The following is a 122,788-nucleotide window of genomic DNA, read 5'->3' on the forward strand; positions in this document are numbered from 1 at the left end:
CAGAGAAAACAAACCCCATTAGGGCTTTTAAATTCTAATTTGTAAGGAATGAAACAACAACAAAAAAAATGACTCCCTTGGGAGGCAGAGGCAGGTGGGTCACTGTGAGTTCGATGCCTGCCTGGTCTACAAAGCTAGTCCAGGACAGTCAAGGCTACACAGAGAAACCCTGTCTCGAAAAACAACAACAAAACAACAAAACAAAACATATGACTCCTATGCAAATACATGGTGAGTGGGTGTGAAAACACTTGCTCACCTCATGGATTGATGAAGCACACACGAAGAGCCTCGAACTGGACTAGTTCAAAGAGTCATTTGAAGAATGGTGTTTATATGGGCAACTGGGAATCTGAAGTGAATATATTATATATATATATATATATATATATATATATATATATATATATATATATAAAGATCTTATTATTTATTTATTTATTGTGTATACAGTGTTTCGCCTGCAGGTATGCCTGCACTCCAGAAGAGGGCACCAGATTTCAGTATAGATGGTTGTGAGCTACCGTAGTTGCTGGAAATTGAACTCAGCCAGTGCTCTTATCCTCTGAGCCATCTCTCCAGCCCTTGAATATTTTTTTTAATAGATAAAAGGCTTGTCAGTTTTCAGCAAATTGGGAAGTCTTCACAAGAAGGGGAAACGCATTGCTCAGCAGAGGTGGGCCTTCTGCTTTAGGTTGTTGAGCTCCTGGCTGAACCTTGAGTGGGTTGTGACAACTGATAGCTTTTGCATTGAGAGTGATGGACTCGGGCCTACCTCCTGTGGCCACTGCTCACTTAGCTGGAGCCTCTTCTTCCTTGTATAGTCAGGTATCGTGGTGGGATGCCCTACCTAACTCTGCCTTTCTGATGCTCTCACTGTCTTCACTGGCTATTAAAGGTAAATCGATTGATGGTTAAAGTTAAATGCCCCATTTGTTTTAGTGCATATTCCTAGCATCTAAAGTGATAACTGTCTCTAAAGACAAGGGTTTTATCTGAAGCAGCACTGACTGGAAGGTAGACTCCTAAGCGCCAAACACAGCAGTCCTCCATACCCGCTCCCCTTGTTAAACCGCTGCCTGAGGTTTCCAACTTCTCCCCAGCTTTAAGTCCGGATCCTTCTGTTTCCCTTGCTCGGTCTGGCTTTCCTTCTGTTTTCTTTTCATTCCGTGGAAGCTACCTACCTCTGCCCTCGAGTGAGGCTGTGGCCTGGTGGATCAGACACAGATCACACCTGAAGTACAGGAGGAGTGTTTGATTGCCTTTTGGTTATTAAACCAGTAATGTTATTTTTGGCAGCCCAACCCAGAAGTAAGGCATAGAAAAGCAAGAGGAACAGGAAATCGTGCAGTAAAATATTTACAAGAAAATGTTGGCTTGTTTGAAGCTATTCGCTGCCCAGGTTTCTCTCTTTCTCCCTCTCTTTTCACTTTCTTTTTCCTCTCTCCCTGGCTCTGTGTTACACAAATTTGAATCTTAAGAGCAGTGTTGAGATGCAAATTGTTGTATCCTACAGATATGCTGCCATGTTTTGGAATCACGCAAAAGGTCATTATTTTAATGATTAAAAAGGCTTGATTTGCTACAATCAATCACAAATGTCTCCAGCAGTTCCACACTGTCACAGTCCTGTCTATGCGCTCCAGCTTTGTTTCATTGGAGGAACATACCTTCTATGGTCCTGTCCCATGATTGCTTCCAAATCCAGATGACCCAATAATCCTTTATCTCCAAGGTGGGCTCAAAATAGTTGATGCAGGCATTTCAGAGTTGGGTTCCCTCTTAAATCCCAAACAAGTGTAAGAAAGCAAGCTCCCGGGTACCAGAGGGCAAAGGCTGAGCTCCTATAGCCTCCACTGGCCCCTTTGCTCAGCCTTACCATGGAGACCACTAGGCATCTTCACAGACCCCTAAAGCAGCACTGCCCAGGGAGTGTGAAACGTGATGTTTGTTGTTCCTTTCAGAACACTCTCATTCATAATAGAAATTGTCGTGTTAACTAGAATAATTATTCACAACCACATTTTGATCTTGTTTTAGTGACTGGAAGAGAAATACCTAAAACCATGAGAAGTATCTTTGAGGAGAGGACTATTGAATATTAATTTTTTATGTATTCTGGCAACTGCTAAATAATACTTTCTTGCTTTTATAGCCCATGATGTCCTTGAATATACCCAGTCTGCCCAGTGCTGGAATTTTAGGCATATACTACCATGTCTGCATGCCTTCGGCTTCTCTCTTTGTGAGGTACTAGCACCTGAATCTTGGACATGCTAAGCACATGCTCTTCTACTGAGCTATTATAACCCCCCTACCCAGTGCTTCATTTATGAAGCCATATGACCCTTACTACATTTTAAAACTATTTTAAATTATGTATATCAGTGTGTATGTGCACCTGAGTGCAGTTGCCAGTGGAGACCAGAAGGTGGCGTTACACAAGACCCAGAGCCGGGCTTATAGGTAATTGTGAGCCGCCCACATGGTGCTGGGAATTATATTGTGTTCTCTGCAAGAGCAGTAGGAGGTTGTAACTGCTGAGCTATCTCTTCTGCTTAAGGCTACCTAGGATACATCTTACCCTTGTGTTTTGGATTTGTATGTTCATGTTGAACATACAAAATGGTTCAGGCAGAAGAGGGGTTAGGGTAGAATATGAAAATGCAAGGAACTGTGGAAGCGCTGTGTCCTAAGAGATGTGAAAGCAGATGATTGTGTAGCCTTTCCTCTGACATGAACCAGCCCTTCCTGAAGGGAGGAAGGAAGTTGGTAAGATTCAGAAAACCAAGAAACAGGAGGCTCAGCCAAGCTCAGAAAGTTGTAAGACTCACAAGGCCCCAGGGCAGCATTACACAGTTGCCCCAGTCTTCAGTGACGCTGTTTGCAAGCTGTGCATGGAGCTGCACTGGAGCTCCAGGATGTAGCTCTGTTTGTTTGTTCATTCCAGACAGGGTTTTTCTGTGTAGTCCTGTCCTGAAACTCATTCTGTAGACCAGGTTGGCCTCAAACTCAGAGATCTCCACCTCTGCCTCTTACAACTGGGATTAAAGGAACTCACCGCTACCCAGCTACAATGTAGTTCTTTCATGAGCTGTTATAAGATGGGCATTACCATCAAAGTAGCTCCCACTGAGTTATCCATCCTCTTGTAAGGAGACCCTCACTCATATTCTTATAAATAATTCCCCCAAAAACAATTTAGTTCACCAAGCAAGATTTAGCAAGAAACACATCTTTGGCTTATTGTCAAATAAAATGCCCTGTTTGTGGTGAACAGCCATTTGCTCACACTTCCTCTGGAAAAGTCACACAGCAATGAACACCCATTTCAATTCAATGGGGCTCTGGTCAGAGACATTTTCACCTATTTTCTGGGTTCTGGAGGCCAGAACTGGGTTCAGATATGGGGCTTCACTAACTATGTGACCTCCGGTAAGTTATTAAACCTGTATCATTATAGTTAATCATTAATAAGATATCAGAAGGCTCTTGCAGCTAAAGTTACATAAAAATCCATTCAGAGCGTGTGGCCTAGAGCCTCATCATAGCCCTGCCTGCCCTTCGTGGATGTTTCAAGGAATGAAAATGAAGCCTTGTGATGTTTGATGCAGACACAGAAGCTGAGCCTCAGAGAGATAAGGCCGGCCGTGCCTGCGGTGGTAAAATAGGCAAGTCCCAGCCAGCCAGTTGCTCTCAGAGAACTCAAGTCTCACCCTAACACCAGCCTCAGTGGTATCTTTGCCTCTGAGCAGGAAAGCTGGGGGTCTGAGAGTACAAGAAACTACAAAGGGGTAACCCATTGGACATCTTAGACACCTTGCCTGCCTCAGGGGTGTGTGTGTGTGTGTGTGTGTGTGTGTGTGTGTGTGTGTGTGTGTGTGATTTTCCAGGGGACTTTCTGAGCTCCCATTTCTAGACAATATGCACATTCAAGGTCAATTTCAACTTTAAGAAGTTTTCACCTCCCCTTTTCCTACCCTCACTTTAAGCTAGATTTTGAGCTGAGAGGATTATTGGAGTGAGTAGTTAAGAGCCTTGGTTGTTTTTTGCAAAGGGCCTGAGTTCAATTCTTTGCACCCACATGGTGGCCCACAACCATTTGTCACTCCAGTTACAGTGGCGCCAGCACCTTCTTTTGACTTCCATGGTCACAGTGGTACACATTCATGCAAGCATTCATACACACAAATCTTTTAAAAGATCATTTGTCCACATACCCATGTTTCTCTCATCTTCCCATTCTTTCTTCTGTCTGTCCATCCACCTATCCAACCCCATCCACAATCACAGAGAATCTTTCGGTGGTAGAAACGTCCCAACGATGCTACTCTTCCCCAAGTCTATTTCCCAAGCCTCTTTGGTTGAATCCAAGATTGTGGATTTGTCTTTTCTTTAAAAATGCACCAGGCGCCAATGTGTGTGAGGCGACAGAGTGTGTGGAGGCGACAGCTAGCTGTCTTCTAAGGAGCGATTTAGGATTAGGTGATGGAGAAGGGTGATCTGGGGCTGAGCAGGGATTTCAGCGGGAAATAAATGCTATGTCCCGAGTGTCCCCAGGGCATTGTGGCCAAGCCGCTCAGAAGGTCCAATCAGAGAGCGCTCAGAGCCCTAGGCTTAGTAATCTTTAAATTACTGAGCCTTGTGGAGAGACCCTGGCACCAGGCCTCAAGTTCAGCCACCCGTAAGTTTGTTTCTCAAAGATCGGTGAATTCCCTTAGCCCCATCCGCAGATCTTTGCCTGGGTACCCTGGAGGACGCCAGCAGGTTCTCAGAGTACTAGGATCCCCTAGCCCTGCCTCTAGCACCCTTAGCCAACCTGGGGCAGGCAGAGGGGCGGGATCTCACTCAACCACCCCTATAGAACCCCGGGGCGGACTTTAAATAATTCATGAACAAGGGGGAGGGAGCCCAGCCTGGAGGCGAGGGGCTAGGAGGCTCTGAGGCCGTGGCGGGAGCTGGAAAAGAGCGGTGAGTATCTCCGGACCCGGCGCGGGGCTGAGCGCACCCTCTTCTAGAACACCCAGGGCAGGGATGGGGAGTGAAGGAGGTCAACCAACTCCTCCCCCTACATCCGCAGCAGGTGGCGGGAACCTAGTTTGCCATCCCGGAGCTGGTGGGGTTGCATCGTGGTCTGGGTCCCGGCACTGGGCGATCCTGAGGTCTGGAAAGACCAGGTGGAGCGTGCAAACTTTCCCCCGCGGTAGTGGCCGGCTTCGCTTTGCTGCTCCTTCCATCCGGTGGAGGGGTTGGAGGTCTCTTGGTTCCGGCTACGAGGGCAGGAGGAGGCGGACTCGCAGGCTACCAGCTCGCTTTCGGGCAGGGCTTCGAACTCTTCTGTGGTAAGGAAGAGCCCCAGGACAGGCCCAGGGGACGCGGGACTCCCAGCTACTGTCTGTTACCTAAAGTGCACAGTGTTACTGCCCGGAGCGGGAGGGAGAGGCGGCTGCAAGAGCAAACCGCTTCCCAGCGGCCGTTGCGGAGCGCACGCACCCGGGCTGGAAGTCCGTGACGCCCGGCGCTCAGACTTTCCTAGAGATGGAGACCAGGGACGCTCTGAGCATACCTTGACAGAATGCGGGGACCAGGGACAACAAAGGGGAATGTGAACGGACCAGAGCTTCCTGGCTACTGGAAGATTGTGGCTCGGGCTGAGTTTCCGAGAGCGGGTCGGAGAGGGACTGTGGGGGGAGCTCAGTTCCAACCCTCAACCGGTGCCCCACCGGGGACTCGGAGGGGAAATGCCGCGCTGGCGCTCCGGGCGGCGGGTCTCAGGGACGACTCCCTCCCCCAGCGACTGGAGACTCCTGGAGGCTCCCAGCTTCGCTCCGCCTCCCAGCCGGTTCTTTTGTGTCCCGGCTGCCCAGAAGAGGCCCCTGAAAAGGAGAGAACGAGGGCGGGAGGGCACTCGGTCTGGCGGCAGTTTGGAGGTAAAAGCAGCGGAGGAAAGGTGCCCGCGCTTTCTGCAGCTCCTGCTTGCTCAGAGAGTCTCGCTCTGTTGTTCTCTTGTTCTCTTGTGGACTTTCTTATCTCCGGAGCGGCTGAGAAAATGGTTTGCTCTGCTTCTTGTGGGTGGTTGCTAGCCTTTGTTAAGCGAATGAAAGATTGAGGTCCTTGCAGGCCCCTCTGCTCCTCCCCCACCCCCCACTGGAGACCCAAACAACTTGAACAATGAGTTGCATTGAACCATATAGAAACTTTTTTTGATTGATAATTGAATATTGGCAAATTCATACGATTCGACTTGGGTGATTTTTTTTTTTTTATTCATTTGTGAATTTACCTCTTTGAATCACCGCAAAGCTGGTATCTGTCTGCATAAGCCTAGGGGGTTCCTGGTGGGTAACCTGGAGCATTAGAACCTTATGGAAAGCACACGTTGTGCCAAATTCGTTACCTGTTAGCATGTTAACCTTCCAAGTCCATGCAAAAGCCCACTTCATAGATGAGAAGGAATGCAAACTGGCTTTGACATAGGACTGATTAGTAAGCGGAACCAGAGACCTGGCCCTGTTTGAAAACTTGGGATTTTTGCTAGTTAAGCAGGGCCTTTATTTTATTTTATTTTATTTCTTCTTTTAACTGTTCCATAAATTTTTATGGACTTCCTTATGATTTCTATGTTGAACTGTTTCTCTCTGTTCTAGTTCAATGAAGTAAACAAGCAGATCAAAGGATGGGTTGAAAATAACAACACCATAAGCTAGAGAATTGCCCCAGTGGTTAGGAGCACTAGTTGCTGCCCTAGAGGACTCAGGGTCAACTCCCAGCCTTCAGTTGGCTGGGAATCCATGGCAACAGGTGGCATTTGCTGCACGTAAATATGCATGAAGGCAAAATACTTATAAAATAAATCTTAAAGAATAAAAACATTTAATGTATGGTTGATTTTGTTTACAATTTAAGAGAACTAGGTCTTTTCAGGGGTCAAGGACCACCTCCTGGTTTTTAATGACCAGGAAATGTTGTTGCAAATGATACTAAGCCAGCATGAATGTAACAAGCAGATGTTGGGGGGAAGGGGACAGTGACTTAGAGGAAGTGGCAGAAGGGTTGCATAGCCAGTCTTAGCAACACAAGACAGTTGACAGGCCCCTTCATTGATACATACCTGTGGTGGGCATGGCAGATCTTGGATATGGCTGTTGTACTGCCATCTTTGTTTCTAGAATGAATTGGAAGCCACTCAGCTTTGTATATGTTCCAGGCTCAGGCCCAAGAGAAGGGACCTGACCAGTCTAGACTGGCCCACTCCCAGGATCTATTTGGGGCACCCCTGCTGGCCTCACAATGAGAGGTAGGGCTGCTCCCCACAGGACTCATAAAGGTGGGCTCTGAAGTCAAATGTCCCTTCCTCCCCAAAGCAGCAGCCCAGAAGACAGAAACTTACATCTACCACAGGGACCCTCATTAAAAAAAAATAGGAAAAAAAAAAAAGAAAGAAAGAAAGAAAGAAAGAAAGAAAAAGAAAAAAAAGTGAGCACTTCTCATCAAATGAAAAGGAAGCTAGTGGGTCACCCTGTTTTCTTTTAAAAGCAGTGGTTGAGGAAATGTAGCTGCCCAGACTTCAGTCACAGAATCATGTAAGGTATTTTTTTAACTTTAGTGGGCTCCTTTCCCCCTTTGAATATAGTGTATTTGGGGTGGAAACCAATAATGTGCCCCATTATCCAAGAAAACGGCCAGGCAGACTTTACCAACTATTAGCAGTTTAAGGGGAACGACCTGGAGAAAGCAGATTCCAGCGCTTGTATATACAAGTATATACACCGTGGTTGTGCCTGGTGCCTGTTCCCACTCCAAATGGCGGATCAGTAGTCCCATCTTGGGTGAAAGTGAAGAGATAGCTTGAGCCTGATTTGGAGGAAGCAGCCACACGCAGTCCTAGAGGTAGGCTAGGATCTGTCCTTCCCAGTGGTGTAAGACTGCCAACAGGAAGATGCTTGACTCAGCATTGGAAGAGGTAAAGATGACGACCTTGTGCTAGCCTCCGCCATGTCTTATTTCAGCAATCCTGTATTGGGTATCTCCTGTGTGCCAGGCCCTTGGGATACCCGGAGGAGTCAATATCCCATGCAATTCCCACTGTGTCTGGGGACAGATCAGGCCAAAGCAACGGGAAAGGGGTGTTTTCACCTTGGTCTTGAAGCTGTATCCAGAAGCCTGTATTATTCTTGGAAAGTGGCAGGAATAGGGTAGAAAGATATTCTAAGAATAGCATTTCACGTGGTGGCACACGTCTTTAATCCCAGCACTTGGGAGGCAGAGGCAGGCAGATCACTCTGAGTTCGAGGCCAGCCTGGTCTATAGAGTGAGTCTGAGACAGCCAAGGCTACACAGAGAGACCCTGTCTCAAACACTAAGAATAGTGTTCCAACCTTTTGCTACCTTCAGGGATGCTGGTTAAGATGCTATTAGGGTCAGCAAGGTGGCTCAATGTAGGGGAAAGCAAATATTTGTTAAAGTTATGATCTCAATCCCAGAACCCACAGTAGGAGGAGAGAACCAACCTCCAAAACTCCCAAAAGTTGTTCTCTTACTTAGATTCCACAGTTCATGTCACCCTGGCCCACAATAAATAAAAAAAACTTAAAATGAAGTTTAATAAACCCCATCGAAGTAGTTAGATTTGGCCATCGGTATTTTAAATAAACACCCATTTTTTTCTTAATTAAAAAAATTTTATGAGTGTGAATGCTTTGCCTGCATCTTAGTATATACACCATGTTTGTGCCTGGTGCCTGTGGAGGCCTAAAGACACAGCATCACATGGAAGTGGAGTTTGGAGTGGCCGTGAGCCACCATGTGGGTGCTGGGAGCTGAACCCAGGCCCTTCTGCAAAACCAACGAGTCAACAGGTGCTCCTAACTGCTGAGCCATCTCTCCATACCCCAAGAATGTTTTAAAGAGAGATAGGTCATTTTGTGCTCTTTGAGCTGCTCTTAGTAGCAGCTCTTGGCACATGAATGGGTCCTAAAAGCTCCCCCCACATTTTGTTGTTGTTGTTGCATTTTGAAACACGGTTTCTCTGTGTAGCCCTGGATGTCCTCTATCTGCAGACCAGGCTGGCCTTGAACTTAGAGATCGGCCTCTCCCTGGGGTTTTCATATCTACTAAAGCTGAGGAGGAAAAAAAAATCTTTCTTTTTAATTTGTTTCATTAATTGCCTGCTTCTTAACTCTTAAGAACTTTGATATTTTCTTAAATTTTAGTATCGGAGAGGGACCTGCCCTTTCTGCAGGGGAATGTAAAGAAATGTCTATGTTGACTCCCACTTGACTGCCTCCATCTCTGCCCTGTGAGCAAAGGTGTCTCTTTCCTTTGGGATTTCCTCTGTTTGATTCCACAGAGGGCACCTGGAATCTTGTTTTATTTTATTTTTTTTAATTTTTATTTAAGTAATTTATTCATATTACATCTCAATTGTTGTCCCCTCACTTGTATCTTCCCATTCCTCCTCCCTCCTTCCTCCATCCTGTTCCCCTTCCCTAGGTCTATAAGATCACAGCCTATCAGGTCTCTTCTTGGTAGCCTACCTACTCTTCCTCACCAGGTCTACCTACCAAGGGGAAGTGGTCTAATAGGGGGCACCAGAGTTCATGTCTGAGTCAGTCCCTGCTCTCCACACAGCTGTGGAGAATGTGCTGTCCATTTGGCTAGATCTGGATAGGGGTTCTAGGTTTACTGCATGCATTGTCCTTGGTTGGTACAGTAATTTGAGCTGACCCTACTTGGTCCAGATGCGCCAGCCTTAATTGTCTTCTTGTAGGTTTCTAGGACCCTCTGGATCCTTCTATTTCCCCATTCTTCATTACTTCCCTCACCTAGAGTCCCAATAAGAAGTCTCAGTATCTATCCTAATCTCCGGCTAAGTGAAAAGTTTCTGGGGACATCTCTATTGGGCTAGTGTCCAATTATAAGAGAGTATATGCCATGTGTATCTTTCTGGGTCTGGGTTAACTCACTCAGGATCATCATTTCCAGTTCCATCCATTTGCCTGCAAATCTCAGATTTCCTTGTTTTTAATAGATGAGTAGTATTCCATAGTGAAACTGTACCACAGTTTCTTTATCCATTCTTTGACTGGGGGACATCTAGGCTATTTCCAGGTTCTGGCTATTATGAATAAGGCTGCTATGAACATGGTTGAGCATATGTCCTTGTTGTGTGGTGGAGCATCTTTTGGGTATATTCTAAGGAGTTGAATAGCTGGGTCTTGAGGTAGCCCTATTCCCAGTTTTCTGAGAAAGTGCCAGATTGATTTCCAAAGTGGTTGTACAAGTTTGCACTCCCACCAGCAATGAATGAGTGTTCCCCTTTCTCCACATCCTCACCAGCAGAAGAGAAACTCAAGGAAATTTCTCTAAAATTAGGGACCAGACAAGGCTGCACACTCTCACCATCTCTCTTCAGTATAGTTCTTGAAGTTCTAGCCAGAGCCATACGACAACAAAAGGAGATTAAGGGGATCCAAATGGGAAAGGAGGAAGGCAAATTATCCCTATTCGCAGATGATATGATCCTGGAAACTTGTTTATTCATACCTTTAGAGGAGATCCTATCTGTGCCTGTGGCTTGGTCACATTACCAAGAAGTGTGCCTTTTCTCAGTACCTGAGCATTTAATCTGTCTAGCCCTGAGGCCTTTTAGCAAAGAACTGGCTGAGGTGTGTGTGTGTGTGTGTGTGTGTGTGTGTGTGTGTGTGTGTGTGTGTGTGTTGTGACTGTGTTGTTGAAGGGAGGAGCAGAGGGAGCCCTTGGGAGCCACCATCTGGGTCACAGGACACATGATGGCTGTAAGAGAGCTTGCTCCCAGGAGCCACCTGGAGACCAGGCAGCCTTGGGTTGCTGGAGGCAGACTTCAGAGCCATTCTTTTGTAACTCTGTACAGAAGTAATTGGAGCAAGGTGGGAGCTGTGGAAGGAAGCCATATCTGAAGAGACTAGACAGGAAGTCACTTCCTAGTCCAGACTGCCCAAGGAATCCTACCTCCTGTCTGGTGTTAATGTGCACTTGTTTTAAATTTGAAGGTGAGTCCTGTCCTTCATTTTTTCCCTGCCACCTTCCTGAGCTTCTCTCAGCATAACTTAGGATGTACGCAGTTCTTGATTGTCTCCATGTCCCATCCTTCCCAGTGTGAATTTTAGGGCAACTTTGTATTTACCCTGAAAGTTAGCATCTGTCTAGCACAAAAAAAAAAAAAAAAAAAAAAAAGCCTGTGTTCTAGACCAAGACACTTCAACTCCTTTCCCTAGAGAACTTTTTAACAAAAATCTGGAAATACAGATACACAAATCCAACATTTACCGATGATAGACGATAATTTTAAAGCATCTCTATAATTTACCACTTACTTAAAACAATCGTGCATGCCAGCAAGGTGAGTGTGCTTGTTTGTTTAACACAGTACAACCCAAAGATACACTAATTTGAAACATGCCACAGAATGATGACTAGGAACAGATTCCTTGTGCTCTGTAATTAATCCATCGTGTTTCTGTGAGAGCAGAACTCTTTGTATGAATCTAAGTGCGGCAGTCTGAAATCTGAATGGAGGCAAGCTTGGCAGTGCTCACTCGTGTTCCATGGCATGACGGCATGTACAGTGCAAAGCTGTGTGTCGTGTGCTCAGAGACAAGGCCGCAATGCTGGTGAGCTGTGCATTCTAGGTTGCTGGCTGATTTATTTACTATTCAAAAAAATGGTCTAGGAAGTTGGCTCTTTGAGGTTCTTTATTTCTCTCTCTCTCTCTCTCTCTCTCTTTTGTTTTTTTTTTTTTTTTGTTTTGTTTTTTTGTTTTAAGACAGGGTTTCTCTGTGTAGCCCTGGCTGTCCTGGAATTCACTTTGTAGACCAGGCTGGCCTTGAACTTAGATTCACCTGCCTCTGCCTCTGCCTCTGCCTCCTGAGTGCTGGGATTAAAGACATGTGGCACTACCATCACCCTGCAGGGTTCTTTATTTCTTATATTTACCTGCTGAGTAGAGATGCCTCTGCCAGCGTAGAAAGAGCCTATGTTGCCCCCATCACTGCTGTTCCCTGCTCCCTACCAAACAAGACAGTAGTGAACGACATTAGGGTTCCTGTTTCTCATCATCTCTTCAAAGGTGGCCAAGAGACCTTTTTTTTTGGCTCTCTCTCTCACTTCCTGAGTGCCTCCATAGGTCTGTGACTTGGAATGGGAGGGTCTCTTAGGATGACCTGATGAGCTGATTAGAAAAGCGGATTTCAATTTCTGTTTGTCTGTGACCTTGAGGCTATGCTCCTTCAGGCTTGGGTTAGGTGCCCCGGTGATGGGCGTGGGCATCTGGAATGTGATCTCTTAGCAAACAGGATGTAAGGAAGCTGTACCTTCAGAGCAAGAAGGACGGCAGGACCTTAGAAAAGCTGAGCTCTATTCCGTGGCTCTGGGCCTCTGTGGCACCAAGGGGAGCTTGAGAGAGGGTGAGCCTGGAGCACCAGCCCTGCCTGCTGCTGTCCTAGTTAGAGCTTGGACTCTGAAATGAAAACACTGAGTTGGATTCTGGCCCTACCGTGACTGCCTGGTAACTAGTGCAGGCTGCTAAAATTCCTTCTGCATACCTTCCCTCATCTATAAAGTGAGATTATTCTTTTAAAGTAAGTAGGATGGCACCTGGGCTACAGCAAGTGCTCGGTGAGTGTCCATTTCCTAGGACAAACAGCTTCCTGAACCCTGCCTGGTGTTTCTGGACCCTGGAAACTGCTGTGTTCTGAATCGTTCCATTTGCCAGGAAGGAGCTTTCTGCTAGTCCCTACCTGCAGCTCTGGAGCAGGCTGTGTGCTTGGTTTCCACTCACCCCAATTAGGCCTAAGCGTTTAACTCTAGGCCCTACCACCTTTTCTGGGGTGGGCTCCTGGGGCAGGCAAGGGTGTCTCTGAGTAACCAGTGCTCTTTCTCGCCCTACCAGGGATGGTGCTTTGAGTGAATGACCTCCCTGGAGACCATTCTTCTGCTGCCCTTGTCACCAGCCAGGAGGCAGAAGATCCCACTGGTCCAGAAAAGAAAAGCCCATATCTCTTGAGTGTCAAGAAACTGCCTCATGCTTGGGGGATCAGGGTGGCTATGGCTGTTGTTGTATTCAGTGCCCTGTTGCTACTGGTGCTGTGTGGAAATACTGCTTCAGGAGATCAGCCTGTGCCAACAAAACCTCCTGGGGCTTTGAACTATGAATTGCCGATCGCAGAATATGAGACCCAAGATACCTTCGATGCCGGGATTGTTGGGCCTCTCTACCAAATGGTGAACATCTTCCTCAACGTGGTCCAGCCAAATGACTTCCCGCTAGGTGAGTGTTGACCATGGAAAGGATTGAATTGCTGCTCTTGGTAACTTAATGACCACATCATAGTCCCCACAGAAGACATTCAGCTCTGTACAGTATGAGGTTCGAGAGCATTGACTCTACAGGAACAAGAAATATTTATATAGAATTTAGGAAGATGTGTGTCTGGTTAAGCTGGGTGAGAAACAAAATCAAATCTTTTTGCTTGGTTGCTTTACCAGTTTATCTTGTTTGTTCTGCCTGGAGTAATGCAGTGTTCCAAGGCATACACACAAGGACAGTGAAAACTAGGGCAAAACTTCAAGTTCATTGTCGTGGAATGAGGGGTCGATAATTACCCAGGAGCTGTGTTGGTTGTATCACTTAAGACTTTCTCTTCTGCCCACCACCAAAAGCAAGTTTAACAAGGACAGACACATCCAGACCTGCCTCCATCATTAACTGTCTCAGTACTAAGTTTAGGATGAGGAAAGGATGGTTGGTCACTTCCGGGTAGAGGGTCATTTGTGGTCAGGGCTATTGTTCTCTGTAGACATCGTTGATGTTTCTTTGACATTCTTGTAATTCTTTAATCTGGACGTTCCCTGGTGTGTGTGATCACAGGGACAGTCCAGTGAAGAGGACAGTGGCCCATGGGAAGAATCAGCAGTGTGCCCTGTATTCTTATGAACTTAATTTACACCGCTCCTAAGCTTGTCTTTGAGCTACAGAGATTCGACTACTGTCATCGGTTATATAATTTGTGGCAGGTCCAAAAGATGAAAGTAGAAGGGCAAGACAATCAAATGAGGAGAGGCTTAGATGGTCTTGGCTAATGTTCTAAGAGGTGTGTGTGTGTGTGTGTGTGTGTGTGTGTGTGTGTGTGTGTAAGAGAGAGAGGAGGAGGGGGGAGTGAGAGGACAGAGAGCTTCTACTGAGCCTCATCACTTGTTTACAATTATGGGGTTTTGTTGGTTAATTATTTTAAAATATTTTATTATTATTTGATGCCCATTGGTGTTTGGCCTGTGTGTATGTCTACGGGAGGGTACCAAATCTTCTGGAACTTGGAGTTACACACAGTGTGAGCCACCATGTGTGTGCGGGGTTATCTGCAAGAGCAGCCATTGTTCTTGACCACTGAACCATCTCTTCAGCCCTGACTTGTTAAGTTTTAAATGCCAATTTGCCACAACCAAGAATGAGGGATTGCCTAGATCAGCTTGGCCTGCGGGCATGGCCATGTCTGTGGGGAAAGCTGTCTTCACTGCCTTCATTGAGGTGGAATGGAAGACCCACCTTGAAGGTGGACAGGGGCCCTTATTTGTAGGCTAGCGAAGAAAGCCAGTCAAGAGAGCAAAGGCAGTAAGCCAGTAGGCGCTTTGGGTGCATAGATTTCCTGTTCTTGCTGGTGGATGTCATGTCACTAGCCGCTTGAGATTCCACCTTGACTACCCTCAAATGCTGGACCATTATCTGAAATTTCAAGCCAAATGAACCCTTCCCGCCTCATGTTGCCTCCTCCCCCAACCCCTACCCCCGCCCTGCCGCCCCACCCCTAGAATACTTTATCACAGCAGTAAAAATAAAAGGAGAACAGGCACATTTATAGCCCTAGTAAAATGCATGTTTATAGACATTTTTGTTGTCTGTTAGAGGACCTTGAAGCAGTCTGAAGGGCTCTTGTTAGGTTTCTGTTTAAATTTCAATTCTAAGATATAAGTCAATCTGGGACTTTAGTGTCACTGAACTAACATTGTATCTGTCACTGCTTAAAAGGATAAAGCTGGAATTCCAAGCAATGAAAGGAGCAAACAGGAGGGCTTAGTTGTTAGTGTTGTTACGTATTATCGGTTTGGAATAGCTGTTCTGTTTTGTTGTTGTTGTTGTTGTTGTTGTTGTTGTTTTTATAGACTTACTATGAGTGTTACTGTAGAAACAGGTAACTACTATGTAGAAACAGGTAACTCTTACTGTATTTATAATGCACACATATGCACATTTGCAAATGGGTGAAGGTACGTGTGTGTGTGTGTGTGTGTGTGTGTGTGTGTGTGTGTGTGTGTGTTGGATATTTTCTTTTATTGTTTTCCACCAGTTGTATACATGCATGCTATCACACCCGTCTTGTACATGGCTGCTGGCAATCCAGTCTCCTTATGCTCGTGTGGCAGATACTTCCCAACTGAACCATCATCTCCCCAGCCCCTAATTATCTTTAACAAAAAGTATGCACAAAGCTTATAATCTGGTTGGTTTTGAATGCAGCTGTTTTGTATGAACTTAGAGTGAATTCAGAAGAGTTGAAGCTACCCTTGGGTGGTCTAAGGCATAGCCTACAAGTAGCTAACTCTATCATCTCTTTCCACACACTGTGCTATGTTGCTCCCTCTGGATCTCATAGGAAGACTCTTTGTACTTTATAAAGCAATGCATATGCAAAGCCAGGCTAGCTGAGGATGTATTTGAAAGGTTTGAGCTCCCTGGGCAACACTGTTAGCTTAGAAAAGAGCTGTCTGGAGGGTGTAAACCTGAACATTCTGAGAGAGTTAGCCTACCTTGTAGCTTGGGCTTGTCCTAGTGAAGTGAGACGTGCTCCCTGAGTTGTAGCAGCAGAGCAAAGCAAAATAGTTTTCTCTTTGAAGGGGAAAATTAATAGCGTGCCTTCAGAACCTAATGTTGAATTTGACAGTTGACACTTAAGGGTTTTGATTTTCTTCTCTCATTCTGGTTTCTTTTATACTGTTCCAGCCAATTATGAGGTTTCATAATGGTCTGTGAGTGTTCCTAAGTGCTCTATATCACCTAGGACGTGAATGGAGTTGTCATGGCTTTCACCTGGGGCCCATACATTAGGCACCAAATCATGGGGTGCCTTAGATTTTTAGCCTAAATAGAAAAATTTGAGACAAGTATAATATGTTGCTAGATGGTATGCTGGCTAGTTTTAGTGTCAACATTGACACAGCTGGAGTTATCCGAAAGAAGGGAACCTCAGTTGAGACAATTACAGCCTTAGTAAGATTTGGTTATAAGGCATTTTTAAAATTAGTGATTGACTGGGGAGGGCTCAGCCCATTGTGGTGCCATCCCTGGGCTGCTGGTCCTGGGCTTTATAAAAAGGCAGGCTGTGCAGGTCGTGAGGAGCAAGCCAGTAAGCAGCACCCATCCATGGCCTCGGCATCAGCTCCTGCCTTCAAGTTCCTGCCCTGTTTGAGTTCCTCCCCTGACTTCCCACAGTGAGGGACTATGAAGTGGAAGTGGAAGCCAAAGAAACCCTTTTCTTCACAACTTGGTGCTTCATTGCAGCAATAGAAACCCTAAGACAGATGGCATTATCTGTCTGAAAGTGTATAGGGTCTTTGAATAGAGTTTACCGTAGACAGAGGAATGGTAGAGGAAGGCCATTGGAGCCTGCTCGCTCTTTTCTTGCTATGTGTCTCATCCATAGCCAACCAAAATAGTTTTCTGAGTTTGCCGTTTGACATTCTTGCATGAAGCTTGTGTTGTATCCTGAAGAGGGCTGAGATGGCATGTCCTTGTTCAGCTGGGATGTGAGACACAGTTTTACTTCTTTATAAAAGAGAATAGGATGAATAGATCAAGAATACAGGTACCTGAGCCGTGCTACACTGTGTCCTTGAACCTGAGATGGCTATCTCACAAACATCTTCCTGGCTTGGAGTCAATGAGGATGTGAGCCTGCATGCTAACTTAGGGCTCATTGAGAAGAGAGAGCTGTGTGCCACCTTGGGAGTCACTGTGCTGAGGGCTGGGAAGTCTGAAATATTGTGTCTCAGATAGGCCCTCCAGCCTGGGTTGCAAGCAGCTGTTTCCTTGCTGGGTGCTTGCATGTTCTTTCCATGGTGTATGCTCAGAGATACAGACAATCAGACACGCAGTGATCTCCCCCCCCTCTCTCAACCAGGCACAAAGCTTATTATGAGGGGTCTACATATATGCTCCATCTGAGCCTAGTGATCCCTCAAAGTCCCCATCTCCAAACATCAACGTATCGGAGCTCAGCTTATGAATCGGGGAGGAGCAAAGACAGTGGGTGTCTCAGTCAGTGTTCTGTTGCTGTGAAGACACACCATAACCAAGGCAACTATTATAAAAGAAAGCATTTCACTGGGGCTGGCTTACAGTTCCAGAGCTTTAGTCCACTGTGACCACGGCAAGAAGCACAGGGGCACAAAGTCAGACATGGTGCTGGAGGAGTAGCTGCGAGTTCTGTATCTGGGATCACAGGCAGCAGGAAGAGAGAGCCATTGGGCCTGGCGTGGGCTTTTGAAACCTCAAAGCCCCTCCCCCTCAGTGACACACTTCCTCCAACAAGGCCACACTTATCCCCACCAAGCCACACCTCCTAAACCTTCTCATGCAGCGCCACTCTCTGATGATTACGCATTCAAATATATGAGCTTATGGGGACCTACTCATACTGAGATTCCCCACAGTGGGTACGGCGGGGTGTTCATGGAGTAGTTCGGCCAAGGTCAACATGAGTCAATGCTGGAAAGAAGGAAGAACAGGCAGCATCCATTGGAGAAGCATTTGTTGAACTTCCCAGCTTTGTCTGGTGACCCGGTTGGGTGTTGTGAGCTTGGATCTAAGTGGAATTGGGTTTGAGGAAGAGTCTGGTCAGTACTGGGAGGGGGGATCACATGGAGGTGGATGCTCCTACAGTGGTCTAGAGAGATAACTACGAACAGATAATGAAGTGGAAAGTAAGGCTGTGGGCGGGGGGTGGGGGGGTGGGGTGGGGGGGTGGGGGGGAGAGGCATGCAATTTGGTGTCCAAAAGCCTATGTTCATATCTTAACTTTTATAATGTCTTGCAGAGATGATCAAGGTCACATTTTTAACTTTCAGATCTTTACTTCTTCGCGTAGATGGAATCTGGCTGCAATCACAGCCTGCTTTGTAGCTTTTATTTGTGGGGCTTACATGAGATGTTATGTGTAAAGCCTATGTTTAAAACCGTGCCCGATTGGCACCAGGAAGAGTCAATAATTGCAGTTGGCTTTTAGCTTTATTATCTGAGATGAAAAGTTAGCCAAATGTGTTTAAGTTGATGCAGGGAGAGGACATGGGAACATTAAGGGCATCATTAAAATGCCCTTGCTGCTGCTCCCTTGGGAACACTCTACACAGAACTGCCCTGTTGGAAGCAGTTCTGTGACTTCCCAGGGTGGCCTGGCTGTGTCTGGTTGGCAGGCTTCCCAGTAGCAGAGTGGGCGCCAGGATCCAGGACTTACTGTGACCCTGGATAGTCCTTCCCTCCTCACAAGGATGTCGCCATCTATCAGGCTCTTGGGTTTCCTCCGCTTCTTTGTTCTTTACCACCCTGGCCAGTAATCAATCCCTAAGGCTTGCTTTGCTACCTGCTAACTCGCTGAAATCCCTCACGACTTTTGGTTGGAGGTAGGTGATGGCGGAGGTGGAGTGTCAGTTATAATTATGTCTCTTTACAGGTTCAGAAACTGAGTCAGAAAGAACACGCGTTCAAGTTGCTAGAAAAGGGGCAAACTGAGAGACCTTTGTCTCTCGGACTAGTTATTTCTCCGGTAATCCTTGGTTTCCTGTGGGTAATTTCTTTTTCCTTTTACTTTAATGTAGTGCTCTTAGAGTAACTATGGGTTAGGTTTTACAACAAAAACAACAACCAAAAAGACGAAAAGAACAACAGCTAGAATTTTAAAAACAAAAGCATGAAAATAACCACGCGTCAAGTTGAAAAGTGATAGCCTGTGCATGTGAAAAGTGGACATTGCAGGCTGTGTACTGTGAGTGTTAAATAGTGCCTCTTCCAATTTTATGTGTCAACAATTAATTTGCTCTAAGGTAAGACCCAGAGCCATTCTGAGGATGTAAACAAAGCAAAGCCATAAACAAAACAAAACAAAAAGCAAACAAGCGACATGTCTGCTTTTAGCTTTATGAAATATTGTAATAATTGTTCACCCTGCTTTAGGATATTCTTTAATTAGATTTTAGAATGGTTGACCTATTTCCAGACTAACCTGATTTGCCCCTGGGATTTGGTACATGTGGGCATGGCATTGGCTAGGAAGTAGACCTGGAGCATGAGGGTGAGTGAGGTTGGGTTCCTATGGATTTGGGGATCTTCTCAGGACCTTAGAGTGTCTAGACGCTTCTATCTTGTAGTTAAATAGACTTATTGGCTGAGGTGACCGAGAGAGTTGAACAGCAGGACGGAGGGTTGTGGCACTGCACTCAGTGAGGCTTGCGATTGGCCTTGCTGTCCAGTGAGATTCCCTCTTCCTCCCGTCAGAACTGGAGGCCTTAGCATCTCCTGCCTCTTTCCAGACCGACTTTTTTTGCTGCCACACTCAACTCCCATGGTCTTCGTCGTATAGAATTTATTTGCCCATGTCACAGGTTTCAGATTAGCTTCCTGGGGAGAGGCCGGCAGCTCTTTTTCTTCCATCCCTTTAATTCTAAACCCCCAGGGAAGCCAATCAAGGTCAGACCCTCTCAATAACCATGGCCAGGGTGGTATTGAGTGGGCCTGGCTGCTGTGACCCATTGCTGCCACCACAACTGCAGAAGCAGAAAGAGGTGGCTCCAGGAAAGTTGCTGGCCAGGTGGACAGCCCAACAGGTGTGCCTGTACTAGCGTCTAAGTACCACTAGATAACAGAACCTGTGTGGTCTCACCTAATTCACACAAAGTAGTCATTGTCCTCTACAGATCATGTGACCCAAGCTGGCACTGGGCTTCGACAAAAGTAAGCTCACCTCCGGCAAAACAACTGATGTGCCTTGTTCCTTCCTCCTTGTGTCAGTGCCTATGCTGGGCGGCCTGTACCTCCTCTTCCTCCTTTCTTTCCAGCAACCTTACAGGCTTAGACAAGTTGGGTAGTCTGAACTCGGGTCCTCGTAGCGTCTTATTCTACAGAAGCGGAAGTTGAGGACAGAGCACTGATAGATTGTTGCTCAGGGCCTGCAGCTAGCCAAGTAGCTTGCTGCAGCCTTTGAGGTTCACGAGGAGAGTGAGAGTCAAAAAGCACGAGACTTATGCAACGTCCCTTGTACTGACAGCCTAAAGACCACACTGAGAGAGAGGTTTTTTTTTTTACGTTTACGTGTGTGTGTGTGTGTGTGTGTGTGTGTGTGTGTGTGTGTGTGTTGCCTACACATGCATTCCTTCCAGAACTCACGTATGGAGATCAGAGGACAGCTTGCAGGCGTTGTTCTTCTGTTTCCACCACATGAGTCCTGGGGAATCGAACACAGCTTGTCAGGTCTGGCGGCAAGTGCTTTCGCCTGTAAGGCTACCTTGCCAGTCTTCATGGCCTCCGACCGATGCCTCTGTTAATAACAATGTTTCACTCAAGCTGTACTTGCACGGTCCCTAGTGTGTGTGCACACATGTGTGTGCATATGTGCGTGTCTGTCTTGGATGGGCAATGGGTGTGTCAGGGTATGACAAGGCCCTCAGTTCTACTGTGTCTGTGCCTCCAAACTGCCACCGATTGCTTGTTTTCTTGTGCACAAGGCCTCCTCTCTGGTTGATAGGTGACCCCGTCCTTCTGTGGCAAGTAGCAAGCAGCAGGAAAAGCCCTTCAAAAGACTCTAGAAGTGGTGCTTCCTGCTCTGTGGAGCCCTGTCCTGGAATGCCTCAGGACTTTCCTCCAGCCCCTGTAGGAAGCAGATTAGTGTGTGTGTGTGTGTAAACATGGGAGGCCCCTCAGCAGCTGCAGGATGAAGCCAGCCTGTCAGGGAAATGGCCTTGAGCCCCTGGAGGAAAGTGTGGTGTGCATAGGGCAGTACCAGGTCAGGGCTGCCCAGCAGGATGAACATGCACAGAGAGGGCAGAACTCCACTGTGTGTCCAGGGGTCTAGTGATGGCAAAGTGGTCTAGTGATGCTCTGAGTGATGGTAAAGACCTGTGTCCTGGATCAGCCTCCTAGCGTTACTAGGTGACCAAGTTACTTAGTCTGGAAGATGACAGTTGACCACAGGATCTACCTGGGGGGCGGGAGGAGGGTCACAGTATGTAAGTATTAAGTAAATAATTATAAACATTTAGAGCAACACGTGATAGTAACACTCATTGGTATTTATTTGTTTATCAAATAGCGTAAGAGTGTTTATAATTTGTATTGGCTAATCACAAGTTTAGGGGAATCCCAGAAACAAGAGAAGCATGTATGTGACCCTCCAATATGAGCTTTGCAGGGTGACAGTAACAAATGGTCACATTCTGGGACACTTACACCATTGCTAGAAAAAGTCTATCCCAATCAGAAGCCAAAAGTCTAAAATCAAGGCATAAGCACAGCTTTGGTCCCTCCTAAGGCCAGAGGGGAGAATGCTCCTGCTTCCTCCAGTCTAATGGTGCTAAGTGGCCGTGTGTGGGGTCACTCTCCTCTCTATAGGCCCCCCCCCCCCCCCCGCTATCCCAGGATGCATTCATCTCGGGATGCGTAACTCAAAGTTCCACAAATCACACTTGCGGGCTTTAGGGTTGGGACAAAGATATGTCACTTTAAGGGTCCCCATTTGCTACACTGTTTCCATTCTTCCTCTGTTCTCTGCATAACCCTGCGCAGCTAAGAGATGCTAAGCCTCCAATTCTATTCTTAGAAAGTGAACCAGATTGTAACCTGGTTTGTCTGATTCCCGGCACTGACATTCCAGTTCTGCAAAGCCTTCTTTCCTGGTGTGAGCCTGGTGCTGTCTGGCTGAGCGCATGGGCTGAGTTAGCTACCAGCTTTCCGAAAGGCTCACAAGCTGATTACCACCCCAGCCCACCCCATTCTACTGAATCTTTTTAACAATCACTGAGGACTCAGAGGATGGCTCATTCGGTGACATGCCTGCCGTGCAAGCAGGAGGACTTGAGTTCAGATCCTCAGAACTCAGCTGAAAACAAGACACGTGTTTGTAACCCAAGCATTGGGGATGGGGGGGGGGGGGGAACAGCCAGATTCCTTAACCTCATCTGCCAAATCAATGAGCTTCAGATTCACTAAGAGACCCAGTCTCAAAAAAATGACGAGCAAAATGAGCCAGAAAAGATAGCAGATAGTGGCTGCTGGCTTCGACATGTGCACGTGTGCATTTACATGCACACACACACTACCACATATGCCTCAATACACATGAAAAAGAAAAGAAAACATTACTAGGGAACGTGTGAAATGTATAGAAGAGCAGGGGACGAAACCAAAGAGACTTGCCCCTTTCCAACAACACACTCATTGGGTTGCCCTTTCAAGCCTTTGCCCCGCCCTTTATTTTGAAATGAATTCTATTCTATTATCATTTGATCCACAGCTGGTTAAATACAGCAATGCAGAGTCCGTGGATAAGGCAGCTCGACTGTATCTACAGAAGTCAGATCAAGGCTCACATTTGAGGCAAAACAAGTTATAGATGTTTACATAGATTCAAGGGAAAGTCAACTGTTTGCTTGTATCTTTTTCAGATGCTCCTTCTATGCTGAGCCCAAGCTTATTAATTGCACTTGTTCTCTTAATATGTTTCAACTTTTGAGGAAGGGTGTGATACTTGGGAAAATTTGTGACTTGAAAATTTCACCCATCAGAGGCATCTCTCCATGCGTGCTCTTATTGTAGTGTTTCCTACAGTTTAAAAAAAGCTCCTTTTAATCAAGGAATGTAAAACACTCATTGGCCAATCTTTTGATGTATGGCCAAGACTTAGATTGTGCTTTTATTATGAGTTAATTGAAGTTCCAAAATTAGTGTTTCTGATATAAATCAGGCTCACAGTGCATCCTTTATAATTTTAGGCTTCTTTGTTTTGATTTCTTTGAAGTATAGCAAAAGTGAAAACACTTCAGTTTAGAGTTCCAGAATTGTAGTTCATTTTTTCCTCAGACATCCAAATTACTGGCCTATATTAAGGCTTTATATTTGATTTGTGTGTGCGTGTGCGTGTGTGTGTGTGTGTGCGCGCGCGCGTGTGTGTGTGTGTGTGTGTGTGTTCGTATCTTGTGAGTATATGTGTGGAGGCCAGAGGTCCATATTGGGAGTCCTCCTCTGTCTTTCTCCACCTAATTTTCTGAAACAGACTCTCAAACTGAACCTAGAGCTTGCTATTTGGGCTAGACTGCCTGGCCAGTGAGCCCTCAAGAGAACCTGTCTCTGCCTCTCTGGCGCTGGAGTCAGGGATGCGTGCAGTGTCTGGCTCTTACCTGCACGAAGAGGGTCTAAATTCGGGTCTCCACCCTTCTGCTAAGCCATCTATCTCCACAGCACATGGCGTCTGTCCTTTCAAACCTGGAGACAGACACACAGGGAAACTGCTCTGTGTAGGCTGCCGTGTCTTTGCTGTTCAGCGGGATCAGCTGGCCTTTGCTGGTTCCTGGAGTGTAACCGTCCTGCGGGCAGGAAGGTACTGGATAAGCCTTGTGTCCCTCTCTTTGGCCTCAAACTATTGAAACAATGGACCCAAAGAAACTGGAATTTCCCCAGGAGTCTCAAGCTGGGAGAAGGAAAAGGCTGAAGCCTGGCGTCTTCAGAGGAGGAATTTCTCTCCCAGGAAAAGATGCACACTTCCTGGTAACTTGTAAGGTACCTTGCAGTAGAGCCCGGGGCAGACAGAGAAGGGTCAATGGTAGGCAGAACCACACCTTGACCAGGACTGATCAGTTACGCATATGTCCTGCCCTCTGTTTAAAACCAAATCTCATGTCAGGACCCAAAGCTGTACTTTGGGTGGGGGGGGGGGGAGTGGCGGCGATCACTTTCCCTTCCTTCCCATATGGTCACACTGAATAAATCTCCTTTCTCTGTCTTTATTGCCAATACTTGTCTGTTTAGTTGGAGTACTGAGAAGAGAGTGGCCACGCTGAGCTTGTTGGGGCTGCCAGGGCCTCAGCTCTGACCCTAACAACCCCAGTGACACAGATAACTTTGAAAAGTTAACACCTTTTAATCAGGCTTTTTTTCTTCTTCTTCTTCTTCTTCTTTTGAGACATTGTCTCCCTTTGTGGCCCAGGCTGGTTTTAAATTGTCTTCTGCCTTAGTCATGTTTCTACTGCTTGTAACAAAACACCATGATGAAGGCAGCCTATGGGAGAAGGTGTAGAATTGGGCTGCAGTTCCGTGGGTCAGAGTCCACGATGGTGAAGCAAATGCTGGCACTAGGAATAGCTGAGGACCCACATCTTAATTCCAAGCAGGAGGCAAAGACAGATGACTGGGAATGGCACAAATCTTTTGAAGTGGAAAAGTCAATCCCCAGGGACACGCCTCCTCCTCTAGCAAGGCCACACCTCCTAATTCTTCCCAAACAGTTCCACCCACTGGGTTCAAGTATTCAAACTTATGAGCCTTTAGGGGCCATTCTCATCCAAATCAACACAGCTATGCTGCTGCTCAGCTTGGCCTTGACCTTGTGATCCTCCTGCCTCTGTTTTCTAATTCCAATCCCACACCTCCCCAACTAGCCTGATGGAGTCTAGTTTTAGTAAATACTTTCTAATTTTAGAAGTTTCATTTCTTTTTGTAACTCTTGAGCTGTATCTATTTCAATTTGACTCTTACTTCTTTTTTAATTAATTTATTCAGATTGCATTTCAATTTTTTATCCCCTTGCTTGTCTCTTCCTGTTCCTCTCTCCCGTCCCCTCTTTTACCCCGTTCCTATCGCGTAGGTCTCTGACGGAAGAGGACCTCCTCCCCTACCATATGGTCACAGCCTATCAAGTCTCATCTTGGTAGCCTTCCTATTCTTTCTTTGAGTGCTACCATGCCTCCCCACCAAAGGGAAGTGGTCATTGATTCTTACTTCTTAATAAATACAGTTAAGTTGATTCCCCCCCCAGAACATTTAGGCTTCATCCTATAGATACTGAAATGTGGGGTGGTATTCTTATTTTTTTCCTAGCAGTTTATTATTTCAGTTTTGATCATCCCTTTTGCCTACTATGACTAGTGCCATTGGAGTAACTTTCACCCTATTAAAAAGTTGTGATAAAGTTTATATGGCCTACTCATTTTAAAATGCCGATGTCTTCAACAGCATGTCCTGAGGTGCACAAAGGCTTCGTCCCTAGCCATGAGCTGTGTGTGGACTCATACTCTTCTCTGCATTGTCCTCCCTGCTGTCCTCTGGAATTTTATGTGAAACCTGTCTCCTTCAGACATTGGTGAGGTAGTACTGTGTGTACTTCAGAAGAAAATAAAAGTGGCTTCTTTCCAGACTTTAGTCTTTCTTAACCAATTACTCCAAGTAAGTAAATCCATGTGCCTGCTTCTGGAAAATTAGAGAGCAGTGTCCCCTTTGGCCACCAGCTTTTCTTCTAGGGCCTTTTTCATTTGTGTCTTTTCCACTGACTTACGTGGATGAGTTCGCTTGGGTGGGGATGTGTCTTCCTGCATGGGACTCCCAGGTCTGCTTAGGTGTCTGACCTGGATCTCTGCCTTTCCTTTATTTCTTTCTTAGTTGACTCTGGGACCCCCAAAGATGATGTGATAGTCTATTTATATTTGATCTTTCTCTAGCAGGAACCTCTAAGTTCCTGGTCCATGGCTTTACAGTATCTCAATTTGATGTTGCTACTGATAAACAATGACAGGTATATTAGTTGAGCCAAGGGCTCTCTTCGTAGGGTCTGCATGAGGGGGAAGAGGAGGCTGTACATGCTTTAATATCCTCTTAGGAATTGGCTGACCCAGAAGCTCAGCCTAATGAGATTTGGACATAAGCATCTGGAGGGTAATTGAGCGAGACATGTTGGGGGTGATGTTCCAGGCTTACTGACACTGTCTTACTTTTTTTTTTTTTAAAGTGCCACCCCAAATACAACTTGTGCATGGAGATAAAACTGAGCAGAAATGACATTCTAGCCAAGTCAAGTTCCCCTGACTTTGGAAATGACAGCTTTTCAAGTCCATAATACAGCAACAGGGTTGCCCAGTCTTTCTGCGGGCTCGTTCATTCACATAGAAATTGAAACTGTGAGAAGTGTGTGTCATATCTGTCCCTTTCTCTTGGCCGAACCATCTTCCCCCAGCTGAGACTGCCACTCACCTAGATCATGGCTCAGCTGGGCCTTCAACACATGTAGCAAAGACTCTGGTGGTTATACCATTTGGCCTCTCCGCTGTTCCTGAGACTCGCAGAGCAGTCTCCTGCCCCAGGTGTGCCTGTATTTCCCTTTAAACCATTCTATTGGGTGGTTTATTTTTCATCTCCCTCCAATCTTTGTTCAGATTTCATCTCTTCAGGCCATCACCCCACTCTCCTTCCTTCATCTTTTCTTCATTTCATGCACCCTAATATTATGGTGGTACCCCTTCTCTGGTGTTTGACTTTCTGTGGTTTCAGTAGCCCATGATCTCAAACTTCTAATTGGAAATGTCATATATAAATGATTCATAAACTTTTAGGTTGTGTGTTGTTCAGAGTGTGATAAAATCCTGTGTCTTCCTGATCTATTCCACCCAGGACACAAACCATCCCATTATCCAAAGTATCCACGCTGTATAAGCTACCCGCCTGTTAGCCATCACAGCTGTCACATTTATTGGTATGGCGCTGAACATTGCTTATGTAAAGTAATCCTTGTTTTTTCCTAAATAATGGTCCTGAAACACAAGAGTAGGATGCTGGTAGTTTTATCGTAGTAAAATATAATCATTCTAATTGTATTATTAGTTATTGCTCGTTTCTTGTGGTGCCTAATTTATAATTAGATTGTATGTAATTTTTTTTTTTAAAAAAAGGATAATGCCTGTATGGTATTTGTCCATTTCCTGTCTCAGAATCTAAGCATCCTCCTGGAAGGGCTTTGCTGATTTTATTCATTTAACTTTATAGTACTGTATCCCCAAAGCCTGGAGTGGTACTTATTAAGAGCTAGAATTTATTGAGCTCTCAGTAAACATATCACTGGATGCTCGGTGAACATTAGCTGGCTGCATGAGACCTATCCCCAGCCCTGTGCTGGCTTCTGCTCACTTCTGAGTCTGGCTCCAGCCATCCTGTCCTGCCTTGTGGGACTGCAGTCACTCTGGCCTTTTAGTTTTCAGAAACTGCCAGCTCCTTCCTGACATTGGGGGCCTCTGCATGAGCCCAGCCTTCTGAACAAATGTATTCCCCTTAGTGGGTGGGTATTTTCTTGCAGTGCTGGGGTAGGCAGGAAAAGTGGGTCCAGGTGGCAGAGCTCTAATTTGTTCTGGGAGTGGTCAGCTGTTGGATGCAATTAGGAGAAAACAGCACATACCCCTCGACTTGTCTTCTTCCTCCTCTCTCTGCGTGTTCACCTGTGCCCCTCTCCACCAGCCCCGTACACACACACACACACACACACACACACACACACACACACACACACACCATTTTAGTTTTTACACTAGGGTTATGTGTGCACTTAACTTTTCTTTGCACTTCAGATATTTACCCCCAGTGGGGTTATTAGTCATGAGATACCATTTTCAAAGGTTTTGAAAGATCTGCGGTCCATCAGAAGGCCTGTGATGCTTTTTGCTACCCCTGAAGTGTGATAAGCCGAGTGTAAACTGCACAGATTGTAACTCACATTTCTGATAACTATTGGGGTGGTGGGGGGGGGGACATTTTCCCAGTTGTTAGTTTCCTTTTTTTTGAGGAGTTTATCTGTGAAAGGGGTTTGTCTTCTTCTACAGAGATCTTGGTTTTGTTTTCTTTTTCTTTTTCTTTTTTTATTTTTATTCATGATGCCTCCACAGCAGAACTTCGGCTAGAACTCTGTGCCTCACCTGTTCCCTGGGAACACTAATTAGTGGCACTAATTAGGCCACTTGGTGTGAGGGAAACTGTCATTTAGGGGAGATAAAAAAAACATCCAGTTGCTTTCTTGTACAGGGTGCGTCAGCCCTTGGGAGATGCAGCTTGCTGCCTTAAGATTATACCTTCAGTGCCAGCTAATGGGGCAAGAGAGCAGGAAGAGAAGCAGGGGTGCGAGAGGGTGAAGTGTGGCCGTGTGGGTTGGGGATGTTGGGCTCTGGAGGACTCTGAGCACACAGAGGCAGGTTGTCTCCTGTGTCCTTCCCAGTTGAATTCCTGGTGCTCAGAATACAGCGCAAACTCCTGCTACATTGACATGCTTTGTTGACTACGGAAGCTCACTGCCATTTTTTTCTTGCAGTGTTATTAATCTCAAGCATAGCAGACATAGCAATATATTCTCACTTTATAGAAAGTATATGTTCCTATAGGATATACTTAGAATATATAGAATATACATATACATATACATATAGGGTATATGTTCACTTGTAGATAACTGTGTGCATTTGATATGCGGTTTTTTAAACTATTGTGTTGCTGGTTTTAAAAGTTTAATCATACCATATTCCCACATGGAATGCAAATCAAGATATGATGTAGAAAAAAAAAACCAAATATCTAAACTCATCAAGTTTTAAGACATTTACCCATAGGGCTCCCTGTATCTACGCTTGAGGATTCTATATTATCATTATATATGAAACTTAAAACAAAAAGTGCTTCACACTTCCCAGCCAGTGTGATAACACACACTTAGAGGTGTCAGGAAGTCAGATTGTAGTGGATGCTCAATGCCCAGGGTCTTCACGTTCAATGATTTGCAGTTGTATTTTAAGTACGTAAGAAGTTTTTTGATTATCCATCCCATCCACCTGCGTGGCTTAATAAGGAAGCCACGGGGGGTGGCGGGGGGGTGGGCAAAGGCCTAAAGAAACACAATGACAGAAAATGTGGAGTTTTACGCACCATGTTTCTATTTCTAGATTGTTATTGTTGTTCTTAAGGAAAGTGCTCCCGCTTAGACAATGCCAGTTTCTTGGCTCTCACTCACATGTCTTGTTTAGGGCAGGCAAGTTCTGGGGAGCACTTGGCACAGGCGCATAGCCCTGGGTTGGGGCTATGGGGTTTATGAAGGAGAGAGAACATTTTCTTCCTTGGGGAATAAACAGTTTCATCGATGGCGCAAACAAGATGTGTTAATGCTGAGTAAGTAGTGGACATAGGACGAGGGATTGTGGAGTGACACAGATGGGTAACGAGTTATAAGCATTTGGTGGTAGAGGAGCCCGCTGAGCACCTCAAATTTAACTCTGAGGAGTAGGGAGGGCACAACCGTCTGAAGTGTAACATGGGCAAGCCTCAGAGAAGGAATGAGCCGACCTGTTTAAGGGCCCAGATGTGGCTGGATCAGTGGGGGCTTTAAGAGACTTTGCTGCTAAGGTCTTATGTTTTTAATGATGTGTCTTATCATCTCCGTTTGACAGGCTCAGGGAAGTTAAGTACTTTTCGAGGCTGGACCAAATACACAACCCAAAAAGTCAGAGCTGAAATTTGAATTCCAAGTTACTCGGTTACAGTAACTATACAGTTTCTTATATGCAGTGAGACAATTTAAGAGGGAACAAAAGTGTTGGCAATGATTAAGGCAGGACTGTGTCTTGAACAAACCAAGTTATCACTTTGCCTTTTGTGGTTGCTCCCCAACAGCGTCTGTACTCACTTTGATGTGAGTTGGCGGACTCTGGTCACAGGATAAACAACTTAGTGACAACTAATGGAGGCTGCGTACACAGCTATACATAAATTGGTGTATGTATGAGCACTGTGTGAATGAGACGGGAGAGGCAAGGCCCAAGGAATGGTGAGAGGCTGACTTTATTAAAGGTCAGCCCGCTTTGATGAAAGTCTGAACTGGATGACAAAATGTGAGACAACTAAGCCTTACCCTAACTTCTTAACCCTGATAAGTTTCAAGCTTTCCCAAAACCAGCAGTAAGAATGCAATACTTTACCATTCACTGCTTGCCAGGTGGAAAATGCCCTGGAGTTTCATAGTTGTTTCCTCTAGGCTTGTAGCGGGTTTTTTGGCCTTCTATTTGTCTTTGCTGAAGCACCTGAGGCAAAGGCCAAGTGTCGCCTCATTTCCCTTCAACCACAACAGCCAACCTTGAAAGAATGTGACATCTTGTATTGTCAGTACCACACCAGGGCCCGTGTTGCTATTAATTTTCACACCCATGTTCTCTCAGTTACCTCTTGACTGGTTCCCGCTTTGCCAGCAGGCAAAGAAGGAAACGATAAAACAGAGTCAGAACGCTGTGAGCCTGATAAACCGGGAGACTCACTTAACTGGCTAACTGGGTGCTTCTCTCTTGCCTGGAACAGACTCTCTGGCATAAGGGATGTCAGAAGAGAAGTGCGTTCTGGCTCACAGTTCAGCCATATACCATGGCAGGGAGGCAAGGTGGGGGGGCCTGTAAGGGGCAGCAGGTGGCTGCTGACTCACATGCGGACAGGTCAGGAAGCATAGACAAAGAATGAAAGAGCTTAGCAACCCCCTCCACATCCCCCTAGTGATGCCCCCCCCCCCCCCCCGGCCAATGCTTTTCTCCTTTTCATTCAGTTTCATCCAGACAGGGATCCCAGCACATGCAACGGTGCCACTAACTCCCACCATAGGTCCTTCCTCCACAGATAATCCTCTCTAGAAAATTCCAAGGACAGTGTTGTCATAGGTGTTGTTTCTAAGCCCAGTATTTGTTACCCCAATTAACCATCACAGAACAGGCAAAGTGATTGCAGGGAAGAGGCCCAAGGCCTTGTTATCTTTTGTCTCTGTACTGTAGTTTTCCATTTTAAACCTTTAGCAGCTTTGCAACAACAGCTCAGATGGGCACTAACTTTACCTGGACTGCTTGTTGGGAGATTTCGCCTCACAGCTTAATGCTCAGTGTGCGTCTCGGAAGTCATTCTCCCACGCAAACAAGCGGAAACATGACTCCCGTGACATTTAACACTTTCATCAGCCACACACACAGTTCCTATTTACAGTTCTCAAGATTTCCCTATAGTGCCTTTATAGTTTTAACCCAAATGAAGCAACGTGAGAGGCTATTATTGCATTATGCCCCCCATGGTACCACATCAGGAGGCACATGGGTGAAAGAAAGTTAGATATTTGCTTAAGATGGTTCACACACACACACACACACACACACACACACACACACACACACACACACACACAGAGTCTAAAGATAGCCCGTCAGGATTGATTCTTTCCTTCTACTATGTAGGTCATGGGGATTGAACTCAGGTCATCAGGCTTGGTGGTAAGGCAAGTATTTTTACTGTTGGGCCATCTAGCTGGCCCTTCTAAAATTTTTATGTTTTTGGGAGGGGGATGGAATGTGATGGCCCATGTCTTTAATTCCATCAGAGGCAGATGAATCTCTGAGTTAGAGGCCAGTTGGGTCTTTACAGTGACTCCTAAGTCAGCCAGTGTTACACAGTGAGACCCTACCTTAAATAAATTTAAAAAAATATAGGTACACATATATACATATATATGTGTGTTTATGTATATAAATATACACACACACACGTGTGTGTGTGTGTGTGTGTGTGTGTGTGTGTGTGTGTGTGTGTGTGTCAGGTATGGTGGCACACACGTTTAATCCTAGCACTTGGGAGCAGAGGCAGGTGGATCTCTGAGTTTGAGGCCAATCTGGCTTACAGAGCAAATTTCAGGGTGGCCAATGGTATATATTAGCTTTGTCCTCAAATGTTTCCATATCCTACCCTGGTCTCCAACAGCCCATTGTCTGCTTAGGGTCTGTAGCTTCTCATTGCTTTAATCAGCCCTCACTGATAGTGTTTGGGTCTTGACTGTCCCCTGAATGTTGACACGACCAAAAGCTTGGTCCTAGGGTGGAAACTGATGGAGGATTTACCAGTCACGGCTAATGCTGGGTCCTTAGGTCACTGGGTCAGTGGGGCTCTGGCTCCTCCCTTTCTTCTCTGTTCTGTGAGGTGAATGTTTTACTCTGTCACTGTCCCTGCCTCTGTGCTGGTCTTTCACAGCCACAGAGCCGTAGCCTCACTTTGGACTGCAACTGCCATGTGAGCCAGAACCAAACCTTGTCCCGTCTCAGGCAGTCCCTTGGGTAATTTCTATAGCAGCAGAAAACTGAACAGCACAGTCACCTTTATGGATGTAAAATGGTGATTTTCCACTTTGCCACCTTTCTGCTGTGTCTTGAATGTTCTAGTATTCTGCTGTAGGAATGGGGGGGGGGGGAACCTCCAACCTCAGCGTTTCCCGAGAACTGCACTGTGATGTGAGTATTGCCAAGCAGCCCTTGGGATTCCGGAGCCTGAGAATGAAGTGAGTCAGGCTGGAGGCCTAAAACTGTGGAGCCACAGGAGTGAAAGGCCGTGTGTGTCTGCTGTCCCAGGAGGCCTTCTCAGGCTCAGCCACCTCAGCAGCTGACAGACTCTGGGATCATACACCATTTCCTTCTTTCTTCACACACTTCCATCCCATAACCAGGACACAGGCCTAGTGGACCGACAGCATCTTACTGGACTTGGCTCACTTCATTGTTGACACGGAAAGCAGGTGGTGGCCCTGCCCTTCCTTTCCCCTCCCTCCTCTTCTCAACCTTTCCTCCCTTACTCTTCTCTTCCCCTCCTTTTCCTCCTCTTCTTGCTCCTTCTCTCCTTTCTCCCTGTCCTTTCCTTCCCTTCCCTCATGCTTTCTTTACCTCTTTCCCTTCACTGTTTCTGCTTCTCCCCTTTTCCTGAGAAAGAGCCTGTGGCCTTGCGTTCACCAGGCACATCCTCTGCCAGCACCCATCTCTGGGGTTCACTTTTATGGCATTCAGGAACTTCCTGTGGAATTGATTCAAAACAAACACGATGGTCTTAGGCCTACACTGGAGCTAACGCAGGCGTTGCCACAGGACCATCGGGCTCTTACCCATCCCTCTCTGGTTCTAAGTCTCTAAGTCTGTTCCCAGCACCAGGAGGAAAATAGTACAGGGGTCGGCGGCAGGGTGGGGGGTGGGGCTGGGGAGGTTGTTTCAATGCTGGCTCATGAAGTGGAGCTTCAGAAGTCAATTTGCTTGTCCGGAACAACAATCACCTCATCTCTGAAGACTGCCCTGCCATGGCTCTCATCCAGGCAGGCACAGTGGCTTTGCTGTTGCTTGTAAGGGAGAAGCCTGTCGGGAGTCTGACTCTGAGAGCACGTCTGGAGGAAGACTTACTTGTCCCACTTGACATCGTCCCTCAGCTATCTTAGGACGTAGTCAGCTCAGCTGTGTTCGTTGCAGACCTGGCACACAGTAGGTCCACGGTACAGTCCGTAGAGCCCTTCAGAAGTTCAGAGCTAATCATCCCTTGATGGTTGCCAGTGATCTCAACAGGATGCTGCTGGTAATAACAGCCTGGCATGTGCAGATGTGGAAACCAGGGCCCAGAGTCCCTAAGCTCAAGGCCACCTGGCCTAAGGCTGCACTGCCTTTAAGCAGAAGGACTAGAATTCTTAGCTCTCAACTGGGACACCGATTTCCTGCCTTTCCTCATCTCCTGTGTTGGACTTGGACTGAAGCAGTTCCAGGTGCTTTCAGTCTGTCAGTGCTGTGACATCATTTCATCCCGTTACCTTCGGCCCTCATGTTGCCTGCTGCTCTAACAGGTCTTTCTCCTAAACCTGCTCATATTGACCCGCGTGGGCTTGCATCCCACTACACACCATCCCTGCTGTTTTATTTACTCATGTATATTATGAGGACTCTGAAAGTCCATTAACCATCTCTTCAGCTCCGAGGTCTTTGTTCCCAGTACAGGGACTGAACACATGTGGGCTAATTAAACATTTCCGAGAATGAGATTGCACCGTGTCACTGTGTGTGCGAGGGACTTTTAGGCTGGAAGGGGAGGTGACAGGCTTTTTAAGTGACCCTGTACAGAAATCTGGTAAATGAAGAACCAGAGTTAAAGCCCAAACCCATCCTCTCCCAATCTCAGGCTCTGACTGGTTATGAACAGATGATATTTGGCAGTAGTTATCTCGGATTGAAGAGCTCAGAGAACTGTCTGTCTGGAACTTTAGGACAGCCGCTTCAGCTATCACCAACTGCCAGCTCTGGAACACTGACTAGTGTCAGATACTATCCCAGGTGCTTTACACACGTGTGTCACCAAGAGTAATCTTGTAAGGTAAATTATCACTTCCTTTTCCCCCAGATGAAATTAAAGCACAGAACTCAAGTGAATGGCCCGGCTCCTCCACATGCGACATTAGAATCAGGAGTTGGGATCCACACAGGGTGCACAGTAGAAAAAGGAATGGGTGCCAGCATTAAAACCACCCTGAGTTTGGGGGACCCCAACGAGGCTCCGCTAAGCCTCACCAGCCAGGAGTAGCCTCAGTGTCATCTGCAAGGTTACAGGAAGGATTCTGGGAGGCGGCCACTGTCACTTGAGATCTTTCTGAAAACAGTCATAAGGAAGCAGTGAGTCTCTTGTCACTTAGAGGGGAGAGTCTGCAATTTGACATATATTCCAACCAGTCCCATGGCCTGTTAGTGCTGGAGGCAGCGCTAGAAGCCAGTTCTGGCTCATTTATGACCTGTTCTTGCTTCCTGGAGCAGGAGGCTTGGTGACTTGGTAGGTGCACAGCAAGTCGACTCCACTTTGTGCCTCTTTTCCTCTTAGACCTCCCAGGGCGTTGGAATTGAAGGAATTAATCTCTTAAGACAGGGAATCAGGAACCCCAGGGCAGGTGTTTACTATCCTCCGCACATTTCAAGTGGACTGATGTGTGCTTAAAATACTTTCCACTCTCTCCTTCCCTCCCCCTCCCCTCCCCTCCCCATCTCCTTCTACATATGGATTAATTTAAAGAGCACAAGTAGCTTTCAGCACGGCGAAGGCTATCACTGGCACTGTTAGATTTCATGGCAAACAGCATGCTTCATGCTGAGATACTGTGAAGATTGCTCCAGGCCACTTCTCCTGCATGAGATACAGTCAAATACGATTTTACATGTACGGGGACCAGAATTTTAACTGTAGCCCATCAGGAATTACATTATGTTCTTTTGTCTTCAGTTTGAAGTTGGGCTGGACAGGAAAGGATATTCCAATGAAGTTATTTTAAAAGTTAAAAGCTTAAAAAAGAAACTTAAAAATAATTTTACATGACCCGTCACCCACTCTTCTCCGATCATAATATATTCTGTCTCCGGGAGGCCTTTCTCTCTGTCAAGCCTTTGTTGCATAAATGACAAAATGAATTTATTTGATTCACAGGCCCATGGCCCTGTCATTAACATCACGTGGTCTCCGGTGCAGATTAAACACTTAACTGAAAACACATGTCTTTCAGAGGTCCCCCAGGCATAGTTTTACCCATGAAGAGCAGAGACAAAGGCTGGCCATGCAATTATCCTCTCCAGGGATGTTTTAGAGGATGATGCACATGTGGGAGTCCATGAGTGCATTTGCAGTGGTCCTTATCCTGGACTCGCCATGGGCTGCCTTATTGGAGCCGCAGAAGGCAACAGGAGGAGCCAGCTCCCCTGCAGCATCTTCATACATTACAGAGGCTCCCCAGCCCTCTGTCCAGCTCCAGGGAGACACCAGAAATCTTCCGAAGGCCTGTACAGCTTTCACAGCTTCCTTTAAAGGAGGTGGGGATGACTGAAGCGTAGCCCAGTAACAACCTGGCTTGGATCAGACAGCATGCGGAGCGGGTCCAGGTACAGTAACGAACGGGTGTGAACACAAAGTTGGCAGAGGCTGAAAGGGCCAGATTAGTCCCAGATGATTTCACAAGCAGAACTTCCTCCATAGCCGTTTTTCTTCATCACTTATTGTACTGGCTAGATTTATGTCAACTTAACATAAGCTAGAGTCATCCGAGAGGAGGGAACCTCAGCTAGGACAATGCCTCCCTAAGATCTGGCTGCAGACAAACCTGTAGGGCGTGCTCTTAATTAGCGATTGATGGGGAGGGCTTAGCCCCTTGTAGGGCTGGGTGCCCACCCTGGGCTGGTGGTCCTGGGTTTTGTCAAAAAGCTGGCTCAGTGAGCATGGGGATCAGGACAGTAAGCAGCACCCCTCCAGCAGCCTCTGCATCAGTTCAGGCCCCCAGATTGTTGCCTGGTTTGAGTTTCTGTCTCGGCTTCCCGCTATGCGTGTGATCAGCATGTATAAGCCAACTACACTCTACTCTTCACAACTTGCTTTGGGTCATGGCATTTTGCTGCAGCAAGAGTAACCCTGAACTGTTCGTCTAGAGAGCAAGTTACTTGGTGGTAAACTCGCTGGCTGTCCTGGAACTGAGCTCGGAGACTAGGCTGGCCTTGAACTCACGGATTTCTGCCTGCCTCTACCTCCCAAGTGCGCCACCACCACCTGGAAATACTTACATATTAGATATGGTCATGAGCTGACAAGAATAATAAAAATAATCAAAAGTTGTTGCACACCCTTGGCACACCCCCATTCTCACCGTTCTCACCCCCCATTTTTCAGACTGCTTCAAACTCCTAAGCTGAAGTTCCTTCCTTAGATCTCCTGAGTGACAGGACTATAGGTAAACATTGTTGTATGCCATTGTACTTTAGAGAAAGGGAAAGAGGCTCCCCCTGACCAATTTGATTATGAACTTAGAAGTGGGAGCCTACACTTGATAAGTCTGATAAACCTGACCTGGCTTCTAAATGTCAGAAGCACGGATCTCTTTATTAAAAACAAACAAGCAAACAAAAAACAAAACCAAACAATCCCAGGCTTAGTTGGGTTGATGTTGGGATCTGATTGGTCTCATCCAGGCTTTTCGTTACACAAAGCTGCAAGGTCCAGAGGAGCTGTAGCAGGGATTTGGACCAGCTCACTTCAGCCATACCAGCCACAGGAAGTGGGAGTCCAGTAGCAGACACATACGTCATTGCTAGGGATGGCAGGCATATTTAACCCATTAGGACCGCTGGAAGATGACCTTGACAACATCCTCATCAAGTTCAGCTCTCTTTGGAGTTGGGCATCCACATTCCTCCCCTCGCACTGCCTGAGACCCGCTGTTGTCCTTGGCTTGCCACGGAGAAATCACATTGTCAGGAGACCAGCTGTTGGGAGCACCTGGTTGCCTTCCAGAGGGCCCTCGTTTGATTCCCAGCAGCTTACAATCCTCTCTAACTGCAGTTCCAGGGGATCCAACGCCCTCTTTTGGCCAATATGGGTACTGCTTGCACACAGTTTCTCTCTCTCTCTCTCTCTCTCTCTCTCTCTCTCTCTCTCTCTCTCTCTCTCTCTCTCTCTCTCACACACACACACACACACACACACACACACACACACACACACACACACACACACACGTGCGTGCGTAGACAAAACCAGATGGATGCAAGCAGTTCTTCACAATGTTTGGAGGTTATTGTAGAAGAATGTAAAGTTCAATAAAAGCCTGATCCTCTCAAGTCAGTCAAGTGAACTGGTCCCTTGCCTCTTGAGTGTAACTGGGAAATGCTTTTGAAGCTCCGCTGTTTGGACATGACAGCCCCGAGAGCCTGCAATGTCATACTTAGCTCCCTTGAGTCTGTCTGATTTGGAGGTGGGGTGGGTGGTAATACGCCTGCCTTTATTTTTATACCTATTTTGGGCGGGGGTTCAAACTCAGGACCTCATGCATGCTATGTAAGCATTCTTTCTAGGAACACCCTCAGCCCACTGATGTACCTTTGCCAAAGATGGTGTGTGTGTGCGTGTGCGTGTGCGTGTGCGTGTGTGTGTGTGTGTGTGTGTGTGTGTGTGTCTATGTCTGACCACACATGCTCACGTGCCATCGGATATGTACAGAGGTCACAGGGCAGCCTCAGGCGCTAGTCGATGCTGTTCACGCTGGCACATACGGGGCTATGGTTTATGAGCTTCTAACGATTCTCTGCATCTCTGCTTCCCCTCTCACTATGGGAGGACTGGGATTACTACTGTGCCTGGATTTACCCACTGAGACATCTCTCTGCTCCCATAGGTGTTATCTTAACTCACCTCCAGCGATCCATTTGGAAGAGGACTCAGGTTGTATAAATGCTGGGAAATGAACATGCATGCATATATGCACGCCTTAGGGTAAAGTTCTAGGGTGTGTGATTCACTTTTGTAATGAGCCCATCAGTTACCAGAACCCATCACATCTGTCCTAACTCAGAAATTTAAAGATTTTCCAAGCGATGAATTGATTAAGAAAAAAAAAAGTAGTAAACTGAATCAACCTACTTAACTAATCAGACATTTGGATTTATTTGTAGTGATGCCGATATTTTCCTGTTGCGAGTTTCATTTTAGAATTCTAACTCAGGAAGAGCATCAACAAACAGAAACAGAGCCTAGCATGCTGTGACCCACAGCAAGAAGATAGCAGACAGCTGCACTGAATAGCATTTCCCATAGGGAGGCTCAGTGGGAAGTGATGGTGGCCATGCGTAAGCTACATGGGGGTTTGTGTTTGCACCAGCAGGCTCTGTGTCTTGACTTTAACCTGCATTTCCTTTTTACAAAGAGCCATCTGGGTCTGCAAGTTGGCATTCATTACCCATCTTATGGACCATTTTGTGCACATAACTCTTAGGAATGGAATCAGAATGACCGTTAGCTCAATCACCATCCAAAGTGTGCTTTCCGAGATGACGGTGTTAAATGCTTTACCAGTACAATTGGACTTGACAAGTCAGTGGTTTACACTGCTTATGAGCATGCATTTTTGTAGATTAGGAAAATTGGTTGGTGGTTTAAAAAAAAAACTTTAGAAGGCTTATGCATATATGGGACCTGTGGGGTGAGGCCACTTGGAGCTTTGAAGATAGCCAGGAATGGGAAGCAGGTGGGAGAGGTAATTTATGACTACACTTTAAAGTGATTTTTATAATTTCCAATGGATTTTTTTAATGCATTCTAGTTTATGGCTCTGTGAGTTGAGATCCTGAATGAGGATGACTTGAAGTCTTCGTTTTTACATTTGTGCCGATCTGTTGGTGTCATCAAGGTCTACACGTGGCACATCTGCATATGCCATCTTCTGAGGGAAAATAAGGGTTTTCCCACTTTTGCTTGGTCAGGACTGGCAGGAAAGTCACAGCTAGAGGAGGGGTCTTAGAGCTCATGACGCTGTATCTCAGTTGGCATGACTTAGTAAGAAAATCAGTTTGATTCCTGGTTCTGATCTAAGGTTAAAAGACCGCAGCTGGTGCTGGCCTTCGTGCCGGCAGAGGATGGAGTTGAGGCAAGACGCCCCATTGCAACACACATGTAGTGTGCTTAAAAGCTGAGCCTCTTGAGGGTGCATGATGGGAAATTCACAGAGAACCAGTAAAAAGTTTAAAACAAAATGAAACAAAAAAGCTGAACTCCAATCCTTTCTTAAAGGTCCTTCATCCTAATATTGCATAGTGGAGTCAACTTCAACACGGATTTAGAAAGAGACAGATCACATTCAAACTGTGGCAAGAAACATACCAGAGGGGTAGCCGGGCGTGGTGGCGCACGCCTTTAATCCCAGCACTCGGGAGGCAGAGGCAGGCGGATCGCTGTGAGTTCGAGGCCAGCCTGGTCTACAAAGCGAGTCTAGGACAGCCAAGGCTACACAGAGAAACCTTGTCTCAAAAAAACCAAAAAAAAAAAAAAAAAAAAAGAAAGAAACATACCAGAGGGAAGGCTTAACAGGGGATAGCTTACTTTGGTATAGCTCGGTGATGTCATTTACCTCAACCCTCATTTTTAGTGATTTTGGGGGGGGGTTGTCTTTTTAAAATTATATATGTATGTGTGCACATGTGCCTGTATGTCTGTGCACCATAACATACATGTGGAAGTTAGAAGGCAACTGTGGGAATTGGTTTTTTTTTCCCTCTACCATGTGGGTCTTAGAGATCAAACTCGGGTCTGCAAGTTTGGTGGTGAGCGCCATTGTCTACTAAGCCATCTTGTCACCACCCTCTGTTTTGCCTTTAAAGACATGCTTTCACTCTTTAGCCCAGGCTGGCATGCAACCCATTGCTTTGCTCAGGATAGCCCCAGCCTCTCAACTGCTGTGATTATAGGCATGAGCCATTAGGCCTGGCTCAGTAAGAATCATTTGCTTCTACAGGCTTAGGACCAGTGTAGAGGGAAACTGGTCTGGGGATTCTACTTTGGCTCCCTGTGATTCTGCCAAGCCTCTGGGTTCAGGAGTTTTTGTGAATCTGCCACACTTTACAGAGTTGGAGGATGCAGACAAAGATGAAGGCTGTGGTTGGATACAGAGGCCAGGCCTGGAAACAGCATCATATACATACATCTTTTCACATGCTACGGGTACAGGCTGCTTGCTACCTAATAGTGAGAGACCTGGGGTACAGAGCTGGTGTGGGCCTAGGGAGAAGAGGCCACATAGTGATGCAGCTGTGCTGCCTCTCTCTCTCTCTCTCTCTCTCTCTCTCTCTCTCTCTCTCTCTCTCTCTCTCTCTCTCTCTCTCTCTGAAGAGCCAAGGAAGGAAACGCCGGGTGCTAAAGCTATCAGTGGCAGTGAAACATGCTGACATGCTGATGTGATATGTGCAACACTAGGCTGTGTTGAACCTGCGTCCGGGACAAAATCCCCTGGGTTTTCCCCCTTTTGCACAAGAGCAGCCCTCTCAGGAATTTAACCTTTGGGGCAGTACTGGGCACGTAGCAGCCTTGTGCATGCTAAGGCGGATGTTCTGCCACTGAGCTGCACCCCCAGCTTCTTCATAGTTTTTATTGTGAGCCATCGCCTCAAGTTTCCTAGGCTAGCTTTGAATTAGCTCAGTAGTCCAGGGAGGCTTTGAACTTGTGATCCCCCTGCCTCAGCTTCTGGAGAGCAGCTGGAATTCAGGCTTCGAAGCATGGCTGCATTAACATTTGTACAGCCTCCATCTGTGTCTCAACTCAAGCATTCGATTTGACTCACCTATCTGCTCCTCATCTTCTCTGGAATTTGCTCTGGACAGGGACAGACTTGATTTTTTTTTTTTTAAGTCCACAGAAAGCCTTTTGTGGCTGCAAAGAAATATATCCATGTGTCTTAAATAATGTTACGCATTCATGCATCTACTACTTGTGAATTTTTACGTTGTACTTGAATCTCACTGTATTCTCTTTAGAAAATGGATACTTACAATAGAGCATGAATAAGGCTTTCCCCTTTGATCAGCAATGATTTAACACACAAGTTAACACTGCAGTTCCTTAGCATAGAGCCATGTGGGAGCCCTTGAGCCATGGGCTTTTAAGACAGTGGCTCTGAACTCGGAAGGACTCCAGCCCCTTCCACAGAGCTGTGTACCACCACAAGAGCCCAAGAGTGCTGACTTACAGATCACATGATGCTTCCCCATTTTGCAAATCCTTTTACCCTCTAGTTTAGAGGGAGTCAGTGCTTTCGTATGTCTATGTCCCATTTCAGTGTGTCACGGTAGATGGCTTTGGTTGTAGACAGTGTAGACAGCTGGACACGAAGAGATATGTAATTAAAGAGTCATTTCAGTAAATTCTGGGTATTTTTCTTTGACATTTACCCAAACTGGGTAAGTGCTTATCTTTTAAAGCTGTTTTCAATGTGGGATGTGAGTGAAAATTTTCATCTTTGATGTTTTCAAATCCTTTGGTCTGTTTTCCACCTTGCCACGGAGGGCTTCAAAGCAGCTTATGTCCTCATCTGAAGAATGATTCACTGAATTTTATAAGTCTTGCAACACCTTCCAAGGTGTTGGCATATCTCACCTACAAAAGCATTATGTTTGTTTGATGTGAATGGGTGTTTTACCTGCGAATATGTCTGTGCACCAGTCATGTGCCCATGGATGCCTCCACTTAGTGACATGGAGGCATTGGGTCTCCTGGGACTAAGGCTACAGGTAGCTGTGAAACACCATTGGGGGTGTTGAGAACTGAACCAAGTTCCTCTGGGGGAACAGCCAGTGCTCTTAACCACTGAGCCATCTCTTCAGTCCCAACACACTTCATTTTAATATATTTATCAGTCATAACAGGCAGGCATATTAATGGAAGCTTTGCAAAATTCTAATTCTGGCTTCAGAGATCCATTTTATCATTGGTAGCATGCTCTGTCATTGGCTGTTTTGAAACTGCAGTCTGTGCTCCTGAAATTTAGGGGAAAACATTTATGAGACACCCAAATAAGAGAAAATGGTTTGTCGTTCCATCTCTCAACAACCACCACCACAACAAAATGGTCCTCCATGAAAACATGACTACTTTAGCTTATAGCTGACTACTGGCATAGTGTTTTGGATTTTTTTCTCAAGAGCTTGTACCACTATGATGTGGTGTGCACACTCTCCATTTTCTTGTACAGAATCATTAAAAGATCTGGATTCACAGATCAGGGCTGAATAAATGCAATTTCCATGCTTTATGAAGAAAGCTTTCCTGTTGTATGTGCTTTGTGTTAAATGGCAACAGTCTAGGACTACTAGCTACTGCCACTTGGCTTTGTGCTAAGTCACCAGCCATCATCTGCTATTGTCTCTGCCCCTTTATACAAATGTCAACCTAGCAAAAGGGCAATTACACCTTGTTTCAACCCATTAGTCCTGGCCATGTCCAAACTATACTTGGGGACCTCTGGCTTAGTCCAGTGAGGACCCATTTTTGTGTATGCAGTGAGGCTCTCAGACACTGTTTCATTTCATTTATTTATATTTAATGGATATTTATTTTGAGTGGATATTATAGAGTCAAAATAGCAGTCTCCCACACTCTATTTGGCATGGATTACAATCAGGAATAGCAATACTGTACACCAGACCTCGGATACCAATTTATTGACAGATATTAACACCCTAACCCTACCCTCTGAGACTTAAGACTCATCCAGTGAGGGTGCTTGTGGCAATGGGTTACTTACCTAATATTAGACTAAGTAGATGAGAGAGCTGGAGATCCCCTCCCTGGCGCCTTTGATGTGCATACATGTGTGGGGAGACTAGGGGAGGTGAGTGAGGCTGTGTGTGTGTTCATGGGTATGCATGCCCCATGACTGTGCATGCATGGAGGGGGCCAGTGGATAATCTTGGATGCTGTCGTCAGGAACACTGTCCACTTCTTTTGAGACCAGGTCTCCAAATGGGACCAAGGCCTCATCACTTCTGCTATACCGCCAAGTCCTAGGAATCAGGACCGAGATTGCAGCTACGTGACACTATGCCTAGCCTTTTCATATGGATGCTGGGGAGTCAAACTCAGTCTCCATCCTTGCTTGTATGGCAAACACTTTACCAGTTGCGCTGTCTCCCTAGCCGTTGGACTAAATTCTTCAGGTGTTAGGGATCGAGCGTGGGTCTTTGATTCCGCTCTGCTCTGCTCTTGTGTGCTACATTCCCCTCTAACCTACATCAAGAACCCAACCCATAACACTTTAATCAATAACAGAACCTGTGTGCGTGTGCGTGTGCGTGTGTGTGTGTGTGTGTGCGCGCGTGCGTGCGTGCGTGTGTGTGTGTGTGTGTGTGTGTGTGTGTGTGTGTGTGAAATTCTACCAGAAACCTTCGTTGAGTGGCTGCAGGGGAGAGAGCCTGCGTTCCCAGGTAGTGGGAAGAAATGACTCTGCTTGTCAGAATTCCTTGTCCTGTCCCCGCAACAGGACCTTTATACCTTGGTTCAGGTCTTAGCTGTGCACTAGACAAAGTTGTTTTTTTGTTTTTTTTGTTTTTTTTTTAGAGGTATTTTTATTTTTATTTTTCCTTTTTTTATTAATTTATTCTTGTTACATCTCAATGGTTATCCCATCCCTTTTATCCTCCCATTCTTCTCTCCCTCCCATTTTCCCCTTATTCCCCTCCCCTATGACTGTTCCTGAGGGGGATTTCCTCCCCCTGTATATGCTCATAGGGTATCAAGTCTCTTCTTGGTAACCTGCTGTCCTTTCTCTGAGTGCCACCAGGTCTCCCCCTCCAGGGGACATGGTCAAAGGTGAGGCACCAGAGTATGTGAGAAAGTCATATCCCACTCTCTACTGTGGAGAATGTTCTGACCATTGGCTAGATCTGGGTAGGGGTTTAAAGTTTTACGGCCTGTATTGTCCTTGGCTGGTGCCTTAGTTTGAGGGGGACTCCTCGGCCCAAATCTGCCTATCATAATGTTCTACTTGTAGGCTTCTAGGACCCTCTGGATCCTTCTACTTTGCCATTCTCCCATGCTTCTCTCATCTAGAGTCCCACTAGAATGTCCTCCCCTCTGTCTCAGTTTCCTGGTGAGTGAAGGCTTTCGTGGGACATGCCCCTTGGGCTAATATGCAGATATAAGTGAGTATATACCATTTGAGTCTTTCTGCTTCTGGGTTAACTCACTCATTATGATCATTTCTAGCTCAATCCATTTTAGACAAAGTTGTTGTTTAAGAAACTCCTATCAGGCTGGTGTTGTTTTACAGCATGCGTGTCAGAACATCGCTGCTTTCTTGGGAGTCTTTTTAGTGGTTGGTACAGGTCAGTGAGAAGCAGCAGTCAGAGCACTGAGGTACAGTTGGAGTCTAGGGATGAGGGGGAGGATGAAAGGGTGGGGGTGGGGAATACGAGTGGTGGCAGAGCAGGTGGAGCCCACACGGAATCCCAGGAATCGGACTCAAGATGCAGATCTAACTTTATCGTACAGTATATAAGTCTTTATATGATTGAAGAACCAATCAGACCATCCCATGCTAGCCTCAAGCACCAAGAGCAACCAATCAGGTTGGTGTAGCTCTGAGGAAATGGGGGTGGGGGCAAGGTCACCTCAGGAGACTTCCCTAAAGATGGGGGAAACAGTCACCACTCAAGCCTCGGATCCATTTTGAGACTTCACTAGTGTGCTAGGGGTCCTTAGTAGAGCAACACTGTGTGCAGTGGATCGGGACTATTCAAGGAGTCTTAGGAGCCACTGATGCTTTACTGGCCATCCTTTGTGAGCCTCCAAAAGGCTTGTATGACACTCCCCACAGATGAGGGACAGCAAGTGTTGCAGTAGGAAGACCTGGCCCTGGCCTGGCTTTCCCATCAACCACTAGATTCTTTGGCAAGTCTGAACCTCAGCTTCTCAAATCCTGCCTTGAAGGAGCTTCAAAGGAAGCCATGGTTCTTGTCCAGTTTTCATCCAGTGCTTGTCCTTTGAAAATGTCCTCAAATGAGCACAGGTGGAAAAGTAAACCTCTCCCATAGTATTTCAGTATTCCATACTGTGTAAAGACAGGAGGAAGGGCTTTTCACATTAATGACTCATGGATATGCTTGCTTTAAAGACTCATCTGTAAATATTGCAAATGTTGGAAGTATTTGTGGTTACGGATAAAACTAGCGACTTAGGGCTGTTGGAATGTATGGTTCTATGGGTAAGGGAACTTACCAAGCCCGGTGACCCCAGTGTGATCCCCAGAGCTCATGCCTGTGCAAAAGGGGGACCTGATCCCTGAAAGTTGGCCTCTGGCCTCCACTGTGTGCTACTGATGGATAGAGCCCCAGGCCTTGTCCATACTGTGCACCTATCCTGCCATTGTGCCACGCCCCTTCAATAAATAAATGCAAAAGAAAAATTAGCAATTTCAGTGTATGTTTGGCTCAATTACTCACCTACTTTAAGAAACACGACTATCATTATAAGGGTGCTATGTCCACTTAAAATAATTTATAAGTACTTAATAGACCTTGTGTATATGTGTTGTATACTTTTACTGAAAAAATAATTTTGCTATTTTGTCATTTTTTTTTCTTTATAGATATGATCAGAAAAATCATACAGACGAAGTCTGACCTCTCAGTTCATTCCAAGGAGGTAACCTTTTGTCATTACTTAAAATAACAAATATGAGCTGGGAACAGTGGTGCACACCTGTAATTCCAGCACTCTGGCAGACAGAGGCAGGCATATTGTTGTGAGTTCGAGGCCAGCCTGGTCTACAAATTGAGTCCAGGACAGCCGAGGCTACATTGTTTCGAAAACAACAAAACAAAACAAAAACAAAAACAAAGCAAGAAAGAAAAAAGAAAACAAATAGCAAATATTAGAAAAACCATGTCTGGCTTGAACACAGGCCTTTAAACAATCATTATTTTACCTGTAATTTGGTAACTTTCTTCAACGAAGGATTTTTATGAAATATTGTCTTATTTTGTAGATCCCACCTGAGTGGCAGCAGAAATTTCAAAATTGGTGTTTAAAGAAAAACAAGTTATGGGTCATTATAAAATTACCTGAGGAGAAATATTAAGGGTTTTGTTTTGTTTTGTTTGTTTTGTTTTGTTTTGTTTTTTAGCTAAAGGAGGGAAACTCCCTAAGCAGGATTCTTGAGAATTCTTAGAAGCTAGAACCAGCATCAGGGCATGTTGTTTTCTCAGCCAGTTTGGTCCAGGGCATCTTCCCATCAGTGTCATTGACGGGTTTGTTGAGCACCTGCTAGGTGGGCACACTTGGGTGAAATGAGAGAAATGACACAGAGAAGGAAGGTCGTTCTTAGACAAGCAGGGGTAGGAGCTTATGGTCCAGGGAAAAGAGCAATAAGGCAACAAGTAGGTATGAAGCTACATACAAAAACAAAACAAAACAAACAACAACAACAAGAAGAAGAACAAGTAGTTCTGAGCAGAAGCCCTTACTAGTAGTGACTCTGGAAGAAGTGAAGAGGACAAGAAGGTGGGTAGGTAGGAGATGGCTATGGGAATGCTGGGGACCAGGTGAGCACAGAGGTCAGGTGTGGAAGAGGTAGGTGAGTGAGCAGTTAGGCCCAGAGAGGAAGAAAAGTGACCCAGGCCAGGCAATTGAAGGCAAGTGGCCGACGTTTTCAGAACGCATCAAGGAGTCTTGCTGATCTATGGGCAGCCCACTAGGCACCGCTGACCTGCCCCATTTACTTCTGTGACCCAAACAGAAGAAGGTTTCTTTGGTTTGGGTTCAGTGTAAGTGGAAGGCCCAGGAAACACACAGACAGATCTCTGTGTGTTGGGTGGAGGGCAATAAAAACCAGGGGAATGTATCTGTCCTATTCTTAGCCCCCAGTGACGTAAGTAGAGTGTGCTGCTTGCTCTTTCCTACTCTGCTCTGGGGATGGTGTCAAAGGAACAGTGAGGTAGCCAGTATGGGTCTGAATGCAAATGTCTGTTGTTTTAAAAGAAATCAGGGGATGAGATAACAATTGAGATGTAACATGAATAAATTAATAATATATATACACATATACATACATATATGTATAAAAGGAAATCCCAGATTGTTCATTTTACCAATAAAGACTCAGGAGCCAGATGCCATGGGTGAAAACTCTGCTAGCTCAGAGAGGCAGAGAAAGCACCCAGCTGATCTTCTTCCACATCCCTATGGAAAAGGCCCAAAAGGCTCACTAGCTCAGCTGACAACTCAGGAGGAAAACGCCAAAAACAAAAACACAAACAAAAACAAAAACAAAAAAACAGGGCCAGAGGCTTGCTAGCTCAAAGCCTAAAAAGCCAAAGGCCAAGGAGCTGAGGAGCTAAAGAGCTGAAAGCTAAACGCTCCTACATCTACATACTGTCTTAAGTACCATTTAACTCAAAGCCCCTCCTGCTCTTCCGTCCCTGTCAGGTGGTTTCTTGCTCCTCTTGACCTAGGGTTCACTTTATTAAATCCTGTGTTCAGAAAGTTCTCTGAGTAAAGGTGTGTGTTAGGGCTCAAACCAAACAAAACAAAAACCAGGCTTTTACAGTTCAAAATCTCAGGGATCACAATGGGATCAAAGACAGGTGTTTAGAGTTCACCATCTCAGGCATCACAGTGGGATGAAATATCTTGCAAAAAATGCCCACCCCTTAGTGGCTAATGAGTTGATACCATGTAGTTAGAAACAGCCTTCCCAGGACCTCAGTTTAAGTGATACTAGGAGAAAGGTAGCTACAGAAGCCAAAGAGAGAAAGTGCTGCGGAAGCCATTTTCATCTGGCAGTTGGGTCCACCGAGGGGCAGCTGAAGAGGGAAACCCATTGCCTTCTGTTCACCACCTCCTAGGACTCTGCAGAGCATTGCCTTCAATGCTCTCGCACCATTTTTTCGCCAAACCATTGTCCAGATTGGCTCACGTCTCTGGGCAAAATACAGCAACTGTTGCTTTCCATGTATCTTGAAACACTAGCATGCCTGACTAATCTGATGGCGCAAATGGCAAGGGTGCTTCTGGGGGTGGGTGGAAATGTCACACCTCCTCACTGGATCCAGGTCTGGAGACTCCCGGATGATGGAGTTTTCAAAAACTTGAATGTGAATTTCAGAACTAATCAAAATTACTTAATCTTGATTAACTAATGCTAATTCATTGACCCTAATTAATTCTAAAGTATACGCTCAGGGTACATATTTTTTTTCTTATGTTGATCCTTCCATCTTGATTTTTTCCAATGTGGAATATGGCTGTGGTTAATGACTCATGTGACTTTTCTGTTTTATTTTGATGCTGCCTCTGCTACACACAAACTCCTCAACTACTTTGATTTCCACAGCCAGAAAATATAGTCTTGGCTTTGAAGGTAAACCGTGCACCTGCTTTGTTCCGTGTTGCTCTTTGTCTTAAGTCAATGAGTAGTGTTGTCTCTTTTGACATTTTCTGTTCTTCCCTGGTGTCACCCCTGCCTGTGACAGTGTTTAAATTTGTTTCGTCTGTGTCTCTGCTGTCATATTTGATCTTCCCTTCATCTCGTGTCAAGGTAATTTACAATGTGCTCAGAAGTCATGACCCATGAAAATTAATTTACAAATTGCCGAATCGTGTCTAAACTGTGGCCTAGATATAACTCCGATACATCCTGGGACTAGAGTTCAGTGGCCGAGGACTCAGCCCCTTATGATGCGTCATCACAGCCTTGTATCAGGAGATGCTTTTTAGTCCTGCAGATTTCAAGAACAAAGGCCATTGTTTTCTTTGGCTGTTTTTGCCAGTGGCATATTCCACTGTGGACTGGCTAAAGGGAGTGGTGGCCCTGAGCTGTGTTTGTGACAGCCACGCTTTTGGTAATGAAAGAAAACAGACATCATCCGTTCATGGGAAGAAAGTGAAGCGGTTACACAGGAAGTTGGGTGTGAGATCTGATCTCAGCGCACGCCTGCAGGACCAAGGCTCATGTCTTGTTTCACTCTCTTCATTTTAGCGCCTACATCATCCGTTGTTACATCACTTCATTAGTCATCAAGTGTCCATCTGTGACGTACTTCCCTTCTTAGGTTGGTAGGGCACTGGCCTCACATTCATGAATGCATGGGTTCTGTCCTCAGTCCCACATACACTAGGCATGGGGACACACATCTGTGATTGAAGGATCTAGGAGTGGAGGCAGGAAGGATCGTTCTTTCCTACTGGGACCAGCCTGGGAAACAGGGAGCTTGGGAAGCGAGCAAACCAAACAGGAGAAATGCGAGTGACTTTGTGTACGGACTGGAATGAGAGACTGTTTCATCCTCCAGGACATTGTTCCATGTAGTCCAGGACCAGCCAGCAAGGCGAATGAAAACATATTAAGGTCTGATGATTCTATATGGAAGTTGTGCTGGCTCCGGGGAACTCAGACCCAATGTGGACATGGGCTGTCAAGCCTCAGACTCACTAGTCGGCCTCAAGGATGGCATAGAAGGCTCCACTCGCTAGTGGCTAATGATTACCTAGGCACTTCCTCTTTAACCAGACACTAATCTCTAGTTTTCACAATGACCTGATAAGAGCCATACTGTTATTCCCAGTACCTTCACCGAAAAGGGAAATGGCCTTGTGCTTCATTCAGAGTGTCTAGACTTTATTCAAAGTTTAGATTCTTTTATAAACAAACATACAGTTTGTTTCTAATTCTTTCCCCCAACATGGCTCAAGATTTTCCTAGTCTCTACTTGTCCTGTCTCCCTGGTGTAAAGCACCCTGTATGTGTATAGCTCACTATGCAGAGCTGGGTTTTTTTTTTTTTTAAAGCCATCTGGAAAACAAAATGCCTTTGAAGTTGAAAGTAAGCCATTCTGGTAACTCAGTACCCCATTTCCTTTAGCACAGAGAGCCCTCTAAATGGAAAAGTGCGTAAACGCATGCGCACTGAGGTGTACACAACAGGGAGCAGCCCGAGGAATGTCCTTCCCGTTTTTGCGTCACGTGTGCCGTGTCTTCCCTTTGCGTTGCAGATCGCCTACTATGAAATCGGAGTTCTCGTCTGCGCCATCCTGGGCCTGCTCTTCATTATCCTCATGCCCCTGGTGGGCTACTTCTTCTGTATGTGCCGTTGCGGTAACAAATGTGGCGGGGAGATGCACCAGCGACAGAAGCACAACCAGGCGTGCAGGAGGCAATGCTTCGCCATGTCCCTCCTGGTGATTTGTCTGCTCATGAGGCAAGTGAAGACTTGGACTGTCAGGGTGTTGCAGGGTGATGGGCAATCCTTCTTCTTCTTCTTCTTCTTCTTCTTCTTCTTCTTCTTCTTCTTCTTCTTCTTCTTCTTCCCTCTTCTTCTTCTTCTTCTTCCCTCTTCTTCTTCTTCTTCTCCTCCTTCGTCTTTCTTCTTCTTTTTTCTCCTGTCCGGAGCTGGTTGACTCACTGTATAGACCAATCTAGCTTTGAACTCAAGATCCAGCTGCCTCTGCCTCCCAAGGTGTTGGAATGAAAGACGTGCACCGCTATACCCAGCCTCTTCTTCTTTTTTGAGACAAGATCCCACTACCTGGTTTAGGCTGGCCTTGAACTTACACGTGGTAAGGACTGCAAACGTTCTGGCTGGACCTGAACTCCTGAAAATGTCTACTATGGCTCCCAAGTCCTGCGATTGCAGGCATGGGCCACCACACCCTGCTAAATTCACAAGTTCAAAGTGAAACAAAACAAAAAAAGGGGCAGCAGAAGTGACTCAGGAAGATGCCACTGTCAACTGGCAGTTACCATAGTCTGGAAGTTGCCCTTCCTTACTCCATAGCCGGCCTATGGCAAGCTAGTCTTTTCTTAAGAAAGCTTTGTCTTGTGTATTTGACTACTTTGCCTGCATGTATGTCTGTGTACCGCATGTGGTTCAGGACTAGTACCCACAAAGTGCAGAAGAGGGCATTGGATCCTTTCGGACTGAAGCTACAAATGGTTGTGGGTTTGAAAAGGGATCCTGTGGAAGAGCAGACAGTGTTCTTAATCAGAGCCATCTTTCCTGTCCTTGGAAACTAATCATTCTTGCTTTATGAGAATACGTGTTAAAATACCAAAAAGATTCTTTATTATACAGATTTATTTATTTATCCACCTCAATAAATATTTGCATATGTGTAATGGGATTTCCATTTCTTTTTAAAGAAATGTGTTTTCTGTATTGGATTTCTCTTTTAAGTTAGACTTCCATTTGCATTTCGATAAATTATGAGTGCCCGCATTCTGAATTGACTGAGGCATTTACTGTGCTTAAAATACCAAAATACATAAACAACAAAGTTGCAATGTAAGATATAAATCTAGCTCCCATGTACATATTTACATATAGTTCAGCTTTATTCCTGAGAGGCAGACCCACCAAACAAATCTTGATAGGCCTTTTACTTTAAGTATATATCAGTTCGGAGATTTGTTTTTTTTGTTTTTTTTTTTAATCTGTTCATTTTCTAGTTTCTTTCACATTTAACTTCAGTTTTTGCCAATGCAAAGAAAACATTCATTTTCAATTCATAATTTCAGATTTCAATATAATTCAGAGTTCATCTACTTTTGAGATGATAAAGTTAGAATCAATTTGATTTCATGTTGTAAATTAAACTTACATGTAAAATATTACAGGACTAAATGAGGATAGTGGATGAGGTGACTTTTTTCCTTCTTTAAATTCAGACAAGAAATGTAAACTTCTTTGCCTCAATCTACTATAGCTATTTTGGTGTCTCCCACTTGGAAACACCTATCAGTTTTCATCATGTTTGAATAATTGCTAAGTATTATTTGCAAATAATCAGAAAGGCCAAGGAGATTGAGATCTAGAGAGGAAATGACATGTATGAAAGTGAAAGTGACTAAAAATGCAAGGAAATCTTGTCACCAAAACCAAAGGACTGGGTGAAATGAAAGGGGTAGATGGAAGCCACATTAGGAAGGAGGGAGCAGGAAGGCCATGCTGCAGGCAGAAGGGGGGCCATGCTGGCAGTCCCCCCCCTTTCTCAGCAACCCTTCCAGCTTTTTCTTCAGCAGATGTTGCATGCTGTTGATAAATATGGTCGCTATGATTAATATGAATCCTTCCAGCAGCCCTGACCACTCCCACTGGCCATGCATCGGTTTTAAATCATACAGTTCAGTGCAGTTGGTTTTACTATGAATCTTGATCACTTTGCTTTCTATGTTTATTCCTTTTCATTTCAAAGATTCCCCCCCCCCCCGAGTCTTTTATCATTTTGTTTTTGGCATGTTGAGGAGGAAGATCCCCTAGTGTGTGGGAAACACATGATTTCATGCTTTCCCAAAAGGCAGCTACGGGATGGGAGAGCCTGGGGACCTGGCCATGTGCATCTGCAGTCTGTCCGTCTGCGATGGGCTGCATTCCCACTTTTGCGGCTGATTCCTCAGCAGATGCCAACTGTCCTCTCCTCTCCTTTCACTTGCCATCACTACATTTGTCAGAGCTCCCAAAGGGCCATGCAAGAGAAAAGATGGTGGGAAAAAATAGCTTAGTGCTTAAAAGTGCTTGCTGCTTTTGCAGAGGACCCAAGTTCAGTTCCCAGCACCCACACTTGGCAGCTCACGCGCTCCTGTAACTCTAGCCACAGGGATGCAACGCCACCCTTTCCTGGCCTCTGTGAGCCCTGTACTCAATGGCACACACCCATACATAGACACTCAAGCATGCCCATAAGTAAAAATAAAGGGGAATCTAGAAAGAAAAGACCACACCCATCCATGCCTTGAACTTTGGGAAGTTTTTGAATATCTCTTGTAAATCCACTTTGGTAACAATTACCCGGTTATCTTCAAAATTCATCTAAGACAGGATGTGCTTATCCCTCGCTGGCTTGGAGGTTAGAAAAGTCTCAGAAAAACACAGATCAAACTGTACTCTGCCTGAAATCTTGAGTCTTTGTTAGTGGGAACCAGAGATCTGGTTCTTTAAAAATTAACTAAGTTACTTTTAAGAAGGAAGACATCAGTTACCCACTAAAAGCATTTATTAGGCTTTCTTCAACTTCTTTAAGGATTTAGAAACAGATAGGGAAAAAAGGCTTCATATTCTAAAGGTTTAGTCTGTAAAAGCTCTTAAGCAATGAGATTATTTTCCACAATGCACAGACAATTCGTAATGCTGTGCATCTATCCTATGAATAAAAACCCCTGTCTTCTGCTTAAAATGTGAAAGCATTTTACTACACTACACTAAAGTACCTATTTGATAGCTTTAAAATGCTTATATCAGGTTCCAGGGGAGAGGATCCACTGAGGTTTTGTGACCCGTTTGCCTTTGGTCACTTTTTTTTTCTCAGTGTCCTCATATCCTAGTCATTGACTGGCAACTGTCAAAATCCAGAAAGATTAATTTATGTGGCTCTAATGTTGGCTTAAAGACACAATGAATGACAGAGAATGTCTAAGTTGTCGTCAAACAGCACCATTCGTTTTCTATTTTGTTTAAATGAAAGGCTTAAAGTAGAGATCAAAAATGGAAACTAGCATTGGTCAATATAGTAAAGTTTTTATCAGTTGCTAGTGTTTACACATTGAGAGGTTTTATGTAAGAACTCAGTTTACAAGTGTTTGTAGATACTGGGCAGTTCCTGCAATACTGCCTGCCTTGTTGGTGGAACTTTGGAGAACTACAGAGAAAGTGCTCTGCCAGCCAGCCAACATCTTCCAGGTACCAAGCCATCCTGTTTTCTCTTATGCTTTCTGCCTGACCAGGAGGGTCATTTTAATAACTATTATTATCACAACTATCTATGATGAGATCTGGTGTCCTCTTCTGGTGTGCAGGTGCATATGCAGGCAGAACATTGTATACATAATAAATAAATATAAAAATTATTGTCATTATTATTATCTTTGTTTGGGTGTCTTATATTCCTGTGTGTCTTTGCCCCTTGTGCATGTTCCAGATCCCCAAACTGGACTTACAGAGCAATTATGTAGGTGCTGGAATTTGAACTTGGATCCTCTGGAAAAGTAGCCTTGCTAACTGCTGAGCCACCTCTCCATCCCCTGGACTTGCCATTTTTTAATTTAAACATAAACATTAACACTGAAAATTTGCTTGGAAAAAATTTGAGTTCATTTGCAGAACTCTGTTTAGTGCAGATTTTTTTGATAAAAGTAATTGATAGCATGATTTTGATCATCTCTAGCAGATCTTTCTAGAGTTGTGTTCTTGACAATTGGAAGGTTTGGAAAGAATGCTTTCCAAAAGGTGCTATGGCAGTTCATTGATCTGACTGATGATCTTCTGAGTAAAGCCTCTATATAATAAAGTCCAAAGACAGTTTCTGACGTCCACACTCAGATCATACAGCCAGTTACCCAAGCAGATTAAGTTCAGAAGGAACTAGCAGCCCAGCCCCCAAAAACTACCTCCTTCAAGCACTCCTGTATGGGGACAGACTGCACTCGCTGACATTACAGGGAGGTTGACACTGCCTCCTTTTAGGAACACTGAACTTAGGTATAAATAATGTCAAATCTCTGTAAGGCATTGCGACACCCAACATCAGAGATCCCTACAGAAGTTCTCCTTTCATGGTGTGTGGAAAGGAAAGGGTCAAAGAGTCCGGGTCCACTTCCGCTTGTTCTGTGCCCACACAGGTCTGCCACCCAGCCGAATGAACCATTGAGATAATTTGTAGATTACAGGAAGGAAAACCAAGATGCCCTAGGGTGGCTATCAGGTCTGCTTAGGAGTTGGTCCTGACTTGTCACAGCCCTGATATTTGAACCTGGCTTAGGAGAAAGAGAGGGGGGGGAGGGAGGGAGGGAGGGGAGAAGGGGGGAGGGGGAGAGAGAGAGGGAGGGGAGGGGAGGGGAGGGGGAGAGAGAAAGTGGAGAGACAGAGAGACCCTGCCACATGTTTCAGTTTTTGGTTGTGTGTGTTTGTGCATGCATGTGTGTCTTGCTTCTGCATGTAACTCTAAGATCATTGCATCACTAGTCTGGCTTAGGATGAAGGTGGCTTGCTTGCCAGTGACTATCATTACTGAGGCACAATGTCTGCTTCATGTACAGATGTAAGTTTAGGATGGAGAGTAAGTGGATCAAAAGGCAGTCCAAAGGCTACAAAACATCTCGTCTCTGTTTTCTGAGCGTGCCCTAAGACAGAGCTCAAGCTTAAGAACAAACAAGTCCCAGGGAATTTGTGGGCATCCCCAAGCCCCTCAATTTGCAGCTCCAGTGGTGCCTATGCAGTCTAGGCCGGATTCCAGCTGGTTTATATCATCAGATCCAAACTGACCGCTGAGATGACTGCTGAAGCTCAAAAAGGAAAAGGGTCTTCCTGGAGTTAGTGCAGGGGAGGGAGTGGGGAGCGACCAGGCCACAGAAGGAAATGCTGCTCAATGTCATGTGCCATGTAGGCATGTTAGGGTCAGCTTTGGGAACCCTAAGGGACCCCTGCATTACTGCCACAGGAAGACAAGTTTTAAGAAGGGAGACGAAGGAGCTAAGTGCTCCTACAGAAGTAGCAGTACTTTTTCTTTGTTTAAAAGAATTTTTAAAATTTTGTGTCTGTGTGTCTGTATGAGTGTGTGTGATTATGTGTCATGTGTGTCTTGTGTGCAGGCATGTGTGATTATGTGTGTGCGTATGTGTGTGTGTGTGTGTGTGTGTGTGTGCGTATGTGTGTGTGTGTGTGTGTGTGTGTGTGTGTGTGTGTGTGTGTGTGTATGAGTGTAGATGCCCTTTAAAGCCAGAGGCATTGGATGCCCCAGAGTTGGAGTTACAGTTGCCTATGGGTAGCCACGGGTTCTAGGTACTGAACTTGAGTTCTCTAGGAGAATAGTTAAGTACACTTTCCTAACTGCTGAACCATCTATCTCTCCAGCCCCATGCAGCAGTGCTCTTAAGCAGGGTGACTATCTGTCCTGGAACTCAAGGTTTTGCGAAATGGGATATTTCAGTGTAAAGGGACAGGGTGTTTATTGTGTATGTGTATATGTATATGTGTGCATAAAACCCAAGAAATTGCTTGGCAACCTGATAGGAAACTTCATCTTGTTTTTTCAAGGCTTGCCTGTTACTTGCAAAACTGTTCTTATACATACTCACATTGTATACTGGGTAGTTAAAAAGTATCAGTTTTTTTAGCGTCTGTGGGCAAACCATTGTATTGTGATATTTATTAATTTCCTTCTGCCCTCTAGTGGTTATATCTAAAAGTATTTTGGGTTTTAGCTCCCCCTGACCTTTTGAGGGGTTTGTTTTGTTTTAATCTTGAGACAAGGTCAAGGTGGAGCTCAGGTTGGCCTGGAGCTCTGAGGTCTTCTCGCTTTGCTCTTTCAAGTGTCATGATTACAGATGTACACCGCCAAGCCTGGCTGGACGTCCTACAATCTAAATGTTAATGTTCCGAGGCTCTGCCTCAACAAATGAACCAATTAGTACAATTTAAGTCAAGAGATCGGCAATGACTAATAAGCATAAGAGCTTTTAGTGTGTTTAAATTTAGCCTTTTGCGATGAGTGAGAAAGAGGCTTTAATGTTCACATAAGCTAGTCTTTCTTAAGGGATTTTGGAATTTCTTATGCTGTGTATTTCATGGAGAAAAAAGAGTATTTTTTCGTAAGCACATATTCAAGAATTTCCATGAAGAAAACAACCATGAAAAGATCACTTAGCCCTCACCACAATAAACCATGACATTTTTAGCACCATCATTTTGGTTCATTTTGTTCTTTCTATAAACAAACAGTGGGCGTGCTGCCCTGTGTGTGTGACACTTAGTTTCATAACTGTCACCTTGACACAACCTAGTATCTATCGTGTTGGAAGGAAATCATGATGGGCGTGTTTCCTCACAGCAACAGGAAATGAAACTAAGCCTTCCTGTTGTGCTTTAATGATTTGAATCAAGAAAATGATTTCATCTCAATGAAATGAAAAGACTCTGGAAGGCCAAGTCCCTGTTACCACTTTGCTATTTCCCTCTTCGTTGGAGATAGCACAGGTGCACGGGAGCATGTGTGTGGGTATGAGGACACACACACAGGATATACACACATGCCCCTGGCACTGCCTGCTCCTGTGTCACTTTCCTTTCAGCATTTGTTGTGGACACTGTTCATTAGTGACGGTCATAATGCAGTACTTCATCCTAAACAGATAGGTCTTAGCCCTGTCTTGTGTTCCGACTTTGGCGGTGTGCTGATGGTGGTCTTTGTGGGCAGGCTGCAGTGGATGGTGGCAGAGGTGGACGTTGTTCTGTGGCTCCTGTGGTGCCGAGGACAGTGGCTCTTAGCCAACACTCTTCCTTCTTCTCTTTCCCTGCAGCCTTGGCATCATGTATGGCTTTGTGGCCAACCACCAGATAAGGACCCGGATCAAAAAGACCCAGACACTGGCAGAGAGCAATTATAGAGACTTTCAGATATTCCTGAATGAGACCCCAAAGGTAAAACCTGCAACCTGCACCTTCCATGGTGCCTTGTGTCTGCTCTGAGTCCCTGTGTGGATGTGTGGGAGCTCAGCCAAACCTTCGAAGATGTCTGACAGATCCACATGGAAAGGCATAGCCCTTGTATGATGCAGATGAAGAAACACAACCAGGGAGTTCTCGAAAGCACGAAACCATTTTTTCCATAGCTTTAAGATATAGGTGTCTTATTTTGCTTTATTTGTTTAGGCATAGCAAAGTCACGGCGTACGTCAAAGTGCCTAAGAATTTTAAGAGTCTCACTGTGGGTTGTTTTGTTTGATGTTCTTGTTGTTAAGTTGTTGGGTGCTATTTCCCTTCTTTTTGGTGGTATAGTTACCCTCTTATCTTTTGCGTAGTTATTATTAAGATGAAATTCTTTAGCTTTTTACACATTTGTTTATTATTATTATTATCTGTGTAGGTGTGTCAGAATCCTATGGATGGACTCTCTCTCCCTCCCCCGCTCCTTCTCCTCCCCTCTCCCCACTTCTCTCTCTCTCTCTCTCTCTCTCTCTCTCTCTCTCTCTCTCTCTCTCTCTCTCACACACACACACACACACACACACCATTTTGGAAGAGGGCAAATGGAATGGATGAGGGCAATGATGGGGAAGAGGCCTCTTTTGTCCATATCCTAGGGATGTGTTGATGCATCACCTGTGCAGAATGTGATTTGCAAAGTGAGAAGGAAACTGACTTAAGTGTGTGATGCTCATGGGTACCAGCATTGGGGAAGAATCCCAGGGAACCCATGGATCCTTGAACAAGATGTGGTCTTCTAAGTTGATTATGTCCGCAAAACAAAACAAAACTACACACTAAGTGGGTCAAGCAGCTGGAGAAAAAAGAGAACTATATGAAGGCATTTGCAAAGTGGAGAGTCGCAATCGTAACCCTGCATAGCGTTACAGCCTAGCACAGGTGGGATTACCTTTTTCCCACCTTGTGAACAAAAACTCACATTTTCCATGTAACATCCTGAAGATTCCACAGAAGCCCCCCTTTCCACTCCCCAAATGCCCAAAGTAATAACAGTGGCTCATGAAAAATAGATGGCTTTCATCGTCTTATATAGACAGTGAGTTCCTGTGACTTTGGAGAAACTGACTTGATTGAGCAGAGATGAAGATCTCTAACAAAGAACTGAACAGGCAACTGATGACAGAATACAGCTGTCCCGAAACAGAGCAAGATGTCTCACCTCCAGAGAAACGAAAAATGTAAGGTCTGATGTGTTTCAACTGGGAAGCATGGAAACTCTAGAGAATATTCTCCCAGCCTTGCAGAGAAGGGAGGAAGCAGACCCTCTGAGCCACCAGGAAAAAGAAGACAAATACTCCTTTAGAAGACCAGTCGGGAGTCATCAATATCATGGACTCGTGTGCCAAAACTTCAGATGCCTGTAAATTCTTGTCCATTGTGTCAGGGGGTAGCTCTGTATTCTTGAGCCTGGGCTGTCTCTGTGACATGTTTGTGGCCAGAGGAACACAGTGGACATGACCTTGGGCTAGTTAGGAACTTCAGCTTCTAGGAGCCTTGCATCAAGTATGTATTAGTCTCTCACTGATGGTGAATCTGGGGTACCTAGTAAAAATACCCAGGCTGGTCACTAAGGAGATACAAGACTATCTGGAGAGAGAGGGACCCACCCTTGCTCATCCCTGCAGTCCTCACCATGATCCATCTAGCCAACCCACAGAGTCCTGAGATGTAAGATAGGACCACAGTTTATAAAAGCACAATGGATATGTTCATGTTAGGCCGGGAAAGCCTCGAAGTGTGATAATCAGAGTACCAGATAAAATGAGCATGTACTACCTCCTAGCTATTTATTTTTTCAAAGTGCTATGATAGAGTTAAGTTTTTGTATCTTTATCCCTATTGCCTTTGTATTACTTTGCACCCCAGAGGACAGATGCCATGCAATTTTCTTTTCCAGCAAATTGACTATATATTGGCTCAGTACACCAACACCAAGAACAAGGCATTCTCAGACCTGGATGGTAAGTAGCATTGGAAGTTAGTTTGTATTTTTGTTTGTTATGTTTCTAAAGACGCCTTAACTACCTCCTATGAAGTACAGACCAAAATAGGAAGTAACCAAAGGTAGGAGAAGACAGGAAAAGCTCTAGAGCTGCCAGTGTTTGCCACTTGCAATTGGATGGTTAAAATCCAATGTTTAGGCCCTGGAGAGATGGTTTAGCGATTAGTAGAACTTTTTCCTCTTGTAGAAGACCTAGGTTCTTTCCCCAGCACACACGTGGAGGCTGACAATCATCCAGAACTTCAGTTCCAGGACATCCAATGCCTTTTGCTTCCTCGAGGACACCAAGCATACACATGGTGCACAGACATACACACAGGCAAAACACTCATCCACATAAATTAAATAAATACATTTGGGGGGGGGGGGAAAGCTACTCAGCATTTAACTCCAGCTCTACAAGCAGAGGGACTTGGGTTTCTGTTTTAAATTTTTACTTTGCAAGTCCGGGCAGTGGGGTGCACACCTTTAATCCCAGCACTTGGGAGGCAGAGGCAGGCAGATCTTTGTGAGTTTGAAGCCAGCCTCATCTTTCCAGGACAGCCAGGGCCAAGCAAAGAAACTCTGTCTCAGAAGCAAACAAACAAAGAATGAATAAATAAAGTTTTAGTTTGTTTATTGCCATGTTCCTTGCTGGACCATGTCTCATTAGTGTTTACATGAAGCTTGGCTCAGTGATTATCAACAAAAGGTGACATTTGGCATCATTTAATTGGCACAGTTGGGGAGGGGCTGTGGTACTGATAGCTGTTGGCCAAGGCCAAGAATACTGCTCATCATCCTATAGCACACAGGACAGTTCACACCAAGGATGCTGCTCATCATCCTATAGCGCACAGGACAGTTCACACCAAGGATGCTGCTCATCATCCTATAGCGCACAGGACAGTTCACACCAAGGATGCTGCTCAGTATCCTATAATGCCCAGGACAGTTCACCTCCATAAAGAAATATTTGCTCCCAAACGTCAGTGGTAACACAGCAGGGAAAACCTCAGTGTAGACAAAGAGCTGGAGATACTGGTTATATAACACAGCTCAAGATGACAGATGCTGTGGTCTTCACCCAAAGCCTGATGGTCCACAGGGAATAACTTTTCACTGGAGCATGTGAGCTTGAGAACTCTTGAAGCAGGTGATGATATCTCACACCAGGGCCCACAGTGTCAGGGGTAGAGGGTGGGATGTGAAGACTGGGAGAAGGAAGATGGTTTCCAGGTGTAGATCCCGGGGTGTGAGGAGAATCATGAGAGCTGAGGAGAAGCAGGCTTTCCCTCATTTACTCTTTCCTTTGGATCTAGGTATCGGTTCCTTGCTGGGAGGCAGAATAAAAGATCAGCTAAAACCCAAAGTAGTCCCTGTTCTCGAGGAGATTAAGGCCATGGCGACAGGTAAGCATGGTGGCAGGAGTGGCCCATTCCCGATTCCTGGCTTCCCAAGCTCATTTTCTCTGACTTGTATTTCTTCAAGAGTGAGTAGCGATGATAAAGACACTCTGGCTTTGTAAGCAGGCCTGGCAAAGACACAAGCTGACCCAGTGTGTGTGTGTGTGTGTGTGTGTGTGTGTGTGTGTGTGTATGTGTGTATGTGTGTGTGTGTTTTATAGTTTGTACCTGCAGTACTGGAAAAAAGCTATTTGAGTTAATAGTGACCCAATTTGATAGGAGTTGGCCACTTGTTTTTGTAAATAAAGTTTTATTGGAACACAGTTCTGTGCCTGTGCTAATCTATGGGTTACGGTTGGTTTTTTGTGCTGAAGAGGCAAAGTTCTTGGTTTTTGAGACCAGGTCCACAAAGCTTATAGGTCATTTACTATCAGCTCTTTGAACAAAAGCATCTGTTGAGGTGTTGAGTGTGGTAGCACATCTGTAATCTTGGCATTAGAAAGGTAAGAGAACCGTGATTTTTGAGGCCAGCCTGGGTTATATACGGAATTATGTAAGACCTCGACTCAAAAAAAAAAAAAGGGTTAATTAATTAATTAATTAAAAGAGAGTAACCTTTTGCAGTCTTCAGATACCAATTCTGCCCACAACCAACCATTTCCTTTCAAGGCTAGAAAATCCAGAAATGTAAACCTCCTTTCTTCTTCCCTTCCTCCTCACTTCCCTGTCTCCCATTCTCTTTTGTTTGCCTCTGCTTGTCTCGTTCCAACGTCATTTCCTGTGGTGGAAGTTCATCTCTAGTTTCTCTTCCTTTTCTTTATAAAATTATTTACTGTCATCATATACGCAAACATGTGGACATATGCTCCACTCATCATGTGTGACACAGTCAGAAATCAACCTTGTGGGGTTGGTTCTCTCTCTTTTCCTTTGAGAGAGTCCCAGGGATGGAACTTAGCTTGTGAGGCTTGTGTAGCCGGCACCTTTCCTCCGGAGCTATTGCGCCAGCTGCTCTTGTCAGACAAGGTCTGAAAGCCAATTCCATCACTTCCCAGCCAGCTGCTGGCTAGAGACTGAACAGTGCCAACCAGTGACCTACCCTTAAGATCTGTTTCTCATTTTTTTTTTATTAAAAATTTTATGTGTATGAATGCTTTTGCCTGCATATATGTAAATGCACCGTATGTTTACTTGGTGTGTGGAGAGACTAGAAGAGGACATTAGATGAACTGGGTCTGGATTTATAATAAAGCCTCCATTGTAGGTGCTAGGAACCAAAGCAACGGCAGCAAGTGCTCTTAATGACTGAGCCATTTCTCAAGCCCCGTAACTCCATTTAACTCTACTGGTCCCCGTATGATTGTATTGTGGGTTAAGAGTTCCCCGTACTAATTTGAGGCACTGTTCAGTGCCTTGTCTGACAAAAGCGCATGTACCCAGACCTGCCTTGGTGGATGGTGTCTAGAACACTGGGGAGGGTTTAGAAGTAGGGTGTTTCATACCATTCACAGGAAAGCCAAATAGTAAGTGCTTTGGGAAGATGTGGTCATCTTTGTCCAAGCCAGTATGGCTGTAAGTGGATTCTAGAAATCCTGCACCCCTGGCCAATACATCTATACAGACTTTCAAGATCACCCCATCCCCACAGTCTAAAAGATAGAGAAGGCTGCACGAAAGCAAAGGAAAATCACAAGACACTGTGGTTGGTGTGCACACATTCTCCCATACAGTGGTCTAATGGTTTTTAGTGTTTTAAAATAATGTTTAAAAAAATTTTTTTTTAGATTTACATTTGCTTGTCATGTATGTGTGAGCACACTGGCACATGCCACACCACAGCGGGTGGCAATTTGTCCTCTCCTTTTTACCATGTGGGCTCCAGAGATCAATCCGGGTTGTTGGGATTGGAGGTCTGAGCTCCTAACCACTGGGCCATCTTACCAGCCCCCAATATTTAGTACTTGAGTTACATAGTGCATTCTAGATAAAAGGCAAGGTGGGTTGTATTTTTCTTTGTGCTGTACATATTATGAAAGTTTTTTTTTTCTTTTTTGGCCAGCTTGAATATGTCAGTTTGGTAAGCTTTCACCATGGCCAGAGATGTGCCTTAAATTTTTTTCAATAAGCCATTCCAGCTTTTTTTTTCTTTTTTGCTACAACGGAAAACAAGCTTCATGTGATTCCTGTATTGTGGGATATCCTGCAGTGAAGACCACTTGCTACAGGTTCAAGCCAATAGAAAGTGTTTATTAGCCAGCTGCCGAACCACACTGGGTGTTTGGCACCTGAGTGCGGTCCTGAGCCTTTCCCAGGGTAGGTGAGCATTTAAGTGCAAAAACCACATCCTGGGTTGACGCCTCAGTTAGCAAAAACTGTTAGCTAGAAGTGAAACTACAGAAGCCAAAAGGCATTTAGGGACTTTCCCAGAACTATGGAGTTTGATGGATTAGGCCTTTGTTTTTGTTTCAGCAGCCTACCTGCTGGGTTCCAAAGCCTGAATGGTACTTCCGCCATGGCGGAAGTTGTGCTAAGCTCTGGGAGCCTAATAAGGCCTGGGAGTTTATAGCAAATGGGCTTCAGAGAGAGGAGAAGCATAGCAATCACCTGAGCACATTACGTGTTGTGGGCCGCAGGCCAGTCCACATAAAGGGAATGAGCTTCAGGCTGGCAAATGTTAATTGGCTGAAATTAAGAATTAAGAGTTAAGCCAGGCATAGTGGTGCTCGACTTTAATCCTAGTGCTTAGGGTGCAGGGGGGGGGGGACGGTCAGAGGCAGGTGGATTTCTGTGAGTTCCAGGGCCACCTGGTCTGGAGAACAATTCTAGGACAGCCAGGGCTATACAGAGAAACACCGTGTAGAACCATTCTTCCCCACCCCCACACACACACATAAATAAAGAATTAAGAGTTGAGCTAAAATTAAGAACCTGAAAGGTCTTTTCTGCTTTCTTCAGATGCATACAGCCTAGGGTCATGGAAGGACTCTGAGTTACAGCCTTGTACAGAATTTAGCAGCATAACATCTTTTCAAGCTTTTAAAAAATATATTGGGTTCTCTCCAGGACATGGCGGAATACTACCCACAGCCTAGAATGTCTTGAGATGACGAGTAAATAAGCCTGTGTTTCCTGGGCCATCAGCTTACCTCATCACTTGTCTTTCTTCGTTCTTATTGCTTCTTGAACTACAATAACTGAAATCAAAGGACAGGACAATGAGTTAAAAACTCAGGCACAGAAGCCTGTGTGTGCAGTCTCTCGTCATCCTCTTGCCTTCTGCCCTCTCTGAAGAAAGCAGGTTCTTAATTTTAGCTCAACTCTTAATTATTTGGTGAGGGGAGAGAGGGATGGTAGCAAGACAGGCAAACTGCAACCAAATCTCTTAAGGAAGAGGTCATTCGGGCTTTCAGTTCCAGAGATAACTGCGAGGAGCATATGAGGGCAGAGAGGTCACATCTCAACCACCCAGAGGAAACAGAGAACCAGGGATGGAGCCATGGACTCCTAGCACCCACCTCAGTGCTGTACTTCCTACAGCAGGGTGCTGCGTCCTTAAAGTCCCAAAGCTTTCCTGAACAGCGCCCTTCACTAACCAGCGACCGACCAAGTTTTCAAAGGCCTGGAATGGATGGGGACCATTTCTCACCCAAATCATCACATTCCACTCTTTGGCCTCCACAAGCTCATGGCCACATCACAGTGCATTTAGTCCAACTTCCAAAGGTCCCCTACATTTGTCCAGAAGTCTCAAGTGTCTTCTGATACTCAAAGCTTAACTGTGATACCCCCCTCCCCCCACCGGTACAATTAAGGGGAAAAAAAAAACTCCAACAAAAAAAATTCATGCTTTGAATATATAATGGCACAGAAAGGAAACAGTGGACCCAAGCGAGACTGAAACCCAGCAGGGCCAACTCCAAATTCTGCATCTCCATGTTCTGTGTCCAGGACGTCATCACATGGGGCTTGGATAGCTTCACCACCACCCCTGAGATTTCCATACCAGCACGTACTGCTTTATGACCTTTTCATTGAAAACTTGAAAGCTAGTATAAAAAAAACAATGGTGTTCCTTATGCCACGTGTCCATTTTTACACGTATTTACTTACTTCTGTGTCTATGTGTTTATTCTGTGTGTGGTTGGTCGGGAGGTACAAATGTTAGACTTCAGAGGACAGAGTGAGAGTTGGTCCTCTTCTACCACGTGAATCCCGGGGACTGAACTCAGCCTGTCAGGCTTGGCCGCAAGCACCTTTACTCCATGAGCCATCTTGCCAACCTTCCTTACAGCTTTTTCCTAAGTATGTGTCCCTGTACCCCGTTCTCATTTGTTGACCTCCCCCAGTCTCCTCCCCTCCCCACCTGTCCATTTCTGGCTGGTAAATCTCTTATTACTCACAGCTCGTGTGTGGGTGCAATTGCTTCTTACATGGATTAAACTGCTTTGTTGACCAGATAGTGTCACCTGCGGTGTCCCCGGGGAGTCCCCGAGTTTGCGCTCAACTTGTGCTAGTGAAAGAGAGCCTGTGGAGGCAAGAGGAGCTGGGTGAAGGGGCTGACATAGTGCTTTCATTCCTCCTGTGTGTCCTGTCCCACTGCCCTTTGCAGCTGTCTGAGCTCATCTCCAGGTTGGTTGGTTTTGCTTTCTGAGGCACTCTCGTGGCCTGCTCTGATTCTGTCTGTGTTCCTGCAGTCATCAAACAGACCAAGGATGCCCTGCAGAACATGAGCAGCAGTCTCAAGAGTCTGCGTGACGGAAGCGCACAGCTCAGTACCAACCTGACCGCTGCAAAAGATAGCATCGAGAGCTCCCTCAACAGCGGAGACTGCGCTTCAGAGCCAGCCAGCAAGATCTGCGATAGCATCAGACCAGAGCTAAACCATCTGAAGAGCAACCACGACCCGCTGCAGGTGAGTCGATGTGAGCCGATGTGAGCCGATGTGAGCCGATGTGAGCTTGCCACAACCAGGAGAACTAAAGGAGACTGAGAAGGCCTAAGATGGGATGTGCCTGGCTGATGTTCACAGCGGCTTGGGCTGGATAGGACATCTAGTCACTGCACTAGAACGAAGGCAACCGAAGTTAAAAAAAAAATAAAATAAAAAAATGAAGGGGAGGAGCTTTTGAGACGTTCTGTGCCATTTGGTGATTTATGAAAGAAAATGCAGGTTGAAAAAGAAGAGAAGAATACATACTAATCTTCAGGTCACTTGGGATGATGGAGGAAGGTTCCGCAGCTTAAGAGCACTTGCTGCGCATGCGAAGGACTTGACTCCACCGCCCTCTCCTGGCCTCCATGTGTACTGCACTAACGTGTATATACTTCCATAAAGACATACCATACACATAAGTAAAACAAAATACTAAAAAAATCCCAAAACTAAGCATAATAACTATATACGCTAGATTAGACAATTTCATTATTTTCTAAAATTTACCCTCTCATTTGAGATGTAGAAAATTTCTTTAAAATATATTAATTATAATATGTTAAATTTAGTTATATATACCACTCACATTCTATATAAAATAACATTTTAACACACCTTTTCTCAGCTTCATATTTTATGAGCCAGTCTTTTTTAAAGACTTCACATGTGCAGTCATTGTCTGGATATCTAGTGAATTATTTTTTGGAGTCATCTAATGGACTTTTAGAGGTCAGTTCTGTTTTTTTCTATTTGAAATGCATCCTTTGAGAGGGTGGTGTTTTATGCTTTGTTCTTGCTGTTTGCCTTTTTGAGAAAGGGTCTCACAATAGCCCCACACTTGCCTAGAACTTGTTAAACAATCCAGGCAGACCTCACACTTCACCGTCCTGCCTTCGCCTTCCTAAGGCAGGCATGCACCACCTTACCCGGAACTATTGCCCTTTAGTGTGAGTTTTGCATATGTGGGATGGTTGTAAATACACATTACTCCTTTCCTGCCCTTGGACACCTTTTCCAAGTGTTCTCCTTCGCTATCTGCTGTTGGGATACAACACTGTGATCAAAAGCAATTCAGGGGAGAAAAAGGTTTCCTTGGCTTACAGCCTTAGGGGAAGTCAGAGCAGGAATTCAAAGCAGAAACCACGGAGAAAAGTTACTTGCAGGCCTGCCGAAAGGTTTACACTTAACTAGGTTTCTCCCTGGACCACCTGCCTGGGAAATGGTGCCACCTGCAGTGGGCTGGGCCCTCTCTCCCACATCTGTTACTGTGACCCCACAGACATGCTCCAGTCACTCTGATCTGGGCAACACCCTCCCCCCCCAATTGAGATTTCCTTCTCAGATGACTGATTCTTGTCAAGTTGACAGTTAAACCTAACGAGGACACCAACATTCATCATTTTGCCCCACTTCTTTTATGTTTCTTCATATTGTTGTATAAATTGCACAGAGTTCTTAAAAGCTATGTGCTAAGTTACTGACCTGTTCCTTTTTTTTTTTTTTAAGTATTTATTTATTTATTTATTTATTATGTGTACAGTCTTCTGCCTGAATGTACACCTACAAGCCAGAAGAAAGCATCGGATCACATTATAGATGGTTGTGAGCCACCATGTGGTTGCTGGGAATTGAACTCAGGACCTTTGGAAGAGCAGGTGGCGCTCTTAACCTCTGAACCATCTCTCAGCCCCCCTGTTCCTTTTTATACCTGAATAGTTTAATGTGTTTATCCTCATGTGCACATCACAGTTAGGACACAAAACACAGGACCCTTACTGCCATCCACTTTCCACATTCTTTTAGGATGTTGTCACATTTTTAACAAAAATGCACTTACAAATGTTTTCTCTCTTTGCAGCTCAGGGTCTTTCGTTGCCAGAACTATGGGGTCTTTCTTTCCCCTTTACTATGCGGCTGACTCTTAGTCTTTTTTGTTGTGACACTGGCGTTTTCGAATACACCATTTGTTTGGGGGAGTGGCTGTCATTTAGGTTTATGTGTGATCTCTCATGATGACGCTTGAGTTCTCCACATTCACCAAGCACCTATTTCAAAGTGGTGCTGTGTCCCTTGATGTGTGTCATGTTGAGAGGCCCGGGGCATGGGTCCCAGGTGCCAAGAGCTATTTATTGTACTTGGAAACCATATACAGTTCTGTACCTGGAAGACTGGTTCTGAGCTTCTAACCACTGCAAGCTCCGGCTGCATTATTTAATTCTAGTATTATTTTATTTGTTTACTTATTTGTTTAGTTTACTCTTGAGGAGCCAACCCAAGGCCTGACGCATGTTTCACTTCATTTAGACTATAGTCTAAATTCCTTTTACTTTTAAAAGCGATATTTTACAAGTTGGTCTATGACTTCATGAAATATGTTCAGCACTAGCAATTGTGTGGCCACACATACTTTATTTGTCCCTCATTTATTTGTACTACAGCAAACTCACAAACTTTAGAAAATCAGTTTCATACATGTCACTCCAAACAGAATGTGATTTTCCCCAGACCTTTTTCTGTTTTCAAAAGGAAATGAAGTTAGGCCTTGCAATGTCAACACCCTGGGACCCGCATATAAGATGACTCTGTGTGTGTGTGTGTGTGTGTGTGTGTGTGTGTGTGTGTGTGTGTGTGTGTGAAGTTTAGCCAAATTTTCTTACTACTTATTTCATAAATTTTCAGCTCCCAGATGTGGATAGAGAACTCAATACTGTCAATGACATCGACAAAACTGATCTGGAGAGCCTTGTCAAAATGGTATGTTTCTTGGAACAACTAAAGTAGCTTACTTCGTATAAGGGCTGTCTAGTGCGTAAGAACATAGGAAGCACCCAGTAAGAACATAGGTGTCACCCATGACAACCTTAACCTCGGCCTCCCCGGTTTGTTGTGCTGCAGTGTAGACATCACCTTATTCTGAGCACAGAGTGCTGCCTGCCCCACACAGGAGCTGCTTCAGCACCCATTTGTTTTTATCTCCTTGCTAATGTTAAGCTTTTTCATACACATTGCCTCAGTGGTGGCACTCACTTTTTTCTCGACACTCCTGTATCTAGTGACTTAGTATTTTTTTAGCCTTCATACATCACTTTCTCTTTTACTTTAAAAAAAAAATCACCAAACTAATTTTATTGTATATATTCCCCCCTTGAATGTCTTTGCTCAACATCTTTATTATCCCAATGACTTGTGGCTCTTATTTCCTTGGTGCCAACATGGCTTTATCACTCTTTGGGTTTTCTACACATGGTCTAAAGGACTTTCTTCTAGGGTGAGAAGTCTTTAAGATGATCTCTGATTTATTCAGCTTAAACATACAGCTCAGAGACACAGAGCTCTTGCCTTGAGCATGCAAAGCCCAACACAAAAAAAAGCAGCACCTTTTTCTAAAGGGGATTTACTTTTAGGCCAATGCTAGTCATATTTAGATAATTTCAATCTTAAGATAATGTTACATTTTCGTTTTACTTCTTTACTTGATATAAAATGGAGTTTAGGCCAACTGATCTTCAGTTTGTTTTGCAATATTTTCAGGGGTACACGTCGCTGGATGAAATACCGGATGAGGTCCAAAACCAAACCGAGCCTGGCATCTCAGGTGAGAGTCATAGTTCAAAGTCATTCTGCTATGATCGGTCGTAACAAAGGAAGAGCTTGTTATAAATTTTCTTGTTCTCTTCTAGGTAAAAAAAAAAATCTGTCACTAAACCCTATGGAGTGAGTGTTAGATGCACTGATTATGTCATCTTTCGTCAGTGGTGATGTAGCTGAGGGAAAGAAAAACACCAGACTTCATGTTTAATGTTTGTTGCTGTATGGCAGGGTGTCCCCGGGTGGTGACTCCCTGAGCTAGGTTCTTCTTCTAGGACTTAACACCAGTTGCAATTTGGAAGGTCAGGTTCTAATTATCTTCACTGGTCAGGTTCTAATTATCTTCACCAACCCCCTAGATTATTATATTTCCTAGATGAGCTTAAAATGGCTCTTACTTACTTTTAGGAAAACGGTATAGAAGAATTTGTCTTTGGGGAAGTGTTTTCTTTCTTTCCACAGTCCTGATGTGATGGTCCTTTAGGCTCTAAGACTGCTTTAGAGACTGCAGGAATCTTAAAGGTTGAAACTGCCGAACTGTGCTATGTTCAGGCTGGGGTGCTTGGGAGTGAGTGTGCAGAGTGAGGAGAGATGAGAGACTCATCTGCCTGAAGCTGAGCAAGAGTATCTTAAAGGCATCTCTTTAAAGATCGCCTTTCCAGTGCTTCTTTTACCCATTTACCACATGTTTTTAAGAAACAAAACAACACAAAACAAAAGATTGTGTTATATGTTAGAACCTGGAGAGATGGTTCATCAGTTCAGATCACTGGCTGCTCTTCCAGAGGACCAGGGTTCAGTTCTCAGCACCCACATAGCAACTCACAATTGTCAGTAATTCCAATTCCAGGGCATCTGATGCCTTTCTTCTGGCTTCTTTTGGGCACTGCATACATGTGGAGGCAGACACACATGCAGGCAGAACACCTATACATATACAACAAAACAAACAAAACTTTATAAAAAAGATACTAAAGGCAAGATCATCCTTTCCTTAGGTAACACCCGAAGGCTACTTACTGCATGCTGGATGTCTGATAAGCTGCCTGCTTACTAACCTCTGTGTTTGATTTCTTGTTTCTCCTCTCTGGACCTCTTCTACCCCTACGAGCAGTCCTCTGTTGTAAGTGTGATGCATGCATGAGCAAAGCCCAACATTTCTGGTGTCAAGCTTAAGCACAAGTCAGCATTATCCAAGGGCAAGACAAGTGCCCGTCTGCCAGTCAGGATGCTATTTTACTTTTTAAATATATATTTTATTAATTTATTCATATTACATCTCAACTGTTATCCCATCCCTTGTATCCTCCCATTCCTCCCTCCCTCCCATTTTCCCCTTACTCCCCTCCCCTATGACTATGACTGAGGAGGACCTCCTCCCCCTGTATATACTCATAGGGTATCAAGTCTCTTCTTGGTAGCCTGCTATCCTTCCTCTGAGTGCCGCCAGGCCTCCCCATTCAAGGAGCATAGTTAAATATGGGGCACCAGAGTTCGTGTAAAAGTCAGTCCCCCTTAGCTTCGTTGAGCCTTCAGTGCTAGCCTGAATATTTTTAAAGTGCCTACTTTGTGCCATGCTCTTACAAGTGTTGGGGCAGTGAGAAGCATTAGGCATGCCCGCCTACTACCTTTCTGCCAATCGTACACACAGATCACACTGTGATAACCCAGCCGAGTATGTGCAAGTTAGCTACCGTGGCGGAGACGGGGCAGGAGCCTTCCTCAACAAGTTGCCCTGCACACTGAGGATTAAAGAATGTATTTGACTGCAAAGAGCTGCAGCCACCTGCCAGTCACCAAAGCTGACAAGGCTGAGCCTTGTCTCATGTGAGGGTGAGAGAAAGCCCCACCCCCAGGGAGCTGCTCAAAGCAGGCCGGGTCTTCATCTCACTCCCACCACCGAGGCCCATGGAGATCTCACCGTTAAGAACCTTCTAAAGTTTCTTTGCATAAGAGTCATTTGGCGAGGCAATGAGGGGGCCACAGGTCTCCAAACATGTTGAATCCAGCCGCTGTCTGTTTCTAGATTTCAAATCCATGTGAAAATCATGTTTGGAAAGATTCCCACCAATTTTTTTTTATAGTCACATTTTGAACAAAGCATCAATAATTGCCACTTACTCCAAGTCCAGCAGAGCCCTGAGATCAATTTGGAGAGCTTCAAATCCCGTTTCCTACTGCCATTACCACGGTAGTCTCTCGGCCAGCTGGGATCAGTAGACTTAACCACTGTTTGTTCTTAGCACATCTGGGTCAGGACCTAGCCTCTGGACTTGTGGGAGTGCTGGTCCAGGTGGCACAGTGTGAGCAGGTAGCTGTGATCCAGGACCTGTTGGGACAGACTGGCACATTCTAGAAAAGTGGTGTTCTCCTTGAACTTACTCCACTCTGGAAAGCTATTATGGATCTCAGTGGAAACTGGTCACAGGAATTGTGTTGTCCTTGGAAACACAGGTGGATTCTGCAATGTCTCCAATTGGATAAGCCAAGTAATTTTTAAATAAACATCGACTAGGTCATTTTTTTTTCAAGAATCAATGCAAGGGAGTTTGCCCCTGGATGCCATCTTCTATTTGTTGTCTACTCTCCCCATTCCCCCCCCACCTTCTCCTGTTCCTCTCCTTTCTCTCTTCCTCTCCTTCCTTTTCCCTACTCCCCTCTCCACTCACCCCTGTTTTGTTTTTTTTTTTGTTTTGTTTTGTTTTCGTTTTTGTTTTTGACAAGGGATCTCCCTATGTGGACCAGGCTGTTCTTAAATTGGCTGCAAGCTGCCCGCTTCAGCCTTCCACGTGCTTGGATTACAGCATCCATGGCCCCTGCCAGGCTGTGTCTCTCAAGGCCATTTCTTTTTTTTAGTGGGATTTTTATTCTTCCTATTCCAGAAATCATATAATAGGACTTCCTTAAAACAAACAAAGAGCAATACCGGGTACTTACTAAAGAAAACCATGGGTGAACTACTCAACCTAGGTGAGCCTTGGGGCCACAGGAGAGTGGGATTTAAGGCAGGGATTGCATTGGTGAGGAAGCAAGTTTAATATTGAGAGAAGTGCTTGGCACATGGTAGGCACATCTGCATTTTAGTCACCCCCAACCTTTTTTCTTTTTCAAGTATTTTACGAGGGAGACTGGCTGAACTTCAGTACCACTTAGATTCACTGTTTTGTTCGTCTGTTGCTTGTAGATGGTCTTGGCTTTATTGGCTCTTACTGTAGAATCTTACTTTGTTAGAAACCCACACAGAACATGAGGAAGACTTAAGTGGCTTTTCTTTGTCCCCAAACAAGGTCTCTTCCTTCTATGTTTAAAGTGAGTAACTGTGATTTGTCCCCCTCCCACCTTTTTTTTTTTTCTTCTCAGATGTCAAAAAGACATTAGACTCCATCAGCTCCGTCATTAAGAATGTGAGCCAAAGTATTCCTATTGAGGAGGTGCTGTCTGAGGCCTCCCGTTACCTTAATGACAGCAACAGTTACTTCCACAAGGAGCTGCCCAAACTGGAAGAATATGACTCATACTGGTGAGTGCCTCCTTGGAGTTGGGCAAATGAGCACAGAGCTCGCTTTGTAAGGGTATAAAAACATGGTGTAATTGCAGGATATAACCTTATGAAACCAGATGGGATGAGGAGGCTGTGGCCTGTGGTGTTCATTCAGGAAAGTAGAGAAGGGTCGGGGACATGGCGTTGTAGCGAATCGCATGGGTGCAAGTGTGAGGACCAGAGTTTGGATCCCCAGCACACGTGTTAAAAATAAATAAATAAATTCAGGGAAGAGAGTGGGGGAGGGGGGAGAGAAGGGGGTTGTATTGGTGGAGCCCTGGAGCCTGCCAGCCAGTCAGTCTACGGCCAGCCAATTGATGAGCTCTGGCTTCAGTGAGACCCCCTGACTCAAAAATTAAAGTGGGGGAGTGATTGAGGAGGATGCCTGACATCAACTTCTGCCCTGCACAAGCACGCTCAGCTATGTGCCATGTACCCTGCACACACACACACACAGCCTAAGTGCTCACTAAGGCAGCTCACAGAATAAAATCGAATGATACACAAATGGTTAGCATGGCTTCTGAGTAGCGGTGATATGCATATTCATAAGACATTCCTTGCTTAAAAGCAAAAACTGGGGGACTGGAGATCCTTGAGCCGCATATTCAACAGTTTAGGATTTTGGTGTTAATTATTTCTCGAATCTTCTTTATAGTTAGTAAGCCAAACGTGTATTGGAAGCACAAAAATAAGCAGGAAGGATATTTAGGAAAATGTCCTCTTTGATTTGTGAAATGAATGCGGAGATTGGTATTTTCTGAAGGAATGTGGCTTTCTTAGCTGTGTCATGAGACCATTAGGTTGGGGTTGGCCCCTGGAGGGTGAGTATGAACATTCCAGAAAGAACATGAACAGGAAGGACTGTACCATGAGGTTCCAGAAGGTTCCAGCCTTCTTATCTAAACAGTGCCCCCTTAGAGACTTTTAGATGCTGTCTCTCACCCAGATTCCTTTTTGTATGAGGGCACAAGACAAATGATAAGATTGCAGCCTTAGAGGAAGAGGTTCAGCCTGTTCACCAAGCTTTTTATGCATGATGCTTCCGAGAGTGCCCCCAACATTTGCTGGTCATGTTCTGCGCATGACTGTTTGTGTAAGCAAGGACCTTGGGGCTCAGAAAAGGGAAAAGACTCCCTTATGGCTACACCATCCGGCTGTGCCATAGATGACGGCAATGGATAAGCTTCCAGGGGCTCCTGTTACATTTCCTGGTGGGGCTAGGACACCTGGGCAGACACTGGGACAGGCAGAAGACAGAGTGTCCCTTAGAGACCTTACAAACTCAATAGAGACAATATAGTCCATTTATCTGTCTGCCTCTTGCAGCTACTCTCCCTCCCTTCTTCCATTCTTGCCTAGAGACCATGAAGCTTTTGTTTTTCGAAAAATATCTTAACTAATCATTTGGCTCAGTAACTCAGAAAATTCTCTGAAGCCAGGCTCCATGTTCATTTAATTTGGCCTTCTTGATACCTGGGATGAACCTTCCCCCAGAATGGCTGCTGGTAGCTATTACTGTAATTACCAACATTGCTTTTAATTGAATGAGAAGCTTTAGTGAGTGTTTCCGTCAGGAGGCCCCAAGATGAACAGATACTGTTGATTTTTTTTAGTGTCTTAAATGTTGGGATGCTTTCTTGGTCTTGAGTGCAGGGAAAGTTGCTGCACATCCCAGGAATGCAGGTAAGACCTAATTGAGGCGCCACAGTCCCTCAATGTCTCCGGGGACCATTACAAAACTAAGCTTTGCATTCTGTAGACGTTTGAGGTAGGATGCTCATAAACTTGCAAATGTCTCATGCATCAGCCACTTAGTGCATTTCTGTTTCAGTAAGGAACACGATGGCCCAGAACACTCCTGTAACCCCCAAAGAGTTTTGAGAAAGGGAGGGGAAATTGCTTTTTTTTCGTCTGTCGCCTACTCAGACCCTTGATGCAGCTTCCAACACTAAGACATTTGGCAGGACATGAATGTCTTAGGTGTGTCCTGATCAGAGCCCTGAGCAAGATGAGGCCTGTGTGAGCCCTGCGGGATACATGGACTTGCTCACCCCTACTGCAGAGTGGGCACTCCAATGCCAAGAGGCTAATGTACTGGCTGCTGTGGTTAAGAGGCAAAGGCAGAAAGGGCTCTTGCCATGAAGTCTTGCCCTCTGGTGTTAGATGAGCAAGTCTGCTCCAGCCTTAGCCCATGCTCAGCCAATACAGCTGTTGGCTGGAGAGAGGGCCCTCCCATTAGGAACTACACTCACAACCAAAAGTGGCTTGATAATACTGTACATTTTTTTCCCCAGGTGGCTGGCTGGCTTGATTGTCTGCTTCCTGCTGACTCTCATTGTGACTTTCTTTTACCTGGGTTTGCTCTGTGGTGTATATGGCTATGACAAGCATGCCACCCCAACCAGAAGAGGCTGTATATCCAACACTGGAGGCATCTTCCTCATGGCGTGAGTGTTTGCTCCATTCTGTCACGTGGAGGTAGAAAAGAAGAGGCGGTCGGTGCTAGTGTGGAATTGTGGAACGTGGAGCCTCTCGGTATCACATTGGAGCCTCAGAGTCCACAGTGTTTACACATAGTGGGCTCCTTTTTAAAGTGGCTTTCCTGGAAGTCATTTCCAAGCTGTGTAATATCCATTGTTGCTTCATTATCTTCATTCATTCATTCATTCACTCACTCATTCATTCACTCCCTCACTGCTCACTCACTCATGAGAAACAGAACCACTGTTCTCTACTAATTGAAGTATAACTAGCTCAAAAATCCAGGAACCTGGCTTAAAGCCAGATTTTGCCAACTCAGCACCCTTGGTATTTAGACATGAAACCTGAATTTGGGATATGAGTAGGTCTTTAGGTTTCTGACAGTCGGGAGCCTGTGGCAGATGGGAGTGATTATCTCTGTTTTAAAGACATCCATATGTAAGTTCATATATTTGAGAAACCTTACTCTAGGATACTGAAACAAAGCCTAGCAGGCAACAGCAGTGTGCACTTGATGGCACCAGAACCCTAAACTAGGATACAGTTGAAGTGGCAATAAATGTGCCACTGAGGAAGCTGGTGGCCTTCAAGCCTTCAAGTTCTAGGTTAATGGCTTTGATGGTCTTATTGTAGAGTTCTTGTCCCCTCTGGGTCCTTCTGTTCTTTTCCCCAGTCTTCCATAATACTCCTCAAGCTCCGCCTAATGTTTGGCCCTGGGTCTCAGCATCTGTTTTGATCCGCTGCTGGGTGGAGCCTCCCAGAAGTTATCCTAGGCTCCTGTCTGCAGGCATAGCAGAGTGTCATTAACAGTGTCATGGTTTGGCTCCCTCCTATGGGATGGGTCTCAGGTTGGGCTAGTCATTGGTTGGCCATTCCCTCAATCTCTGTTCCATCTTTATCCATGCACATCTTGTAGGCAGGATAAATGTGTAAGCTCTGTTTCTTAACAATTAAACTTTATTATACAACCTAACTAGCTTACACAAAAGGGAAAAAAGGTTAAAGGGAAAAAAGAGTGAACCTTCCGGTGTCCGTTCCACGGGATGGGTCCCTAGGTGTCTCTGGCTTGTGTGTTGGTCCGGCCTGTTCGATGATCCTCCTTCCGATCCATGTGCGCTCAAGCCTTGTCTGAACCTGCTGCTACTCTCCTCTCCACCTGCCTTCTCCCATTGAGGGTTGATTAGAAAAACAATAGTCCAGGTGGAGTCCCCAGGTCTGCTTCCTGAATTCCAGGCCCAGGATGGCTCCACCCAGTCTATCTCAAGCTATCGGTGGTGTGTCCAAGGGTAAAGCCCGCCAAGATTGCTTTCACCTGTGACAAAGCTTACAGTCTTTCCCACATAAATTCTTGGTCGAAGGTTTTGTGGGTGGGTTGGTGTGCTCCTCCCTCCACTGGAAATCTTGCCTGGCTATGAGGTGGACACTTCAGTCTTCATGTCCCCTGCTGTTAGGAGTCTCAGCTAGAGCCACCCCTATATCCTCCCGGGAACTTACCCTGTAGCAGGTCTCCATCTTGACCCAGAGATTCCCTGTCCCTCAGTTTCCCTTCTCTCATCCAGCCCCCTCACCTCTCACACCAACCATCCCCACATCTTCCCCACACCTTCTCCTACTTGCACTTCGTCCACTTTCAGTGTTTATTCTATTTCTCCTTCTGAGTGGGAGGGGCCATCCTTGTTACTTAGCTTCTTTGGGTCTGTGGCTTAAAGTATGATTATTCTGTACTATATGGCTAACATCCACTTAGAAGTGAGTACATACCATGTGTGTCTTTCTGGGCTGGGCCATGGAGGGTGAAGCACCAACCAAAGAGCATGCATGAACTGCACCTAGGTCCCCGACACACATGTAACTAATGGGCAGCTGGGTATTTATGTTGGTCCCCTAGCAAGTGGAGTATGGGCTATCTCTGATATGGACTCTGTCGCCTGAATGTAGACCACTTGCCCCGAGCTGGGCTGCCTTGTCTGGCCTCAGTGGGAGAAGATGCACTTAGTCTTGATGTGAAGGGATGTGCCAGGGTGGGTTGGTTGGGGGAGGTCTCTGCCTTTCTGAGGAGAAGGGGAGAGGAAGAGGGGGAAGAGGGAGGGAGGGTGATACCAGGGGGAGAGGAGGGAGGGGGCTGCATTCGGGATGTAAAGTGAATAAATAAACAATGTAACTAATAGAAAGAAAATAGTGCTAGGATATGTAAGCAGGCTCAAGGGGAAGTAAGGATTGGAAACCTCTCTTTTGGGAGGTGGAGAACCAAAACATTAGCCATGTGCTTTCACTGCCAGTGGTATGAGGAGGAAGTTGGAGAGCAGGCGCCACACATAGATCTGTGTCTTTAAACATGGAGTCATGATCATAATCAGGTTCCTTGAGCTCTGTGTGTCTAAGTTCTTTCCCACGAACAGGCTCTAGCGTGATGAACCTTTATGAACATTAATGTAGACATGCCTAACAACATCCTTAATGTGAATGGCCCGGGGACTTCCGGTACTTGCTGAAGTGCTGCACAAGAGGAGCCCATTTGCTCACACACATAGGTTTAAACCATTCTACTACAGGACTGTGGGAGGGGCTTAGAGGGAGAGGTGGCCTAGCATGTGCAAGGCTCTAGATGCAAAATAAATGGCTGGAGGTAGGGAGGGAGAGAGAGAGGGAGGGAGGGAGGGAGGGAGGGAGGGGGTCACCAAATGAAAGTACCTCTCAACAGGAAAAAAAAACAAACAAATTATACCAATAAGGATTTATTTTGCCTTTTTGTCCAATTAAACATAGATATAGATAGATTAATGTCAAGACTCCCACACACCTGTCCACACCACTGATGTATATGTACACACCTGTCCACATCGCTCATCTATGTGCTCACACCTGTCCACAACACTGGTCTATGTGCCCACACCTGTCCACATCACTCATCATCTATGTGTTCACACCTGTCCACACCACTTGTCTATGTGCCCACACCTGTCCATATCACTCATCATCTATGTGCTCACACCTGTCCACACCACTGGTCTGTGTGCCCACACCTGTCCACATCACTAATCATCTATGTGCTCACACCTGTCCACATCACTCATCATCTATGTGCTCACACCTATCCACATCGCTCATCTACATGTTCACACCTGTCCACACCACTAATCTATGTGCCCACACCTGTCTACATCACTCATCATCTATGTGTTCACACCTGTCCACACCACTGGTCTGTGTGGCCACACCTATCCACATCACTCATCTATGTGCTCACACCTGTCCACACCACTGGTCTATGTGCCCACACCTGTCCACATCACTCATCATCTATGTGCTCACACCTGTCCACATCACTCATCATCTATGTGCTCACACCTGTCCACATCACTCATCTACATGTTCACACCTGCCCACACCACTAATCTATGTGCCCACACCTGTCCACATCACTCATCATCTATGTGCTCACACCTGTCCACACCACTGGTCTATGTGCCCACACCTGTCCACATCACTCATCATCTATGTGCTCACACCTGTCCACATCACTCATCATCTATGTGCTCACACCTGTCCACACCACTGGTCTATGTGCCCACACCTGTCCACATCACTCATCATCTATGTGTTCACACCTGTCCACACCACTGGTCTGTGTGGCCACACCTATCCACATCACTCATCTATGTGCTCACACCTGTCCACACCACTGGTCTATGTACCCACGTACTTGGAAAACAGAGGCTGGCAACTACTCTTTCCTTCCCCCTCTAAACAGGAAGAGTGTCCACCAGCGCTGCCCCTCCAGCACTCTTCTCCACACAGCAGCCTCCTCAGCAGCATGCTCTGCTTCCTGCCGCTCATCTGCCCACAGCTCCCAGGCCCACCTCAACTTATTTTATTCCCCGATCATCCCACCTCTCTCAAGTCAACAGCAACCTATGCTTTCCAGGACAGTGGGGACAGCGGTGTTTGCAAGGCTGAGCACTAGGGAGTCGTGCAGACATCTCCTCCTTGTGCAAAGCCCTCACTCCCAGCTCACAACTTCACACCTACATGATTTCCTTCCTGCTTCTCTGGCTCTCCGCCCTGCTCTCCATCACTGGCTCACCTTCCACCACCCGTTCTTCAAGGCTGAAGTCCTTCCAGTCAGCCCAGGGCTGTTTGTCTCTTTGATCCATCCCCAGAGTTAAAGGACCATTTCTAAGCTACCACTGCTAATGTCTCCTCTAATGCCATTCACATGCTCCACAAACATGGAACTCCTCCACCACCATGTCACACTGCAGTGTCTCACTGGTAGCGTGACCAAGGCTCATTGCATCTTCTCTTCTTGCACAGAGCATCACTGTCGCTGCTACCTCCCTCTACCGCTCATCCCATTGTCACTCACCCGCTGGCTTCTTTCCATCAACAGCAGCCTCATGAGGCCACTGTCCTGAGACATAACAGCCTCCACAGTTGTGTCCCACCGTGGTGACAACTGTCCAACTCATCCTTCATGTGCCAAACATTTTTTTCTTCAGGAAGAAGTTGCTTGTGTTCACCTGTGCTTTAGCCCTTACAGCTATCTCTCCTGTTGTTTGTGTTTTTCCCAGAGGCGTTGGCTTCAGCTTCCTTTTTTGCTGGATACTGATGATCCTTGTGGTTATTACTTTTGTTGTTGGGACAAACGTGGAAAAGTTGCTCTGTGAGCCTTATGCCAACAAGAAATTATTACAGGTAAATGTGTTTTTTTTCTTATAGGGGAGGCCTGGGCAAGTACTTGGGTCTCACCGTTATCTTGTGGGTTGCATCAGCTGAAAAACTAAAGGCACTTTGCTCTCATTCAACAAGTTGAAATTCTGCTTGGAATAGCTAGTGCAAACACATACACATCCATGGTAGTAGGCTTAGCCTGGTAGATGTTGAGGAGAAGGCACAGTGAAGAGTTAAACTTCAGGTTTGCGTTCCCCAAGACCAACTCACAAAGACTCTAGGACTTGGTCTACACGTTCACTTTTTTCAGTAATATAGAGGTCGGTGTCCCAGTATTTTTCTATATATTCTGGTTTGTGGGGTGTGTGTGTGCTGTTTGTGGTGTGTGTGTGTGTGTGTGTGTGTGTGTGTGTGTGTGTGTGTGTGTGTGTAGTATTATGTACGCATGTATGGAGGTCAAAGGTCAGTGTCCCATGTCTTTTTCTATTCCACTTTACTTTTTGAGATAGGATCTCCCTCTGGATCTGGAGCTCGCTGATTGGCTATCCTGCCTGGCCAGGGGGCCTCCAGGATCGTCTCTTCTCTGTCCTCTGAGGCTGAGGTTACACACCCACGCTCATGCTTAACACGGCTGCTAGGGTCAGAACTCAGGTCCTCAGGCTTGCACTGCAAACACTTCACCCACAGAGCCACCCTTACGACTTTTGAAATACATTTAAACGGCCCTCTTTTATTGTATGTATATTTTCCACCTGACATCTGTTATAAATGGTTGCACATCTGTTTCTTGCTTGGCTTTTGTTAGTAATGGGAAACTTAATTGAGAACATCAACGGATCCCATCATCTCTATTTAGCTTCCTAAAAAAAAAGAAAAAAGAAAAGAAAGAAAGAAAGAAAGAAAGAAAAGAAAAGAATGGTAGAACATTACCTTCCAGTTATGTGGATAAGAAAATAATTAAGCATAGGTGAACTTCATTCACATTTGGTCTTGGATCCTATACCTTAGATGTCTCTTTATGTGTGTGAATATTTTAACATCAGAAAAAATTCAAAACCAGCAACACTTGATCCTAAGCATTTTGGAAGGGAGATGCTGAGCTTCTCTTAAATATGTGTGGTACAGAGATGGAGAGTGAGGTTTGTTTTCTTTGGTTTGCTTTGGTTTTTTGTTTTGATTTCCTCCTCCTCCTCCTCCTCCTCCTTTTCTTCTTTCTTTCTTTCTTTCTTTCTTTCTTTCTTTTTTTGGTTTTCTGTGTAGCCTTGGCTGTCCTAGACTTTGTAGACCAGGCTCGCTTCAAACTCACAGAGATCCGCCTGTCTCTGCCTCCCAGAATGCTGGTATTATAGGCACCCACCATCACGCTTGGCTTCTTTGTTTTGTTCTTAAGACATTCAGGTAGCCCTGGCTGCCCTGCAACTCAGAGAGGGGTCTGCCTGCATTTGTCTCCAGAATGCAAGAGTTAAAGGCTTGTAACCCCATGCCCAACTGGAAAATGAGTTTTAATTCACATTGCCCTGAGGGTCTGAGTCTATTGCTTTCTGGCTTTCTATCAATTCTTCTAAACCAAATAGTCTCTTCTTTCTTAATACATCAAACTTTCTCTAAAAACTTGCAATTTCAATTAATTGATTGATACTACTTGGTGCTCATCCTACCTATTCTAATTGTACTGTTGTCTTTTGACTTTGAGTTTGAAATGAAAAAGAAATATCACAATATAAAATATCTCAATATATCTAACTAATAATATATACTATTTGTGAGTCAGTGTACAACTGTCTTTAAACAACCTTTGTGTTTGTTGCAGGTTTTGGACACTCCCTACCTGCTCAAGGAAGAATGGCAGTTCTATCTCTCTGGCTTGTTACTCAATAACCCAAATATCAACCTGACGTTTGAGCAAGTTTACAGGTATTAATTCTTACTATAGACATTCTCCTGTGGAAAGTGCTTTTGTCATTGTTAAGAATGAAAATTTCACCTTCCATTTTTTTTAAAAAAACTTAATGTTAAGAACTAAGCTGATTTCTAGTCTTAACAAAATATCATAGAAAAGACTTCCTCCCTCAAATGTCATCTTTTCAGAACTTTATGATCTGGTCCTGGTGGTTTCTCAGTCCCTTTGTCTAGATATTCCCTAAGATTCTATGACTAAGGTGACAATAAGATACATTAGTAGGACCCTTTAAGACCTGGGAGTGTGACACATATCACAGACCCCACAATAGTGAGATAGTGTTAGGGCTAGCCTGTGCACTGTGCAGTCAGAGCACCTGGAATCCAATCTAGTTCCCACGGCTCTGGACAATTTAATTCCTCTCCATTTAGTATAGTGCACAACAATAGGCATCTCCTTTTGGAGTTCTTCAAGCTGGATGAGATGCATGTGTTTGCAGTAATAACTGCCACACTTTAGACCTAATGAAAGCTGGGCAGTGGTGGCACACTCCTTTAATCCCAGTGCTTGGGAGGCAGAGGCTGGTGAATTTCTATGAGTTCGAGGCCAGCCTGGTCTACATACTGAGTTCCAGGACAGCCAGGGCTACACAGAGAAACCCTGTCTCAAAAATCAAAAACAAACAAAGAACTAACAATACACAGATTTCTCTAACCTTTTATAACCTTAAATCTCCAAGTCCTGCAGCAGTGATGTGACATAGACTCTCCTTGTGTCTAACAGATCCTTCACTTTTAAACTTTTCTTTCTTTGGTCCTCTGCTCGCTAGTGAAGTGAGTTGGGTGAGAAGATGTTCAGGCAGTCAGCACCCTTCCCCTGGAAGCATCTTCTTCCCTAATGTGCCCTCTTGGGTGGAAGACCAGGTCACTTTCATGGTCTCCTTTGCATCTTTCCACTTTGATTAATAAGAGTCTTTTGATGTTCAATCACCACATGGGTGCACACATGAAAGTGCCAGGTGACTTCTGGGGGTCTTGCTCAGCACTTCTTCTGCATCGCCTGACAAGATACAGCAAGGACCTGCCCTCAGTCCTGAGGAACCGAGGGACCTCCATTGTTAAAGGTCACTCAAAGGAAAAATTCTTCCCTCTGCCTTTAATTCAGCTTTTACAAAAGCCTCTAAATAGTGTGTGATATTCCCTTCCATCTAAACCAGGGGTAACTGACCCTCCACGCACTTCCCATCATGCACCTTTGCCAGCCGGAGAAATGGTCCTGCTGGCCTGATGGGTGGCAATCTCTCTCCTCATCGTTACTGATCGCTAACGATTGCCATGCCGCTACTCTGGTCATGCTTTCTCTGTTTCTTCCCACAGGGACTGCAAAAGGGGTCGAGGTGTGTATGCTACTTTTCAGCTTGACAACGTCTTCAACATCAGTGAAAATTTTGATATCAATAAGGTGAGTCATTAGAGCCAGTCACAAACTTGACCTTGTTTTACTAAACCCAGGTGCACTTCGTCTTCCCTGGTTAAGGCTGATCTGGAGTCCACAGAAGGTAAAACCCACCATTCCAAAGTGACCGCAGAGTTTACAGTGAATCCCAAACCTTTCTAAATAGACAGTAGAATGCTGTAGAACCATCACAGCCCTCTTAGTTCCTCTAATGACCTTCTGTGATGCCAAATAAACAAGATGTTGGCCATGGCCTTCTCCTTTGTTCCTGTGTGGGATCTACTCTTTCTGGTAGCTGTTTGCAATCCCAAACACTTTCTCGCCTTCAACCAGTTTTCTCTCTTATTCACAGTTTTCCTAATAGACTATGCAAGACCATCCAAAGAGGTCTCCCGAGAGAGACTTCTAGGGGGAACCATTAGTCTCATGGAGTGAACCTGCTCTGTAGTAATGAGCCTACTCACTTCTCAGGGATGCTGGTCATTGAAGACCAGTTCCTCTAGTCTGCCAGTGCCCCAACTTGGGGACCAGGCATAGGAAAGTATGGCTGCCACTCTCTTCATTCCTTACGATCCATGTACTGCCACCCTGGGACTCCTGGTGGATTATGCGAACCCTGCACACCTGTGTCAGGAAGCAGAAAAGAGGCATCAAAAGGATTAGAATTACCCTCCTACCTGTGCTACAGCCTTGTTATGTCTTGATATGCCAAGGAAAGGCCATCACAGAGCACACTGGATGGAAGAAAGACCAATAGTTTCTGCCCAACATCTAGAGAGAAATTAGTTTAGATGTCCAAATCTCCCAACTAGGAGGCCTCTTTTGGTCTTCTCAGCTTGCATAATGAGTAGATGGATCCAGTCAAGACTAAGGGAGAAGATCCTGGCCCGCATCCTGCTCACTTTGGCATCATGGAAGGTCATTAAAGGACCACGATGGTGTTACAGCTTTCCGTTGCGAAGACCTTTTATTTGAAAGGTTTATGTGCGTTTTGCATCCAGCATCTCCCCTAAATATCCCCGTAAATAAAACATCATCTTGTGATTAAGGGCTAAGCGTTTCTTGCATTCCTTTGGCCATCATGCCATGGGCTGTTTTCCCTGTACCACACCATGTAATAGTTGAGAATGGTAGCCAGGCACTGTATGATGATGCAAACTATCAGCTGGCTGCTAGGACAGCCCCATATTGGCAACCACACTGCCAGGATCTTTGTCTTCCAGAAGATATTTCCCAGGGCCTTGCTGGTCCACCAGCATACTCTGTCCTTTCAGCCACTCTATTTGTCCATGGCAAGATGCTTAGGAGTCATTTCCTCTCAGTCTATATCCACTGAGTCTTCTCAGCCTGGCCTTCTGATGGCGCTCATGTGTCACGTGTCCCTCTCTTATGACTCAGCACCTTCCTTCTGAAACCTTTCAGGATGGAGATGCACTTCACTTTAAATTCCACCTCCAGAGGGTGGTGCTTATGGAGGCAGAGATGGAAGTAATACCAATCATGGTATATGCACCTTTTGATCTAGTGTGGTCTCAGGCCTCTTGAAGTCATTGAGTAGGTGACCTTCTTGGAGGATAAAGGGATGCTTTTCTTTCACACAGCATACTGGAAACATAATCAATGAGTTGGAAAACCTGAATGTGAACATCGGTAGCTTTGAACTGTTGGACAAAACAGGAAGGAAAAGCCTTGAGGACTTTGCACACTCTGGGATAGATGCAATCGATTATTCCTTGTACTTGAAGGAGGTATGAGCCAGATACAGATGCATGGTTTGGGGGAGAAATTAGAGCATGTGTGTATTTCTTTTATTTTTGTTTATCTCAGTAGCAGATTAACAGCATAAAGGTCAGCATCTTTAAGGCCAGCAGTTTCGTGGCATTTAGTATATTAGATACCACCTCCAGTCCCCACATAGTTTCATCTCCCACAAGAAACATTCCTCCAATAAGTAGTTGTTCCCCAACTCCAAATTCCTGGCAGCCACACATCCGTGCTCTATTGTGTAGAATCCATGTAAGTAGGAGCATACACTTTGTGACTTACATTTCTAAATTCCTCCACTGAGCATGCTCTTAAGATCCATGAATGCTACAGTGCATATTAGTAACATTCTTTTTTATGGGTGAGTGAAAATAACACATATACATAGAAACGGAAATGTTGTCACTTAGGTAAGAGTACTTAGCTTTGTTTTGTTACCTGTTGGCTGTGGCCCCATGTGCAAAATGTGACCTTTTGATGGTGTTCAGGTTTCAAAACCTCATGCCTGTAAGATTTTTTTTTTTCATTTCCTCCCTGGTAGGCTGAGAAACCTCCTACCAAAATGGATCTTCTGACATTTGCCTCTTCTTTGGAAGCAAAAGCAAACCAGTTGGTGAGTTCCAGTAGTCTGGTTAAATGCTGTCATAGCTGGAACAGCAAATGCCAATACCATTGTTCAGAAAGCCACAAAAACTTCCCAGTCACCGTGGCTTGACTGTGTCTCACAGCACTTCACAAGTGCCTTAGTGTCCCCACTGGCAACTGTCCCTATGTGGACCAGAAGGCTGAACAGCTTTACTTTTGCATATGCATATGCATATGCTTTCACAGATCATCAAACACACAAACACATTCACATACTTAAATGCATACACACACACACACACACACACACACACACACAGATATACACATACCCAAACACACACAGACATGCACATATGGAAACACACAGAGATATACACATATACACACACAGCATGCATACATACATACATACATGTACACAGATATATAGACACATGCACACAATATACACACAGATTTGCACACACACACACACATTTATCTTGCATTGCAATGAGTAGTAACTGAATTGCGTCTAGCATCACTAACAGTAAGCATATAAGATTGGGCAGAGGCACCGTCATAGCTGATAGACTTTCCTACCATCAGCTCTTCTGCCTGCATGGCCCGACTGGTCCCCTCTGATAAGTAGCACACTGTGATGACAGGGAAGCTGGGCTCTAGAGGAAGACCCAAGTTTAAATCCTGACTCAGTCTCTTTCTAATGCTAGTTGCTTGAGCAAGGTGTTTTACTCACCTGTTCCTTACTTTCCCCATCTGTAACATGGAGGCAGTAATTATACCTGCCTTACAGGACTGTTGTAGTTCATATACTGACCGCTGTTTAAATGTGAATTAACTTGAGTAATCCTCTAGTGAGTCTTGTTTTTCCCCAACTGTAAAGCAGGGAGTTGAGTGGCTGTGTCATGTGGAGGCAGAGAAGAAACCACAGAATCTGCCTTTAGGAAATGCTTACAAACGTGAGGTGTTGCTGAAGCCGTTTATCTAGGTGTTGCGACTCCCGGCTAGCCCAGTGTTTACCCATGTCATGATTGTCTAGGGATCCTGTGGTTATGTAGTGTCATCCAGTGTCCTTTATGGTTAAAAACCCTGCTTTGTGGTGTTGATCCTTATATGTTTTCTTTGTAGCCTGAAGGGAATTTGAAACAGGCCTTGAAAACGGATGCAAAGAACATTAAAGCCATTCACCAGCAGCAAGTCCTCCCTCTGCAGCAATCACTGGTAACAGTCAACATCCCGTGGCCTTTTGTGGAGGCCCGAGCAAAGTCCAGCACCTAGTTAGCTGGTTAGCTTATAGGTAGCCTAAAGCCACACCCTCATCTGAGGGAGGGCCCACCCACTCATCAGACAGATATGGAGCTGGGCTTTAGAAAACACAACCTAAAGTCACGCCTTCCTTCGCTCTGCTTCCTTCTCTTCCTTCCACGAGAGTGTGAGCAGTGAGATCCCCCCCCCCACGCCTTGCCCCCAGCATCTCGCTCTACCTTGCACTCCTGCTAGTAGGGCCTCCTGGGCTGTGTGATTGTGCTGTGGGCTCGTGCTGACATATTCTCCAATTCTTTTCTCCAAACTCTGCTTAGAAATACGTGAAGGTGAGGGTAAGTACTTGGGTTTCCCTTAGCTCTGTTGGCTTCCTCCATGGCTGGTCTCTCTTTCTCCTCTGTTCTACCCCCAACTTTCTGTTCCCTTGCTTCTAATGTAACAGAGGGAGCTTGCAGTTTGAAATCAACACAGACCTGCTTTCCAACCGCTCTTGTGTCCTATCTAAAACACAATGGTTTCCCAGTGTCCTCATCAAACATTGGAGTTTCAAATAGCGGAAGCAAGGAGAGTGGTGGGATTGCGGGATGGTTACTATGTTACCATCACTTGGTTCATGGACATGGATGACTTTTAAACTCCGGAACTCAGAAACCAGAGGAATCAATGACATTCTTGCTCCTGGGCCTGTTTGCAGCCGACAAAGGGAGAACTGTGTGGAAACTGGGCCCCTAGGTCAGCTGCTCACATTTGCAGATGTGCACAAGTCCATCCTCTCCAACCTAGACACTTGCGGATCTAGTTTTCACTCTGGTTATCTCTCTGTCTTCTCCTTCTTACTTCCTGCTTGGCTAGAGCTCCTCAGAATTCTCCCACTGGGTTCCTATAATCTGTGTACGGGCTTGTTATAGTCTCATCCTTGGCGTACTAGAACAAACTTGTTAACATAGTAAGCGTGCTCATGTGGTTGTGTTTCCTTCCAATACTTTTCTTTAAGAAGAGAAGACACCCTGGTCTTTTCAGAGCTAGAGCAACCTGGCCATAGATTTATCATCTAAGCCAGTGGCTGCAAACTGGCCCTTATCAAGCACAGCCTGACCCAATCCAGTCTACTGCCAGTTTTTTTTTAAAATAAAGTTTTATTTGAGACATAGCCATTGCCACTGATTAGAAAACCATCTATGACTGCTCTAGGCCATGAGAATAGAATATGGCCCTTGGAGTATTTGAAGTGCGACTTTAGCCTAAACCATTTTAAATGTTTGAAATAACAGTGTTCCCCATATTGAAGGAATTCTTGCACTCTGTGTGTAATATGCAGCTCCTAAAGGCTTTGAATGTGATCCTGATTTTTTTCCTATGGGTTTTCTTACACACGAATAGTGTATAAGGTCCATGTTGTTGCTCATGTCTGCTGTACTTTCTAGAATGCAGCCGTTACACTGTATAGTCAGATTTGATGTCTGTCTTGGGAGAGGGGCTGACATAAGGGCCTGTGGTCTTGATGCTTTGGATAAGAATTTTGAATTTTTTTTTTCCTTTCTCCACCAGAATACTTTAAAACGAAGTGTCTTGACACTTACCCACACGAGCGATAAGTTGCTGGTAAGAGTTTTGATTTTCTTTCTTGAGATTTCGTTGTCAAATACCATGCCTAAAATTTCAGAGGCATTGATTTTCATAAGTACTTTTAAGTTAAATAGAGGTGCTTGGAGTATTTTGAGTACCCATTTTAAATACCAAACTTGGTATTCCCATTGCTTCCCTTTTCTCATGCGTTTCTGTTAATGCAAGCTTCAGGAGTCTGGTCTTGCTGTGTTGGAGGCTACCTTAAGCATGGTTACTTTTATAAAGATTGTGCTGCTTATTAGTAGCCGTCTCAGCACTGTTAACCACACCTGTTCACCATCACTGCTGGGCATGCCACAGGCATATCTACTCACCTACCTCCTAAAAGACTCAGCCTGAGCCTGTCGCACCTTGTGGGGAGCATGGCAGTAGATGGGTAGGCATGGCACTGGAGAAGTTGATGAGAGCTTACCTCTGACCCACAAGATGCAGAGAAGAGGGCGCTGAGAGGGAAAGACAGAGCAAGAAAGAGATAGCAAGCGAGCTAACTGGGAACGGCATGGCTTTTTAAACCTCCCACCGCCAGTGACACACCTCCTTCAACAAGACCACACCTCCTAATCCTTCCCAAATAGTTCCATCAACGTGAGACCACATCTTTTTTAATATATTAGCCTGTGGGGGGGGGGAGGCGTTCTCATTCAATCCACCATAAGATGACCCCCACAGACAGGTTTACTGTTTGCAGCTTTGAGGGGGCTCATTTCAGTTATCAAATAATAACAGGATGACATAAGCTTGGGGTGTGAACAAAAACTTGGATTGTCTTTAAGCCACGGCTCAGGATACGGCCACCTGTCTTGCATTACTTTAGTTGAAACAAGTCGCTTGGCCACAAGCATTGTTCTTATCATGGGATGGAGAAGTATCCTTCTGCCTCAGGATGGGGAAGGGGTGGCTTCCAGGACACCCCACGAATGTTCAAGTCCCTTACATCAATTGCTCAGAATGTGTATCTTATGTTCTGAAACCATCTCTAGGTTACTCACACCCAATGTGGTAGAAATAGGATGAAAATAGCTGTTATTCTGTATTGTTTAGGGAACATTGATCAGAAAAACCTTTACACATTAAGCAAACATCTCCCTTCCCTGCCACAAAAGGATAATGGAATCCCGGGCTCAGTGGTCTGGATTAGACTACTGATTTTCTACAGCACTCTACATGTGGGAAACCTTGCCAGGAAGGGCACCCGTCACCTTGAAAGGTTTACCACTCAACTACAAGAGGTACCCCAAAACAGAAACAAAGCCCCAAGGCTGTGTTGTGTTCATCTTGTACACAGGCTGCAGCAGATGAATCAGAAATAAGTTTCTTTGTTGAACTGGAAAGACTGCTCATAAGAGCTTTGGGAATGCAAACCCAACAGTTAAAAGAAATGCTGTTTCTGCTTTCTTCAATAAGCCCAGTGCTGGGACACAGTCCCTCTGAAGACTAGTAGGTTTGCTATGCTCCAGGGCCGTGCCTGCGTCCCTGACCCCAGTGCCATTTCATGTATGTGTGTCCCGGACAAAGGGGATCTGATGGCATACTGGTGAGCTCACCTGTCCTTGTTGGCTCTCTCTGCACATTCAGGATGAGACCCGCAGTTGCATGTTTCCCCCACTATTGGGATCCAGCCTAGGGCATGAGTAGTAGCTAGAACTCTGTACTGACCTACTTGTCCAGCTGTGGTCCCCGAGACCCCTGGGCCAAAGGAGCTTCTTTTTCTTGTTTGTAACAAGCTGTCACATGGGTCTGCAGTGACTGCGTCTTGGTGTGATGCTTCATGGGGCGTTAGCTTTAGAGATTTTCAACAAGAAAGAAAAAAAAGTAGCTAGCTGGACAACCTTGAAGGAGGTCAGCTGTCTCCTCCAAAGGAAGCCCAGCAATGCCCTCCTTCCAGCCATGTGACTTTACAAGCGACCAGGGGACTGCCACCAAGGACCCGTTGGGCATGTGGCCCCAGACTATGTCCTCCCTCTGAGTTCATCTCCTCATCCTTCTCCTTCTCCTCCTCAGAGGGCTGAGCCAGGTCTCAGTTAGAGGCCCCAGTCACGTAAAAGTTGGCTGTCCATTGACAAGAGCTCTGTGTCTATGGGCAGGACCAAACACATATATTGAAGAGAAGGCCCTGGGATTCGCTCAGTGGTAGAATGCTTGTCAAGTAAGCACTGGCCATGAGCTCAGTTCCTGTACCAAAAAATATAAAGAAAAATTTGGGGAAGGGGTAGTCTTTATATCTACAACAAACGTTTGCAGAACCCCTATCTTGTTATTAACACATACAGTGTTGTATGTCAGCTCCTGACACAGCAGGCCCATTGTTCTAGACACTAATGTGCGCACGCAGATTACACGGATTGTATGACAGTGCCGCTCCACTTCATAGAGAGGAAGCCAGGACCAGCAGATTTTGAGCTGTGGGAGTGGGGATCCTGGAATCAGCCTCCCTGGGCACTCTAACTGATCTGCAGGTTGCCTAATTAACTCTCTCATTCCTCTCCCAATTATCATGTTTTCCAGGAGAAAGTGAACAAAACCCTTGGGTCTTTGGATTCTGCTCAGCATTTCGTCAACAGTAACATTTCCTCCATTGTGATTGGAGTAAGTTTTCTTTTCTTTTCTTTTCTCCCCCCTGCCCCCGAAACAGGGTTTCTCTGTGTAGTCTTAGCTGTCCTGGACTTGCTTTGTAGCCCAGGCTGGCCTTGAACTCAATGATCCATCTGCCTCTGCTTCCAAGTGCTGGGATTAAAGGTGTGTGCCACACCACTCGGCTTTTCTGTTTTGTTTTTGTTGTTGTTGTTTTCTTTTTTCACGACAGGGTTTTTTTTGTGTAGCCTTGGCCGTCCTGGTCTCACTTTGTAGACCAGGCTGGCCTTGAACTCACAGAGATCCACCTGCCGCTGCCGCCCAAGTACTGGGATTAAAGGTGTGCGCTGCCACTGCCCAGCAAGTTTTCTTTTCATAAGCAAGTATGTAGATAAAGCGCCCTGTGTGTATTCCAGGATAAAGCAGCTCCATCCATTAAGTATGTGCTAGTGCATTGGTTCTCAGCCTTTCTAATGCTGCTACCCTCTACTACAGTTCCTCAAGGTCTGGTAACTCCCAACCATAAAATTATTTCGTTGTGACCGGGCGTGGTGGCGCACGCCTTTAATCCCAGCACTTGGGAGGCAGAGGCAGGCAGATCACTGTGAGTTCGAGGCCAGCCTGGTCTACAAAGCGAGTCCAGGACAGCCAGGGCTACACAGAGAGACCTTATCTCGAAAAACCAAAAAAAAAAAAAAAATTCATTGCCACTTCATAATTGTAATTTTGCTACTGCTGTGATTTGTAACTTATGTATATCTGATATGTGAACGCCCCAAAGATATCATGCCCTACAGGTTGAGAACCACTTCTCGAGTAGTTTTAATAACAGTCTTAACATTTGATTTATTTGTAGGAAACAAAAACATTTGGGAAAATGATAACAGGCTACTTTGAACATTATCTGCAGTGGGTGTTATACGCAGTGAGTAGTTTTATCTTTTATGAATGTAAAGGGTGCCACCTTTCAAGAGAGTCATGTTATAGTATAAACTGAAGCATATTAAAAATCTTGATAATTTTGGTTGGAGAGAAATGAAAGTGTCTGTCTGGACCTGGTGTTCCAGGTCCACCACATCTTCTACAAAGAAACACGGAAGTGAACAGCAAAATAGCAGGGATGTTATTCGGTGGTATGGCGAGAGAGAGCACAAAAGAGAGCTGCTTCTAGGAAGAAGTGGGCTGTCTGGGATAGGGTGTTCCAGCTCAGCTGGTTACTGGTTGAGGCTTCCTTGGATGGGGTCCTCAGAAAGAAGGGTTAGTTGCAAGGGGTACGCTGGGCATGGTTTTCCGTTGATTGAAGGCATGGGTTATGTAAGACTTCATTGACTTCACATGTCCTTCCCCATGGTGCAATCATGTATGTGCCCAACTGTATGTATGCATAAGAAAGGAAGTAAGGGTTTTCCCTAAGTGTTCACTCGGAGACCGCAGTTTGCTGTACTGTGCGTACACCCCAAATCAGCCCAGGCTGTATTTCCATTTCGCCACACTCCCCCAAGTCCCAGGGTCTAGGACATTTTTGAATGGATATAGGGAGTTACATGGAGGTTTTAATGGTGGAATGACATATTGTGGTTTGGGGGAGGGCAGGGTGTGTGTGTGCTACTACTCAGCGTGATGCTGTGGTGGGGGTGGGTGTCCCAGGTGGCTAAAGGCATGGTTAGGAAAGGGATGAGAGCAGGGGGCCATGGCGCACGCCTTTACTCCCAGCACTCAGGGAAGCAGAGGCAGGTGGATCTCTGTGGGTCCGCGGCCAGCCAGGACAGCTACACCAAGAAACTCTGTCTTTACAAAGAAAAGAAAAAGAGGTGGTGTACAGCTCAAGCCAAGTGGAGTCCTATATTGTCAAGATTTCTTATACTGGATCTGGAAATAAGGGGAGCCAAGACCTTTGTGAGGCGGTCTCCCCATGAGAGAGAATTCCCCACCCTCCAATCCCCTCACTCCTTTGCTCACCTTTGCTGTATGGCTTCTTGTAGTTTTAAGTCAAGGGTCATTCAGTCAAGTTTACCACCAAGTTCCGTTCCACTTGTTAATAAAAACATGGCTAAGAATTAGTCACCAGTGAATAGCTTATATTATGACTTACAAATAAAGTGTTTTTAAAAACTCCAGATAGTGACAAAAGAGCTAAGGAAAAAAACTGTCCTGACTCACAGATGTTTGGCCTAATGAGAGACCATTGACCTTTGATAAAAAGGGGATATGTACTGATACCAATCTAATGATTTATGAATGATTGTTCAAGATGGATGACATTATTACTGCATCCCGTAGTTTGAATTGTAGGGAAAAAAATATAACCATGAAAAAACATCCCCGTTTCAAAATGTGTCTAAGACCCTGACTCGTTTGCCTGCAAAATACACTCAGATGCAGACACTCCCCTAGGTTTGTCTCTGTTTGTCACTCGCCTACCTTTTGCCTGCCGACGCTTCGAGAACCCCCGTTCCCAAGGACCTATACCTGACTGAGACAGCTTCTCTCATTTGTTGCCCACTGCGTCATCAGATAACAGTCCACTGCAGCACTAGGCTGGGCATGTGTGCGGCCTGGTTCTCCTAGCAGTTCTGTAGGAGGAAGCTTAGTATTCTAACAACAAAGGAGGAGAACTGTGACTCAGGGGAATCAAGGTCTTGCTATAAACATAAGCAATTGCACCAGCTGTACAATTCCTCAGTGCTCAGCAGCTGTCATCTCCATGGCTTCCGGGATTTGGGGATGCTCTTGTGAATCCAGCCAGGGGATCATGACTTATGACGTGAAGTAGTGTGAGTCTGGCTCAGTGAATGTTTGCCTGTGTTTCTCATCCCACAGATCACAGAGAAGATGACATCCTGCAAACCCGTGGCCACTGCAATGGATTCTGCTGTTAATGGCATTCTGTGTGGCTACGTTGCTGACCCTCTGGTGAGAACTTTATCTTACAAAAAGAGAAGACCTATTAAGTAAATGTGATGCCCCACCCCAATATTGTGTTATTGGTGGTTCCCTACAGTTTCAATCTTGTTCAGAGTGTTTTACAGCTTCATAACAAAACTATTCCTTTTCTGAATATTAGGGGACAGAGAGATGCCACCGTTATCCTTCCGTTTCCCACACCATCACTCTGATCACCTTTCCCAGCCAGTCTTTATTTGTTTGTTTGGTTAGTTGTTGGTTGGTTTGGCTTTTTTTTTTTTTTTTGACCTAATGGTTTCCATTAGGGTTGTTTACTGGAAAATGGGCTAAGGGTTATTTAGAGCAGTGTGGGTACCCTTCCTAGTGGTATACCACCAAAGAATTTGTTTTCTTTTCCCATCAACCATGAACTGCCTATATTTTCCCAGGGAGGCTTAGCCTTCATTAGCCCTTCTTTCTCTATGACAGGATGCTGATAGACCCAACCTTGTGCAGGCCCGGTGCAGGGAACCGCAGCAGCTATATGCTCAAGAGTGCAACAGCCATGCCGTGCATGGAAAGCACACCACAAACATTAGCTCTTCCATTCTGTATATGCTTTCCTCTGTGATATTTCCTGACCCTTGCCAGGGGCAATGCAGATGCAGCAGTTGTAATCAGACATTCAAAAGTCACACTGTGATTCTGACCAATTACGACGATCTGCAGTTACCGCTCTTCCCTTATAAAGAAGCCTCTCTGACAAAAACTGACAGCAGTGACAATGAGCATAAATGTAACTATTTGGAAGGTAATTTTATGAGCACATCATGTTCATTGACCACCACTACAGCAGTTGCTTCCTCATTAGGGCCTACAATCTCCTAGGCACAGTCTTCGACTAAATTTACAGTGCCAGATAGGAATAATCTCCCACAAAGCCAACTTTAAATCCAGTTAGAAATAGGTTGGTTACCCCTACCACAGAGTTGCCTCCCCTGCACTTATTGGGTGCATCTTCCCTGGCCCACAGATAATGCTGCACACGAGCCATGGCAGCCTACACAGCATCTTCTGGCACTATGAGAGTTAGCAGAGAGGAAGCTTCTAGTCTGGTTCCAGCCTGATTTCTCTGTGTGCTATAAGAAGGGTACGTGGTATCTTCGGTCATGGAGTCTTACCATTTGGTCTGGTTGGCACACAATGGCAGTGGCAGTTACCTGTATTGCCTTAGGGGTCTCAGGAACTTCTCTGACCAATAGCTCACAGGAAGGTAGACCAGCTCTGGCACTGAAATTTAATTGGTAACTTATGGATTTTGAGAGTAGCTTTATCTACCCATGCAGGGGACTCCCATTTCAAACTCTTAAAAATATTTTTTTGAATTTGAATGACCAAATAAATATGAGGTCTCCTTGTGGCTTTTTCACACATCTTTGGTTTTGATTGGCCCTTCTCCCCAGCTCCCCCTCCCATTTCCAAGAAGGCATACTCCAGGATTAAGTGTGAGACCTCATTTATAAATATTGGCAATAAGCTTTAAAAAAAAAAAACAACCAGCATGTAGACATTGCTTTTTGAGAAAACATAGTTAAATTTAGCCTGTTATCAGAGTTTAAAGAGTGTATTTTTTTTTTTTTTTGAGACCCTGGTATAAGATGAGTCTATCCTCTGGGTTATAGGATACGGATGCCATTATCTTTTTTGTTTGTTTGTTTGTTTGTTTGTTTGTTTTGAGACAGGGTTTCTCTGTGTAGTCCTGACTGTCCTAGACTCCCTTTGTAGACCAGGCTGGCCTCGAACTCACAGAGATCCTCCTGCCTCTGCCTCCCGAGTGCTGGGATTACAGGCACGCGCCATTACCTTAACTAATCAGATGTAGAACAAAATCAGAAAAGCCACCTAACCATTTTAGCATTGAACTATGCAGAAAGGCACTTGGCCTTCGGGCTGACAGTTGTCTTGGTTAGACAGCCTGTCCACCAAAGATCCACCATGCGGTGTGGTGTGTGATTGATTGGGTGCTTTTTGACCGTCTTAGACCAAATCTTACTGCTGCCACCGGATGCTTCTGTTCCTCTTTTACAGAATAGACAACAATCTTAGGATCTGCTTGACTGTAAGAAAGGTTCACTGGGTTGCAATAATGTACTGCACACTACTTGGTGGCTGCTTCCTGTTGTGTTCACAATTCATTCTGCGAACAAAATAAAAAACTTTTTAAAAATTGCACAAAGAATGACCCCACGGGCAGATGTTCTTTCCCATCATCTAACTTTATGCATTGAATTCTCCTGACCTCTTGTTGTTGTTTCAATTCCCAGAATTTGTTCTGGTTCGGCATCGGAAAAGCCACGGCGCTCTTACTTCCTGCTGTAATCATTGCTGTCAAGCTCGCCAAGTACTATCGCAGGATGGATTCAGAGGACATATATGATGAGTGAGTGTGGGCTTCTGGAGGGCCGGGCATTTCTATGTGACACTGTCCTCGTAAAGCCACCAAGGTCAAGTTCTCCCGAGAACAAACTTACCTCTGCTTAAGTACTGGATTGTCCCTTTTCAACTGTATTTTGTTGTTGTTGTTGTTTTTCTTTCTGGTGCACTCGGTTTTGTTTGTTTTTAGCCCATCTTATGGTTCTTATTCTTCTTCTTTAGTCTCAGCTTCCTTAACCAGTCTTCTTCTTGTTCCAGCTCGTCTGTCTCGGGGATGTGGCATTTCACTTTGTGACAACTGTCCTTTACTACTTTTCGCTGGCTCTGCCACTGCCCTTTGCTCTGTGTCTGGTGAACGCGCATGTTTCTTTTTCACTTGTCATCTTCTCTTGTCGTCTCTGGAATCGGAACTGTCAGCACTCACTGCTGCAGTGGAAACACTGGGAGGGGACTGTAGATCGTGGGCCTTAGTAGTGACGAAACAAGTAAATAACCCTATCTCCCCTTTTTATATTTTGTAGTGTTGAGACTGTACCCATGAAAAAGTAAGCCCTTTTTTACAAAACTACCTTCACAGGTGGGATGGGGGAGGTTTCTATTACATGGTAGACCTTTCGTTCTATTATTAATGTGATGTAAGAGCAACAGATGCATCTGGGGAGAGAGGAATCACGATACCTCGTAGAAAGAGGGTTGGCGCAGAGAAGGTGCTTATCACCGGCTTGTTGAGTGAATGGGCATTTTATATATTACATGCATTGATCTATAAAGCCATGGTTTTCCTCTGTGCTTTTGAAAGGGGGAAGCTGTAAACTGAATACTCCCTCAAACCTTCTTTGCAGACTTAACAATTTGCAACGTGCGTTTTGTAGCCTTTGCATTGTCTTTGTGATCTGTAACATAAATAATCTCATCCTAGGGGTAACTTGGTGTTTCTGGTGTATTTATTTTTGTTGCAGTTTGGAAAACGGTAGTAATGGTTATCATAAAGATCATTTATATGGTGTTCACAACCCTGTTATGACAAGGTAAAACAAAGCCTGAGGTGCATGCCTAGCCTGTGGTGAGCCTTTCTGTCTCTCCTAGACCTGACACCAAGTCTTCTGCATGCTCTTGATGCCCCTTTCTTCTCTCTGCACGAACTGCGCTGTCACTGGCTAGCTCTAGTCACGCTCTGCATAGCATTCCATGATGCCATGTGTATAAAATTTCAGTGGATTTCTCAGCAACGGAACTGAGTAGCATCTAGACTGAATGCCATCGTAAAATGCTATGAGTGACTCTAGATCCTAACGGGTTACAAGCATGTGTGCACCTTAGCCTTCCTCTCCCTCCTTCTCCTCCTCCTTCCCTCCCTCCCTTCCTCCTGCCTTCCCTTCCTTCGTTCTTTCTCCCTAGCAAATTATCTGTAATCAACCAGAAAATGAACTCAAAATTTTTTCTCCCAAACCCTTGCCCTTTTATATTCCCTGGAGTTAAGGGGCTTCCTGTGGGTCTGGATTCGCCGGATAAGTCTGAGTATTACCTGCCAAATGAATTCCGTTGCATTGCACTAAAATTTCAGACAGACATGTCGTCCATCACGGGTAGCTTTTCTGCGGAGAAGTGTGGTCCTCCCCATGTCTACACAGTTGGCTCCAAGCCATGCTCAGCTCCCCAGGGGATGCTCTCCCCACCCCAGTTGCAAAACAATGAGTGGAACACTGGTGCATGGGAAATCCTGCTTGTCAAAGACGCCCCATGCTCCACAGGGGACATTTCCACTTAAAAGGACAGATCCCACATTCAGGGAAGTCCCCATTGTGGGCTTCTCACCAGATGTTTCCACACAGGACTCCGCCTTCTAGTCATGGGCATCCTTATCTTAAGCAGTGTTGCCTGGAAACAGCAGATGTCCCTCCCATCCATGTCAGATTTCAAGAGGAACAGAACAAGAAAGTTAGTAAAATGTCTCCTTTCAGAAGGGTAAAGGGTCCCCCACCCCCAGCTTACTACTTGGGACATTCTAAAAAGCTTCAGACCCCCCCTTTTTTTTTCAATTGCCATATACTGGGAGAGATATCATTTTAATGGCTGCATTGCTATAACAAGACAGTATAAGCAGTGTAGCTTATAAAGAGCAGAAATTTCCTTCCCATGGGTCTATAGGTTAGGGAATGGGAGATCAAGATGCCCCCTAGATACTGTATCTGCTGCGGCAGAGTTCTCATACATGGCGCCTCTTCAACTATGTCTTCACATTGTGATGGTCTGTGAGTTCTTTGGAGTTCACATCCTAATCACTTCCCCAAAGTGTCTCCCTTTCTCTGCCCCGCCAGACCCCACTCGCTGGTACCATCTTCCAGGTGATTGGAATGTTTATTGATGAAACTGGAGTTACGCAGATGTTCAGGCCATAAAGAACTGATGATGGGGGAGGGGAGCAGTAAGGTTCTGAAGGGCGGGGGATAAAAATCCATTTTTTTTTCCTGATAATGTGCTGAACTCGGCTGTGTTGTGCGTTGCTTTAAGACAAGTATCAGCTTACCAGGTTTGGTCCAGGGCACGTAGACAGTGCTAGGTACACCCGGAACTCCATGCTAGCCTCCCTCTTCCTGTCATGGCGAGCTTGGAGGGTGTCTCACATTTCTCAACTGAGATTTTCCAGGTCAGAGGCGAGCTCTTTACTACCAACGACACCCCAACATCAGTTCTGCAAGGATTTGCTGGGTGTGTAAAACCGACTTCTGGTGCTTGTCTCCTGCTTGGGACATCTCCAGATGCCCGCTCTTGAGCAGGACTGGCTGTTTAGAGGGTGCTGGAGAGAGGCGTGCTTGGCCGGGAAGGTGCGGCCAGTTGGGTCTCTGACAGAGATGCTGAGATGGAATTTGGGACTCAAGGTGTTTATGAGAATCCATAGTTGTGAAAGGAAGAAGAGGTCCAGGAGGGCCTGACATAGCCTCATCTCAGCTGTGGGGAGCTCTGGAGCAAGCAAGGTGTGTCAGAAGTTACCCTCATGAGCCAAATGCAGCCTTGGGAGCTCACCTCCCTCGGTTGTGAGATCTGGTCAAGGCCTCTCAGGTGGAGTAGCTTGGCAAAAAGCTGTGCTGTGGGGGCTCTGGTGGAAGGGCCTTCTGCAGATGGCCCCACAGCTGGTGACCAGCCCATCTTAGAAGAGGGTATAGGGGTGCAGTGCAGGGAGTGTGGGAGTTCTTCGTTGGGTTCATTCTGCCTCCTAAGCAGTCAGCCTCAAGAAGAGGTCGTTTCCTCTGGGGAAGTTTATTTGTTGGAATAAACTATATGACAAAAGTAACTTACAGAAGGGAGGACTTCTTTTGTCTCAAAATTCCAAGGTATGGGCGGTAAGCCGTGGTGACAGGAACGCGAGGCTTCTGGTCACACTGTGGAAAGTAGTGTGGAGTCCGCTTCCACAGTGAGGAAGCAGACAACATGAATGCTAGTGTTTGGCTTGCTTTCTTTCTCCTTTTTTATTTAGTTAGGGGACCCTTAGCCTGTGCCAAGGTGGCATCTGCACGTAGGGCAGGTCTTCCCACCTCAATTACCCTGATCTAGAAAATCCATCGCACACGTGGGCATAGGTTGTTTTCTTACCGACTCTAAATCCCATCAAATCACCGTCTCAGGAAGTGCTCAGCTGGAATCAGCAGTTTGTGTCCTTTCTCTACAGACTCACATTCTGTACTCCAGACTGGCCTGGGACATGTGCAATTGTTCCATGTCAGGTTCCCAAGGTCTGGATTATGGACAGTAGCCACTACACCCTGCTTGATGTTTTCCCTTCTATGGCTAACAAATATACTGTACTGTTTCTGTGAAATATGTCTTCAGACTTATGCCTTGTCATTGAGCTAAAGAAGGGCATCCTTTGTGCAGCGTGCTTGCAGATGCTTTGGGAAAAGCAGGAAGGGCCCACCTGTCCATGTTTCTCCTGCCCAAAGAAAAGCACATTTGATACGGGGGAAGTGCTAGTCCAGCTACAGTGTCCCAGCCCGCACCAGCTCCATCTGCGCAGGTCGTACAGAAGGCACCTGGAGGCCCTTCTGCTGTGTGATGATCTGGGTGGTCTCTGCCTCCTGGTCCTAGAGTCAAGCTTCAGAAAGCCATCTGTGGCCAACCTGCCACCATCTGGTCTCTGCTACTCCAATGTGCAGCACGCATGTTGGTGGCGACCCTTACCACACACATGTTCCTAGTGTCTCGCTCCTTTCAAATGCAGTACAGATAGATGCCAGAAGAATCTGCTTTATTGGCATTCTTCTTCCTTGGTAAACTTTTTGGGGTTTTGTCTGTGTTCATCTGTGACTGTAGTCACATCCAGCAGAGGTGATGGGATCGGCTGCTCCAACCCAGAGTGCTACAGTTCTCTGTTTTGTTTTTGTTTTTAGCCCATCTCGATACTGACAACTGAGTTTGAAACTGCTTGAGGTAAGTTTAGTGCTTTCATATAAATGAGTTTATAGGACTATTGTTTTTAGTTTTTAAAACACCAGAACATGGGTAATTCTAACATAATAAGTGAAAAATCTAAATAAGTATATAGGTTTTATAACATACTTTGAATTACATGGGATCCAGTTATACTACATGATTAGATAATATGTGCGTGTAGATATACATGGATACACACACATGCACAGTGATTATATCTGGATGTATAGGGTGTAAAATTTGATGGTTTTAGGGGGTTCTTTTTCTTTTTCTTTCTTTTCTTTTTTCTTTTTCTTTCTTTTGTTTTTTGTTTTTGTTTGTTTGTTTGGTTGGTTGGTTGGTTTTTTCAAGACAAGGTTTCTCTGTATGTAGCCCTGGCTGTCCTGGAACTTACTTTGTAGACCAGACTAGCCTTGAATTCACAGAGATCCACCTGCCTCTGCCTTCCAAATGCTTGAAATAAAGGCATGCACTACCACATCCAGCTAAAATTAGAGAGTTTTTTTTAATGTAGTAAAAATAACCTATGTTAGAAACTAAATTCCAAACTATGAATTGCTGTACACAAGGCAATCCGCCTGCCTCTTGAATATATTTATATCTTCTGTAGTTCCTGAGCCCTTGGCAGAACCTTTTAGGGTTCTGTATTCTTGCTTTCATTTGTAACTCAAAGCCAGTTTCTAAAATTGTGTTTGATTTCCATTTCAGCATCTAGACATTCAAAGTGATGGAAGGCATCCCAGACTTCGGATAGTTTCTGAGTCTTCTAGAAGTTTCCAAGTGCAGAAGGAACCACGGTGGCAGATGTGGAGACTCGGGCGGGCACTGAGGACACGGCACCAGTGGTCTTGGGGTAGTGCTTTGTCAGGAATGAACACTCATGCTTATAATCCACGTGTGCATCGCTGTTCAAGAGTGATTCTCCCCTGTTCTGTTTTTTTTTTTTTACACTGAATTCCTATTTAGACACTAAAACCTATGAGCGTGCTTGTCCCCCCACCCCCACCCCAGGATGCATTTATCTGTAAGCCAGCTATTACGATGTCACAGCTGGGTACCTAATTTACTTCCATATGTGGAGTGTGCTAAACACAAACCAGTTTACAGAAACGATGTATTTTGTATATATAAATTGTATATATACCCTTTTACCACAGTCAGTTTTTTAAACAAATGAGTACTCTAGATTTTTTTTCTTCTTAATGACGTTGCTGCTGGGGTGGGGTTGGCTTAGTGGTGCTGCAGAAAGGAACGGTCGTGCACTAAAGTGTGTAACCCTGCGGCAGGCATGTCCTTCCCCGTGGACTTCCGCCTGCTTGCTGCAGATCTGCCCCTTGACGCCACTAGCAAATCTGGAAAAGAGGGACTTTGAGAGAAGGAAACATGGCTCAGCCGGAAGCGGAATGGTCTCCGCAGACACCAGTCCCGGTTCACAGTTTAGTGGCACCCTCTGATTTGTCAGGATGGGCACTAAGTTCAGTGTCATCTGATCCCCTGTGAGAATCTAAAGTGATGTGCAGGAGGAGCTCCTGTCATGGTTCTGAGATTTGAAATAAAGCATGGACGGATGGAGCCTTTGCCGGTTGGTCCTTTAAAATACACGGAAGCGTAAAGTCAGTTTGCACTTGTGGTGGGTCAATATTGTTGGCTGTGACGCTTCCAAAAGTGAGCAGCGAGGAAAAGCTGGTCAGGTCAAAGTGAGCATGTCCCGCAGTTAAAAGGAGTGGTTTTTACAGCAGGCCTTCCATTGAGATCGCAGCCCGGATTCATTTCAAGCTTGGGAAGTGTGGCCCGAGTGTGGCACTGTACCTGTGATGAAGCTCTTATTACGCATTTATCCCACAACTCTCCAGGCTTAAAGCACCCACCATTCGAGAGCTGATGGAGCGCCGGCACCCTGCGTCCTCACTCAGCACCTTAGGCCAAGAATGACTCAGCTTCCCTTTTACTAAGTGAGACTCCCTCCCATGAAAGTTTAGACATTTAGATGCTGATTGACTTCCAGGTGAGCCTTCTGAGCAGGAGTGTGTCACCCTTAGTCGCACAGAGACACAGGCTTGTTAGAGAAAGCCCTGGAAGGAGCAGTGGACAGAAGGTAATGGATGTGGAAGCGTGGCAGCTTGGTCTGGAACGCGAATGTGCACCTGTAATCTCAGCACGGGGGCCGCAGAGGCAGAAGGTTCACTGTACGTGGGAACCAGCGTGGTCTAGAGAGTTCCAGGGAGGGATGGGTGAAAGAAGGAGGAAGGGAGAGAAGAATACGGGGGCGGGGGGTGGGGGGCGGGGGGCGGGGCGGGGAGGAGGGAGGAAGTCAGGCAGTGAGAGGAGGGAAGAAGGGAGAACGCGTGCTACCCTGACGTCACAACTATCCATTAAGTTACAGCATTGTTTTCTTACACTTGCCTTAATGAACTGTACAACCAAGTGGCTTCAAACAACAAAACCTGTTCTCTTCCAGCCCTGGAGGCAAGAGGTCCAAACTCCGGGTGCCACAGGGGTAGCTTCCTCCTGGGGACCCGACAAAGCCCCCCGTGTCTAGGCTTTGAACTTTTTCAGACTTACTTGGGTTGGGGGGTTTTTAATGCCTGTACCTCCCTTCCAACCCACCTACCCTAGAGAGGAGAGAAAAGAGGTTAATGGGAACAGGAGAAGTAGACCTTTTTAGACTCAGTTACTGGTGTAGTCGGCAGGATTCCAGCAGACCTGTTGAACAGTAGTCCCAGCAATTCTATGAAAGTGAGTGCAACTGCAGCTGCTGGAACCCGGAGCAGCAGCCAGAACCCAGAACCCTGAAGTGTTCACTAGAGAGGTTCTCTCTAGGAGCATCTCGAAGTGGAGTGATGAACAGCCAAGACCAAAAAGCCCTGCCACTTGTTTTGGGCTCATATATATCTCCTCTCAGAGTCCCTACTAGGATGTTTATCAGTTGGCAAAGACCATGCCCCTGAAAGAGGCGGTTCCTTTTTCAGTGGAGAAACATCACCTCTTCTCTCACAAGTCTGTTTTCAGCAGAAAAAAAAAAAAAAACCACACACACACACACACACACCCTTACACAAGCCTGTCTTACATCCCACACTTGGGATCAAAACAAAAACATCTTTACATCCACTACACCCCCGTGTCATTTCCTTCCCAGTTTCTTGACACTGACAGCCTTTGGTGGTTTGGACTTCTAGACACGTCATTCTGTGGTGCTGTCTCGGTTCTCACATGGAGTTTTCCTCTGCACGCCCACATTTTCCTCTTATAAGAACTCTAGTTACTGGAATAAGGCCCATCCTAATCATAATGACTCTACCTTAATTTCATCCCATATGTAAACACTCTGTTTTCAAAGTCACATTCCCAGGAGCTGGGCAGACATGAATGCTGCATAGACCATATTCAACCCAGCACAGGCGTGGTACCAAAGTAGCACATGGCCAAAACAGTAGAGGTGCAAGTTTAGAGGGAACAGATCTCTATGCCCAAAATAAGATTAATAAAATTAGAAAGGACAAGAAATTAAATGTTACTCAGCATCAACAAAAATATGACTCATTCCCCTGAGTTTGGTTTTGTCTTAGTCTAAGAACACATAACAATTCATTACTCTAAACTTGAATGTCTCTAGCTAACCCAAAAAGCCTGACCCCAGTGTTACTAGGCAAGTGCTTAGGGAGAATTTCCCCTAAGCCTGGACTGCAGCTTGGGCTCCGCCCCAGACATCAGAATGTGATTGGTCAGGCGTGGGTCCTGAGCAGGTAGAATCTGAATCCCCACCAGTGATTTTCATACAGTCAAGGCCGAGAAACTGCCCCCAGATTTTAAAACTTCATATTCCAAGGGGCACTGATGTGACACAGCAAAAATACAACTGCTTTTGAATTGTCTACCTGATAATGCAACAATATCTTCAATTTCTTAAGCTTGGCAAGGAAACTACCAGTTTCAAAAATTAAGCAAGTTCTTGGAAATCTGTTTCTCCAAAGAAGGTCTACAAATGGGAAATAGGCAAATAACAGATATTCAACAAACAACAATTGGGGAAGTACAGATCAAAACTACGACAGGATTTAAAACAAGAGAAAATGGCAAATGTCTAACTCAGGGTACATAAGTGCCACACCAGCCTGTGCTAGCAGTTTCTCAGAGCTGGCAATGTCAGAGACTTGTCTTTCTGGAAGGTTCCTTTGCTATGTAATATGAGAAATCTGCTGACATTTCCTGCCCTGTCTTTACCATCTGATGGCCCAGCATGGGATGGAGATGTCTGGGTGAAAAGATAACTAGAGGTCCACTGGAGACTGCATCTGTGAGTGCTCAGCTGTGCCCCAGCAGGTTTCCTGGGCTGGCTGTGCTCCAAGGCAGCAAAGTAACTCTCAACGGGCAACTGAAGGCAGGTGCTGTACCAGGGCCAGAGGCTCCGCTCGGTACAGCTGTTGCACAGACCTGAAATTCACATGGATCCTCGGAGTCTGTGGCACCCAAGGGGAAAACTGAGGAGTGTACTGAGAAGTTTGGTGTCCTATAAAAACCCAGTGGTGTTATGGAAACATGTTGTTCTTTTAATCCCAGCTGTGGGATATGAGGCTGCTTCAGATTGTTCATAGCAGCGGACTGTTTGCCTCATATGTGCTCTGGCAGGGGTGTGATTGTGCCAGATGAATGTAGTTTAGTTCTGGGGGACTCTAGGGTAGGAGAGGTAGCTTAGTGGTTAAGAACACTGGCTGCTCTTCCAGAGGACCCCGGTTCAATTCCCAGCACCCACAGGGCAGCTCACAACTGTGTATAGCTCCAGTTCCAGGGGTGTCTGACATCTTCACCCAAACATTCATGCAGACAAACACCAATCCATATAAAATAAAAATAAAGATCTCTATTTTTTTAAATTATGGGGACTCTAGAGAGGGTATGAAAAGACCAGAGCTCCAAGAGGAGGCACAGCTGTTTCTCCTGTTGACGTTACTGCTGGTTTGGGTGGTTATCAAGAGAAAAGAGATGATAAGAAATTGGAGATATTCTGATGGGGCAAAGTTTGGACTAGCCCCAAGGAACTCAATACCCCTAATCAATAGGAATTCTGATCTCAACATCTCTCCCCACTAATCTTCTGGTGTTGGAGTGTTGGAAGGGTTTGGCGTGGATAAGGGTAGTAGAAATTAAGAGCCCAATAAAATAGATTTTTTAAAAAAACAGGCCAACAGAGGAGAGGCCTGTTGAACTGTATCTAATTCGTCCATTGCCAGGCCCTCAGATAAATTAGGCTGATTTTGTAGCTAATTTGATGCCAGAAATCAAAACAGTATCTGCCCAAGGTGTGTCTTCTTATCTCTTCTTCCTGATTAGTCTGAACCAGTTCAAGGCTTCCTGTATTGGAGGTGGCTCTTTCAGGTGAACTGCACCCTTTACTCTCTCAGGAACCAATCTCTGATTCTCTGTCCAAGGGCCCTTTGCATTCCCAAATGTCTGGGTCCTCTATGATGTCACCTGTGTGCTTTTGTATAAGACAGCCATTACTCTGAGGAGTCTGATGCCTGTCCTTTGGTGGAGCCTATGAGTGGGTAACACTCAATAGAATGGCTGTTGCATTTCTTCACCCATCCTTCCATAATAAATAGGAATGCTTCAACGTTTGGGGAAAAGGATGATTAGACAGGTTTGGGAGGCACACGGAAAATGACCTTTGATCCTCAATGGCATAACTAAGCTGTGCAAATAAACCCAATCATTGTCACAAAGTCTCGTTAGTTGCTACTGACAACAGATGTGTTTGGTGAAGGTTCACTGTCCTCTTGGGTTAGAAACATTCATTTTGGAGTCCATGTGAGACGGAAGCTGTTAGTCTGTTAAGCCCCCAGAACGTGGGGTTTCTTCATTTATCACATTAACTGACATGACTCAACAATCCACTCTGTCACTTCACAGGTGGAAGGGCTTGTCACATAATCCACACCTGTCTGGACATGTGTAAGCACTCAGTAAATATTTGTTGGTGTGATAGAATTTGAGCATTTAAGTACCTCCTTCTCCTGTTAAGCAATTCAATTTCTATTTGAACTTTTGCTTAGGCACTGGGGCAGCTGTTGATATTTTAAATATATATAGTTATTTATTATGCACATAGTATTCTACCTGCACGCTGCAAGAGGCTACCAGATCTCATTATAGATGATTGTGACCCACCATATGGTTTCTGGGAATTGAACTCAGGACCTTAGGAAGGACACCCAGTGCTCTGAGCCATCTCTCCAGCACCACTATTGACTTTCTTAACAACTATTGTTCTGTCTAAAGGAAGGTTCGAGGCACTGGAGATAAAGAGCATCAACTGTGGTTTGACTGTGGCTACTTTGCATGAAAGAGCTAAGTGGAGCACAAGCATGAAAGGCTTTGCAGTGTGTCCATTGCAAATATATTCAGATCTATGGTCCCCCGCATGTTCACATTTGATTAACAAAAAGCATCCCTTTGAATGGCACTTTCCACCTGTACATCTTACATCTGACATCATCCCGGGGCATGCAAGAAGTCAGGTGGCTGCTCCTCCAACAGCATTGGATTTGGGGGTTTCTCTGAAGCTGTTATGTCTCTATTTCCACCTTAGAAATTAGAGTTTGAAAATATCAAGAACTAAGGCTGGAGAGATGGCTCAGAGGATAAGAACACTGTCTGTTCTTCCGAAGGTCCTCAGCATCTAACACTCACAGAAAGCAACTTTGACCCTGCTCCACATACACACCCATATTCCAGTGGCAGCCACCAGATGGCAGCAGAGCACCAGCGGTTCTATTTTCCAGGCATAAGGAGCAAGTAGAGGGGTCCTTACCCTTAGACAGCCACCATCAGTCCTGAAAGGATATTTCAGTCTCTAGGGAAAACACCAGAAGCCCATTTTTGGACTCATTGCGTTAGTGGATAGATTGCTATACCTAGTCTAATAGTGATGTACTGACCCCAATCCATATTACTCCACTTACCAGATGCACTCCGCTCCCATGGGTATCCTTAAAGGATTCCAGGCTCAAGGGCAGCTGTCTGCAGTTAGCAGGTGTGGTGGTTCATTTTGATTGTCAACTTTACACAGTGTACACCACCCCTGGAAATGGAGTCTCATAGAGGAATTTTCTCGGTTGGGTTGGCCTGTGGGGATGCCCATGAGAGATTTCCTTAGCAGTGTTATAACTGATGTGAAAATAGTTACCCTGAATATGAGGGCACCGTTGAATAGGCTGGGGTCCTGGACTGTGCGAAACAGGAAAAACAGAGTGGAGCATGGCACGCCTGAGGAGTACAGGCACGCACGCGTGCGCACACACGCACACACGCACGCACGCTCGCATTCTTGGCTCTCTGTTGTTGATTATGGATACAATCTGACCAGCTCCCCTGAGTTTCTGCCACTGTGAATTGTGACTGTGGTGGACTATATCCCCTCTCTCTTAGGTTGTATTTTGTCTCGGCATTTTGCCACAGCAGCACAAATGAAACCAAGAGTCGAAATGGGGATAATTGCATCCCGGGGAAATAGAGGCCAGCAGGCAGCACCCAGTCATTGAAGGCAAGTCTGGAAGGCAAGACCACAAAGGACAGCAGGGGCAACGCAGCCGTCGGAAGCAGCTGACCCCATGACCTACGATGTTGACTAGCTCATGGTGATTTTAGGAGGGAAAAGGAATGGGGAGGCCACCAAATTCTTTATCTATATAATCAACAAAGCTCAGGTCAAATGAACAGAAGTGTAATTTTAAGAATAAAAAAGCATACAGTTGTGGACACCATAACTGACTCCCAGGCATGTGCCAATTTATAGTCAGAGTCTTTGAGTGAAGGAGAGGCTGGATCTTTCTCCATCAGGCGGTATAAATACACACGTGAGTGTACTTGGTACTCCAGCCAACCTCCCAAGTGACCTGAGGAGTCACTGGCTTTGCCTGGGACCCAGAGCAGAAGCTTGTGGACGTTTATCCGTTGCTCTTTCTTTTCTTTTTTTTTTTTAATTTATTTCAATCCCTTTTATCCTCCCATTCCTCCCTCCCTCCCACTTTCACCCTATTCCCCTCCCCTATGACTGTGACTGTTGCTCTTTCTTCCATCCATACCCAAGGGAACTTACAGGCTTTTACAGAGTAACTGCATGTAGGAAAAGGACATATATAACCAATCCTCTCAGGGATCGCTAGGTACAGGGTCTGAGCTGACAGTGATCCAGAACATTCCAAATGCCACTGTGCCCCACCACCACCACCACCACCACCACCACCACCACCTCCCAGTCAAAGCAGATGCTAACAGAGGTCAAATGATCAATGGAGTTTTAGTTCGCATCCACCTTACAGTATACCCCTGAGTCCTCCTGGAGTCACGTCACAGACCACCTCTCGTTGAAGCCATATTTTCATGGTATTAGCCTCTCTGTGGTACCACTCAGTCAACCTCACAAAATACTGCAGGCACACTGAGCTGACTGTTGGCCACCAGGGTGGCTCAGTGTTCCAGCGCCAGCTTCTAGCTGCTCTTGCTTGTCGCTGACTTTAGGCATCTGCAAGTTCTCCCTGGGGAGTGTGTCTGGGACATGGACAGACAGAAACTGCTTTATCTCCCCCTTGTTGGCCCCGAGGAGGACTGCTGATTCTTGTCTCGCACAGGCAATACTTTGGGGAGTGAGTCCAACAGATGGTTGAGAAGGCATCCTGTTGGATGTGAGGTGAAGAGGTTTCTAGGGCTAACTGGCAAGCAGTGGCAAGGAGTGGTTCCTCTCAGTGTGCTTTGAGGGCACCAACAGAGGTCCCATAGAAGGCTCCGGAGCTGCTTATCCGGCCTGGAGCAGAATTCTCTATTTGAACAACTCTCCCCTTACTCTGCCTAGCCAATAGTCCTTGGCAAATGAGGGTCTTCCTTCCGCAGTCACTGGGGGCCCCTGACACTGCTACCCTCTGGAGACATTCCCTATTTCATTCCTGGTGGCTGGGAGCCTGCCTTAGGACCCTCCCCACAGAAAACTGTGACTCCTAACCTTACAGATAGCTCCAAGGGCACTTCTTTTTGTTACCGCCTGCCTTGCTGCTGCTGCTGCTGCTGCTGCCATTGGTCCCTTACCCAGGAGGCCTTGCAACCTTAGGTAAGCGCCCCAGAACCTCACTACAAAAGCAATTGAGAAAGCGTTTTCTCCTGCTCTCTCTGATGCATGCAGAGAGCATTTCCGGTTTGGAATAGGCTGTTGATCTCCTGGCCAACACTCCTGGAGCCTCCTGAGTCACAATTTGTCAGCATGGCAAACTTCATTGTTTCTAAATCGGAATGCTGCAAAGTTTGCCCACTTGGGGCAGACCTCAGCCACTGGGGCAACCAGGAGCTTAGCAGGTAACCGATCCAAAGGAAAAGTGGTGTAGAAAGGAGACAAAGTGGGGACTACATCTGAAATGAACTCTGGTGCCCAAGATTTGATCACTGCTTCTTGGCGGGACAGCCTTGTGGGCACACAGAGGACAGGGATGCAGGCTATCCTGATGAGACCTGACAAGCTGTGGTTAGATGTGGGGAAGGAGGGTCCCCCCCACTGTCAGAGGTCTAGGGGAGAGGAAGAGGGTGGAAGAGAGAGGGAGGGTGGAAACAGGAAGATAAGAGCAAAAGCAAGGGGATAACATTTGAAATATCATCTGAATAAATTATAATAAATAAAAAACCTTTTAAAGAAGGAAGAGAGAAGGAAGGGAGGGAGGGAAGGATGGAGGGGGAAGGAAGAAAGAGGGCAAAAAGGGAAAGAGAAGTGAGGGGAAAGGGAGAAAGAAGGAAGAAAAAATAAAGGAAAGAAGGAAGGAAAAGAAGGAGGAAGAAGGAGGGATAAGGGAGGAAGGGATGGAAAGAGGGAGAAAGGAAAAGAAAAGAAGGAAGGAAGAGGAAAGGAGAGGGAGGAAAGGGAAAGAGAAGTGAGGGGAAAGGGGAGGAAGAAAGAAGAAAAAAGGGAGGAAGGAAGGAAAGAAGAGAGAAAGAACAAGAGGGGGAGAAGGGATGAATGGAAAGAGGGAGGAAGGGAAAAAAGAGGAAAAAGGGAGGAAGGAAGGAAGAAAAAGAATGAAAGAAAGAAAAAGGTTCACCACCTACCACCTAAAATACTTTTCAACAACAACAACAACAAAACAAGAACTGCAGCGTGTCTGGCGGGGCTGCTCTCGGAAGGCTGTATGTGCCGCTCCTTCCCCTTCGCCTGCCCTGCCTTTCTAAAACTCAGTCAGCTCTTGAAGATTTCGCTAATATGTTCCTCTCAGTGCCATTTGGCTTCCACCTCCAGGATACAATATAACCCTCCAGCCACACAGGGTCCTCACCAGTTTAGTCATTGTATATTACCTTAAACTGTCTTAACTGTTTCCATCTTCCTCTAGGTCAGCCTCTTAATAACATCCTCCTCCATGGAGATTTATGGACATACTCATTTTAGACATATAAACAGGATATTTATTGATGCCTGTGCTTTTTTTTTTTTTTTTTTGAGGCAGGTGGACCTCTGTGAGTTTGAGGTGAGCCTGGTCTACAGTCTGAGTTCAGGACAGCTAAGGCTACACAGAGAAACCCTGTCTCAAAGAACAAACAAACAACAATGACAATAAAAACAAACAGAGACAGAGAGAGAGAGAGAGAGAGAGAGAGAGAGAGAGAGAGAGAGAGAGAGAAAGGAGACACCCTGCAAAATAGGAGAAAATCTTTGCCACCGATCCATCTCACAAGGGATTAAAATACAAAATATATAAATATAAGGAACTCAAAAGTATAAACACCAAGAAATAAATAATCCAATCAATAAGTGTGCAAACATACTGAGGAGACCCTTTACAAATGCTAAGACAGACATGGATTCTAAAGGGTTCTCTTGTGCAGGGCACCTCAGAGGACACTGTACTCACGCAGATGCTCATCATTCAAGATGACAGCCCCAGACTGTATGACCCCAGGACTTTCCAATGTGACATGAAAACTATCAGAACCCAAGAGCCAGGTCTGGGCCGAACCTGCCAGATCAAATCAATCTCGCATTGGCATTGCCTTGAGAACCTAATATTTCAGCTTGCCTGGGATAGTTTCTACACAACAAAAACCACTTCCACCCACAGGCCCCACTTGTCTCTGCAGGCTCCTAAGAAATTATGAAATTCTTCTCTGCTTTGGCTAGGAAAGCTGTCCCAACCTGGAGAACCCCAGGCGTCCCTCCAACCTGGCAATTAACCTCTGTACTATCATCTGATGGGCACCTACCCTCGTATTGCCCACCACTTCCTTGAGGACAAAGACTACGGTAGCCTTGATTACATTTCCTGTTAGCCCATAGATAGCAGGCATTTCTTAAGTGGTCTTTAAACAAATGACGGAATTATTTAAATATAAATCATTTAAACAATGACAGAGTGGTCTCACAAGAATCTGGACCTATTGTTCTTCTCCTGTCCCACACGTGGCATCCCACACGTGACATCCTACACAGGAGTGTCTTGGCTCTGTGGATCCTTATGCCCTTACTGGCCTTTTCACAGTTGTTTCTGGGCATCTCACCCAAACATCTTCGGTGTTTATGTAAAGGAGCGTGGTCACATGCCAACCCACACAGTGACAGTCTCGCCACAGATGGGACCACTTATCTTCTCCCTTCCTACCTTTCCAGACCAGCAACCAGAGATTTCAGTAGCATGTACCTGAAAGGCTAAAACTTCAAACAAGAGACTCCCCAGAAATATCTTCCATGCTAAGAGAATAAGGTGGCATGTTGTACACGTGTATTTCTGTGTGTTTTATGCCATGAGATCATGTGTGCACATATGTGCACATAAGTAGATGCAGAGGTAGGCTGTGAAAAAGTATTAAAACATGCAGACTCCTTTAAGGAACCTTGGCTGTTAAAAATAATTTACTTTTAAAAAATTCTAAGATGGTTAAAAAGCTTAATTTGAGCCAAAATTGATCATAAAAGAGCAAAAACTAACAAACAACCCACACCACCATCTCCACCACCACCACCTCCCCAACTACCTCCACTACCACAAAAACTTTTCTAGAAAGAAATGTTGGAAATAACTATTACATAAGAAGAAAAAAGCTAAGTTGTTCCATTTAAAATTAGTATCCTGGTATTGTAACCTAAAAAAAAATCCTAATAAATTCTTGATTTGGTCTAAAATAAAGTAAGAGTTATTTTTTTTTTTTAGATTGATTCCAAATCTGAAACAATTGAACAGGCCTAACAGAAAGAGTTAATATTAAACGCTTTGGAAAGTTCCTTCTCCTACAAGCAGAGGAATGTAGGAGCTTCTCGGTATGCTTTCTCACTCGCAGCTGTAGCAGCAATGCTCTCTCTCTTGATGCTCTAAAAAAAAAAAAAGCGACTTTAGCAGCAGGTGCTTTCCGATTTGCTAAATAGAGACCCAGAAACCTGAGAATTAAACCTTGGAGTGCACATTCTCCTCAGAGCTCCAAGCTGAGTACCTGTTCACTGTACCCATTGGATTCTACTGCTTATATAGCTGCCCCCCTTTTTCCGTGGACACTGGGGAAGGTTTCAGCTTACAGATCCGACCAACAGAATGATTTTGCTTTAATGCAGCAACTCAGCATCTTCTTTTTCTGTTCATGAGGACACTTTGAAAGAAGTGGATTGATTTTGGGGCTAGCATGCCTTGATAGTGTTGCCCTTAAATAAAACTCACCTTAAAGCCCAAACACAGCCAGCCACTCACACAATCTCTGGTGGGCGCACTAGAGGGACAAGCACCACCTGTCAAGGAGTTATGCGTAGCATGCATGTGAATAAAACCAGCTTTGAACTTGCTATCCTCTCACGGTGACCAGCCTGGATGAGAGAGACAGTCAGTGCCCAGCCTTCACCGGCATGCAACTACCATCCATCAGTGAGATTCTGTGTTCATTGCTCAACGCTCCCAAAAGCCAAACTGCATTTGTTACTTAAACTCTCTGACAAAGAGCTTAATCAATAATGGATCTCCAATCTCATGTGAAACACCACATCTGCTCTCAAAATGCCTACTGTGTGATAACACAAATGTCTGTCTTCAAAGAAAAGAGCTTAAGACTCGCATTAGGAAATCTAAGCAGCTCGGCTCCAGGAAAGACTCCAGTGGGCTGCCTGCAGTGGGCTGCTGACATTACACACACAGCGTGCACCACGTGAACAAGTAGGAAGTGGAGAAGGAGACTGGAGAGGTCAGAGAGTCGCACAATTCAGTGCACCCGGTGGCCAAGATTCCGTACCTAGATACAGCTGGAGTGATAGGCTGCCTCTAACTAACAAGATGATCACCTGTGTGAGCTTCCTCTCATTACCTGAAGGCAAATCATTTTTTTAATGAAATTCCATTTATGAAAGATTATCTCTTCCCCAGCCCCTTGGGGCCCACAGATTCATCTTCCTACACAGTAAATCCGGCTTGTTCCGAGCAGCCAGGAACTCAACAACTTCAGTCACTCATTCTCCAATTATTCACTGGGGGCAGCCAGGTGGGAAGAGACCAAACTGCAGACGTTGGGAGTCCCGGGTTTAAACTTGAGATCCACCTTTACGAGTTCTGTGAGCATCCCTGGGACCAATTTTCCTATTGCCAAGTGCGAATTTCTCCATCTATCAAATGGGAAGCAACGCTGGAGAAATAGTGAAAAAGGCACTGGAGGAGCTGGGCTCAGGGCTTGGCAGTTACAATGAAATGGAATGGTCCTTTTCCTTTGCCTCATCTTTGCGTTTCCATCACGTCCACTAGGCGGAAGAGGAAGGGCTTCCAAGGCAGAGAAGGCTCAGGGCAAATGCAAAGCCCTGCTACCTGGATTCCACCCAGCACTTTCCCTCCAGGAACTGGCGCACTCTGAGGGGGTGTGGCTGGGAGGAGTTATGAATAAAGCTCTGCAAGTATGTGAGTTGTAAAGAAAACCCAGCCGGCTTGGGCTCCTGTATAAATAGTCCAGCCTGCACCCCAGCTGTGAGGACTGAGCCTGCACTCCTGGACACACCTGGATCTCCATAGTCACAGAAAGGTGAGCCTGGTTCTCTTAAACATTTCATATATATATATATATATATATATATATATATATATATATATATATATATATATATATATTGTTATTACTATTATTGTTGTATTGTGATTTCAGGGGTGGAGGCTTATTTGCTGAGGGCAGAGGATAACACACAAAAGCTGGTTCTCAAGCCTCTGCCCTTTACACACAGGGTCCGGGCACTGAACTCAGGTCAACATGCCTAAATGGCAAGTCCCTCTATCCTCAGAGCCATGTTCTCAAAAGTTGCTTTACCCATCCTACTTCTGAGTCCCTGGGTCTCTTTGGGTCTAGAGCACATTATGGGGACATGAAAGCTACATGACCATGCCGTGAGAAACAGGTCTGTCCCTGCCTTATCAAGCCTCCTGTCTCAGCCAAGCTTTAGCCCAAATTCTCGGAGGTCTTTTTTTTCCTCTCCAGCCCTACAGGTAGGCAGAAATGAGTTTGTGGCCATTTCCTGGGCTTTTCCTACTTTTCAGACAAAAATTCTCTATATTTTAAAAGCATAGATTATATGAACTGTCTAATGATCATGTTTGATGCGTACTAAACTTTATACAATTCATTGCTTTATTATTTTCTTCCTTCCTTTTTCTTTCTTTCTTTCTTTCTTTCTTTCTTTCTTTCTTTCTTTCTTTCTCTCTCTCTCTTCCTTTCTCCTTTCTCCCTTTCTTTCTTTATTCACTTTATATCCCATTTGTAGCCCCCTCCCTGACCCTCTCCCAGTCCCCTCCTCTTCCCCCTCTCTCCTCTCCCCTACTCCTCTCTCCTTTTTTAATTGCTATTTTCTGAAGAGCAGAATAAAGGTGAAAAGCAAGAAGGGAGTCATAAAGACGAATAGGGAGACACACTCTGGTTTCCCACATCACCCGGGGGCAACTTGCTTAGCATCTGAACCCTGGCTGTCCCAGTGCTTACCTGGAGGTGTTAGGTTAAAGGCTCTGTGTAAGATTCTTTTGTGGATTAAGAGGGGGGAGTGTGAATCAAATGCACTGCTCAACACCTAGTAGAAGGCAAATAATCTCGGGCTTCTCCTCTGTCTTTACCTAGAGTTTGCTTTCCTACCTCATAAAAACTGTGTTGCTTAATACACCGTTGAAAGTTGTCTTATTTTTGTTTGAAAAAAAAAAAAAGCATTGCGTAAATATTTCCTGTATGCCTGGCCCTGGGCCTCTGCACTCAGCCATGATCCTTACTTCAGTCTTGCCGGCTGCACAATCTGAGACTCATCCCTCTCTGCCCTGTTTTACTTGGCCCTATCAGGTTCAATGGCCTCCCTCACCTTCTTATCTTCCTGGGGCTCTTCCTCATGAATTTCCTTCTCTATTCCCACAGCCACACCCAACCCTGTGCATGTTCAGTTCTGAGTCAACATATCTTTTCATGACACCTCCATGTCATGAAACAGGTGATCATTGGTCCCCGCGTAGATTGTGTGGGACAAGCCCAGCTCTCTCTGGAGCTAGAAAAGGGATCAGTGGTTATTTTATTCAACAATTTATAGAGGGGAAGATTGGCCATTCCAAGATTAAACTGAGGGCTGAGAGGGGAGAAAGTCCCTAGTTGATGCTATTGAAAGTCCTCTGATTGTGCCTCGTAAACTCTAGTAAGCATGAGGCTTTCTCACTCACTGTGGGAACACATTCAGGACTTCTCTGTGTAGTGGGTACACAGTGCTTGTTGTGTGAATAGATGAAAGGCTGAGAAATCGAGAAACGGAACGAATGAAGGAGGTCTGTGGGCTTATGCAGCCAGGGAAGGTAAGGAGTTGTAACTTTAAGTGGAAATGAGAGCAAGCAGGCGGCTCGGCAGACCTTCATGTGGGCAAGCCAGTGTCAGCATGGAGGGAGGCAGCCTGCAGCCACGCACCATTGGATGCTGCCACTCACTCGCCTGCCTTTGTCAAACAGGTGTCCACCCAGCTGACGCCATGAGAATCCACAGCCTTGTCCTGCTCTCCTTCCTTCTCCTGGCTGCTCAGGTGCTCTCAGAAAAGGTCAGAAAGAGAGCCAAGCATGCACCACATAGCACAGCAGAGGAAGGGATGTCTGCCTCTTCGGATAAGGCCCAGAATAAGCAGAGAAGTAGGACATCCAAATCTGTGACCCATGGCAAGTTTGTCACCAAAGACCAAGCCACCTGCAAATGGGCTGTGTCTGAGGAGGAGCTCGGCATCAACCTGAAGGTGCAGTGCACTCAGGCCAGCCAGGAGTTTTCCTGTGTTTATGCTGGGGATCCAACCGGCTGCCTTAAACACAACAGAGACCAGATCTACTGGAAGCAAATTATCCGCACGCTGCGCAAACAGAAAAGTATCTGTGGGAACTCCCGGAGTGTTCTGAAGACCAGGGTGTGCAGAGAGAAATTTCCAGAGTCTAACCTCAAGCTGGTAAACCCCAATGCACATGGGAACCTGCAGCCCAGGAAGGAGAAAGAAGAGGAGCACAGCAAGGATCAGGAGGCTTCCTCCATGGGGCCAAACAAGGTCAAGGAGGACATGGCTCCCCATCCAGCTGTGACCCAGGCCGTAGACATCGAAGATCCAGAGTGTCTGGAGGACCCAGATATGCTCATGCAGAGGAAGACCGCCCTGGAGTTCTGCGGGGAATCTTGGAGCTCCCTCTGCACTTTCTTCCTCAGCATGTTACAGGCCACATCATGCTAATGAAGTCAGAGGGTGGGGGGGGCAGCCTGAGACAGGTGGTGTCAGAGCCCCCACTGTCGGCTGGCGACTCCCCGAGTTTCCCTCAAGATACAAACATTTATGCTAAGGGAACAAAATGAACTATTTAAACAGATTTTGTAAGTTTCGGTTTTGTGTTTTAGAATTTGCTTTGTTTCTTCACATCCTCGGATGTGCTTTTCGGAGACTCTCGACCTCAGCGTATTCTTCTGTGGACCACAAACCTAGGTGCATAAAGTGGATAAGTCCAAGTGATAATTTCCATGCATGGAATTTTTGGCTGTATTTACCAGGATAATAAAGTTCTATGCATTCTCAGAAATACCGCCAACCACTGTTTGCTTTCTATACTTCTTGTTCTGAAAAGAATTGTAGTTCCATTGTTAACAACCTTCCAGATGTGAGTAGGTGAAATATGTAAGGTTCCTCCACCCAAAGTCCTCTCCTGAGATAGTCCATCCCATATTTTCTCAGTATCCACTGTCCTGTATTGTTTGATGTTCATTGAAATATTACCATCAGGATATGTTTTCAGGTGGGACACCATGGTATCATGGTGACTTGCCAAGATGTCACAGATGGTAAAAGAGGCAGTAATTCCTTGGAACCAGGGATATTTTAAATGAATTTTGTTATTGTTGTTATTGTTAGTGTGTGTGTGTGTGTGTGTGTGTGTGTGTGTGTGTGTGTGTGTGTGTGTAAGAGCACATGCATGCCATGGTGTGTGTGTGTGTGAATGTCAGAGAACACCTAATATGATTGTTTTCATTTTTGCACAAGTCCCAAAGGCGAAACACAGGCCTGTCTGCCTTGGGAACCAGTCTTTTTTTCCCACCACTGAGCCATCTCACTAACCTCAGGACCCAGGAAGTAGAGCTACTGAGAACAAGGCTGGAGGAGTCAAGTCAGATTTCTCCATGCCTATCGCCATATGTAGAATTGTCCTTAAGGAGCCCACTGGGGACAGAGGCCGGGTAAGCAGTGTCCTGTGACAACAACTGTGACAGAAGGAGGTGAGTGCAGCATGGAAAACCAGAGAGATGTGGGACACATGCGTTGAGCTTCACAGGGAAGCAACAGTAGAGCTGGGCTCTGGAGAAAGCATGTCTAATAATGAGATGGAAGGGCTGGAGAGATGGCTCAGCACCCAAGACCATGGCAGCTCTTCCAGGGGTCCTAGGCTTGATCTCCAGCACCCACGTGGCAGTTTAGAACCATCTGTAACTCCCAGGGCATCCAACAACCTCTTCTGATCCACAGACATACACGGAGGAAAAAAAAAAACACCCATACTTACAAAACTATAAAAATAATATTAATACATTTTTTAAAAAGAATGAAATGAACTAAAGTATGATCCATTCAACGTGACATCACATGTTAGAGTGCAGCTATGAAGTTATGTGGAAGTGCTGTAACCTGGGAGTGGCCAGGGGTTGGTTGAGACAGTGAAGACATCTCTTAATTGCGTATGTGTTAGAAAAGAGATGACACTATCTTTTGAGTCTAGTGTTGAGCAGAAAGGTCTACTCTCAATGCCCTGTCACATTCCACCACGTGGGAAAAGAGTCAAAGTTAATAAGAGCCCCACCGTTAGCTTTTCTGATGGTGGCAGAGAGGAAGGGCAGGTATAATGCCAACAGGGTCTTTTGTTATTGTCACCCTCTCAGGACAAGTGCTGAGGGATGCAGGAGGCCTCATAGTGACATTAGGAGGGCACCAGCAACTTTGTTAAGGCTAACAAGAGTTATATGAGCTCACACTGCTTGTGATAACATGAATAATACTTGAACAAGCTTAAGCCAGACAAAATCCCAGTGTAGTGAGGGGAGGAAGGGAGGTAGGCAGTCCCAGCCTGAGTTACCATCAGTTGACAGCTGCAGGGAGGGGGAGTTCTCTCTAAGTGGGTGTGGCCCTTGGTAGGTCAACCACATCCCAGTGAAAGGTTATGCATCCAAGAGTGTAAGGGCAGCACAAATTAGGATAGATAGGCTTGGGGGAGCGGGGGATGAGGGGAACAGAATTGGGTGGATAAGGAAGTAGAGTCTATCCAGGAGTATCTGAAGGAGGGGACTAAATATGATCAAAATAGGTCATACAAAATTCTTGAAGAATTAGTTTAAAAAAATCAAATAAAACAAAACAATAAAACAAACAAAAGTCACTCACGTGCTATGGGCCTGTGCCTTTGCCAAGACTCTCCCATAATTATGTTCCCTTCACTCACTGTGTCGTTCATTCAAATGTGCTTTATGGGGCTTGGGCTCCTCCTAGGTGTGTTCCAGGTGCTGGGCAGGTACCAATGTACCACAGGTGGCTGCTCTGCTGTTGTAGGGAGACTGGTGATAACTACAACTCCACAGAGTCAGAGACAGAAAGCAAAGCTGGGAGGGGCTCAGGGTAGAAGTGAACCGTGGTAAGGAGTTTTTACATAGCTGATCAGGGACTCTATCTAGAGGTGAAATTTGAACATAGATCTAAGCAGAGGGAGCCAGCCAGGTGATGTTCAGGGTTAAGAATGTTCCAGAAGAAATTGTCAAAGCAGATGGTCTGACATCACGGGTAAATTCTTTGTTCTCTGTTAAGTTTACACTATTTTCCAGGTCCCCCTCCGGAAAAAGAAATAACACCAGGGATATAGAAACTGTATCTGTATGTATCATCTTTATGATGTCCTCCCCTGACAGGGAGCATGTTCCACACGCTAGTGCTATGGTAAAGACTGGAGTGCCATCACAAGATGGAGCCCTGGACACGGCTTGAGAACCTAACCATCAACCTTAGGAATTGAACTAACTGCCCAGGCTCTTCCTGCTATAGCTTAGGTCAGGACTCTCCCCCAAAGGCCCTGAGGGTGAGTCTCTGTTGGGAGGTGGCAGAACCTTTAAGAACTGGCCTTAGTGGGAGTAAGTTAGGTCATCACTGGTGTGTCCTTCAAGGAGACATCGGAAAGCCAGTCTCTTCTCTCTGTCTGCTTTCTGGCTGGTGTCTGATCCACTGCAGTGTGCTGTACCATCACAGAGCTTAAAGGACAGAGCCAAGGGCTCCTAGACCAGAGCCAGGAGCCAAAATAAACCTTTTCTTCTTATTGCAGAGCACTTGCTTAGTACGTGTGTGGCTCTGGGTTCAATCTCCAGGACTAAAGTATATAATAAAAAAAATTACCCACTGCTCCCTCACCTTTATATAGTGGGTGCCTATCATGGGTATCCATTAGAGTCTGTGCTGTAAGACTGGGTTGTAGAGGGAAGAAACAGCTTTTGTAATGAGTACTCTTTGGTGGTGGGAGTTGGTTTTCTTCTCCTTGATTTCAGTTTGACTTTAGTCTTGTTGTTGTTGTTGTTGTGTGCTGTTAACTATTGTCTGAGATCTGGTCTCAATACGTAGCCCAGGCTACCCATCAACTCCATCTGTGGCTCAGACTGGCTTCAGTCATAATCCTACTGCCTCAACCTCCCCAGTATTGAGACTAGTCAGTGGCCAAGTGTCACCATTAATGATCACCTACAAGGTAACAACGACACTGTCTTCATTCTCTTATTTAACTCCTCAATAAGCCTAGGACTCCTCAATAAGACTGGGACTCAGGAAAGCTGAGGTGCCTCTAAGGCAGAGCCTGTGAGAATACCAGCTTTGGAGCTCGTGTGTCCTTCTAACTTTGGGGGCCTGAGACTGACAGTTATGGTATTTAGACCTGAGCCAGACCTGGATAAGAACAGGATCCATCCCCCATAGGAAGCCCCTTCCAACTTTTACAAACAGAAAATTCTAGAAACTAACACTTGCATTTGTGTTCAGCTTTTCATCCTAATCACACCCCCAATGAAAGGTTTTAAAACATAGGGTGGGGGATAGGCTGGAGAGATGGCTCAATGGTTAAGAGCAGTGTCTGCTCTTCCACAAGTCATGAGTTTGACTCTCAGCAGCCACATGGTGGCTCACAACCATCTATAATGTTGTGTCATGCACGTGCACATGCAGATAGAGTATTCACATACATAAAATAAATAAATCTTTTTTTTAATAGGCAAAATATAATGTTGAGTTACCTAAGTTACCACTATGTAGTTTCCCTGAGAACTTTCTGGATATAAAATAGAGTTCCCCACCTCCATGTCTGTCTCTCTGTCTCTCTGTTTCTCTGTCCCTCTGTGTGTGTGTGTGTGTGTGAGAGAGAGAGAGAGAGAGAGAGAGAGAGAGAGAGAGAGAGAGAGAGAGAGAGAGAGAGAAGGGGGAGGCGGAGAAACAGAGGCACAGAAAGAAATAGTGAGCTTAAGATACAGATTCCCTTGATTGAAGCTCTTAGGCATGCTGACTGGAGCTGTGTCTGCATCCTCTAAAGCCACTAGGAGTGGTAACACCTACCTGCCTTGTAGTTCAATAGTGTGTGTGTGTGTGTGTGTGTGTGTGTGTGTCAGGGGTGGGGGTGGTGGATGGGGGTGGGGTGGTTCCCTCCAGCAACCAGCTCTTCGCAGAAGCTCACAGCAGCACTAGTGCAAACTTGAACGGCTGGAATCAGGCACATCTCACCTGGCCTCCTTCCCATCCGCCTCCTTTCCTAACCTCCCTCCTAAACTGCTTTTGGCAGAATAAGCAAGAGACACAAAGTGTGGGGGCCTAGAACTCCCACACGGGTATACATTCCACCATCCTCCCATGTCTTGGTTTTCATAATGTCTCTGTGCACACCTTGAACTGTCTTCCTCAATCAATGTGTCATACAACAAACACATTCAAGAAGATGCTCATTAAGCTCCATTTAAAAAAAAAAAAACATAGGACTTAGGAAGGGTGAGGAATCCCCCCCCCCCAAAAAAAAAGGCTGATTTGA

General features: G+C 45.4%; 2 protein-coding genes across 11 annotated transcripts; both read left to right on the top strand.

The window, feature by feature from the left end:
• Nucleotides 1–4,084: 4,084 nt before the first annotated feature.
• Nucleotides 4,085–102,806, top strand: PROM1 (prominin 1; the record flags this gene model as incomplete). 10 transcript variants are annotated; one of them, XM_084798294.1, is made up of 29 exons in its annotated part: nucleotides 4,085–4,971; nucleotides 10,892–11,030; nucleotides 12,929–13,306; nucleotides 45,837–45,892; nucleotides 48,582–48,608; nucleotides 50,239–50,444; nucleotides 57,533–57,653; nucleotides 59,617–59,680; nucleotides 61,023–61,112; nucleotides 65,801–66,018; nucleotides 68,719–68,793; nucleotides 69,571–69,634; nucleotides 72,988–73,147; nucleotides 75,466–75,618; nucleotides 80,224–80,347; nucleotides 82,134–82,237; nucleotides 83,600–83,684; nucleotides 85,280–85,426; nucleotides 85,984–86,055; nucleotides 87,159–87,251; nucleotides 88,842–88,895; nucleotides 91,425–91,505; nucleotides 92,347–92,415; nucleotides 94,311–94,403; nucleotides 96,698–96,813; nucleotides 97,328–97,351; nucleotides 97,766–97,834; nucleotides 101,192–101,231; nucleotides 101,943–102,806. In XM_084798294.1, exons 3-28 carry the CDS (start codon nucleotides 13,084–13,086, stop codon nucleotides 101,205–101,207), a joined length of 2,604 nt encoding a protein of 867 aa, XP_084654420.1. In that variant the 5' UTR covers nucleotides 4,085–4,971; nucleotides 10,892–11,030; nucleotides 12,929–13,083. The 10 variants fall into 10 exon arrangements, with proteins under 10 accessions (XP_084654420.1, XP_084654417.1, XP_084654425.1 ...); XM_084798295.1 differs by lacking the exon at nucleotides 4,085–4,971 and adding an exon at nucleotides 4,992–5,342; XM_084798296.1 differs by lacking the exon at nucleotides 4,085–4,971 and adding an exon at nucleotides 5,543–5,930.
• A 12,283-nt stretch (nucleotides 102,807–115,089) lies between these two features.
• On the top strand, nucleotides 115,090–118,279 carry LOC311606343 (fibroblast growth factor-binding protein 1-like). The gene is made up of 2 exons (XM_084797629.1): nucleotides 115,090–115,247; nucleotides 117,185–118,279. The coding sequence occupies exon 2, from the start codon at nucleotides 117,205–117,207 to the stop codon at nucleotides 117,937–117,939; it is 735 nt and encodes a 244-aa protein (XP_084653755.1). The 5' UTR covers nucleotides 115,090–115,247; nucleotides 117,185–117,204; the 3' UTR covers nucleotides 117,940–118,279.
• The last annotated feature ends 4,509 nt before the right edge of the window (nucleotides 118,280–122,788 follow it).

Source organism: Acomys minous, assembly GCF_964271855.1.
Source record: "Acomys minous genome assembly, chromosome: 10".
NCBI classification, from domain to species: domain Eukaryota; kingdom Metazoa; phylum Chordata; class Mammalia; order Rodentia; family Muridae; genus Acomys; species Acomys minous.

Bases quoted from the DNA above. Each gene is read 5' to 3' on its own strand.
- LOC311606343 (XM_084797629.1), top strand. From the start codon at position 117,205: ATGAGAATCCACAGCCTTGTCCTGCTCTCCTTCCTTCTCCTGGCTGCT.